General features: G+C 43.8%; 2 protein-coding genes across 7 annotated transcripts in view; both read left to right on the forward strand.

Moving 5' to 3' along the window:
* The first annotated feature begins 4369 nt into the window (after positions 1–4369).
* On the forward strand, positions 4370–85520 carry DCX (doublecortin). 6 transcript variants are annotated; one of them, XM_050310398.1, is made up of 7 exons: positions 4370–4683; positions 6210–6600; positions 16936–17276; positions 59312–59414; positions 62924–63061; positions 71142–71239; positions 73549–85520. In XM_050310398.1, exons 2-7 carry the CDS (start codon positions 6237–6239, stop codon positions 73603–73605), a joined length of 1101 nt encoding a protein of 366 aa, XP_050166355.1. In that variant the 5' UTR covers positions 4370–4683; positions 6210–6236; the 3' UTR covers positions 73606–85520. The 6 variants fall into 6 exon arrangements, with proteins under 6 accessions (XP_050166355.1, XP_050166357.1, XP_050166358.1 ...); XM_050310400.1 differs by having other exon boundaries at positions 4371–4683; positions 71142–71236; XM_050310401.1 differs by having other exon boundaries at positions 4371–4683; positions 62924–63046.
* Positions 85521–97575: 12055 nt separating this feature from the next.
* The window catches only part of LOC126637300 (calpain-5-like), a 47787-nt gene continuing 1706 nt past the window's right edge, over positions 97576–143656 (forward strand). Inside the window, exons 1-12 of the mRNA XM_050310460.1 lie at positions 97576–97643; positions 106082–106166; positions 106992–107166; positions 127055–127186; positions 127654–127862; positions 128237–128429; positions 132078–132271; positions 133854–133931; positions 135138–135333; positions 137041–137163; positions 139120–139322; positions 139481–139602. Of these exons, the coding sequence (XP_050166417.1) occupies positions 107002–107166; positions 127055–127186; positions 127654–127862; positions 128237–128429; positions 132078–132271; positions 133854–133931; positions 135138–135333; positions 137041–137163; positions 139120–139322; positions 139481–139602 (1615 nt within the window). The 5' untranslated portion in view covers positions 97576–97643; positions 106082–106166; positions 106992–107001. The remainder of the gene's footprint in view (positions 97644–106081; positions 106167–106991; positions 107167–127054; positions 127187–127653; positions 127863–128236; positions 128430–132077; positions 132272–133853; positions 133932–135137; positions 135334–137040; positions 137164–139119; positions 139323–139480; positions 139603–143656) is intronic.

Raw genomic sequence — 143656 nt, forward strand, 5'->3', positions numbered from 1 at the left:
GCTTATAAGATGAGCTGTTTGGTTTTCTTCTACAAATGCTCCCCCAGTGTCACCTGACTTCACTGTCACTGCCTTCAGAGTGACAGAAAGGATCTATGTTTGAAAGGAAACATCTTGCATTTCCATCTTGAATGTGACACGATCCCCCGTGATGGCTTTGATGGGATTTTCCTTTCTATCACTTAGTATTCCATCAGGAAAGTCCTTCAAGCCAGTGTTACATTCAGCAGGCATTTTGAGAGAGGCTGGCAATCAGGTATTCAGTTATATAAAATGTATGAAATGAAATTATCAAGAGGTTAAATTCTTGGTCAGGAGTCTCCTAACTGCTATAGTGGAGAACCTTAGAAAAAGGAAACAACTGGATTTTTTATTCTTCTGTTTGTCATGACCTTGGCTGGGACTCACAGTCCATATTCTGCTTGGTCAGCAGAATTGTACTGACAACCTCAGTGAGGTTCTGCATGTTCCCCAGGGTACAGGCAGTGCAAGTTGCAGGCATTGCCCTGCTTTTCTGCAAGCTGTGCAAATTGGTGTGCCATTGTTCTGCCACCAACATCTGACTCGTGGAACTCACTGGGTCTGGCAGGGTTTATTCAAAATACCACGGGGTGGAGGTGTTTTGTTTTCTGCTATCAGGGACTTTGTTTTCAGCTGGGAAAGATTTACTGATTGTGGTGGTTTGCTTGTAGTAGTGAGGAGATGGAGCCAGAAGAGATCTAGAACAAAAGGTATTTTTCTTCTGAATGACTCTTGTGGGTCTTAATGCTTCCTGGTATCTGGATGTGTTGGGAATGTCTTGGGTGAGTTCACTGCATTGATTCCAGATACTTATCACAGGAAATGGCCTTTTCCCTTGCAGCCTGCTTCCTGATGATCCCTCAGGGGATGTAAAAGCCTCTATCTCCCCAATTTCAGCAGGAGCTTATCTGAAGTCATCTGCTCAGACTGAGGGCATCTGCCGAGGGTGTGGGGCTGCAGCACAAATGCACTGACTCAGCACAGCCTCTGGGGTCTGGGGGAGTGGCAGGTCTCACCCAGGAGACACTGGTGCTGTGGGACAGAGTTCTGCACTGGCAGCTGCTGGTGGTGGCCTTGGAGCCCAGCTTTTCTTCCACCCTCTCCTCCTTCCCCAGACTGAAAACTTTGTCCCTTTTTATCCCTGGAGTTTCCAGAGATTCAGGCTGGGAAAAGGGTCCAGCCCTCTGAGTTCAAGGTCTGAACAAGCCTCTGCAGATGGCTACAAGGCTTGTAGTGGGGAAACTGTGCTCTGGAGGTGTTCCTCCACCCTTCTCTCCCCAGCAGCTGGGCTGACATTGGCTCTCTAACATTGCTATTTAAAAGACTTTCAGATGTGTGTGGTCCCTATAAAAATAAATCTCCAAAGGAAACAAATGTTATGTGGTGAAAGTCTGCCAAGTCCCCCCTGCTTATTAGCTCATAGTATTGTGTAGGAGAAACTTAACTCTATAGTCTGATATAGGATAATTCTTCGATGAACTCTCAGTTCTTTTGAAGATTCAGATTTAAAGGCTCTTGCTCTATAGGGTCAAGACTGAGCCATTGGCTTCATGAGCTCTCAATCATCAGTGCCCTGACACATTTGGCAGAGCCCTGAAGTAGCAATTTGTCATTTCAGAGGGTTTTGGGGTGTGAGTTCACATCAAGGAAAGCTTTGAAGGCAGCGATGGGGGGATGACAATTTCAAAGCAGTCCAGAAGAACAGAGGTTAAAATGAGAAATGTAATAAACATGGGCTTCTAAATAGGTTGACTAGAAAATGTTGATCCAAGACTTCCTCCAAAAGCAGTGATCACTTGATTTTTCCATAATTCTCATCTGTGTTACAGCCAGGCCTTGGCTACTTATCACCCTAACTTATATCCTGTTCAGCAAATGTGCTGGGCTATCAGAGACAATTTTTTTATAGATGTCAGGAAACTGCATGGCAAAACAACTGAGCTTTGGCACAGAGTACTTGAGACTGCAACTTCTCGTGATGCTAGAAACTGGATTTTCTAGATGCATGTGAAGAAGTTAGCACAAAACATACCCTTTTACCTGTAGTCTGTCCCTTTCCAAAGTGTCACTGTTGCTCAGCAATGTCAACAAACATGTCTTTATACTGATTTAGTTACACAGGCAAAAGTCTAAACGTTAGCATTCTGGAGGAAAGATGATTCACTTGATTTAAAGATGATAATTTAATCTGAAGAGCTAAATTTATTCTTTCCTTTACAGCTAGATGAAATTATTGATGGGGGGAAGAATTTTCTTTCCAATTCTCCATCACTCACGCTGCCTAAAATCGTTTAGATTATGGTGTCTCAGAGGGTGAGTCTCTTCTGATGTAAATAGGTTTTGACCAGCATTAACTCCTTAAGGCCAGTGAAGGAGCTCTCGTGCCTGACCAACAGAAAAAGTCAGGAGCAGGCCCTTGCATTTGTCAAGAAAGAGCTGCTGGTTTCTGTGCCAGTGTCTGTAGCATGAGATGATCCTGTTCTCACTTCAAGAGAAGCAAGGATGGTGTGATTTCACTGAGAGCATGTGACATCAGTCTGGCTCCAGGGCTCTTCACCTCTGATGAGGCTCTGGCTGCTGAGATCTCTCTGGTCTTGTGGCAGGATTAAAGAAGGACAACTGTACTGAAGGTGATTTGGGTACCATTTAGGAGTAACTCGAGGTTTTACCCAAGAGCATAACCATCCTTTGCTACAGAAACCTTATCCTTCTGCTGGGGACAAATGCAAGTTCTTTTGCTGCAGTAATTCTGCTTTTAAAAGGAAGTGCCCATGTTTCAGAAAGCTTCTGAGAATGTCCTGAGCAGACATGCCCATGCAGACGTGCTGCATCTCACCAGCAGGTATGGTCTCAGATGTAGGAAGAAGTCAAGAGCCATCTGTTAACGCTGTTTGACACTCATTGCTTTCCTCAGAACTTTCCATATATGTCAAACTTGGGAGATTAATACATTGTGGTACAATTCCACTGGGTTTACATCACCCTGCCAGGTTACTCTAGGGTAGTATCCAGATCCTTAGACATCATCCCAAACAGTGTGCTGCTTCTCTGTCAAAGCTCTGTGTGCCACTGAAGACTGAATTTGGTCTGCTTTTCTCTATTTTTCCCATTACTGTACTTGGCACACGCATAATGATTTATATCTTTGGCAAATTTTTAAAGCATGGATAAATTTATATTTACAGCAGTATTGTGGTAAAGGAAAGAATTGTTAATCCTGGACAGATTAAGCTCATGGTGATAAATGGCCAGGAATTATCTAATTTGGAATAAAGAAGGCTTGAAATCCCACATACCTCTTGCAACTGGATCCAGAGACCTACTGAAATATGCCCTGGAGAGCACAGATCCTGTTCTTCCCTGTGTTCTCCTCTGCAGTGATCCCACCACGCACATCAGGGAGTAGCCAAGAGCTTCAGCAGAGCATGCATGGGAGCCTTTGAATAAAAGGGTGGTTTCATGGAATAAGAAACTTTTTCCAAATGTCATGTGTGAAAGCTGCTGGCAGACAAAGACAAGCTCTCAGTGGGTTTGTGTCAGCGTTGCCTGGACTATCATGTACAGGGCAGACAAAGCTGGAACAAATACCAACTTCTTCTGTGTAAATGTGATACTGCCGTGACGTGCCAAAATGACAACATCTGATGTTTTCACTCGAAACAGACACGGCGTTGTTAGGAAAGATTTCCTCCTACAGATGGGAAGATTCACATTTCCAAATCCCATTCTTTTCTAAAATAAAGGTGGGGGCCAGCACCCGTGGGGCTAGGAGCAGGGTTAGTGGTGCTGCTCCTCTCAACTGCAGGATGGAAATCTCCACCCAGGAAGCAGGTGAAAGATTTTGCTGTCAGAGAAAGAACTCAGTACAATTTTGTAACAGCTGGGTCCTCCTGCAGTGGAAATTGAAAATAAACTTCTCATGATTTGGGATATGAACCACATTGGATCTGTTTGGTTAAGCTTATGTCGAATGACTCCATCCTGAATCTCCTGGGGATTTGAATGAACTGGGATTCAGCGCTCTGGCTTTGGCTTATGTCCAGTGTTAACAGAGAAAAAGAATTCAGGGGCACCTCATGCAGAACCACCAAGTGAACCCTCCCTTTTCTGCTTGCCAGTGTAAACCAGGAATGCTGTGTAAAACCAGTACAGGAGCAGGACTGTGCCCAGTTCCAGCGGTCTATGATTTTCTTAGTTGCCTTCCTAACGTACTGGAGTCTTGTGCCAGCACTGTACTACGCTGTAGCCATGACCCTCCTGTACTGCTGATCCTGTAGTACTGGGGCATCAGTCCCATTATCTTTTTTTTTTTGGGCCAGATGCTTTCTTGGTGCAGTTGGATCCAAGGGGAAATTCGCATCTTTCCAAACACCACCCCTAAACTTACCCCTTTAGACATTTTATTTACCCATCTGTTAACCTATCCAGAGCTGGAATAAACACACTGTTTTGCCCTCAAATACAGACCACAAGCAGGCTACTGACGGTGAGAGTAAAAATCACTGAGGCAAAGTTACCGCGAAGGGATGGAGCAAGGCACTAGGACCTAGGAGGCGTCTCATCCACCCTGGCAGGAATTTCTTGCTTGGAGCTCAGACAACAAAGGCAGAGTGAGCCTGGTTTTCTTTCTCTCAGCATCTCCACCCTGAGCGCTGAAAACCGGTGAGTAGAGCTTTTTTTTGAGTGACTTGCATGCAGGAAAGTAAGAGAAAGGAGAAATCTTTTCTTAGTGCCTTCCAGCATCTGCAGTTCATTTTAAAATCAAAACCTCTGCATCCTCTGATTCATTCCCGAAGTTGCTTGGATGTTTCATTGTTCAGTGCATGACACCAGAATGAATCTACCCCAACTGGCATCGTGGGGCAAGTGTTCCCAGCCTGGGGTTTCTCTGCAGATTGGCTCTATTGTCATTTGCTTCACTGCAGGCTGGGGACAATGATTTTTTCCTGCACAGGTCACGTTGACATTGTAAAATACAGGGAAGGAGCTTCGTTCTGGCAAATGTAAGGGGTGGGGAGGAGATAGCAACAGCTTTTCCTAGATTTATACCTGGCTGCCGAGTACTGGTGTAAATCCCCTTTCAGCCCCGTGTTAACATACAAGCAACATATAACGTGCAAGTTCCATGTTCCTGATTGAGCTGCGGGAGTGGAAAGGTCTCTGTTGCAGGGTTGGGGGGTTCCTTCTCCTTTTGTGTTGGGGTTTGGTGGCGGAGGAAGGTTGTTCTTGAGCATAAACTAGAGACTGTGCAAAATTCCTGCTTGCTGGGTGTCAGCTCCAGTCTCAGCTTTTCTGCGCTGGGAGCCCCCGTACTCAGAACAATGAAAGGTGAGGAGCAGGGGCGGCGTGTCCCTGGGGCACGGGCACTTCCAGCAATTAAATCACTTAGGGCTGGAAGGGGGAGGTGGAAATAGCCCCTTTATTTTCTCCTCCTCATTAAACGGGAGCAAAAACGCAATTCAGAGGAGACTAAGGCTGAAAAGAGCTTACCGAAGCTGCGTTTCAATGACAGATTTTTTTCTTTGCAGTCATTTCTTCTCAGAGATGTAGGTTGGTCCTGGGAATTGATTGATGGGCTAGGAGGGGGCTGCGGATAGGGGGAAGGGTGGGCTGGATCTCATTGCTAACCCTTATTGAACAGGCTGTCACAAAGAAACTGCTTATTCCCCTGTGACCATTCTTTCATAAATGCCAGTTTATTCTAATGTTAAACATTCAGATGCTCTGGGTCCTTCCGTGATTCGACAGATTGAAGGGCTGACTTACTGGGATCTCCTTGTTTTCTGTTGCTAAAGGAAACCTCCCAGGGCTCAGAGGTTCAATTCATTGCCAACTGGTGTTCGGATGAGTTCTTTGGGGCAGAGTTGTGATTGCCATGTATCCCTTCGGCCCCAAGTCCCAGTTTACTGCACTTTGAAAACTCCCAGGTGCAGGAACAGGCAGCTCTCTAGAAACGTGCGCCCTGCCCCCAGTAGCTGGATCCCTTTCAAAATGCGAGGACCCCTCCTACTCTCAGTCCCCGGAATCGATACAAATCTGGGTCAGGGGAGGGGGCTCTTCCCAAATGCATCCGTCCTGCTCCACGCACAACCTTTGCATTAGTGTCAGTTTTCTCTGAAATCTGTGGCTCTGCCCGGTTCTAACCCCTCCCTTTGCACTCTTTCTCTCCCCGTCTCCTTCCTGCCCAGTTTCAGATCTTTAGGGTTCACCAAACTATGGAACTTGATTTTGGACACTTTGACGAAAGAGACAAGGCGTCCAGAAACATGCGAGGCTCACGGATGAACGGGTTGCCCAGCCCCACTCACAGCGCTCACTGTAGCTTCTACAGAACCAGGACCTTACAGGCACTGAGTAACGAGAAGAAAGCCAAGAAGGTGCGTTTCTATCGCAACGGGGATCGCTACTTCAAGGGGATTGTATATGCCGTGTCCTCTGACCGCTTCCGAAGTTTTGATGCCCTCCTGGCCGACCTGACCCGGTCCCTGTCCGACAACATTAATCTGCCTCAGGGAGTCCGTTACATTTACACCATCGATGGGTCGCGGAAGATCGGGAGCATGGATGAGCTGGAGGAAGGTAATTAGCATCGCTGCCTGGTGCAGTGAGGAGGCGGGGTGGGGAGGGGGCTGCAGCACTCGGGGCTGCCGATAAGGTCACATTTCCCCGGGCGACAGGCAGGGATGCTTCTGCCCCGCTGTGCCGAACGTGCCCGCTCGCCGTGCCCTCCCGAGCGGTGCGGGGTGCCGGGGGACGGCGGTGACACCGCCGTGGTGTCCCCAGCTCGCTCGCTCGGCTGCGGATGTGCAGCCAGAGGGGTGTGTCTGCTCTCGGCGAGACACGGCTGTGTCCGTGGCTCGGGGGCTGTCTGGGGGTGTCCCCACGTCTGTGCCGGCTGGGGGGCCGGGGGGTGGCCCCCGATGTGTGCAGGGGGTGGCTGGGAAGGGATGTGGGTTTCCCGCTGGCGTGGATGGGGTTGAACGGAAAAGCAAGGGGTGCTGAGGCATTCGTGCAGTGGGTGTGGGAAGGATTCATGTACTCTGGGTATAGGGGTGTTTTGGGGGGTATTATGCGCGCAAGACGTGTGTGAACAACCCACAGGGGTGTGGTCAGGGCTGTGCAGGGACTCGGGTGTGTGTGGAGAGGGGTGTTCGGGGTGCGGGCGCTGCGTGGATGATGGATGTGTGGAAGGCGGGGTGTCTGGAGTTCACAGAGCATGTTTAGAAAGGGGAATTAATGAACAAGGCTTTTTTATGGAGAAGGGTGTTTTGAGCAGGTTGCACTTGGTGAAATTTGGGGGTTTATACGTTTGTCTGTGAAAGGTTAATTGCAGAGGAGGGGTTGGGATTTCTTCCGGGCGTTCACGCACAGGGTGTGAGCTGGGGTTTGTGCTCAGGGGGTGTGTAGGGGTGTTGGGCTGTGTGTGTGTAAGGGGAGTGCTGGGAGGGTCTTGCACAGCGATGTGCGTGGAGAGGGCGTTGGGAGTTCATGTGCTGCGTCTGAACATGGTCCATGCAGGGTCTGTGTGGAAGGGAGGTGCCTTGAGATGTTCAAATGGGGGGGGGTGGGGTGTAAGGGGGTGTATTTGAGGGGTGTTTCTGCAGGGACTGTGTGGTGGGTGGTTGCTGTGGTAGGTCTGGGGGGCAGTGTGGGAAGGCAACCCCTGCATAGCAGGTCTGGGTGTGCAGGGGGTGCTCAGGGAAGGTCTGAGTGTGCCCCTGTATGTAGAGGGAGTGTCAGTGTGTCGGTTCCTCTGCGTGTCACTTGGACTGTGGGATGAAGAATGAGTCAAAAATCAATCCTTCTGCTCAGAAGGGGTGACCTGGGGGCAGGGTTGCTCCTGTGGAGCTCAGCTGCCAGCTGTGTCTGTGCCTGAGGTGCTCCCTCTGCAGCAGTGGGTGCTGCCTTTCCCATGGAGTGTCAGGAGGACCCCAGGAATGCAATGGCTCCATGGCCCATCCTTCTTCCTTGCCCAAGGCATGATCGTGGGCAAGCTCTGCTGGCAGCAGAGCCAAAGTGGGGGGCACAGAGGGCACCCACAGCCACCCTGCTTTTCTCTGGAGCAATTCAGACATTCCATTCTTTGTTTGGACCTGGAATATCCCGAGTATTCTCTTGCAAGAGGGGAATTGCTCTTCACTGTTCCTTGATGTTTTCTTCCAAACAGATGACCTGGCTGATTTGGTAACTGTTGAAAATCCCCAAGGCTTTTGCCTTTAGTAAAAGACAATGGATGTGAATGTGTGAGGCATGAACTGCAGGGGCAGCCTCAGCAGTGAGTCATTGTGTGACCTTGACTAAAGCATCTCTCCCTAGAATTCCTTGTCTGTCAAGTGGGATACTCATCATTTCCCCAAATTACTTCGTGGAGACAAGAACACAGAAGAAATATTGTTCTCCACAGAGGAGTTTTCCTGGGAAGAAATCACTGCCTTTCAGAGTGATGATGTATCCTAGTGGAGTTATTCTCAGCACAGTTACAGCTGTCGAGTGGAGGTGTGGCCTCCCTTAATTTTAGAGATTCTGCCATGTTTCATTCTGGTCTCTCAATATGGCCACAGCCTTTCTCTAATGGCAGCTCTCAGCCCTGCCTATCCTCGATTTAACATGAATCTTCAGATATAACTCCCTGAGAAAATGCAGTTCTTTATATTCTCTTTTTATACTCTTCCTCTTTTTTGTCAGTGAAGTTAAGAAACCTTTGTTATACCTGCTTTACACTGGGTTTTGCTGCAGGTAAGAAGGTACCTAGTTTATGAAAATATTTTTTGCTGGCTAAGGTACAGGCAGGAGATGCTGGCATTTGGGCTCTGGCTTTGTTCTGCCAAAATGGTATCTGGAAACAGCACTGAGAGAGGCACTAAAACCACACCAGGATTGTCTGTGTGGCTGTGTCCTTAGCAGAGCATCAGCTAGGAAAATATAACCTGAGCAGAGTGAAAACAAAGGAACCCAGTGTTTGAAAATGCCAAAGTAGGTTTGTGTGCTCTTATTGACAGTTTATTAATAACAATATTTCATATTTCTAGGGATGACCTATGCATCTATTGCAGAAAAGCAATTTACAATGTTGTGCCTGTAAAAAACCCTGTCGTTAGTTTGGGTGTTTGTAAAATTGTGTACTAAGATATATGAATGGAAAACCAGAACTTGGGAGTTACACTTGGCTGTGACATACAAGAAGAGTGTTCTCACAAGAAATGTATGTCTGCCACATAAATTAGCTTTCTGGTTGGAGACTATGGGTAACTAAACTAGTTCTAGTTACCATAATGTGACTAATTTATTATTGTAATTTCCAATAAACAAGTAGAGCATAGGAAAAATCATCAAAGAGGCTCATCTCAGTGGTTTTATTTCAAAAGCTGGTGAATTAATGGTAATATTTCACATCATGTTCTAAGTACTTGATGACTCTTTCATGGTTTAAAAACGTGCTTATATAGTATAGTCTGAATGTAATTTTGGAGGGTAGAGAATGATATTGCACAGTACCAATATCCTAGAGACAGACATCTCAGGTGAACAAAAACCACATGGTGTGCTGCTAATTAACTGGGGCTTGGAAATAACCCTTTTGTTCTCCAGACCCAGAGCTGGTAGTCTTCTTCCTTGGCATTCAGGGTTGTTCTCATAAGGTTCTGGATGGATGTTTTACTTCTCAGCTTGTCCAGGATGTAAGAAGGGAAGTCTGCTCACATCCCTCCTAGCTGCCAGCTGGGATGTGCCTCTTGCTCCTTTCCTGTACTGAACCCTAGTGCCTCACATTTTGGAAGCCCACAGGACTCTCTCACACAGGTGCTTTTTACTACCTGCTGAGTTCTTCCTCAGCTGTCACAGGCTGCTTTTTCCATACTGTACCAGCGAGCTGTCTGGTCTCCCAATGACCTTCTCTCAAAATCCACTTGCCTGAATGTTTTTTTCTCCCTCCTTTCACTCCTAGTGGCCATCTTCCATCATGGTAGTCATTGCCTTAAACCTGACAGCCTATTTTCAGCATCCAGTTTTCATGTATTTGTAAATAATGCACATGCTGCCATTGATTAGGACTGTATTCCTCCTTAACCTACATGCTGGTTAAGTGCAGCACAGCAGCTGATCCTGGGGACAAGTAATCTGCTGACAGCATTCCCACTTGTGTGCTGTCTTGGCTGAGTCAGGAATGGATGTTGGGCCCAAGTGCTGCTATTCACCATGGCTGGTTTAGCCAGTGAGTGAATCTTTTGGAAAAGAGCACCTGGTGATCTTTATTCCCATTCATATAATAATTGGTTCCAGTGACCAAGGCTTCAGGAAGTCAGTGTATGAAGCTGCATTTATTGGTGAGTCACTGTTGTAGCAGACAATTCTGTGCCTTGTGCTGTGATAAAACCTGCATATGAAAGATGCTAAAAAAAATCATGTGCCATCCTTTCCAGCCATTCTCTAGCTGATTGTAGAGCAGCTCACGTTGTCATCCAAGTTTCTGCTAAAATCTAGTTCCTTTGACATCTGGGCGGGGTGGTTTGTTCCCTGGTTCCTTTTGAGCCTCTGTGTTCCTGTGGATTCAATGTGATGAGATGGAAATTCTCCCCCCTCAGCTCTGATGGCTCTTTATCTTGGCATGGAGGGCTGGGTAAAGGTGGAAGCTGATGCTGTACGTGGACTTCAGCAGCAAAGACGGCTTAAGAAATGCTGCTCCTGGCCATGTGTTTTAGGCCCCACTGTCCCACAGATGAACTCCTTGTGGGACAACAGATCTTTTCATCCCTCTGTAATTTTGCTGCTTTCCCATGTGGCCCAATAGCAGCTTCTTGACATGATGGAAGGGACAGTGGGGCACAGCTTGAGAGTGAGAGAAAGGCACAAGACAGACTCTTGGCTGCTGAAGCCATTGCAGCTCCCAGTTAACCTCAGTACTGGTGGAGACTGGTTTGTTTCCCCTGTGGGGAGGGACTGACACTTCCTCCAAAAGCCAAATTTCTCACTTGTAAAGCTTGGACATTCATCACAACGTATTTAGAGGCACTGACTGAACGGGGCATCCTGCTGTTCCAGGCACTGGTTCAGTGTGTAATGACAGATAACTCCTGCCCAGGGAGGTTCTGATCTGAACATGTAGGGGTAGAAGAAGCTTTTATCACTGATGAGGAGCGGAAATGCAGAAAAACAATTCGACCTGTTTGTCCAAAGCCATCAATGAGGCGAAGATGGAAGTCAGAGCTCTAAGCTTCCTTGTTCAAGTGCTTTCATTGCCCTCCTGAGCCTTTTCCAGGGTTTGGTCAATGGTTTGCAAGTTCTTACATCTTCTAGGTTTTTTGTTTTAAGTGGAATTGTGACCTGCTTCTAATTGGTGGCTCATTTCATGTGAATTAAGTGCCCTTTGTTGTGGATGTTCAGGGTCAGAAACACGTGCAGATAAGCTCATCACATACAAATATAGCAAGGATTTGACATGGCCAACAAAGGCAGAAATGCAGACACAGATTAAAACTAAAATTTGAGAGACTCAACATTTTGTTCAAGCTGTAGAGCTTTTCCCTTCTGAGCTCCTGGGATACTCAGTCTGTTGGGAAGGGCACAACCCCCCTGCATTGTGGTCAGAGGGCCCTCCAAAGCTGGATTTATGCCCTGTCCCAGGCTACTTGGTTGAAATTTGCTCTTGCTTCAGATAAAGCACTAGAAAAAGCTGAATAGGATTTTGTTTTGCTCAGTGTGCAAATATTTTTGGGCTGCGTGAGATATTCCAGAAAGTGTTTCCAAGCTTTTTGTATCCTGTCATGCCCTTGGGAATATTTTCCAAAATCTTGTCCAGGAGTGTTTAAAGTAATCACAGGAGGGGCTCCACCCTGGAGCTGTACAGAGTTTGCTGTGTGCTGGGACTGAGGGGTTTATAGGAAGTATATTGGAATCTCCACCCAATGTGTGTGTGCTCCAGTTTGCATGGAAAAGTGAAATTCACGTAGTCCAATACTGAAACCTTGGTAACTTGTGGAATTGTTTTCTGTGGCTGCTGTCCTGATAGCTCGGCTAATTGCATCCTACATGGCAAAGATCTGTCCTTGAAGGTCTGTTTGATTTGCTTGCTCATCCTGGCTCTCACACTGGGACCGGTGTGGCCCCAAAAGTCTCTCAGGGATCGTGTGGTTTTGAAGGCGATTTCTGATTACACATTTCTTTCAGTTCTTCAACAGAACAGGAGGTGTTTCTCTTCATGGGAGAGCTCCCTTGGGAAGAGCCAGAGGAAGGAAACTCTTCCAGGGTTCATCTTGCCGTGGTGGAGCAGGTCCTTTTAATGCATAAAGCCAGCAGGAAGTTCATGCATTTGAAACCCAAGGCTTACTTCAGCACCATGTGGAATGAACTCTGCAAAGGTGTTAAGTCCACTTAATTCCTATTGCAATGGTAGTAAATTCCATGAAACATTAAAGCTGAGCACAGTAGCAGAATCTCAACTTTGCAGCAGCAGAGCTAACAGCCAAAATAATTGACTGCAGCCCAGAGAGACTGGTTTTGGAATAAGTGTTAACAGTTACACTTTCAAAATGGCCTCACTTCAGCTTTCCTGATTTTTCTCATAAGACTTCTGACTGCATTTCATTATCCTTGGCAACTTGCTGGTGTGTGCTGAGGAAGGATAACTTTTTCTGAAAGCACAGCCTGTCATTTTTAGTATTGTCACAAGGAGCTGCTGTAAGAGGGTTGAAGGATTAGCACTGCTCTGGAGCTTAGGGTTTTTCTAAGGAACCTTCTCTAAGGCAAACCTTATCTTTGCTGAGATCATCCCTTCTTTAGGAGCTGAATAATCGCCTTGTGCTTCTGTCAAGTTGGTAGCACAGGAATGTGTCACGCACTTGTAGCCAGAGTAATTTGGTGTGATACAAGCAGTGCCTTCAAATGGCAAACACGATGATCATGACTTCAGGTCAAAGGTCTGCAGGCAGTCCATCTATTGCTAAGGGCAGGACAGAAGGAGAAAACAAATGGCCTGGCTGGTTTGGTGGCATGATAGGAATTGTGACACCTCTGGAGCACACTGGCATGATGGCAAGTGCACATCACCCTGCAGGGCTTTGACTCCCCAGTGCAGAAGGGGCATCGTGCACTGACCTGGCCCTGCACTAAACAAACTCTGTCCTTGGCACCGTAGCTGGCTTTCAGCAGCAGATTGAACCTTATCAGCATGATGCTTCCCACCCTCATTCATGTCTGTGTCTCTTTGGGGCTCCCATTTGGGGTTTTGTTTGGAAGTACTGACGTGGCTGTTCATCTTTTACCTTCTCGTGGTTTACAGCTGGGTTGCTGCACGTGTGCACAGCTGCTTGCTGACTCGAGACACGTTCCTTCAAATATTTGTACACAGAGTTTTGTGCTTATATATTCTTCTTGGAGTCGTTTCTTTTGCAATTTCACAAAATCTCACGTTCACTTCCTGTCCTTCTGTTATGCTGTGCATGTCTTCTGCAGCCAGGCTGTGTCTATCACTTACAAACTCTGACTGGCACAGTTGTACACCTTGACTTCTCATTATAGGCTTAGCATAGACAGATGTGGCAGAGAAACCAGGAAACCACTCCCCCCTCTAAGGTAGCAATATTCCCCGTAGGACATCTCTTTTTTTGTGATCTCCTGGCCACAGGATGCTTGTTCAAAGCTGGAAAGTTCACAGGTCTCCAGCCCACACTTGCTCAATCCTTCCACCACCACGGTAAGGTTTGGGTAAAACTCCACTGTGGGAAGTGGAATAGCACATGTTCCTGGCTGGCAAATGGATGTGCCTCACTGAGGAACCTGAATGATAATTTTGCTACTATTTGAGGGTCATAAACTGAGTTTGGGAAGACATCAGTTGAAGTGAGCTTTAAATTAAGTTAAAACTTCAGGTTACATCTTCGAGTCAAGGAAGAAGGAAAGAAAAGCTGCTTTTCCCTAGAGCTGTACTGCCATAACTGCAAAAATGAGGAGAGCTGCTACTCTGAACTGCTATCCTGAATCATCACTCCAAGCAAATTTCTTTCCAGTTTTAGAATCCAATAAAATATTTGCCAGGGTTTGAGTTAAATGAAACAAAGTGAGAAGGGCAGATTCTATTTTCTGCTTGTGACTATGAGTACAACTTGAAAGACCAGTGTGTAGATCTGTACAACTACCTAACAGCACATTTGAGGGAAAAAAGCCAACCAGAGTATTGCCTTCATGCCACTCTTGCCTTTGGTGTACAGTGGCATAAATGCACAGCTGTGGTGTGCAGTAAGGAATCTAAAAGGGTTCAGCTGGAAATAAGAGTAATACTACTGGACTAAACAGACCAAGAATCTCTTCTGCTTGCTTTAAAATGTGGAACTTACCAATGGAAAATACACTGCACTGCTTCATGTAGAACACAGTGCAAATATATACTTTTTTTCGTTGTGGCGTCTTCTATCCAAAAGTATTAGACAAATACAGGTGAAAGTCAAGCCTTGCCACACTTCAATGGCTGGGATTGCTACTTCTGTTTTTCAGGTAGGGAGGCAGAGGTGCAGGTGAGGTCAGGAGCCACAGGGAAGCCTGGGGCAGGGGTGACAGCAGTGTTCAAATCACTTACTCCTAGTGCAGCGTTCCAACAGGGAAATCCATTTTCTCAAAGGATAATGCACAGTTCTGTTCTGAACACACTGATGAGGGCTCTGCCACCCAGGGATTATGGGATTGGGAGGGCTCAGGTTCTTAGGACAGGGATAATTCCCTGTGAGCATTCCAAACTCCCCGCTCTGCCCTCCACACTGGGCTGTGAAAGTGGGGAGAAGCCTGGCCTGCTCCACACCAGGTGTTACTCGGCTGAAGCAGATGAATAAACCACAACTTATCACTTATTAATCAGAAAGATCTGAAGTACTCAATGCTTCTGGAAAATGATATCTCCAGTGGGAATTCTTTATAATGTATGGTACTCTGTGGAGTATATTTAAGTTTCTATTGAGTCAGATTCACAGAATATAAGGAATTAAGGAGCTTCAGCTATGGGTACTACTACATGGTCAGTTTAATGAGGGTTTTTTCTGACAGCAAATACAAATCTTTACTATTTGGTCAAGACAACAGAACCTTCAGGGGGATTATTGAGTGACAGTGTTCATCACAAACCTGGTCACCTGTCTTCTCCCTTCTGTATTTTTATTTCATCTTTAGAAGGGAAAACAGAGTATCTGCTTCCTGTTGATAAAAGATTTTGGTAATTTTTTTATGCAACTGATGGAGAAGAGCTGCAGTTAGAGATGCAAGCACCACAAGTGTGCATAGTTTTGTGGCAAACTTGGTACAAAGTCAGGGTTAAAATAAGTAAGCATCCTGCATCTTTTCTGTGGCTGCTTGTAACATCAAACCCTTAGCAGTAATAGGAGTATAAATACTACAAAGACCATTGTTATAAGCCTGTAAAGTCTTCTGTTTACTTGTTTATTGCCTGTTAGTGGTCTCACCATGTGTTGTATGGAGGGACCCTCTAGGTTCCTCCATCAAAAATGCAGTTTAGTCACCAGAATGTAATGTATGAACATTATGCTGGGTACGTTATGTGCTTGGGCTATGTGGAAATCAATGGACTGTTTGGAAATCCATATTTCTACCTTTGCCAATTGGATGTCAAATCCTATCCTAGAGATCCTGGAATGGGAAGCCAGACTTGGCTGTCAGGTGGGCTTTTCAAAGATGTCCAGGTCCTGGATTTTGCAGGGACAGATAAGGTGGTGCAACCAACCTGGTTATGTGAAGAAGGAATTTTTCTTACTCAGCATAGTTAAATTTATATTTTAATTTCAAATCTATTGTAATACATGAAGAACTTAATTCTATTAGATCAACCCAAGAAAAAACTAGAAGAAACTCTAAAATCCTACAGGTTATGCCCTCAGTTCCTATTAAAATTTTATCTAATGGCGAGACAAAAGCTTTTTCCTCTAGCAGTGACTGACTTTTTTCAGTGTGTTTTCAAGTGCTCAGCAGCCTGAGTCATTTCAGACCAGACAGCTACATTCCCTTAGGGATACTGGTTTACAGTCTCATTCTAGTAATAACTCTTCTAGCATCCATCAGATTTGCAGGCCCAAAAGAAGATCCTACAAATCCTTTAAGGTGCTTTTAAAACCTTAGATAGATAGGATCCTGTAAATTACAGACAAAGCTTGAAACTACTTTTGGGTGGGATAGGGAAGGGCTTTTTGTGAATTACTAACAAGACCAAGTAACCCTTCACTACATGTCTAAATTTGGATTTAATATATTTTTGGTTGGTACCAGCCATATAAAAGCAAGCAGTGGCATTTGGTGTAGTGCTTAATCTCAGCTGCCATTAGGTCTGTTCTCTAATAAACCACTGATGATTTAACAAAGTGTATTTGTTATGCCTGCTAGATTTATCAATGCTACTTTTAGTAGAGACAATTCAGTACAAGATTTTTGTTATTTTTCAGGCATGGTGCAAAGGTATTTTGTGGATGAATGTTGATACACTCCTGGCAGGGAATGACACACTGAAGTAGTAGCTCAGTCTGTAAAGATGGAGAGGAAGCTGGCAAAGTTACAAAACAGTGGAGATGGTCAAATGAATTCGGTGTTTTGAAGCTCTTAGGCAGTTTAGTTGCATCTTCCAGTACCTAACTACCTTTGTAATTCAACCTTTTTTAGCCCGTGGTTCATGTGACTGAGTGCTTATATGTATTTGCTGATGCAAACTGTGGCTGACTAGCTTAGCTTGTGGAAATACTAGTCATGTTTTAAATAATCCTAAACATAAAATTAAAATAAGGCAAAATGTTTTAATAACAAACTGTCATGGAAGTGCTGATGAAAACAATTATCAACGATTAATTATCACGATTAACTGGGGGAAAGTATAGTGTCTGTTTCCCAGCAGCCTTTTTGTAGTAACTGCAGAATTTCCATTTCTTTCAAAAGGGGAGAGTTACGTCTGCTCATCTGACAACTTCTTCAAGAAGGTGGAATACACCAAGAACGTCAACCCCAACTGGTCTGTCAACGTGAAGACATCTGCCAACCAGAAAGCACCTCAGTCTCTGGCCAGCAGCAACAGCGCCCAGGCGAAGGAGAACAAAGATTTCGTGCGTCCCAAGCTGGTGACCATCATCCGCAGCGGGGTGAAGCCCAGGAAGGCAGTGCGTGTGCTCTTGAACAAGAAGACTGCCCATTCATTTGAGCAAGTCCTCACTGACATCACCGAAGCTATAAAACTGGAGACAGGAGTGGTCAAAAAGCTGTATACCTTGGATGGGAAACAGGTAGGAGATTTTACAGATGTTGCGCCTTTTTCTTTCTCTTACCTTGAGGCTTTGCTGACTCAGAACAATTTCTGAAGCCTAAAATTAAGCCAAGATGATCACTGCCATCTGTTCTCTTAGAAGTATGACTTCTCATGCCAGTGGTTAAGTTACTAAATTTTCCCTGGTATTAATATCAAGCAAAGAATGTAGCCAAAGGTCTGGGTGGAACAGATGCCCGTCCTGCACGCTGGCGTGCGGTGCGTGTCTTCTGGACCAGCTAAATAAATAACGTGGCTCACAGCCACCAGCTCATTTGGCTCTGGAGTAACTGCAAGAACTCTCAAGCTTTGGCTTCACTCAGTGAAAATGTGTTGCTTGACTTTCCTTGCCCTCTGATGAAGGCTCGCTAAGATCAAGCAATCGCTCCAAGCGTGCTCTTCTGGTCAGCTCTGTAGTTAGCAGGAAAAGCATGGAACTGTGTTGCATTTTCTTGACTAAATGCATGAAGAGATGACATGCAGAAGGAGTCAGAAGTATTTAGTGGGTCATCATAATGCACTTCATGTCTACATGTTCCTGGAGCTGAAAGAAACATCTGTCTCTTGTTACCAGCTACACAGCAGTGAGTGATTTCACATTGCTGTATCTATGAAAGCCCTCAAAGGAATGTGGGGGATAATTTTTAGAACTGGGAAGAGCTAGATTCTTCAAGGACAGTTCTGAGCTTGACAGAATTAACAGTTCTGTCTTTTGTAATTGAGGAATGATCTTATTTTTGTCACTGTTTTTCTTGCTGCAGATTCTGGAGTGAGGCAGCACAGCTCTTGTGTGGGTTTGGACTCTGGCTATTCTAGGGATTGATGCTATTGCTTTAAATTAACTCTTTGCTGTCTTTGGAGAAAATTATTCAAGCACTTGCTCTGTCCAGTGAACTCTGTCCAATGAACAGGCTTTACATATGAAAATGTTCATCCTTACAACCCCAGATACGGGTTCATAAACTGCCCTGCACAGTCCAGGTGTAGTGCCCGGGAGCTGAAAGTAGCATGTCCCTCTGTCTGATGTTTTGGTGTCCCTGCCTATGGCATGGGAGTTGGAACATGATGACCTTTAAGGTCCCTTCCAACCCAACCCATTTTGTGATTCTGTGATTCTTGCATTATCCCAGCCTCTGTATCCTGCATGTTAGTTTGTGGCTGGTTCTAGCTTCAGATATACAAAAATCTCACCTGCCTCTCAAAGCCTACCTTTCCACGTGTCTCCACCCAGCACTTTACCTTCCTAAGATGAATAGTTTTAACAGGAATAGGTGACTCTTCAGCTACACTACCCATAGATATGGTAGCGTGCTGTAAATAAGCTGTGATGCAGGGAGTGATGTACTGGAAACCTTGGAAGAGACTGGGGAGTGAGGAAGGAGAGAATCAAATGACCTGTCCTCTCTGAGGAAATCATGCATGGGCTCAGGGTCACGCCTGTTGGATGACAGTAGATTTACAAAGGGCTTAACTGATAGATCTGATCTGATCTGATCTCCTGCTCGTGCTGACACACAGAGCACCTTTGCTCTCACAGTTGTGAATGAGGATCTTCATCTGAACCTGTGAATGGCCTCAGTTCTTTGAGAATCACTGGCATTTGGGAGCTGAGATGTTCCTTTGGATGACATGCAGAAATAGGGATGTCCCATAAGCTTCCATCACGGTGTTCTCTTCTCCCCCTTTTAATTATAGGAGTAAGTGGTGATTCCCCCTCACCTCTGGACGGAGAGCAAGAAAAGATCAGCCCATAACCTGACCTGTGCTTGTGGCCTGGTGACCAGCCTGTGAAATTGTGTTAACTCCCAAGTGGGGTTCTGGGAGATGCTGCTTTCTCTCAAGTTACAGATTACCTGGAGTAGTGCTGCTGTGGGTTAGCAGGGGGTTAGTGCTGCAACCTCTTCTGGGAGGTACTGCTTTGGACAGGGCTACAACTGAGCAAGGGACACAAAGATCTCTGTAACTTAGCAATTCTTACTGCAGACTTTTCTCCATAGCAGGCACCACACCATACGTGACTCTTCTTGAATCAAATACTTAAAGGCAACCTGGTTTTCCTCCTGTCAGACTCTGACAGCTGTACAGTGAATGGGGCCTTAATTCAGCGCTGGTCTGACTGGGGCAACCCGACAACTTCATCAGTTTTTTGTTGCAGAAATGTGATTTCAGTACAGCCTTGAGTACAGATATCACATTTAACTTGTTTCACTGGCTTTATAATTCACCATTTTATGAAATGTGATATTTCATTGCGTGTTGGAGGCACTGCTGGGAGTTTCACTATATGCAAATGTACACGCAGTACTGCAGTTATTGAAAAGAGGTTTTGTGATTTGACAATAAGGGGATGTTTGATATTTGTTTGCAGCATCAATTACCGTCGAAGCTTCCTGAAAAGCAAACCTGTTTCACCAAGGCTTTGCTTTGTTGGAAGGTTCCTTCAGTGTTTGTTTTTTTATTATATCTAAGCTTATTTGAAATTTTCCACCTATGTGTGTTCTTAGTGTTGAAGTTAAAACCAGAGGCTTCTGCTGTAGGTGCAGTGCTTGCTGTTAGGATTTCCATGACATACTGCTCCATAAAATCTGACCCCCTGACATGACATTAGGGTTTTTTGCATGTCTGATTCTGACATTAGAAAGGGATTACTGAATGCATAATTCTGACAAACAGTTCTTTATTTTCAGTAGAAAATATTCATGCAAAAGCGCAAGCTGCTCAAAGCTGAAATACTGACAAGAATCCTGACAGTCTGTCTCTTTGAGTGCCATCAGAGGCACGTTGCTCCCTCTGTTGTGAAATGATAGAATTTACAAAAGGAACGCACAAAGGAAAATCATCCTTCCTCAGTCCATGAGCTGGAACTTAATGAGGGGAGATGATTATTTTATTTATAGGCATTTCCATGGTGCTCATCAGCAGAGTAATCAAGACGCTTTAGAAGTACAGACAGTGGTGGCAATGACAGAGTGCTCTGTGAATAATTACATTTCTATGCACTGCAGATCTGCTGCTGTTGGAGTGAGAAAGCAGCTAATTGAGAGCTGGATGGGCTGTGTTTGAATAAATGCAACGCTCAAAGCAACAGTGAGGTTATTCCAATGAAATTTTGTTTCTTTTTATGTCTTGGGTTGGCTGTAAAAATACGGCCCTTGAAGCTGCTAAATTAGCATCTTGTGTTTAAGTAGTTTATTTAAGCTGGTCTTGCACATATTTCTACTGCCTTGTGCCTCTCTGTACTCAAGATCCTTCCCTCCTTGGAGCAAATCACCACCTCTCGGTGGACACTCCTGAACTCAAAAGGGGTTTCAAATGGTTGACCAAAATCAAGTCGTGACGGGGAATCACAAATAGGGGTTTATGTTTGGAACTTTGGTGGACATGTAGGAAATAGTACAGGTCAAAGAATTCAGTGCATCAAACAAATGCTATAATGGACCAAATTCAGTGGTTGGTTCCATAACTACAACTGCAGGATTTAATTTGGTCAGGTCTATGGATCATGTTGGAAAACACTTGTTTTGGTACATTCTGTCTCCTTTTTTAAACTCTTAAGTTACATCCAGTGTCCCAAATGAGTCTGGATTCCTGGGAGCACTGGTTACTTTATAAACACATGGTGACAATTTCTGCCTCTGTCATTAATAAACCAGATTGGAAAACAGAATTTGAGACTATGGATGACGTTGCATTTGGATATCTTGAATGCATTAGTCTGGAGTAGACTTTGCAAATGTTGTATGGATTTACTGTCCTGCTTGTGCTTGAGCTTCTTTCTCACCGTGGTGTACAATAAGCTGGTGTTTTCTGGAAAAGTGGAGCCTGTTTCATCACTGACAGCCCAGTGCCCATCTGCTTTCTGCACCTCACTTTGCAAGTGGAGTCTGTCTGCATTCATTCCTGCTTTTAAGAAGTGACCTGTAAAAGCTGATGTCTTCTGTACACACTGAACTTCTCTTTTTCTGTGTTGTATTTTATTCCAAGATCTATGAGTCTGGAGTGGTAGAAATTCATCAGGCAAACTCAGCTGTACTTTAGTATTAAGATATCTTTTGTGGAGTGGAATTCCAGCTTTTTCTCCATCTGATGTATTTCCATGTCTTAATTAACTAAATACACCATTCTGTGACCCATCAATTAGCATCATAAGCAGAACAAGGTGTTGTTCAGAGGAGGGAGAGCTTCAGTTCCACTTGAATATAGATATTCCGGTCAACAAGCAGGGAACAGACTGTGTTTTTAGCTTTAATAACATGCAGTGATCTCTTCTGGCCTTTGAAATCATCAAGCACAGGGAGAAGTCACACATGCACTATTCATTGGCTGTTACCTGTTCCAGACAGAGTGCTGCTGTTCCATCTGAGTGTTAGCTGTCTCATCAGATGAAATTACATACATTTCCATATGTCAGGGCACGTGTGACTGTGCTCCCCAAAGAATTTCCAGTCTTAATAAAATGGTCCCCTCCAGCAGCCTTTGCTTTGATAAGGATATCAAATGGCAGGTGATGAGTGAAGTTCATTCTCTGTTTGCAAAGCTGATGCCAGTGCCTCGGGGGCCAGCCCACCTCTCCTGGCCAGGGAAGAAATTGCCATTTCATTTTAGATTTCTTGCATTGAGGAAGGGCAGCAACTACAGAGGAAGAAGCAGGATGACTAAGCTCACAATAAGTTTAAGGTTGGGACTTTGTGATCAAAGTCAACAAATTTGCTGATAAAACACCTCCTAAGTACTGTACTACTAGTAAAAATATTCCTTAGAGGCATCCATACAAGTTACACTGAAGAAACCAACCAAACTTTGGGACTTCTGCACTGAATTTACGCTGGTATTTGGAAACAAACTATTAAAAAATTCAAGTCTAGATACCAGCAGTGGACCAAACTCTGTCAAGACAGTGTAGCTGCATTGATTATATTAATGAAATTGCATCAATGAGACATAAAACAAGGTTTGTACCGAAATAGAAAAAATGGTTGTAATTTGTAATTGGTGTTAAAGAATGTGAATACCTCTATGTACCTAATTATCCCCTGCATTGCTGAAAGATTAGAGGGAAACTATTCCTGCCAGAACCCTGGAGGTAGTTAACTTACACCCTGAGGCATGAGGTTCAAGGTTACAAAGCAAGCAAATTGGTTTGTGTTATTACACATGTTGAGGAGAAGGGTGTCAGAACTCCTCATCCTTTTAAGACTGGGTAGTTGACCTTTGGGATATTGAAAATCTGCATTGGAGTAACCTCAGAACAAAGCAGTTTCATGCACATGTGGAAAGCTGGGATCTAGCCCCAGAGCAAACGGGAGGGAAGAGCAGGAGATGGGTGCAAGTGTGTTTGGTATCCCACCTTCTGCAAAAGGTTCTGTAGCAGCCAGTGCTAACAGGGGAGCAGCGAGTCCCACCTTCCCTCCCTGCTGCACAAACCTGTAACAACGAAATTTTATCTGGTTTGCATCTCCTTCTGAGTCTTTTCCTCTCTTGTAAACTGCTGAGATTTGCCAGACCTCGCATAAATCTCCCCTTTCGATACCAAGAGGACAGGTCTGGATCTCAGGATCTGGCAGGGGAGTGGTGCAGGCAGGATCTTTGCCCGCAGCTGCCTCCCCCCTCCCGGCAGGCAGATCACTCAGAATGGGGATTAACTCCCAGCTTCACTCCCTCTCAGTGCTGTTTCAGACTGCTTTGACTTAGGGTGTTTGCGTGAGATTACTCCTCCCTGGCAGCCGTGTGTCATGCAAGGAGGATTAGTAATAATGTATGGACTGAAGAACTCCTGAACCCAAGTCACTTACAGCGCCAGACAACACAGCCTGGTTCTCTATCTGTAGGGAGCTCTTAGTCTAAGCTGGAAGTTCAGCACTGCCTGATTCATGCAGTGACTAGACACTGACACAGACAAAACCAATTAGTCCGCAGGTATCCCGCAAGGGTTTTAGCATTCGCTAGAATGAATAAGCTGAGCTTCCGTGAATGTGTGTCGAAGTACTTAGGATAAAATATTCAGAAGACTTTCGGAGATGTTATTCAGAAACCTTATGCTTATTAATTTCTATTTCCTTAGGTCTGTGGGCCGCAGAATCTGGGTGAAAAGGGACCTGTCTGGAGCACTGTGAATCCTAATCCCTGTGCTTCTCAAAGCAGAAGCAGGCTGATCTCAGCAGCTAGTCTTGATCAAACCTGTTCTGTGAGCATTGAGACTGACCTGGTTGACATCAGTGTGGTCTCCAACCAGCTCCCCAACACATGGAGTGACAGGACAAGGGGAAGTTGCTTTAAACTATTAGAGGGCAGGTTTAAATTAGATATTGGAAGAAATTCTTTACCATGAGACATTGGCACAGAGAAGCTGTGGCTGCCCAATCCCTGGAAGTGTTCAAGGCCAGGTTGGATGAGGCTTGGAGAAACCTTGTCTAGTGAAACGTGTCCCTGACTATGGCATCTCTAAGGTCCCTGTCAACACAAACCATTCTATAATTCTGTGTGTGGAGCAAGGGGGCAGCAGAGGAGACCATGATCTTGCAGACTTTGCTGGCTGTTTTGCTGTTGCTTTGCCTCAGCCTCAGGTTCTGGATGAGGTGTCCTCCTCCTGCCTGTCTCCTCCCTGCCCTACTCCTGCCCTACTCCTCCCTGCCTGCAGGGCTTTGGTACTGGGCATTCATTGGCATTTTGCTGTCATGCTGTGGTGAATCCCTTGTCCTCTGAAGGCAACAAGGCTCCCAGTCCACAAGCAGGCTCCAGAGCTGTGCTGCTGCTCGCTGGAAATTGTTGATTTTCTGATAACATGAGTGTTGCTAGCAGCCATGTACTGACCAGGCCCCACACAAACACCTGCTACTTGTGTCACAGATGGCAGGCTGTCAAAATTATTGAAAGATGCAGTCAGATCTGACCTGGTGACCTATAAGTACGTGGCCCCTATTACTGCATCCTGGTGCTATTCACACCCCAAAAGAGACGTATGCTAAAAATTCAGTCCTCACCAGCATCTTTATTTTAGCAGCTCTTTCTGTCATACAGAGTGACATGTTCCCTTTTCACCCTGAATCCCAAGAGAGAAGAGGATTATTCACTGTAGTGCCAGAGGGTTTATCTGGGAATAAATGGGCTGAAAATGAGCAAGGGAAATAAGGCTGAATATCTGGAGCTGAGGACAGGCCAGAAAGCCTTGTAGGTTTGTGGTTTTTTTCATTGCTAGTTTGAATCATCATGAGAAACTAAGTTTCTGGTTCCTTTTTGGTGCTCCAGTGGTAATCCCACCAGTGTGAACGGGATTCCCTCCTGCTCTGAGAGGAAGCAGGATACACTGAAAGGATTGTGAGCAAGTGTCTGCCTCAAGGTGTGGACTCTAGTTAGTAAATGTCTTATTTCTTTTGATCACCTAAAATAATCAAATATTTGTATTTTCCTTGTTTGTAATGGAGGAATGTCTTTCTTACTCTCATGTGCCTGTAAGTCTTAGGCTGTGAGTGGCATCACACATAGTATGTTTGCTCACCTCTCCCTACCTGCAGTAGCTCACAGAGTGAGTGAATACCCCCCCTGAATTCACCCTTTGTGAGACACCTCGAGAATCTCATGGTGGTTGCTGCCATATTCCACATCTTGTTGCAAGTTCTGCCTGTTCTTCTTGTCTGCCTGAAACCACTTCTTCTTTTCCCTTCTCAGCTCTTACTGACCTTCAGCCAAAAGGCTGTTTTCGCTCAGTAGCAGGTAAGGTATGATACAGCTCACACTTTTCTCTAGGAAGAGCCTGCACTAAGTGCGGGTAAAGGCAAACAGCCAGGTAACAGAGTCTGGCAAGGAATGGTGTGAAGAGCTGTCATCCAGCACAACAGCATTTCCTTCTTTCTTGTCCCTGAAACTGCGGGTGGAACTGAACCAGTGATTATTCATTTTTGTGTGTAGTATCTGTGTCTTGATGGAGCTGAAATATTAAGGAGTCCATGTTGCAAAGGGCCCAGAGCGAGTGTGAGAGGTTGTCAAAAGCCTTCTCGTTTTGTCTTTTGAACATGATGCCAATGTCAGTCGAAGGTCTCTGTACGGGACAGCAAGGGAAGGAGTGATGGCTTTGCTCACGTGCAGAGGAGAACAGCCTCCATCCTGCTAAGGACGACAAAAGATCCTGGCACAGAACTCTGTGTCCGAAGGAGTCGAAGAGAAAAAAGGCTGGATCCAGTCCACCCAGATTTTCAGAGTTGGCTGAGGTAGACCTGCATATGTGGGGAGGTGCAGAGAGAAGCCACGAAAGCTGAGGGCTATTCCAGTGTTCAGGGCTCCTCAGGCTGCGCCAAATCGATTATCACACAGAGCTGGAATTGCAGGTCTGCTCCTGGAGATTTGCTCAGGCTGAATAGGGAAAAATAAGCAGGGCTAATAACCAGAGCATTCACTGCTCCAAGCCATCAGACAACACCCTCTCCCCTGTGGACATGCAGCCAGGTCTTGCTGAATGTTGGTAGATGTACAGTAGATATATATTAATAGTCTGTACTAACAGACATAGTTCTGGTTCCCTGGTAACAGCAAGCAATGCATGTATGAGTACAGCAGATGTACTTCTCTCTGCACAAATGCATTTAACTAAGTGCTGTGGAACACAGCTCTGCAGCTCAACTTGCTGTCTAAGCAACCTAAACTCTCCCCTTAGTTAAAGGATCCCAGGGATTATATTGATCTGACAGAGATATCCTTGAGTTATGTTACTGTTTTTTCTTCCCTCACTCTAATAAACCAGAACCAAAGACAGTCCTTTCTGCTTTTACTACTGCAGTCTTTAACTGCGCTTTGAAAATGTTTCCATACTTTTAAATTATTCTTTGAGATAAATGCAAATCTCATTGTTATTAGCAGTTTTTAAATTATCCAGTTAATCTAAAATAAATAGGAAATTAGTATGCATTAGGTCATGATGCTTTTCTTAATTTTTTATCTTGAAAAGTTCTTCAGATCTAGTATTTTTTAGCTAGAGCAGGTGTAAGACACATCCTGCCTTTACTGTTTTGGTTTTTTTTTCCCCAAATGGGGGACTTAGTTATGAACAAAATGGACAAAAACCAGACATGGGGAAGATGAGATAATATGCACCATTCATTAGAAGGATTTTTCCAGGGGATTTTGCTTCAGTCAGAACTGGCGTGAGAGGTCAGTCCTGCCAGTCCTCCAGGTCTGAGCTCTGTTACATGGAGGACAATGAGCACAACGAGCTTTATTGGCTCCACAGGAATAATTATGCAGCCAGTGAGCCTGCAGGGCAGTGGGGGAGAGCAGGACTCCAGCTCCTTCCTCCTGCTGCCCTGCCCTCACCATCTGCTCCGTGCTGCTGATCTGGTGCTCGGTCCCCTGCGGCTGCAGGACCCACAGTTCTGGTTCTGCCACTGCCTGGCTGTTGACATCAATCCCTGGCTGTGGCAGAGCAGATCAAGCCACCACCTGAGACTCCTTGCCATGCTTCACTGTGCTACTGGGAGAACAGCTTTTATGGCTACAGATGTTTTATTCAGGTTCTCCGAACGGGAGAGAATAATTGGTTTAGGAAAGCACCTTGTGGTGTGTGCCTGATTCTGTGAAACAAGAATTTCCTCAAGTCATTGCTGTGTCCCTGTGCTCTTGACATAATCTCTTGTGCCCTTCCTCACTCCCTCATGCCCATAATAGTGCTGAAAGGGGAACAGAGAGGCTGGGAATGGTGACTGATGGAAATCTTCTCCTCTGTATGTGTAGTGGTGAAAATACACCTGGAAACCCAGCCTCTGTACTAGATAAATCAGCTGAGAGATAAAATTGTGAAAAAACATGGTAGAACAGGGTTATACCATGCAAAAAACCCCTTTCACCTTGCTAATTTATTAGTATAGAATAATAGGATAAATAAGATTGTGTATGGGAGAGAGCCAGTGGACATCTGGACTTCAAAAAATCATGAGGAAAGAAAGGCTCCTGTGAACTGTGGTAGTGATAAGAAGAGAAAATGTTCTCACAGGTGGGGAATGGGCTTAGAAGAAGAAACCAAGGTAGAAATAACTTCTTATCAGAGTAAAAATTAAGTATCAAGACACTTGATCAAAAATAAAGTATCAAATGGGGTTTATTGGCTTCTTGGGTGATCTGGAGGTGGAAGCACTTGTTGAAGATGATGAAAGAATTATGGTAATAAAGAAAGTTGGGAGACAAGTGAGAGACTTGCTGAGATGAATGTGCAGTGTAATGGATGATCATAACTGCAGAGCAGCACACACTGGAAGAAATTACTCTTATACTCATCTTTTAAATTAAAAATAACTATTCTGCAGAGAAAATTGGTCTTGCTGAGGCAGGCTAGTAAATAATATCTTAGCACAGAATCAAAACAGCATGCTAAAGCATATGGTATGCATTCAAAATTCACACAGAAAGGAGCAGCTTTTTAAAATATTGCTGTATTCCATTTACCTTTCCACTTCACCTCTCTGCCTTTTCTGATGTGTCTCAGAATATGGAAGCAAATAAGTATCTTCTGCAGTGACTGTGCTGCACTGCAGCCCTCTGCAACGCTCCCGTCTTCTGGAGCAGCTGGAAGGGGTGGGGAGGCTCATGCAGGTTCTTGGTAATTCTGGGACTTTGGTGGAGCACGAAGCAGGTTACAAATGGTCAGAGTGTGTGTGCTCTGGAGTGCTGAGCTCCAAATCACCTGGACTTACGTGGCTCTCCACAGCTGCCAAGTCCTGGTGTAGTTTTGTGCCTGCAAGAATGAGCCTGGGAGTTTGCCTGTGGCTGGGATATGGAGATGACCTGGCACCCAGGATAACTTCCTCTGGAGGTCCAGGGCATTTAGTTACGAAAAGGTGCTGGGAGAAGCTGTAGCTGTAGCTCTGCAGATGGAGAATACCCTAGCTTTCCACAGCCAGGTGACACATTACCCCACTGCATGGGATGTCTTAGTGCAGCCTTTCAGTACTTTAAGGGGGCTTATAAGAAAAATGGGGACTAATACTTAGCAGGCTCTGTTGCAATGGGACAAGGGGTAATGGTTCTAAAGCAAAAGAGGGTAGATATAGATTATATATAAGGAAGAAGTTTTGTACAATGAGGGTGGTCAAACACTGGCACAGGTTGCTCAGAGAAGCTCTGGCTGCCCCATCCCTGGAAGTGTTCAAGGCCAGGTTGGATGGGACCTGGAACAGCCTGGTCTAGTTGAAGATGTCCCTGCTCATTGCAGGGGTGTTGGACTAGGTGCCCTTTCAAGGTCCCTTCTGACCCAAAGTATTCCATGATTCTATGGTGCAGCATTAGAAATGGGTTTGTCAAAACTGCATGGAGTGATCCTACTCTTTGCATTAGGGACACAAAATACAGTGCTTGCAAAAGTGTATGGACTTGTCCACTCTTCAGTCAGGTGTGCTGTGCTGTAGAGCCATTAACTCGGGATTTGTAACTTCTCTCAAATACCTTTTTCATATAACTTTTGCAGTCTTTTTATCTACAAAATAGTATCATTGGAGTGGAGAGAAAAACACGCCCCTCACCATTCTTCACACTAGCCTAGTATTAACAGGAGCCCATAAAATACTTTAATAATGAAAATAAGCAAAAATCCAGTGCAGCCATTTCAACTTTGTCAGGAATTTTAAACTTAGCAGATAAATTATTTGGGGAGAAATGCTAAGAAGAATTTGCAGAGAAGCAAAAATCTGTTTGAAACCTTAAACGTGAGCAGCGTTCCATCATGGAGCTCAGCTTTAGCCCATCATGAACTAAACTTCCCTTTCTCAAATGTGCAGATATCAGGTACCTTATCAACTGCTGGCAGGCTGCAGGATTACATGTAAATGAAGTGTATCAAAGAGTCGACTTAGATAGCCAACATTAGGAACTAAGAATGTTATTCTTGCCTACTTGAAAGCCCTTCATAATGGATTAGAAACAAGAACTTACATCTCTTAATACCGATGCTGAAATTTTTTAATGCCAAAATTTGAAGCATCTCTTTGCTTCTATTGAATTTTAATATTTTGGGAGTAAATGGTACTGGGGATTTCCTTCATTTTAGACAACCCTACTCACAGAGGGTTTCAAAATGATGTGTACGTTTCACAATCAAAATGAAAGCCATAAGGCTGAATTTTGCATAAGAGACTCGACAGAGTTGTTGGCAAATGTTATTTTTAGCACTGTAGAGCAACAGAGATCTTTGCAATCTTGGCATTTCTTGCAGTTTTAAAATGGAGAACAGCTTTTGAAATGTCTGCTTTTCCTTGAATTTTTATCCATATCATGAGCTTCTCCATAAAGTTTTTGCACTGCTCTTGGCAGCAAGTACTGATTTAGTGCCAAACAGTGCAGAACAGCTCCATTTTTCACTGTTTCTGCAGTGAAGGAGTCTTTTCCTTCCAAAAAAGAGATGCTGTAAAAAATGCCGTCTGATCCTGACATTCATTGTTTGGGTTGTTTCCAGTTGCACGTGTGAAGCGTTCAGTGTAGTGTACAACGGACAGCTATAAGGAAATAAAGGAAATAAAATGGACAGTAATAAGGAAAAATAAAGTCGGGTCAAGAGTGCATTGAGCACTAATCTACAGATCACGTAGTATTTAATACCAGTGAAAACCAACTTGTCCTTTTTGCTTCTAAGCATAGCTCACAAAGACCTTCTTTCTCTCAAAACCAGAAGGTAGTTGCTACAGGAAATATCTTATGTCACAGATGAGAGGCAGTGTGCTTCACGGATTCAGGAGTGGGTCTCGGGGCTCCTGGCATGAATCCTGAATTCAGCTGCAGTGTGTGACTGAGGGTAAGGCAATTAATTTGGTGTTTTCAGGCAGGGGTGCTGTGACACATTTAAACTCACAGGAAGGGTGAAATGAGTTTGTCAATTTGCCTTGGATGTCCAAGTTACAAACGTTTTCACACATCTATGTCTTAGTTGTTTTTTTGGTAAAACAGAAGAGGACTCAGTTTTAAGACAGCTGAGAGCTGGAGGGATTATATGGCTCAGGGATGGTATCAGGGTTTATCAACCCTTCCTAGATTCTTCAGGAAGAATGTCTATTACCAATTCCTAACAGTTTTCCAAGAGCTAGCACTTCTATACAGTCAGTAAATACATAGAGCACAGTTTGAATGGTCCTTTAGCTCTCCATCTTTTCCATCCCTGTCTGCGTGCATGGGGATTTGCCTGTTTGCTTTGCTTTCCTTGCCATATTGTTTCAATTATCAGACAATCTTTTTTTCACCTCCACTTGACTTACATGTGGGTCTGACTTACAAATGGGACAATGTAGTCATTCTGGCAGCTGCATCGGGGGCCACCTTCTGCTGCTTTTTGGACCACCAGCTAAGACTGATGAAGAATACTGAGTCTCAATAGCATCATAACAGGCTGAATCCCTCTTCTTTTCATTGCATCCAGATACAGCTTACAGAATACCTGGGCTTAGTCCTCCAAGGGTCTGGCTTCTAAAACAAAATAAGCATCCGGGTTCTGCCCCCTCAGCGGGTAAGATCCATTGAGGGTGATCTCTGGTGCCATATTTAGGCAGGAGACAAAGTGGAGATTGATTTAGTCCCAACCTTCACATGTGCTTCCTTTCCATAAGTCATGCTTTCACTTCTTTTTTGTAGCCTGGCAGCTGCAAGGGCTGGTTGCTTGGTGACGCTCTCAGCAGCACAAAGAGCTCTCAGCTGGGAGGCCGGGGCTGTCCGCCACAAACAGCTGGGATAATTTTATTTGTCTTTCCCTTGTTCCTGTTAATTGCAGGGACCTGAATCAAAGTCAACATAATAGAAGAGGGAGCACCAGCAGATACTATTTATGGCTCCTTTAACATCCACCTTTTTCTTCTCGAATCAGGGAAGAGACAGCGAGTGCCTGAAGTGGCCTGTTATTTCAGAAATGCAGGAATAAAATTAAAAGGCATGATTTCCAGTGCTGGTTCGGGCAGGCTTTTACCAGGTTCTATATAAAAGCAACATGTGAGACAGGGATTTGGATTTATGAATCATTGTTCCTTAATCCAGTGTGTGACTGCCTGCCTGTTCATTCTTTATAATAATCCTGTGCTGTGCAGGTCACATCTATGAAACAGCTATTAATGACTTCTCCTCTACCTGAAAAGAGTACATTGCTCCTCAAATATATAATTTCTAGTCAGGTTTTAGCTGCTTTTGACTAATTTAATTATGCAAGGGGCTAGGTGGTAACCAAACAAGTAAACCCTAACACTGAATATTTGCAGTTCACTGATGAAATGCACACCAACATGGATAAACTGATGCATGAATGTACTGAGGACCTGCTGTTAAAACTCAGGACCAGAAAGTGTCGTTGGTTTCTGCATTTTCTTACCTGATCAAAAGCCCTAAAGTACAAAGAAATAAAACTGCCTTTTGAGAATTTGGGCTGCTCTGTTTCTAGGGCTAAAATCAAGGAAGATTGAGGGATTTGAACTGAAGTGGAAATGTACCTGCCTAACATAAAGTGCTAAATCTGGCATGCAGAGCTGCTGAGGGAATGGAGTAAGTTGGTGTGATCTTCTGATCTGATTGTGAGAATGAGGACTCTGAATTTTAGTGCCTCACATTCGTGAGCTGTAGTAGCAGGTGTTGTAGGGGACACTCGGGGGCTTTGGACCTTTTTTTATGTCCACACATCTGCACAGGGCCGTGTTATATGAACCATATCAGTGAAGAGACACAGGTCTGGATGGCATTTCTTTGTTAAAAGGCACATGCTTGAGCTAGAGTCTCTTTTTTTGGATCCAAAAACCTGTTGTCGCTCCAATAAAGGTACTTATGGCATAGTTTTCACCCCTGAGCTGGTGCTCCCCATACATTTTTTGCATGCATGGGTATTTACATAGATTTTGTTGATTCCAAATCTGGCAGTTTTCCTCACTGATTACTCACCAGTGTGCTGCCTCAGATGTAAATGTATCGGGGCAATCCTGTAGCTCATACTTTAAGGTTTAGAGTGATCACTGGAGGGATCAAGAAAGAATTGGCCTTTCCAAGCAGCATCATGCAAAAAGATGTAAGCACATTTGTGAAAGGAGGAGCTTCCCTGTCTTCTGAAACGTCAGCTATTAGCCCCTCACAGAGTCTGTGCATCAGCCTGCACACACCGACCCATGAACTGATCCTCTGTGTCAAATCCTTATGTAAATGCAACAGCCTAATCTCCTTTCCCTAATAGGAATTTCACACCTTAATCCTCGCAGTGTTCAGGGGCAAAGATGTCCCTACTAGGCAGTTTGACGAGTCCTATTTTGAGAAAAATCCCTGTGTATAAGTTTGTGAAGTAGGGAAACTGTAGTCTCTGATTTGTAAGGAAGACTGAAGCACGTCAGTAGTAAAAGTGAGGGTATCATGCCCCTAAATTGTTCGTGAATTTCAGAGGATTTGCCACAACAAATGAGACCACTAGCCTACCAAATCCTTCATTTTGCCCCTGGCTGACTCTTTGCTTTAGCTGGAAAAACTCCCTGGGCAGTACAGTTGGGTCTGTAGGAGTGGGAAGAAAAGGATTCCCTGCTGAGCCCTGCAGCAGTCCAGGTTGTGCCTTGCAGCTGGGCACTGCTCACAGCCCTGGGCTTCCACTGCTCAGGCTGGAAGACGTGTCCATCGGTGCATGTGGTGTCATTCTGAATAGACCTGCAATTTGCATTATTATGCAACCTCAAAGAAGTGTTGAAAAGGCTGAAGTACCCATCACAGGGCCTGGGAGGTGCCTTGAACTTATCCTTTTCTATAGAGATATATGTTAATCTCTCAGTCATGGAGACTTATTTCTTGCCCAGCTACAGAGCCTCATCCAAAGCTCACTGTAGCCTCTAGAACACTTCCACAGGCCACAATCCCTGATGGTCCAATGTATCCAAGGCCTTCCACAACAAGGAGAAGACCAGCACTGTTCCTGATTTGCCACCTCTGAAAATAAGGATGCACCAGGGTGTTTCACACCACAGCAGGAAACTAATTGTGTTACACACAGAGGCTCCTTTTCTCAGCCTCAGAAGGCCCATGTTTGTATCTCTTGTTCTCCTGCTTGTGTAGGTAGTTGTGGGTGCAAATCAGGCATCTGGATTACCTGCTATTGCCTTGTTTTTTTAGTCACCTCTTCATGCCAGCAGAGACAGGGTGGCTCTCATTCAGCTGCAGATTAACCACTAACCCAGCACACACTGTGTGCACAGCTTTACAAGCAGCAGTGGTTAGCTGGCCATTTGGAAGAAAACTGTCTACATGTGTCCTGTTATATCCACTGCCACAGCTTTTCCAAACCAGCCTTTTGTTTTAGCTTATTTCTTGCTGCAGAAGCTTGTTGCTCCATGCCTGCTCTCTTGTTGCAGCTCCAGTCCCTCTTGGCTGCTCTTTGTTTGCCCCTTTGTTCCTTGATGCTACAGTTTGAACTTGTTTCTCACCAGTGCACCAATGAGGCTCTTCAACAGTCAGGCCTTTATATCTGCTCAATGCAGAGTCCATTCTACTAGTGCAGCCTTTGCATCCAAAATGCCAACACACTGAGTCAAATCTGCTGCTACACAAGAGAATCTGCACAAACTAAGCCTTGATTTTTTTTTTTTTTTCCCCAGGCCAGCTGGCTGTGGAAAGTTTTGTTCTTTGTAGCTTTAAATACTTGTGTTGTTTTTAATGGAATTTGACTGTAGCTCACTTAAGCGTTTGTGGCTTTTCCTTAGGAATGATATCACCATCCCATCTAGCTCCTGTGGAGCAGCAACTGGAAAACCTACTTTATGACAAACTATAATTTAAGAGTCAGAAATGCCTGATGTAGCCAGAAATGCAATATTGGAGGGGAAACTTACCCGGTTATTTAAATGCTTCTGTCATTTAGAATAAACCACTCTGTAACTGCAAAGGTCACAACATCCCCAAGAGCTACTTTTATTTTGCATTGTTTTACTCGTCTCTAGCACAGAGTTAGTGACCTGTGTGCATTCAGCCCAGCAGAAAGGCTTTCCCCTAATACAGATGTCCCTGACCTGGCTTGGTTCAGTTTGTGACATTAAGGAACCCCTGACAAACCTAGAGGCTGTGGCAATAGTCAAGTCTCTGTATGGATTCCTTGCAAATGCAGTATTTTCTAATGGTTTTGATAATTGCATGTCATTTTTGCAGCCTGACTAAACAGTTCTGATATTTCCTTGCTCTGATGCCCTATGTCATCATTTCCTAATACTAAAGGTGCCTAAGCAGTTATCTCACACTCACCATTTTATATTTTTACCACATACCTAAGCCAAGAATTTGAAACAATTTAACATAAAAATTATGAGGAAGGAAAAAATATCTCATTGCAGTTCAGGCAGAAATGACAAACCTCAGGGGTTTCTTCCAGCCTCACTGGGTCATATCTTGATCTGAGCTTCATTTCATGTGTCCAGCCTGCCTCATCAGCCAGGATGTGGAGGGACCAGAGCAGCATCTCCTCTCTCCTGCATTTCCAGCTCTGATCCCCCACCTGGCACTTCACCAATGCTGCTCTCTGTTGCCCTGTGCTGTCTCAGCACTCTCTACTTGTTGTCCCATAAAAATAGTGTATCGTGCTGATTGCAGAAATGTACGTGGCTGTTGCCTTTTCCCCGTGTCATTGTACCAGATTCTAATTGATACCTGCAAGAGAGACAATATCCGAGTTTAGGGAGAAACTAAACTGTGACACTGCAGATGAAGACCTTGGCTCCAGCGTGGGAACATCCTCAGTGCCCCAGTGCAGCAACTATCTCTGTTCACAAGTGTCTTAATTCAGCCACCAGCCAGGCTTTGACAAGCTCACATATTGGAGTCTGCTCTGGCCAGGCTAAAGCTTCCTACCTTGCCTGTCAAATGGAAAGTTAAACCAGTATCAAATGCTGATTAATATAAAGGAGATTGCAGGTAGTACCTGACTGAGTGTGGGTGTTGGTGGTGTAATGGTGTTACCAGCATGGACCACACTGCAGCAGCTGCTCAGTATTGCCTTGCTTTGCTTCTCTGGACAGAAATGTGGAAAATGAACACAGTAAACATAAATAGCCTCAAGGTTTTTATTGTTTCTATGAGGCTACGTTGCAATAGTAAAAGGGGATGTTGAGCTGGATTCTCAGCACGTGCCCGCTGGCCCTGCTCTCAGTATAAAGCAGTTTGAGCACTGTCCTCTCAGGGGGATCCACAGTGGTGTGTGTGCTGACAGCAGCTCCTGGGGGTGTCGTGCCCCAGGCAGGGGCCATGCCTCTGGGATCACTGGGGCATCAGATATTCAAATAGCCCCTGCTGCACCATTCAGGGGGACCCAGAGCACATCTTGTGCCTGCCAGATGGTGCAGGGCAGGTCCTCACCTTGCCCTCACCACACCCTCATCTACTTCAGCTGTCTCCTTTCCATGCTGTATTCCCCTGGTCATGTCATGTCAGTAATGCTGGTGTCAGGTCACAGAGACTCGGACTGGTGTCATTTGGGCACCATGCCTCGATATTTGAACTCCTTCCTGAGCATCCTAACTCAGTGCTGCTAACAGGGCTAGACTTCATATGAGAGACAGGAGGCTGCATCCTCAGTGACATCAATTTCCAGTTAAGTGGACTTGCAACAACTGGGCATGATGCTTTTTTATCCTCTTTTCTCCTTTCAGCTGGGAAGGAAGATGCTGAACTCTCAGTGGAGAGCTGTAAGAGAATTACTTGTGGGTAGCACCCATGTAATTGATGGCACAGTGGTAGAGGATGCTATTTCTGATAGCACTCAAAACAAACATATTCCCAAAGCACAACACATGCATGTCTTGAACTTGCAGAAATCCATTAACAGGGCTGGTATGGGAGTTGTCTGCCTGTCACATTTTGGGTTATGTTTGCAAGAAACCTGTTAGAAAAATAGATCCTTCTTGACAATGGAATATCCCCAAAGCAAGATTTTGAGATGCTGTAAATGGGAAGGTCTGAGGTGCTATTTGCAGAGGAAGAACTGATATAAGCCTGGAACCCTCTATTAAATACAGTTCAGATTTATTGATTTACACTGGCTGATAATCTGTTTCTGAAGCTGCTATTAAAACCAAAGCAATGTAGTTCATATTGCTTTCCCTTGTCCTTCCTAACAGTGCTACTTCTGTCCCTTGCTTAAGTGCTAACAGTTTAAAAATGTATTTGCAAAGGGTGTTCAGAGGATTTTGTACACGATACTGTTAATAAGAGGATTGTTCTGCCAGTCTCAGAAATTACCCAATTTCCTCTTAGGGCCAATCTGCCATTTTATCCACTTAGGCACCAGATGACTACCTTGTCAAACAACCTTTACTATTTCTTCTTGCTAATTAACACCCAGCATCTGAGGCAGCTCCAGACAGGAGATTCAGTATTTGTTCTCTTCATCACTGCAGAAGGAAACGTGCAGAAGAAAAAAAATCTCTCCTAATTCATCCATCGTGAGCAGCTCAGAATAATTTCGAGGCAGCTACATCCTTGTAGCACACTTCCCTCAGCAGAAGGGGAGGTGAGTGCCGTCAGACTGCCCGGGACTGACCCGTGCAGTATCTCCGCGGAGATGGAATCACACATCTCCTCAGCAGCCTGCCAGAGCCGGCAGCAATGATGTAACCGAGCTCCCAGCACATCCTTTGTTCAAGGAATTGCTTCAGCTCGGTGGAAGAGCTGAGCCGCTTGGGCTGCGGCAGACGAGCCGCATTTCACAGGCAAAGAGCTGCGAGAAATGACTTCTCCTGTCTGCCTTAGAAAGGAAATTTTCCTCAGAGGTGCTTTCCTAATTATCTTGTTTTCGTTCTGTTTGTGCCTTTAGCACATGCAGGAGCTGGACTGTGAGCCATCCAAGCTCCTTCTGTCCAGAGCATCCCTCTCTCAGGACACAGCCCCTTTGCTGCACTGGTGGGGGGTAAGACAAGCACCTTTTGAGATCCTACTTCGGCTCATTATTCAATAGGGTGTTTACAAGGATGCACTAAACAAACAGACTGGACCAGTGAGGCAATATCAGGGATCAGATCTCGTCAGAGAATCTGTAAGCAAAACCAGACTTTATCAATCCAGCCATTTGTCCTTGTGGGTCCCTTCCAACTCAGAATATTCTCTGTGTGTGTGTGCATGTGTGATTCTGTGACTGTTTATGCTGCAGAAGACAAAAGAGACTTCCGATTCCAGGTTTCCTCTGCTCCTATGGAGATAATTTACAGACTTTTTCTTTTGCTCACGGGGAAGCATCTGCTTCAGGTGGCAATTGGCTTCCCTGCTGTGCAGAGGCTGTTGGCAAGTGCATGCCATGGTGGCAAGGGACATGTGAACTGAACCTGGTCAGAGGCGGGTGAGGTAGAAATCCATTTAATGTGCTGAAAGCAAAATAGGAAAATGGTGGTCTAGACAGGATGATGGCACTGTATTGAACTTCCAAATGTGAATATTCATGCAGCAAAGGCTCCATGTGCCTGCCCCAGAGCTAGCTCTCACCTGTAGCATCAAGTGCTGCAAATTGAGGGCATGGCCCCAGTTTGATTGTAAACTTGACACACTTGTAACCTACCAAGAGATTTAATCCTATTAGTGGAGGTACTTGTTTACTGCTCAGCTGACCACAGAACCCCTGATTTTCTGTCTACCTTTGCCACCTGCACTGACTTATTGGTGTAAATGACTGAACAAAGCCTGGGGCTGCAGGCAGCGTGGTCTGAGGAGAGCTCTGGTGGTGTGAGGTTCCCAGAGCTACAGCAAATCAGAACTGAAGCAAATACAGGACTCTTGTGCCTTGCTGTGGTAGAATTGCTCTGCAGACAGCCTTGGTCACACAGGCCATTTCCAAGATGCTGCACCAATTCATACTGGTATGGTTGGCTGACAGGTCAGCAACAGCAGCTTCCACATGTGGCTATGGAGAGAGACAGGTAGGAAACACATTTTTACACACCCCAGTGGGCAGAGAAGTAAAACATAGGTCTGCACAGGTGAATGAAAGGGTGCCTGGGTGATGTGATGCCTACTTCTCGCAAAAAGAAAGAAAATTATTGAAGGTTTAATGCTCAGGTGGTCTAAGTGCAGCGTGGCCTGTGCATGTGTGCTAAACTGGAAAAGTTCATCTTCTTGTTTAGTGCAAGAGGGCCATCAGTGAGGGGCAAAAGTTCATTTCCTTACTTATAAGAGGTATTCAGTTTGATTATTATTTCAGCCATATCAAACAGGTCCTGTGCATTCACTACAGCAGATCTCTAGTCTGAAGGGACTTAGGTAAAGTGAGCACTTGCTTTGCCAGGGGTTTGCTCACTGTGGAGTAAGGAGAGTAAGCAGAACCATTTGTTTGACATCTGAGGATCTGTGCTGCTCTAAGAATCATCACAGGATGGATTATAACAGAAATACCAGGTCTTGAAAGTCAGGAAAAAAAGAAAAAAATCTGTAGGAGGCAAATATCCAGTGCCTTATTCACCTGCCTTAGTGAATTTGGCCAGATTCTCTTCCCTCTTCCTCCAGCATGTATATAAAATTGGGCTGAAGATTAAACTCAGACACAATTTGGCCCTTGAACACCAGTAATACAGTTCAGTTATATGAGAGAACCAACATTTGCCTCATGGGGAGATGCTATAACAATTCCTCTTGCTTTCTATCCCTCTCTTTCTCCTTAGAATAAGAAAGAGTTTGGATATTTAAGTATACAAGTTACCAGTGCATGGGGTTTGGATTGCTTTTTTTTTTTTTCCTGGTATCTCTTCAGAAAGAAAAAATACTGTGGGGATTTGGAAGTGCTGTACTAACTTAATGTAAATTAGTCTTGTTTATTTGCCTGATGTAATGGAATAAAAAGAAAGCAGTGGAAAAGGAGCCAAGTCATTTTCTTGTAGTCTGCAGGAGGGAAGTTCAGTGCATCTGGAAGGCAACAGTGTGGAGACAGAGTATTTGTAATTGGACTGGCATATGGTAAAAGAAGTGTTATGGAAATCTGCATCAAAATAAGGGTGGTGTCAAATTGGGCTCAAAGTCAGTAATCACAGGAGCCAAATGGATGAATTTAAGTTCAAAGGATTTAGAATTATTGTGATTACTGTGGCTATTCTGGGTTCCTTTTTCAGATGGTCCCAGCAGGCGGCATGAAAGATTAAAAGTTTTAACGTAAGGACTCTGATAGAGAAAGACACTCTCTCCTGCAGGAGTTTAGAGTGGGAAGTTCAGGGAATACTGATGAAATGGAGAAGTACTTGCAATCCAGTTCAACAGAGGACACTCTTCAAGTTTTCCAGCCCTCAAAAGCTGAGTGGTAACTTTCATAAGCAGATTTACACCTCAAGAAAATAGAATTACTTCGGCCGAGTGTACCTTTTAATTTGGAGGGAAAAGAGCACCTTCCAAAACAAGCAATTAGCCAAGCATAGGATTACTTTAGGCACCCCATGCTTGGTTAATTTATTCAAGGGTGAATGAGACCAAAATCCAGAGAAATCAAGAGAACAGTGTCAAAGAGATCTTGGTGTTGGATATGGGAGATGTTGCTGCATCCTCAGGAAGCGTGTTACCAGTGCAGCTCAGGGACATTACAAATGAACCATGTTTTATTATCCTTATTTTTGGATAGAAAATGCTCACACTGGTCCTATAAGTGGCCAAGAGCCCTTCCCTTGCTGATCTGTCTTTGCTTTACACCCTTAGTCCTCTTGGCTTGTTGAGCTCACCCAGCAGGTAGGGCAGCTAAGAGAGGACTTCAGCATCCCCTTCCTCCTTCCCCAGCTGAGTGATCCTTTCCCACATCTTTCTCACTTCCCCACTAATGTAGCCTCATTCCCTACAGTACTTGAAAGGTTTATTTCTATTTTATCTTGTCAATTAAACTAAACTCCCAACTGCATTTCCTTAACTGCTACACTGTGTGCACTCCATACCTGTTCAAAATTGCTCTTCCCGGACAAAGCATGTAGGCAAACTTCATTTATCAAATTAAGGACTTTGGGGAGAGCACAATTAATCTTCACTTATCCCTGGAGAACCTCGAGGTGGAAGTGGGTCTGTAGGTGTGAACAGCTGAAATAACTTGATTTTTTTTTTTCACAACCCTAAAATGAACAAAGAAATCCTTGTGGGAGAGGTGTGAGTGGAGAGCACAAGATGAAAGAAGAGGGCAGCAAAGAGGCTGGTGACCTAAAGCTTGGGGTCATTTCTTGCCCCAAGGGGGACTGGGCAGGAAAGCCTCTTTATCATTAATCTGTCGGAGGGTAGAGAAGGATTTGAAAGAGTAGGAGAAGGGAATCAGCTAAAATGGAGTCAATAGTGCTTTCTCAGCATCCTTTGCAAACATTGAAGCTTGCTGTTTATTATAGAAGAGTACCAAGAGATGCTTTTCAAGATGTTTTGCTGATTAGATAAATGGCCTTACCTGCTTCTGGGAGCACCTGGAATGCACAGGGAGTGTCCTGACCCCCCTGGTCAAGTGTTCTGGCCACTGGAATGGTGGATGTCTGGTTGGTTCTCACTGAGGCACTGCCTGTCACCCACAGGGGTGGTCAGAGGACACCTCAGCACAGCGTCTTCATCCTTGAGTTGTCGTGATGCACCTCTGGAACCGGGTTTGTGCCAGTCCTCCTTAGTGCTGTGAAGATTAGAACGAAGCAGGGATGGTGGGGAACAAGCTGGGTTTTGTTACCTTCAGTAAGAGAGTGAAATGCTTTAATTTAACTACATTCAGTCATTTTAGTATTTGTGCTTTACTGGCCAAACACCAAACTGCCTGAAGCCCACCCAGACAAGATTCTGGCTGCAGTAGGTCATGGAAGGGATCCCAACCTGTTCTCTGTGTGCTTGTCACAGGGAACAAGCTTTGTTCCTTGCTTTCCACACCAGGTTTGGTGTCTGTGCTATGCTGTGTCCCAGGGGACCTCTGTGGCCATCTGCTTCTGGTGAGCTGCGTCTCAGGACTCTAATCCAGTCCTTTGGAACCTGTGAATTTGGTCTTTGTTCTCTGGTGTTCTGCCTAGGGAACATCAAGGAAGAAAAGAAAAATAAAATGCAAGGCTCTTGCTTGCCAGAACACTTTTTTCTTTTTTTTTTCTTTTTTTCCCTTTTTTCTCTGCTACATTGGGAGTGCAAATTTGGGGTATGTACTTGGATTTTCAGAACTGCAGATAGTTTGGGGCATCAGTTCCTAGGAGGGCTTCTGTTGCCTTGAGTGTTCAGGCACCAGCAAGGATCAGCAAGGTGCCTTGAGGGCTTCCTATACCCAGTACCTCAAGGGTATTTACATTGAAGTCCCTCAGTTTTGGAAACTGTCTTCCCAGTGGCCCAGTCATTCCTGGATCATACTGAAGTAGTGAAAATAGTGCTGTTCACTCTTGTGTTTCCCTGGGCATGGTTGGGTGTCCACAAAGATGGTAACTTTATCAATATAATACATACTTTTGTGTATGTGTATATATATATGTATGTGTATATGTGCAGTTTTTTTAATTAGATAGTGTAAATCTGCCCTGAAGTGTGTTGGGAAGAGGATGCATTTTGTACTGCTAGAAATACATGTGGAATTTGTATATTAGATTTCTCTTAGGGAAACAGGTTAAAATTACGTTTTAAATTTGAGTGCAAAAGGATAAATGGAGTTTTATTAAAAAGACATAAATCTGCAAGTACATTGTTTTAAATTATTTTGATACATTCAAGGAGGTTTTATTCAATTGCTTTAAATCATAACATGGGTCATTGAAGCCACCGCTGGTTTCTGTCGACAGTGAATGATTTCCTTGTAGAAACCAATTTGAGAGTGTAGGGCCTTAAATAACTTCTTTAACACCTTGTCCTTGAAGATCTGATGGTGAAACTGTGTTGTCATTTCCTCTGTGTGGGCTGAGAAACCCAGGAAGGTAGATCTAAACTGGAAGCAGTACATAAGAAGAATAGGAGTCTGGAAAGATCATTCCTGCCGAGGGACAGGAGGGAATTGCACGAGTCACAAACGTGCACACAGGGCTACTTGCAATCATGGGTTATTAGGCACAATTGCAAAAGAAAAATGCTGGAGGAATTGGTACAAAAAGTGCAATAAAATATGCATCAACATGATGAAATATGTATTGGAACGAATACTAAGTGGGATGAGCGTGACTCTCAGCTGAGTGGTGGCTTCGGCACTGCTGGATCAGTGGCTGGACTCGATGATCTTACAGGTCCTTTCCAACTCAAACCAATCTGTGACTCTGTCCCATGGAACAAATCAGGCAGGCTGTAATTTTTGCTTATGGAGAAGCCCAGTGGAGAACTCCTGTGTTTCTTACTGCACAGAATACTCCTTCTCTATGTCGAGATTATGATTTAAAGAGGCATTTAGCACCTTTTGGTCTCCCCTTCAAAAGGAGGGCAGGGAGGGAGCTGTCAAAACCTCCCAGGCAAGGACAATGTGCTGATGAAGCCTCCAAGCTACAGGGATGTCTTGCCTGGAGGTGAAGTGTGTCATGAGTGTACTCACGCTAGAAGTCTTTTCTATGACAGTCTCCTACAAAAAGAAGGGAGGAGAGATTAAATATTTTTTGTAACTCATTCCCATTGCAACACATTAGAGAAAGAATGAGGCAAACCCTGAAAGGAGAAGCCTCAAGCTCTGTTCTCTCCTCACTTATGTTATCTTCAATTTTACTAAAGACATTAGAGGGCATAATGGAGGCAAGACATTGCAATTCTGGGAGGGAAATGCAACTGCAGTGTCGAGGTGTCTTTTATTACCAGCTCCTCAGCTGATGTTAAGGCTTGTAAAAGTCTCCAGCACAGTGACCACAGTGGTTCAGAGGACACAGAGCTCTGAATACATCTCCAGCAAACTAAAGTCTCTTTAGGAGAGAACCTCCAAGGTTTCTGTGGTGATGTTTCTTAGTAGCTGTTTGTGGTGTTGGCCATAATCCTATTGTAACCATTTCTATTAATCATATTACTATCATATTCCTGCAAAGCACCAGGGAAGGTTTTCCATAACAGATTAATCACTAATGAATTTGTAATCTGGCTTTGATCATTCATTCCTTTTGAATGCTGGTAGGTGGAGTTTACATGCCAAGATTTTCTGAATAATGAAGATGCTGCCTCTAAGGACCCTTTGGAATTAATTTTTCCAAATCTGGATCTAATATGTAAGCTGGGTTCCCACAGTTCTCAAGAAGAAGGGACTTTGGCAAATTATACAGATATGCAGGTCTCCACACGCTCCTACTGAAATAAGAAGGAAATTCTCTCTGCTTCTGGAGAAAGCTGGAGCAGACAGATAGAAGTAATTTCAATCACAAAGGCAGATGGAGTGTTGTCAGAGGAGTTTGAGCAAATGGCTTTTGAAAGGTTCAGTCTCTGATCCTTCCCCTCCGTGGTTTACAGCACTGAGCCCTTTTGCAGTGTCAGCAGCATCTGACATCAAATATCCAGCGAATAGTTATTGGTCAGCTTTAACACGGCAAAGTATAAATCTCATGTCTGGTGAGGCATAGATGTCAGAATACTGTCTGCACAATAGCCAAAGGCTGTGTAAATTGTAATTAAAAGCATTTAATTTAAGTTAATCTTCATTAGGAACATAATTATGACCGCACACAAATTGCTTCAGTGTAATTGTCACAGTTGTAAATACTTAGTTGTGTTAACCAGCTTTTCTTTGGTATAAACTGGCTGGGAGATTACCAGCTCTGTCAGGGCAAAACCAGAGGGTGTCTATTGGTGTCTGTAGCACATGTGTATGTGCAGTTAGACCAAAGTCACCACCCTTGTTGCTGCAGGTGCTGCAGTGGTACCAGCTCACACAACCCCCAGGCCTCCAAATAAGCTGCTGGGCAGAGGTGAGAGTATACTGCCCTGGAAGTTCATTTATTTTTTAGAACTTGGTTTGGTCCTCCCCCCAAAAAACCTCAGTTTTCCAGGGGATGTTTTAGTCTACAGTGGCACTGGCTTCAGCCTTGTCCCTGTCCTGTAGGTATGAGTATATGGGAAAAGTGTACCTTCCACAAAGTTGTCCTTTTCTAACCCGATTATCAGTGACATTTATATATGGGTTTGATGTCCTGATGCCCACAGGAGAACTGCAGGTTGCAGGAGCCTGGAGCTGTGTGCCACCAGCAATGTTCCTCTGCTGGAGGCAGTCTGGAGTCTGCTGCTGGTCAAGTGGCACCAACCAAGAGATTACTGTAATTCTTTACTTCAGGTCCTTGGTTGTCATGGGGATTTAGGGCAGGGGGGGATCCAAAGCTTGTTGAAGTCAGTAGGGAATTTCCCCATTGAGCTCTGTGGGATCAGAATCACATCTGCTATAGAGGAGTGGAGAATACAATGCATGTTTGATTCTGCTGAGAGCAGCCTGACCTGAATCCAAAGTAGTTGAGAGTAGCTACTGCAAGACTTTTAGAAAAGGAACAATTTAGTCATCTTCTGCCTCAGGAAACAATGCACATAAGAAATCAAATGGCATTTGGGAGATAAGTAAAATATTCTTATAAGTGGACATGAATGCTTGAAATGGATGTCCTAAGCACATAGTTTAAAAGTAGAAGGATCTTCGAACTCTCTTCTAACTCAGTGCTCTTCCCAAATAATCGCACTGTTAGTGCTAATTGGCATAAATCTTGTTCATAATATCCATAGCAGAGATTTGCACAGAATCCATTGCTAATCCTATAAACTGGTGAGTTTGATAAAGTGGGTTGCTCTGGGCATTGCTAATTTTATTTTCATGCTTTCACTTGCTATCATTCATTAACCCCCAAATGGTAATCTGGGCTGTGTACACAAACAAGAGAGCAATAGTCATCTTATTAGTGCCTATAACCATGAGTGGGAAATTACAACAGAATGAATATGGACACAATTTAAATGGGATGCCTTGTGTGTTGGTATGATGCTACCTGTAGAAAAAAAAGGGCTGTTCTCATCAGCACATGACATGAAAAATTAAATCTAATACAGGGAAATTCTGTATTGAATGGTATTTTTATCCACATAGCTTACAACTGTACCCCAGGCACCACAAGATGTGATATAGTTGCTCTTCATATTTCATTGTCTTATTCATTCAAGAGTACATGTGTCATATTGTTTAAATTCTGTACCACACACAGTAGAGCAACTCTCAAGCACTGATTGCACTTGGAGGGCTCAAACCTGCCTGTGTGTCTCTCTGAGTGTTGTATTCTCCAGGGCAAGCTCAAAGACCAAATTCTGGCCTTACAGTGGATGAAACATCCCTCACTGGTATTAGAGGAGATGGGAAATACTGAATAAGCACCCCAGGGCCTCTTTAGGCACGTCTCTTTAAGGCAGAATTGGAACTGGATCACAACTGCAAAGCTTGCACTATCAATGCTTTATTTTCAATTCAGTATAGGTGAGCTTGGCACTTTAAATGGTATTACAAAAGCAACAGCTCAGGTCATAAGACAAGACTTCCCAAATTTCCATTTACATCCCAAAGAGAAGAAAAATATGTTCAGAAAAAGACTGGAAACTTCATCTGCCAACCACTGGCCGAAGTTTTACACCAAGTAGCCAGAACAACCTAGAAATGCACTTTTTGTTATGAGTCTGAGTTATTGTGATACAATTCTTAGTTATTTGACCGCCTGGTAGTACTTAAATAATTGTAGACTGATACAGCCTGGGTTTGCTCCCAGTGAAGGAAGTCTGGATGCAAAACAGCATCTCACTAAATGAGGAGTAACCAGAAGAGTTTGGTTTGCAAACTGGAGAGCTTCCCACTGCTCTCCCAGTATCCCATGGCTCCTGAGCAGCACCGTCCTGTGCTCGACAAGAGCCCCGTCCCAGACACGCTGTGTGTGCCCAAGCTCTGCTGAATAAAAGTGTGACTTAATGCAACAACCAGAGAACAGTGGGAGGATCTACAGAACCAGATCAGATAACTAGGGAAAAGGGACAGCACAGTTCTCACTGAAACTTTTTACAGCTTGGATAAGAGAATTTAATACTTGCTTTGGTATTATAAAGTAGTGAAAAGGAGTTGCAGAGAAAAATATACTGTTCATTATCTACGGCTCATTTTCTAGGCAGCCAGTTTTCTTCTTTTATCCAAGAAGGCTGCCTTGGAACTGAAACAAGACAATAGTGTGGATTATGTATTCTCTCGAGGAAAGAAACAAAATATTTAGCCTGGGCTAGAAGGGAAGAACAGCGTCAAGTTTTTAAAATTACTTCGGCATGTTTGAGTTCAAGACAGCAAAGCAAAACGCTTGTTAAATCGCTGTAGTGTGCAAGTATCACGGCTGATTTGATGTTCCAAGAATGGACTGCACCAGCATGCTAATTGTCAGGACATGATTCCTTAGCTCTTTTTAAAGAATGCTCGTGTGTTGCCTTATTTGGTTACTGATGTTTTACTGCCTCGGTGCAGAGGGGAAAATAAGGGAAAGAAAAAGGGCAGTTGGTTTAGTACGGTGACATTTTAGTGAACTCTAGCACCACATTCCTGATGGAAATAGATATTACAGACTGAACAGTATTTCTTCAGAGACACCAATGAAAATCCTGGTTTTGTTACAATTATCTCTCTCCGCTTATTCCTGCTATCCCATGCCTCAGAAATGCTGTGTTCCAGCAGTACTTGAGCCTGAGTGGAATTGCAGAGATTCAACGTTTCTTAAAAAAGCTCAGCCTGTGCTGGATGTTTATGAGAGTGCTGGAGCAAATTGAAAGCACACCACTGTGGGGAGAGAGATTGCCACGGGAGAGGCTGATACTGCTGGATTACCTGTCAGAAATGATCTGAGTCTCAGATGAAAGAGGAAGGCAGCAAAGAGAAGCTATAAAAACATTTGAGGGGGAAAAACTAAAAATACAAAGTTTTAGAAGTGCTGTCAGTATAATCAAGGAGTAAAGTCCGATTGATGCTTTGTGTAATTCTTTTGGCTTCAGTAGATTTACATCAAGAGGCTTGTGTGTCAATATGGATTTAGCCCCTTTGTTTACATTTCTTTTTGTAACTATATGTTCAGTTCTTTATGCAATGTCTACATATGAGTGTGTCTACATATGAGTGTGTCTACATATGAGTGTGTCTAAATATGTATGAGCAGCATTTCCACCATGGACAGACAGCTAACCTTGTTTCTGTCTGGGCATTCTCAACAAAATTATAAAAAACCTGAAATCAAACAAACAAAAGCCACAGCAAGAAACCAACCAAATAAAACACCTGCATCTTTTAATTTAGATTATGATATCAGCTTTTCTGGAACCTAACAGGGGTTATTTAACATCCTTATGTTTTAACTGTAGTTGCAAATGTACTGAGCTCCACAGTTACGAAGCGGACTCAGAATGCTTTGACCCAGGGTTTTGCATAAGTGAGATCAGAAGTTGACTCAAAATCTGCAAGGAATAAGAAATACTTCTTTTACTACAGAGGTGAGGATAAACAGGAAAGGTCAGGGGAGGAAAGAATCTACAGTATCTACCCGTGCAAAGGTGAAACAAGGTGACTGCCTGTGCTTATTATTACCTCACACCACAGTGCCACTGAGAATGAACAGCTCAGCCCAGTTCCTCTCCATGCCCATGGCAGCAAAGAGAAGCCCTGCATGGGAGATGCCAGGCTTGTGCCCTTCACACCAGCAGAAAGGACCCATTTATCATGGAAATGACAGTCAATCTCTAGGGTCGAGGGCTGGGGAAGAGATAGAGAGTAAGGGATAGGTGGAGAGCTGATGAATTCGTGCAGCAGTAGAGAAAAGAGGAAAAGATCCAGATGCATTATTTCTGTGATTCAAATAAGCAAAGCAGTACCCAATTATCCCGGAGACTGCACAAAGGGAATGTCAGTGTGTGCAACCATCTGCAGCAGGCTGATCTGTGAGCTCACACAGTCACCTCTGCACCATTCCAGGAGTGGAATTTGCTGTTTCTTAGAGATTGGGAAAGAAACAGATAGAGTTCTGCTTGTAAGCCTCTGGCCACCTCCTGTTTCTATCATATATCTCTTGGGGCAATCTCATAGCAATTAGTTTCTAATTGCTTCAGTAGTCTACAACTGATTTGATGAGAAATGCCATGCAAATGTAACGGTCCTTGCATGTTTCACAGGAGCAGAAATTAATTGAATTATAATTTTTAAAACTCGTCTTCTTTGCACTCCCCTTCTTCCTTCCCGTAATATTTTGTATTTCAAAAAGAAAGGTAAAATATTAAAAAGCAATATTTTTTCCTCTAATTAGGTACTCCTCTGTCACTGCTCAGTGGCACAGATTTGCCCTGATGTGCTCTATGTTTATTGTAATGATGCAATTTGAATGGTTACTCCCCAAACCAGTGTGAACCCTGTAATGACTCTCCCAGGTGCTGTTTAGTTGGGGTAAGAAGGTTTTAACCTCCTGCCTTTCAGAATCCCACTAGTAAATCAACTGCATCTTGGGATCATCTCTAAATGAAATTTGCTTGCTACACAGTAGCAAGGAGACGTGATAGGATTATAAAACAGGACAATTTTTCCACTACAGAAATACTTGAACTCACTCTAGACAATTATGCTGCCTGCCATTTTACACATCATCTATTTCACTATTCCTGCATCAGTTATTCCATTAACATTACTGTATACTAAGCTAGAACCTGTCATTGGTCCTGTAGATGTGGAAAGGATGAAATATATTTCAAAAAAAGGAAAAAAAGAGGCATTTTCATGTGGAAGGCTTTGGGACATCCATTTCACCAGCCTTGCTGCATGTGCTGCACGAAGTATTTTTATCTCCCAGGCTGCTTAACATTGTTAATTTCTACCCTAATATGGTTTAGCTCAGGACATAATGCTGAATTTGTCATTACTCTGTTCACTGTCAGCTGAATTGAAAAGACCTGCTAATTAGAAAAAAAAAATTAATAGCTTTATTCAAAGATTAACAGAAATTAGGGTGCAAACAAAACTGTTCTGATAGGGAGGGGATATGCATTTGCTGTAAATTCAGGAAATCTCACAAAGCACAAAGAACAGGTTCAGAATTATAATTAAGGAAGAAATTTTAGGTCCCTGAAAGAACAGCTTGATGGCAATTGTTACTTTCCTTTAGATTTAATGTAGCATCTGTTACAATTTAATTTTTAAAGGCTACCATTTTTAATTCCCATTAATCTCCAGAATGAACAGTGTAATAACGATCCTGGCAAACACTGAAATTTAACGAGTCAAAATGCCTCTAGGAGCCTTTACAGAATATTTAAGGAATTGAGCAACAGCACTGATGCTGTGAGCAAGAGGAAATGCAAATCCAGTGTTAATTAGATACAGAACCGGTTGCACCTTCTCATGTAGTTCAAGAGGGAGGCTGACTTGGATCCATTGGCTGCATATGAGGTTACACTGTTGGAGGATGGGACAGTTTGTCCCTTGCCAGGTTTGGAGATGTGTATTTAGGAAGGGTTACTTGGAGGTTGAATACTTTATGCTTGTGTCTTTTTTCCATTAAGGTTGACAACATGAAGTAAAAATGTCTACTCTTCGACATCTCCTTGAAGGAGAAAGTGTGTAGGATTTTGCAGATGTTGTACAAAAGAGAGGGGCACCTGTACAAAATACGAGCTCACTGACATATCCAAGAAGTATCTTTAGACATGATGAAAATAGCAGAGATGTTTGAAAGGCTGTGTAGTTGGAGACCTTGACACTGAGTAAAACCAGTGCAGGCTGAGATACAAATAAGCGTAAGCCGAGTTGTCAGAGTAGTCTTGTCTGGTCAGAAAAGGTTTTTAATTACAACAGAGTTAGAGTGCATCTAACCCCCAGTTAGAGTGCATCTTCCCCCTTCAAAGCTCTGCTAATGGATTGCCATAGAAGCCCAGAATGGTTTGGGTTGGAAGGGACCTTAAAGCCCATCCAGTTCCACCTCCTGCCATGGGCAGGGACACCTTCCACTAGCCCAGGTTGCTCCAAGCCCCGTCCAACCTGGCCTTGGACACTTCCAGGGATCCAGGGGCAGCCACAGCTTCTCTGGACAACCTGTGCCAGGGCCTGCCCACCCTTATGACCAGTGGCAGTTCCCTCAACCTGCCCTTGTGTGCCCCAGCCCCTCACCTGAAGGATCAGGACCTGCAGCCCACACACCAATGTCTTTCCTGGGCTGGGGAGACCAGGATGGGACAGAGGAGTTTAAACACAATCGCCAAGTACCAAATAAGGGAAATAAGGGAATAAGGAAAACATTTTTTGCTGTTACCTTTTTGGTTTATTGTGCTTGGGCTTTTTGCTTTTTTCAATTTTTTATTTCCCACTCTTGGAAAGAAGGTTATGTAGGACAAACAAGGCCAGGCCACTGTGGCTTTCAAAGTGAGATTTAAATTTGTTTTGTGACTTAGTCCTAATTAACATATGCTGTCTACTACAAACACTGAGGGAAGACAAGGTTATCCACAGTGAAACGTGTCAGTGTGCTGCTGTGCTGAGAGAGACAAAGCCAGTTCAAAACATGCTGCCTTCAAAGCCAGTGGTGATGTCTGAGTTGAACTGAAGTGTCCTCAAGCACTCCTGATGCACTAATAATAACAGCAAGTCTGACACGGATTTTTCCCCGGCACTTATTTTGGGAGGATGTTACTGATGTCAGCAGGACATCCAGGACAACCTCGAATAACTGCATTTCTTAGAGGGAGGCTGCCTCAGTGAGTAAAACACATTCACGTGTCACAGGGAAACTAAATCTGTTCATATTTAATGTAATTTCCCTTGTCATTCTGGGTCACTATTGAAGGCTCTTTTCACAGAGGCTGTAGGAGCAAATCCTGCTATTTCATACAACTGTGTAATCTTCATTTTGCCAGAACTCTGTTCTGCTGGAAAGCACCGTGCAGTCATTCTGCCCTCTGCTTCCAGGACTACACACTGGGCAGGAGTGAGGCTGAATGGGTGGGTTGCAAGACAGTGCTCTCATCCCTGGAAAATGGAAATGCAGGAATAAATCAGTTTTGTCCCTGAGTGAAGGTTCATCTTTGGCCACCGCTGTACTGGGCTGAAGTCCATAACTGTATCCAGGTGGGTGAAAGTACAAAGGGATCCTTCTCTGGTAGCTGGCCAATGTACTGTCCTCTGAAACACTTGGGCTGAGAATTAAGTTCTTGATATATAGGACCATGAAATAATTAACTGGAGGAAGTGTTTTTATGTAATACTGGCTGATAAAAGAAGGAGCCAGAGCCAGGAACACTTACAAGATGTTGAGGGGGGAAAGTGTCTCCCAGGGCACTGTTCTAGTGGGTAAGGAAAGCAGAGATGTTGTCTTAGACTGTAGAGGAGACAACATACACTGAGTGTGGGGATGGGAACAGTTACCACAGCTACAGTTTTGCTTCCTCCCTTCCCCACCATCTTTCCCAGCTGAAAGTCAGCAGGCAGAGGAGTGGCTGAGGGGCCGCTGGCTCTGACCTCCTCATGCACCAGGTAGGTGCCGTGGTGTAGGGTGCAGAGATAAGGTTTCCTTTGGGGGAAACAGGGGCCAGGTGTGAGACAAAGTCAGGATGTGACCACTCGCCTCCTCCAGCCCCTCAGAGCTCACTTACAAACATCACGTGCTTGGTGTAACTTTTCAGCCTCCTGTACCTGTTGGCCAGGTAATGTTCTTTCTGTGCTCCCTGAAGACAGATGGTGTTGCTTGCAGGCACACACCTAACCACTCATTCCTGGTACAGTGTTTTGTGCTTATGTTTTAATCAGGGTGAGGATCTATTTCCCAATGTCTCTCCATCACTGTCAGTACTTTGTTAAAGGTAGACTCTCACAAAGCTGAACAACAGCCTTTCTCTTTTATGAGGATATGCACAACAGGATCAGCAACAGCTATGGGTTTTAGAAGCTTGTTGCTGGAAATCCCATTAACAGGAAATTCCAGCCCATTGACTCTTCAGCCCCACCTTGAGCAGGTTGATAGGCTCCCTGTGTCCTTCCTTTCAAGACTCCTGTTTCAAGTGGTGTTGCTTGACCTTGGCCATATAGTCATGCTGCTTCCAAAGTCCCTGATGCTCTCTGGTAGTCCAGAATCACTGTTTCCTCTCAAAAGTGATGAGGAGGGATGATTAGGATTCAGTTAAGTGCTACCTATTTTGGAGCTATTTATGCCCCCAAACACACAGCACATTTATCCTCACACAGCACATTTATCCTCAGCCTAACACCCTCATGAATGCAAGAGCAAGCCTTTCTTCTAGATAAAAAGAGTCAGCAGCCTGAATATCTGCTTCATACTCCCTCCATATGTATAGGGAATGGGGATAACAAACTGACCTTTCTTCCAGAGGCTAATTGGATTTCACACAGTTTGGAAGCACTGCTAATTCATCAGATATATTAAAATTCAGCTTTAACATTCCTACTGGGTAGCTTGGCTATTGACCTTCCTCCCTCTTGCTTTTTATTCTCTTCTATTTCAAACTTAGCCATTTCCAATACTTAAATAAACAGGCACCATTGTGCTGCAGTCCCTTGAGAGCAGCATTTCTTCATGCATGAAGCCTTACAAGCTGCTGGGAACACAGAGGCATAAATATTTCTTATTCCACTTAAATAAGCATCACAAATGCTTATTCTAGAAACAATGCATATGGTTCAGGAGCTGGTGTCCCTACTCAGATTCAGTCACATTATAAGCATGTAGTCCAAGTTGGCATAAAGCACTTAATGATCAACCTGCTTTGGTTTTCAGCCCAATTAAGAGTATCTGCGTTTTTCATCAACAAAAAGGTGTAAAAATCCTCTCTTGCATTTAAGAAAACACTTGATCATCCTGACTTGCCCAGGATTTTCTCTTCTCAGGGGGAAAAAGGAAGGAAAAAAATCTCAACAGGAGTGTGGAGGTTGATTGTTTCAATCAAACTGTGTAGGTAGGCTTAACTGTTCTCTGAATGTTCCCTTAAATGTTCAGTAGTAGGCTTTAATATTCTCTGTGAATACACAAAAAAAGTTGAGACCTCTAAATAATGTTTTAAGGAATGAAAATCTCTCTGCATCTTTCTATTGGGAAGTGAGATTATGGACCCTGAAACCCAAAGGGTATGTGACTTTTATGATGGTCAGCTGCAGACAGAGAAGTGAAGGGACAGCACAGCCATGACCCAGCCAGGTTTCCACTTGGATGTCTGGTGACCCAGAGGAGCAGAGATGGAAGAGCAGGTGACAGAATACCCTTATTTATGGGTAGCTCAGAGAAGGGCATCCTTGTGTGGCACAGGCTGGGCAGACAGGAATGCTCCGGATCCATTTTGGAACGTCGACATCTGAGCTTTTCGTGCTCATCTTCCTATTGCTTATCAATTTTAAGCAGTATTTTTTCATGAAAGCGGATAAGTAATTCTCTTTCTGTGAATGCAAATGTGGAATCTATTGAGTGGGTGTGTGCATACTTTAAAGAAATAATTGAATCCAAACATCTCTTATTTTTAAGTCCAGGAAACCAGAATCTAATATAATGTAAATCAATTCAGTCTCTGCTTTGGGCATGCAGTCTTCAGACTATTAAAAGGAAAAATGTATTAAGTGCTGTGCATTCCAATATCAACATATTTATTTTCCATCATATCCCCTTAACCCTTTTGTCTTCTGAAATCTTTCTCTTTCTGGATGTGTGGTGAAGAGCTTAGTCCCCATGTTCATTAATTCCCATATTCACACTGATGTGTGACCTTGCTGAATCCTCCCGTGGACAGATCTGTGTGTTGTGTTTCTGCACAGTGCTCTATTGATTGCAAACACTCAGCTGAGACATCATAAAACATGCCTTTGTGATTTAGGATTTTTGGCTTCTCAGACCTGAAATAAACACACCATTGCCAATGTGGCTTGGAGTACAGGTGTTGGAGTATAAATAAGTCCATCAGATTTCTGGTTTGAGTTAAAACAGAGCTTAAACAGATTTTAGATACATTCTCAGCTCAGTTAACCCTTGGTATCTGCCCAGCTGCTGGCCTGACTTCCTCAACTCTGTCTAGCACCTTGTGCTGAGAGAGAAAGGACAGGAGCAGGCACCTAAGATACATTAATTGTCTTTAGCTAACAGATGGTTGGATGTGTTCAATTTTAAGGTATTTATCAAAGCAACTTAGAAAAAAAAAAATAAGAGTGGGTCTAAATTCAGTCCTGTTCTTACAGGCTTTATATGTGTATGGCGTGCAAATTGCCTTCTATGGTCTTTTCCAAAGCTACTTCTGAAGACAGTTTTCCCACTGTTCTGACCTCTGGAAGCCTAGAGGCTGAAGAAGTATGATGATTTCAAGCATGGACGTGGATCTCTGTTTTCTCTGACCATAACCATTACATTTGCAGAAACTTAGGGACTATAATGCCACCGGTATCACTTCCAGCTGTGCTGTCTGAATTCTTAAAGGGGAGAGATATTGCAGAGACAACGGTTCCCAAAGTCATTAGGACTAAGGCAGAGAGCTAAAAACAGGATATATTTTCTGAACTGATAAAGACATTTGTCAGAAAGGTGAAGAAGGCAGTCCAGCTCACCCTTGTGGGAATGCCCTTCTGCAGGTGGTGAAAGGGAACAAAACGAGCTGGGTAATCCAAACACGCCTTCAAAGCACAGGAGGTTCTGCGCTGGTGGCTGATTTAGACGGAGGCTTAAGTCTTCAGGTGGTTTATTTCTAATTATTTTAATTATTTTATTAACAAATTACAGTTTCTAAATACTGCTGCTGCCTCCTGGAGGATGGTAGAAACAGCCAGTTACTCAGAGCTGTGCTGGGGTAGATCCTGGATCTTACTGCTCTTCTTCCAGGTGAGCTCAGAATATCACAGATATTTCAGCACACTGTGAGCTCACATCCAGAGATATGTGTCAGGCGAGCTCCATTTTGTCAAAATCCTGGAAAATGCTTAGTTCTACAAGTGCTGTATTAAAATGAGGAAGGCAGCTCAGCAGCTCTCACAAGGCTGTACTTTCCTTTCTGCAATTAAAATTGCTGCAGCAGACACTAATGGACTGTCACTGCAGAAATCCCCTCTTGGAAATCTGAGCTACATTGTCCTCTCAGGGAAGGTTTTTCTAATATAAGCAAAGAAGGATTTCATTTAACAAGGAAAGAAACCACACTTAATGAAAACCTAAGGAATTGCAAACAGTTTTGTACTCCCTCAAATCTCCGTTAATCTCTACCAATTTCTATTTATTCCAAGATATATATTATAAAGTTTTGTAAAAAGATCAAACCTTGGCACAAAGGAAAATGTTACCATCAACTCTATTAGAAATAATGACTTAGTAAGAAATAAATTTGTGCCTTATTGACTGGAGTGTGAAGAAATAATTTCCTTCATTGGTATTGCTTAAGCTACAGGAACTGGAGAGCAAACATTTCATGCAGGATGATCCTTTCTAAATCAATATTGTTCTTTGAATCCTGAGTTTCAAATTAAACATTATCCTCCTTTAAACAAAGGCCTGCTTGAAAATCAATGCTATTTATTTTGTCTACTGTAGTGCTATACACAAGTTTAATTTTTGTTATAAATAAAAAAAAAAAAGCTTGTGGACTTGAAAATGGAAAAAGAAAAAAATTTTTCCTATATTGCTGATTTCTGGTGTCATTGTTGAAGGGTGCATGATAGCAGTCACCAAAAAATTCACCATTTCCAGGGAGCAGAACTGGTCCTTGCACTAGCTGGCTACTACCAGGTTTTGTCTTGTGCTTTGATAAATTTATAGCTAAAAGTAAAATGCAGCACTTTAAAACAGTGATTTTCAGGTCATCATCTGGGGTAGATCTTTTGCTGATGTGAACTTTCTTTCAGGGTTTTCATGGTGTTCCAGGTGAATTAACTGATATAATTAGAATAGTAGATTAGAGTAAGTTAAAGCAGAATACAGACTTTCAAAAAGCCCAGGCTGCTTGGGGGGAGACTTGTACTATTTTTATTTATTTATGAATGATAAATAGAAAACATCAGAGAAAAGACTTCTGATGAATGGAGAGAAGACTTACAACGTTATTTGGGAGTCACTAAAAACCTCTGCAAAAATTAATGCAGGTAGAGATTTTGCCTTGCTCGTCAAGAACAACCCTTAAATGTTCCATACTGGCTAATAAGGTCTCAAACCTGTTATCCCAGCAGAGCAGCCCATGGTCCCAGCTCTTTGTGACTTTCAGGGATGAGCATATCTGGGCCCTTCTCCTGGTGGTTTTGGTTTCCTGTGCACCCCTTGGACAGTCTGGCTCTGGTGCCGTCAGATCCAGCAGTTAAGTCACATGTTTTCACAAAGTTTACTCTGGTGGCTTCTTGTGGACACCAATCCATATGGAACGTGTTTCAGGGACACACAGTGATGATCAGGGATTGGGATTTAATAAACAAAAGGTAAATAGAAAATACCACACACATGGTGAACACGTGCAGTGCAGCTACCACTGCATAATACGTGCAGTTGTTTCTGAATTTTGCAATGTTTTGCACTATTTAAGGAAAGTGGGGTTGGGTTTTGGCTGTCTTTTCTGCTATGTTGTGGTGAGTTCTTAATAGTGGAAGTTACAGCAGGAAACAAAAGGGGAACAAATAAAGCAGATGCAGAAGTTATTGTTTCCTGAGTATTAGGAGCTCAACAAGTAGATTATCTAACTCATTAGCAGCCTCCAGTGCTCATCCAACCAGCTGTTGATGACTATAACACACCTGCTACCTGAAAGAACAGTGGCAAAATTAATTGCAAGTATCTCTGCTTGATATGCAATCATCTTTCTGTCCTTATGTGTGTTGGGAGTTTTCCATTATGTTTGGAGCCTTGATCTGAAGGTTTTTGTGACGGCCTGGACTTTCTTTTTGCTTGTGATGGTTTTGGGGAGACAAGGACAAAATACACACTTCAACTTATGACCTGGAGACAACCAAAGCAATGCACCAGTGGGTTCTTCCTGATTTCATGTAAAAGGCTGGAAAATTTTTGAATCCTTATGTTGTGATTCAGCTTTGCACTGTGTTGGTTTCTGTACTGAAGGGTGAGCTCAGGAGCCCACGAGGGCCTTTCTGTGGCATAACTACAGTGCTTAGCATTCAGATGGGAACTTGTGTATTGAGCCAAACCCAATTATTTGCAAATGAATCAGTGCCACTCATCCTCAGGGGGAGAACTGTAATACCAAGTGCTGGTTTAAAATGTCATCTTTTCTTTGGGAGAATTCTCTAGGGATTAACTATTAACTATTTCCAATCTAATTTGAGACAAACAGAAATAGGAATTCACTGAAGTTAGCAAAGAAAATTTTAACTCTGACCAAAGCCATAGCAGATTTCAGCTTGCTCCATTCTGAAAGTCATGGAGATGTGAAAAGCAAGCTTTTCACTAATATTTGGCATTGTAACCAGTGCTGGCACTCATAGGCAGTGCTTTAATTATACATTATATTAACCAGTGTGAAATACTAAGCCTTATTAAGATAGCCAAAAGCCTCCTTTATAGTTGATTTATTAGAGCTTGAAATTAACTTTTCACAGTCCAGCTCGAAGAGATCAGTAGATACAGAAATTCAGCTCTGCCTGCAGTAAGTTTCCCCCAGTTATCTCCAGCACTCTCTCCAGTCCCTTGCAGGGCATCCACCCTCTGTAGAGACCCCAGGCATGGTAAAACACTGGGCATCAGCATCAGCCTCATACCTCCATTATAAATGTCAGTGCCAAGTCAAGTGTGGTCACTTGAAATGATTTCCTGACGAAATGGAACTTAAAAAAACCACCTTAGGCTCTGCCTGGTGTTCAGATGTGTGGCTGGTGTGTCGTACCAGGCTGGCTGATGCTGGAGTGTTTGCAGATGAACGTTTCTGCTCCTCCTGACACGATACTTGGTCATCCCAGTATATGGCTGGGATGTCTGGATATTGTTAAATATTGCTAAAACAAGTCCATCATCTGTAGAGCAGCAGGGAGAACTGCAGATCTCTGCCAGCTGAATATGGGGATTAACTCCCAGCAGGATGGCATCTTATACTTTTCTCCTGCTGGAATGCTGCCCACAACCTGCCTGCATTTTCAGATTCCTGAACTCCCAGATATCAGTTCTCTGATTCAATCAGTGGATCTGAAGCTCACACATCTTGTGCTTTGCTTCTGTTTGATGCTGTAAGGCAAGTCACAGTCTGGAGCTTCAGATACTGCAAGACAAAATTTCCTTGTATTTAGGATGGCAAAAAAGGAGAGCAAGGCACTCAGAGCCCCTGGCTGGCGTGACTTTGTCTTCTGTTTACCTCAAAGAGTTTTCTACATCCTGCTCCTGTGGTGTCTCCAGAGAGGGGTTGTAGTTTTAGGTGGCTGAAAGCGACTGCTTTTCCTTTTCCCACTGAGCTGTTCAAGGGCAAAGCTCCCACACTCGCAGCTGCTGCAAACTCCCCTCCCTGGCCCCTTGTTCCTTTCCCACCCAGTAAGCACCTTCCCCGCATCTCAGCCTTCTGTGGGATGAGCAGCTCTGCACTGAGGGACGGTGCTTTATCATCCCGTGTCTGGGTGGTAAAAGCAGGGAGGAGCTGGCACAACATCTGGAGTAAATCTGTGCATTTAAGTGGTGCCTGTGTGGGAAAGATGTCCAGTCAAACTTTGGGTCCCTCCGTCAATAGCACAGATAAACCTCTTGACTTTAAAATTTATCATCAGGATCGCTTAGGAGCAGTCACATCTCTGCACCTGTGCTGTGCCTGGTAGCTTTTTGCCTTCTAAATGGTTCTTTGAGCTTTTAGGCTCTGTTGGTGTTAAGATGCTCCCCAGCATGGGCAGTGGTGTCATAGCACTGTGCATGTGGCAGGGAGAGAACCTCTGCTTCTTATTTTAGAAGTAGCTGTGTCGTTCATTAGGGTGATTGATGTATTCTGTCAGCTCCTGGTTGGATGGGAAATGCCATCCCCCCCTAGAATGTGCAAGGTAGTTGTTTGAGGTTTTTTTCTTTGAATTACACTGCTACACTTGACTTGCCCAGATGGGCACCAGCCTTATGGAAAGTAGGACTAAATTATCATGGGGTGGGGGGAGAAGAGCAGAGAGGCAGCTCCCTTCTGTTTAAATTAAAACTGAGCCTCGTCAGAATGTTGCCAATTAAAACTAAAATGAATGACTTTGCTCTCTCTCTGTAGGTGACCTGTCTCCATGATTTCTTTGGGGATGATGATGTGTTTATCGCCTGTGGTCCAGAAAAATTCCGCTATGCACAGGATGACTTTTCTCTGGATGAAAGCGGTAACATCAAACGCACGCTGTGGTTTTATTTGATTTCCATTCAGTTGCTTGTATCAGATAACAATGCTGCATGCTTCTGTTCTGGTTTTTAAGACCCAGTACATGGAATTTAACATCCTATTGTGATACTTATCCAGTCAGCAGATATTATAATCAGGCAAATACTGGCTGAGGTAGCCCAAGTCAGAATAAATTAACTCCTACTCCATTTGATATTTACTGCAAGTATATTTTTCAATTTTCTCCAGTTACAGTCAGAGAGATACATTTTCCCTGAGAACTAAACCTCCCTATGCAGACAAGTAAACATTAAAAAAATGGGAAAAAGCAACAGTTAAAAAAAATAATAAAATCATATTTCCACTGCTTTCTTCTGCTGATTCAAAAAGCAGGGCAATAATTTTCTTTTGGAGGCAGACACAACTGTGACAGCACCATTATTTGTCCCTGTTACAAGTGCAAGCCCAGGTCTGGGGCTCTATGATCAATTAAGCCATGAAATCTTTAATTTCACAGAACATACGGAGCTTGCTCGTAGGACTTACCACCCACCTTACCTGGCTACCATATCCACCAACAGCACACACTGCCTGCAGGTGCCAGTGAGTGAAGCAAGAGGAAATTAATGTCATTTTTACCATTTAAACTCTAAAAGATGTCCTCCAAGCATTTAGGTTCATTTCCCAAAGTTCTAGGTATCCTGCATAAGGAGCATGAGCCTCATACTGTCCAATCTGCTACAAACTGGTTTGCTATTGAGGACCAGAGAGAACTTTTGCTGTATGCCAGGAAGTCAAGCAGCCTCTAACCTTCAAACACTGAGTTTTTATGATACCTTTGCAAGCCTGATTTCATTCAACGCTGGTCCTTCTGACCTGTGTACTGCAGATGAACCCATTTTGGTGGTCTTGGGTAATTAAAAGAAAGTTTTCCAAGGTTCAGCCATGACTCTGTAGGCAGAGAATAAAGCCTGTGTCAGGCTGGGGAAGCAATCCGTAACCTGAGCTTCATATTTTTTTTAACACTCAGCAGTTGAGTCAGCTCCAGCGGGAGTTCCACGCTGTAAAACAGTTTGGATGCAATCCTAGCAGAACAACTTGATGGGAAGCCCAGCTCTCTGCCTACACTCCTGGTTACTACTCACTTTTCCGTCTTGGATTTCTCTCACACAAATAAGCCAAGCCTGCTGTTGGGAAGGCACCAAGTACCTGCAGCTCCCAGAGGTGTTTTGAGGGGAGCAGGGGTGCCCTGCAGCTCTCAGGAAGCAGATGAGGAGCTGTTAGCAGCATTATGCACCCGTCATCCTTCCTTGTTACGAGTCAGATGCTGCAAGGAGAACTGCAAATCCCAAGGTTTTGCAGATGAGTGTCACTTACTAAAATCTCCTCTGTCACGGGGAACTTTTCCTTGCCTGTTTGGATGACACGCACCAGGGTTGCTGGTTGTTATGTTCACTCTGGCAGGACATCAGGAAACAAAATGAGGAACAGCATAAGAGGGAATTATGTCATCTTTTTCTTCCTGACTGCCCACCACAGCTTCCACCCTCTAATCCCTGCTGCTGAGCACTTTCCAGATAACACTGCTCTGTCCAGTTTGTACCCACTGGTTTCAAGATCAGCCCACGGAAATGTCACACCCTGGTGATGTTTGGAGGCCTGTTTACACCAACTTCAGCACAGTCAGGTCTCCACCTTCAGAGCCTTTTTTCCAGATGTGCAAATGCTCAGTGATAGCTTTTGGTGTGCTGACACTTGCCAAGGGCTGAGCTGGAGGAATTCCTCAGAGTCAGCCTTTTTTGTGCTAGAAAATGCAAAGCTGGGGTTCTTTTCAAGAAATTGCTCCCCTGGGAAGAAAATAAATTTGGAAGTTCTTACAAGGATGCAATATGAAACATTTTTACTTTTTATGTATATTTTTTTAGTGAGTAATTCAGGTGACTGAACACAGCTGCCTGACATCCTTTGAGTCCCCCTTGGCTTCTGGGATACCCATGTGATATATGATTGACAGATTTGGTGCCTATGGCCAGGCCAGCGAGTTGTGCTCCAAGATCCAAATGGTGCACTGTTTTTTGTTAGTATGCAAGAACCTTGAAAAATACAACTTCTGCAGGGACTGAAGAGGATTTTTCCTCATGTTTTGTCTCAGCAGGTTAACACAGTGGCTGGCTATTTCACAGTGTCTCATCAAACACTATATTCTTCAGTATCAAGGAGGGATAGTCTACCTTCCATGCATATCCCCACCCCCCCAGCATCAATACTGCTCTTCATGTATAAAAAATTGGGGCTATATTAATGTTGGACCTCTACAAGCCTTTCTACGACATTGTATGTGAGAAGTCAAGTACTTTTGAAAAACCAAAACCAAAACAGCACACTCACAAATTATTCTGTCCTCAGTTTACAATTTTCAAAATTATTTGTCAGGGGAGAAAATAAACTCATTGTAGGCTTAATTATTGCCATGCAGTATCCCTGGAGCACAAGGCATCCTCTCCTTATATTCTTGTACTGCATGACCCGACAGCAAACTCTCTTGCAAACCATCTGGAAGGAGAAGAGACAGACTCTGGAGTGTCTGAGAATGAGGAAAGCCTGGGGAAAAAATTAAGGCAATTACATTTTCATAGATATACTGATATATAATTAAATAACGCATACATTTAGGTCAGACAGCTTGTTTTCAGTTGACCAATTATTTATCTGGTATGTGCTGCCTTAGTTGATTCCAATTGGGGAATCCAGTCAAGAAGGTCCTCAGTGCAGGCCACGCATGCAGAGCCAAACTCAACTTTTCTGTTAGGAACTGTCTGTATGAGGAACATGTAATTCACATCTGTAAAAAATGCACATTTTCACATCTTGGTGAGCACAAGCTGTTGTAGGAGATGAGGTGAGAACTGTTAACATTTGACAAAAAGGAAATTCCCTTTTTATTGTCTTCTTCTTAACTGGGTTAAGTTAATAACTTGAGGGGTGGGAAGTTCTTTTTCTGTTAGCTCTCAGTGTAAATAAACCCTGGTTTTGAAGATTTGGCATGCCTGAAATCCTGGGACACACAGGGGTTTGTTAGCATTTCAGTTCCTTTCTGCAGGACCCTGTAGATCATGTTTACATTTTCTCCTCTTCCTGGCGTATTTATTTTTCAAGAAAACACAGTTGGGGTTCTCATCTGCTCATGTCTTCAAGTACATAAATCTGCTGGGCTTGTTTATACAAACCTTTCTGAAAGGGATGAGTGGCCAGGACAGAGGATGTGTTTTGTAGACCCATTTTGTCTTCTTTCCTTTCTGCAGCTGAAAAACTGCAGCTTGTTGAGTCAGAAGAAGCTTAAAGTCTCCTTTCTGCTCTAGAGAAAATGTGCTGATATCAGGCTTTTCCCTTGCCCTTTATATTTGTTCTTTGGCGACAAAGCACTGAGCTGCCCCGGGCTGTTTCATACCTGCTGTCCACGGGCAGCGAGGGCAGCAGGGGCATAACCAGGGTTGCTGTGTGTTTCCCCAGAGTGCCGGGTGATGAAGGGGAGCCCTGCAGCTGCCACGGGCAGTAAGTCCTCTCCCACCCCTCAGAAGAGCTCCGCAAAGAGCCCAGCGCCCATGCGCCGCAGCAAGTCTCCAGCCGATTCAGGTAACCATCAAGATGGTGAGTGACTGTTCCTTGGTGTCTCTGAATATTGACTGTGCTCAAGACACATACTCTGCGTGTTGGCACAGGAAGCCCTGGTATTTTTTTGGAAAACAGGGAGCTGGTGCTGCAGGGGCACTTAATAAATGTTGGAAAGGAGTTCTCTGGTTGGTTGAGTGCAGTTGTGTGGCTTGAGGTTGTGCCACCCACAGTCTCACAGCCTCCCTCCCTAATAGCATTTTAAAAGAGGTTTCCATTTCACAGGCAGGAAATCAAGGCCCACAGTGCTCCCAGATGTTCCCTATAGATACAGACTGATTTAGAATAACCTCCTGTGCAAAGCTAATGGTAATTATTGTGCAGGTCAGAAGTGGCTCCTTCTAACCATTATTTAAAGAAGACCAGTGATCTTGCAACTGGAGAACTGGTGATGGGTTTATTCATGTGATCCTGAGACGTTCACTCAGTAATAAAAGAGAGGGAAAATGGGAATTTGCTGCCGCAGCTTGTACCGCTTGAAAAGCCTCCCTCCTCCTTCATCAGCCCCTGAACTGGTGGTGTGGCACACCTGGAGAGCTGCAGAGCCCATCAGTTGAAGGTTGGGCTGCACATCAGTAATTCCAGGAACTGATAGTTTTCAGAGTCATGGAAAGTTCCTAGAGTCACGGTGAATCTCTAGTGTGTCATCTGTTTGCCTGTTCTGTTCCAAAAGAGAACCAGGCATGGCCTTTCACTAAAATAGCCAAATCACAATAAAAGGACACCAGGATTCCAGGAGAGCTTCATATCTTGAATTCAAGTGGCCCACAGTATTAACCCAGGTGATATAAAACAGAAATTGTTTTTCACCCTCATGCTAACACACAGCATATTTCATGGGAACACCACACAACAGCTGTCAGTAGACATTGGATTATTGGATATAAAATTCTCTTGACGGTAATCAGAAGGATTTTCCCCAGGAAGCAGTTCAATTTTTTAGGGTTGTTTTTTCTTGGTTGGTTCTTTAGCTGCTTAAAGAGGCAGTGTGAAATTGGTTGGCACTAGCCAAGACTCTCTAATTAAAAAGTTATTTTTCTGTAAGGGGATTTTGCATTCATAAAGTTTTTCTTCAATATACCAGTGTTGGTTGTTCTTAAACTCAGGTTTGCTATAACCTAAAAAGCTTTTATAATCCCAAATACCTGGTAAAGTTGTGTGGGTACGTTGAAGGCATGGTGGAAATTATGTTGTTGATTTAAAAAATCCCAAACTAACATTCAATGATCTGTGAGTCAGCTCGTGTATGAGTTGTGAAACAGCATTTAAACCTTCTCCGTAAGCATCAGGTACTAATTACCACCAGAACTAGACTTTATTGCATGAACACATAATCTAATGTGAAATGTCAGCTATTGTGTTCCTGATTTTAACTGATTGAGTGACTTACAGGAACAGAATGGTGAGTCATCTGATGAGGTTTAATGAACACAGTCAGCAGAGCTTTTCAGAGGGAGATTAAAATAACCAGAAATGCTGAACAAGAGCCAGTTCCTGGAGTTATGGCCAGTAATGAAGGACAAATCAGGTTTCTTTAATCCATCCAGACAAGGGTCTTTCGTACTTTCCTGTAATTTCAATACAGGAAGAAATGGCAGCCTGTCCTGTTTAATAAGAATGAAAAAGACTGAACTCTTTCAGCACTGGAAGATGGAAGGCTTGTTTACTCAGGACAGAGAGAAAAAAGAATATAATTTAGTATTCTTGTCTTGAATTTGAAATAAATTAAGTGGATTTGCACACCATTTAAGAATCAATATTTACATTTAGGTGGATTTTGGTGTTATCACATTAAAAAGGCAAGGAATGCTGAATGAAGCCTGATTAGTAGAAGACTATCAGACATTTTTTTCCCCCACAGAATTCTCACCCATTTAATATGTGAAACTGTTTAAAAGTAGTTTTACTTCAAATATATATATATAGCTATATATTTTTTCTCCTACACATTCATACCTTTTATCTTTGCTGTCTTTCACTCTGCTATAGTGATAACAGATAAATTGTCACACCAGAACCTTTAGTTTCTGTTCTCTGCAGTTCTTCTCTAAGCAGATTTCTGTACCCTTTTTCCCCACCAAGGTCTCTAAGGCCTTTGTGACATATCTGGGCACTGATATCAATGCAGATTCAGAGGTGTGTATATATATATATATATGTACACCATCTCAGCAATGCCAGTGTATTTCTGGTTTGACCCAGCTATTCCTCCAACTCTGTGTTGATTGCTCCATCATGGGACTGTTTTCACCTCTTGGTTCAGTTTAACTGGAAGGCCCTGGCTGTTTTGCCAGCAGTTCCCACTGGTCTTCCAATATATCCTTTACTTTCCAATCTCTTTGGCACTGGAGCTGTGACAGCCTTTCATCTATGTCCTCCACCCATCTCTCACATCATGCTGCTTCAGGTAAAGTGCACTGAGCAAAATACAGCAGGATTTTACTTCTCTTCTTTCAATAATGTATCCAAGTGCCTTTCTCTGTCTCCCAAATGTTACCTAAGAAAACTGAGCTAGTTTCTCATATATCAGGTGTGAATTGAGCTTTGGAAGGGATTGGTGTCTCTATTTGGCCTTAGGTCAGCTTGGGTGGTTGTATTTCAGTACAGTCTGAATATGCAAGAAAGATACAGGGAAACTAGAGAAAACCCAGAAGAAATTTTCTCTGTAAACTGCTTTGGGAGCCAAAGTTGAAGGAAAAGGTCTGATCCAGGTTAGAGAAAAGGAAAATTGAGAAGAGACAATGTAACGCTCTCCAAATGCATCTGAAGTATTGAAAAGAGGATAAGGATCAATTTTCCTGTGTGCCTGTCAGGAATAGGACAGGACATTGATTTAATCTTTAATATGAGATATACACATCAGATATTAGGAATACTTTTCAATTATAAGTAACTTGATTACTGCATCAGGTCTCTCAGGGAGCCTGTGAGTCCCTGTCAGACTTTGTGCAGTTAAAAAATAAGATCTTTGCCAGGGATGGCCCAAATACATTGGATCCCAATTTAGAGCACAAAATTGGAGATACAAAGCTTCTGTGGTATTTCTAGCCTGGATTTTTCTTTCTATGGAGTCAGCTTTGCTAAAAGACATAGCTTAGAGCAGTGAAACCCACCCCTTTCCTAAGATGACAGAGGAAAACTGTGCATAAGGAGGGAAGTCTCTGTTCTGCTGCTATGGGCCACGAGATTTAAATGGAATAGGATCAGCATGAAGTTTGGCAAAATTTCTTTAACAGACTGCTCCAATAAGGAGTCAAACAAAGGAAAAGACAGAGCTGAAGCTCTGGGGAAGAAACACAGGGCAGAAAATAATGATGTCATTTGCCATTATTTCTTTGTTATAAAAATGTATCTTACAATAACTCACACACCAAACAAGGGTTCAGTTTTATAACATGTGCTGTGATAGGAGAGTTAATGATTTTTAAAACCAGTCTTTTGCAGGAGAGAGCCACAGGTACCTGAACTGAAATTTGAAAGTGTCTTTGCCCAGTTTTGCCTGGATTTGGCTCAGGGAGAATATGAACAGGGCTCTGAGGCACTGCTGCAGGACCTTAATTTCTCAGTCCTCTAATGGGAAGGTTTGGATAGAGGGACAAAAGCATATTCACAAGGCAGCAGCAATTAGCAAAACAGACACAGAATGTCAGTCTGTCCTGCCTGCAGAGCTGGCTCCCCGGGGTCATTATATATGAATGTGTTAAAAAGGCAGCAGATGTCTTTGGGACTGCACACCAGAGAGAGCAGCTTGTTCTCTCGCTTGTGCTATGCATGTTCTGCTCACTGACAGTCCACAGTGCACATCCAGGGAGAGATCCCCTCACAAAACCTGGTGAGAAGAGGATACCAGCACTGCAGAGACAAGTGCTTGGAAGTTTGGAGGTGCCTGAGCGAGGGATGCCTGTGCAATCTGAATTCTTCCAGTACAATGGAGCCTTTATTTTTCCCATGGCTCCTCTGTCCTGGAGTGCAGGAGGGCTTGTGCTCACTAAATGAGCTGCTATTTCTACATTTGCTTTATGCTGTCCTTGTTCTGGTTGTTCCTTCTCTTTAATTTCTTAGTCATGCTTCAAACCCTGACCTGGGGACAAGCCTATCCATGTATTTCATGGTTCTTTCTCTCACTTGTGTGGTGTGTGAGCATGAGCTCCTCAAACTAGGAACTCATCTGCTGAATCCTGGGAACCCCAATCAAAGCAAGGAGTTAAATTAAATTAACCTTATTTTACAAATTGATAAAAATAGATATCTCCATGCTTTTTGAGCACTGCCTGTGATCCCTGGGCCCTGCTTTTTCCAGTGCTGTTTGTTGATAGAAATGGGAATTCAAAAGGTGGACAGGTCTCAGTGCTCATCATCACTGGAAATTCAGATCCAGAGTCCCAGTCACCCAGGCAAGCCTGAGCAACACTCACAGAACAGTTGCATGTGGGAATTTTGGCTAAAAGGGGTCCTACAAGAAGGCTGAAGAGGGACTTCTGACAAGACTATGGAGTGATAGGACAAGGGGGAATGGCTTTGAGCTGAAGGAGGGTAGTTTTAGATATTAGGAAGATATTAAGGTGGTCAGGCCCTGGCACAGGTTCCCCAGAGAAGCTGTGGCTTCCCCACCCCTGGAAGTGTTCAAGGCCAGGCTGGATGGGGCTTGGAGCAACCTGGGCTAGTGGAAAGTGTCCCTGCCCGTGGCAGAGGCTTGGGATGAGATTCTGTGACTCTGTGATCCTAAAATACCTGTGGGAGACGGAGACAGAGGACTCAGCTTATCTGGATCTTTCATAGCTTCTCAAACATGACATGATTATTCTCCCTCGTCCCTCTCATGTACTGGACAAGCCTCATTTCTCTCAAGTACAAATTGCCTTGTGCACTGGAGGAGATAAGGAGCCTATGAAAACAACGTAGTGCACGTGCTCATGCAATTAAAGGGTGTGTTATATGCACAAAGAGCCTTTAAGGTAGATTGGGGTTGCAAAACAAATACAATGACATAAATAAGACATAAGACACAAACAATAACATGGTGGAAAAAAACCAAACAAAAGATTCAAATAAAAACTGTTTATAAAGAATGGTTCCCAATAGCTGAGTGTAGGTGAGATCCTGAGCTATCCTAAGTCATCAACAGATTTTAGTGGAGCAGCAGCATTATACACCACCTGGGATCTGCTCTTTGCCTCTTGTTATTTTTTTGCATTTCAGTTCAAAAGAAATGCAGGCAAGTTTGCTTATGAACACTATTCTTCATTAGCAGACATAGAGAAAATTAAACTGGCCTTCTTAATTGTTGCTCCTGCTGCAGAATTGCACTGTATTTGTAATGATATTCATCCATCTCATTCGATTTCTGATTTGGATGTCACATCTGTTTTTTCGTTGATGCTCATAAAATATTAATATCCCTGCTGTAGCACTTAAAAGTCTCATTGTATTAGGGAATTTCTATCCTTCCCTGCAGCAATTACATCCATTTGCTGCACACTGACTGTTTGCTGTTCTTCCAGTCTTCCTCTTTGGGGAAGGGAAATTTTGGTTATTTGTAGAGTTGTTAGGTGGCATTTTTCATCTTAGGAGGATCAGTGACAATTGGAAATAAATAAAGAGGCTTTTTAGGCATTGGAGAAGGATTCTAGCTAATACAGCTGATACTACTAACTATTCTATCCCATGTTTTCTTTAATAGAAAACACAAAGTCACTTAGTGAAATAAAACATAAAAGAGATCCAAGTTCTTCTTTACTGAATTGCCTTCATTATATGGTATATAGTTAGAGAACTCTACTTTTTTCCCCAGCAGCCTGGAGGGCAGCTCACTTTGCAGAACTGGAGCACAGTGAGGTGTCACAGCACGGTGCAGGGGCTGGCATGTAGCAGTCTCTGGGTTTCCATAACTAGTTTTTTTCCCCCTACCAAGAAAGAATGGTCTGAGTGGAATGGGGAGGTGAAGGGTCACTCTCTTCCCCAATTATCTATAAACCATTATTTCTACCACCTTTCAAGAAATATCCATTTCCTCAGTGAGGTGCATTTGCAATGGGAAATAAAGCTGTCTGTGATGAATAGCCTCCTCTCCCCAATAGAGGAGGAAATGCATAGAAATGAAGACAGAGGACCCACATTACCATGAATATGTGAGTCTGAGCTGCTGTCCTGTGCTGGCAGCTCCTCCTTTGTTCTGAGGCTTAGATCACATGTTTCTCTACACTTATTTGAACTCACTTGAATGACCTCTGCATTTGGGCCAGTGATACTAAAAACCTGAGCTACCCCCCCCTCCTTTCTCACAAGAAGGTAACAGAGAAGAGGAATCAGCCTGTCTTGGGCATTAAAGCAAGAGTTGTGCTGGTTTTGCTCTTCAAAATATGACACCCATATAGAATCTTGCTGTATGATACTTTATACACTTCTTCATTCTCCTCCAGACACTCAAGTACTTGCTGTACTTACTTATTTTTAAGTACCCCATTTGCAGATTCAGCTATTATAATTGAAAGCCTAAGTCCCATGTGCTGAAATCATCCCCCCTTCTCTGTGCATGCCTGTACAGTTGTTAGAGAAATGATATAGAGAGAGAGATACTGGGCACTCTGAGGGCAGGACAGCCAGCCTGGAGTATGACATGCTCACTTTCTGTGTGAAACATCAACACAACTCAAAATCCTTTCCTTAAGGGCTGGGATTTGTATGTTTAGCTGGAGGGCTGGCAACACTACAGCCATTTAAGGAAATGACAATCAGAATATCTGAGGTTCAGTTTTGTGGCTTGTGCTGAACATATAAACATCTGGAGTAGGTTTTGGAAATGTCACTTTCCATAGACTTGATTGGGAGATGTAGTTTAATGCTAATAAGGCCTCCAGCAGCCTGCTGCTGCTTGGATTGCAAAATGAAAAGGCCAGAAAGGACAGTATCCTTGGACACAGCCAGAATGAGTCTGAATTCCCTCTCCTTGAGTAAGGCTCCTTGTGCTGATGGAGCTTTGTGTTTAAACCCCTGGTAAGAGGAGGATCTGTATCCCTGGACTTGATGCCTGACCTATGAATGACCAAATTCACTGTGTGTAAGCATGTCCTTAGGAAATAGGTATTGTGACACCTGGCAATTATCAAAGACATTAGCTTACCCCAGTGAACATCAGCAGTAGGAAAAAAAATCAATTTATCCTTATTCCATTTTGTTTCCCTTCATTTTTTCTGCATAATATGCTATTTACTTTGATTCCTTTTTAGTCCAATAAATGCATAATAGCTTGCCCTGACATAGACTCATGCCCTTCACTTTTGACTAAAACCCAGGCCTGTGAAAGCCTCGATGGACAGTCATTCCAAAAGCCATTTTGTTTAAATGAATAATATTTTTTTTTAAATTGAGAATAACTATGTGTAGTATGTTGGTTTTTTTTTCAAAGCAACATGAACAAACAAATCAACCCAGAAGCCCAGATTTTGATCTTTGTAAATTTTTGCAAAGGATTGCTTCTTGATGTACTGCTCCTGTTCCTTCCCTGATAGACCATGCCCACTTCTCTGGTGCAGGCAGCAGAGGAAGAGCAGAGACCTGTCATGTCACCCTGTGCTTCCACCAAGGCTTCAGAAGGGCTCTTTGGTCATTTAATCCCACCCAAAGCTACTACACCCAAGGCATTCCAGGCTGCTGTTTGTCCAATTTGTAATCAATCATCTAACATTTCTTGTCTAGGATTCAGGATGTCTTCAGCCTCTGGTTTCCCCATGCCGTTAAACTGTTTAAGAACACAGAAATTGTCTTTCTGTTTTTGTGATGATGTGTATCTTGGATCAATTTGGTGAATGTTTGCTGTGTAAAATACTGCTCCTTCTATTTATTTTCTATTCCACTGTATTTTGCAGTCAATTACCCTGAGTAGCTGAAAGCCTTGAGTTAGGTTAATAGCCATGGTATTTGTTTGGCTTTTTTATCCTGCCTAACATGAATAAACTATAGTGTTTCTTTGTTAAATGTTTGGAGACCTTCCATCTCCCCAAAGGAGGAAGATCTTCCCCTTGCTTGTCTGATTTCTAGCTTCTGTCTTGTTTTCTGTCAGCAAACGGGACCTCAAGCAGTCAGCTGTCCACACCCAAATCCAAGCAGTCCCCGATCTCCACACCCACCAGCCCAGGGAGCCTCCGTAAGCACAAGGTATTATGTTTCTTATACCTTACTAAATCTGTTTCTGCCTTAGTTCACTCAGACTTTTGTGACATTTAAGCCATGGCCATATTCTCTGGAAGCACAGCTCCTCGTGTTGAAACAGTGGAGTTTGGCCCTTTACCTGAAAGGGTTGTTGCTTCAGACTCTGCAGGATGGTGAGCAACAAAGCATTGGCCTGTTTCCTCTGCTGGAGTTATTAATGTGTGCTGGAGAGCATCCAGATGGATCAGAAGAGAGAACTTAACCCTCAGCTTGTATCACTATTTGAAAAAGTTATTGATGGGTATGGTTTCATATAAATCCTCTTTTGAAAAGCCTCAGGTGTTGGCAAATCCGGTCCATTAAACAGCAGAAGCAATGCAAATGTTACTGAAGCTCTAAGACATCACTTTAATGATGCTCCTTAAGAATTTATTTTTTTTTAAATTATTTAAGGGCATGCTCTGTTTTACAGGAACCAGCTGATTTTTTACAGCTGGTGTGGTAATTGTGATCTGGAACAGTAGCTGGTTTTCCTGGTCACAAACAGCGTGTCTAACAGGTAGCACAGCATCCTGGTAAAGATCTCTAAACCTGTGCTGGCTCATAGATAATTCATGCATTGATTTATTTAAAAGGTACAGCAGCTGTCACAGCTTTTTCAGTTCCTGTTGTTCAGTGTCACTCTGTGCTGAGTTCAGGTTTTCATTTCTGTGGGCCTTTGCATTTCTGGAATAGCCATAGTGCTGCTTCCACCAGCCTTCACTTGATAGGAACTTGGGCATAAAATGTAGGTGTGGGAGGAGGTCAAGTGGATGTCTCTTTAGTTGCCAGAATGCACCTCTCATCCTGAGAGTGACTTTGAAAATATTGACTTGAAATTCTGGAAGAGCAATTTAAAAGTTGTGGTGGTGCTGAGGTTTTGCAGTCAGCAGCCACATGGAATCTACTGTGGGCTAAATTGCACGGGCTGGACTCATTTTGGTTAACAAAGGGATGGCTGAATTCAAATGAAATCTGTTTTCCTCAGGACTTCACTCTGACCTCAACTGCTCAACCAAGGTCTGAGGAAATGAACCAATTTTGACAAAATGTGTCCAGATTTATTATTAATTTACAACTGAGAACAGAAAATCTGGCCCATGGTCTAAATTTAACAATTGCTTGTGTATATTCAGCAGGAGTAATGCTGTAAACTGCATCCTTTGCTTCAGCAAAAAGAACCTAAAATGCTTTCCAAACACTATCCCATTTAAACTCTGGAGATGAGGATTTGCTTCCTGGCAAAGACAAGTAAAACTCACCTTTTTAATGTTTTATGTATGCTTTCAGCTGGCTGGTTTATGACCTTTTCCAGTGAAGCCCTGAGAACATTTGTAATAGAGGGTGACTGCTGAGGGCAAAGCCAATCCAGTATGATTTTCTCCACTAAGTTAAGCCAATCAGCAAACATGAGCACAGCATTTTAGCTTACCAGAATATTCATGCATCATTGTCTTTCTCCCAGGAGCAATTTCCTGCTTTTGATGAAATCACTTCTTTCTTTCCCCTTAAAGCTCAAATGATAAATGCTTAAGTTGAGTACACCACAAATTCCTATTTTACCTCTTCTTACATCAAGATTTCTGTGAATTTCCTTCCTGAGTATTTGGGATTTAATTCCTTTTGCTCACAGTTGTTACCTGTGTGTGGGTCAGAGCCCAAACAGGTCCCAGGAGGGCGTTAGCCCTTGAGCTGGTTTGTGTTCCTAATTCCATGCAGAACTTTGAGGAAGTGGAATAAGATGGTTATCTGAAAAAGGGACTCTGGAAAATCTTTACATTCAGCATCTGATCCAAATAATAACCTTGGGATTGTTTTCTTAAGCTTTCTCATTGATCAGAAATTACCTAAAATAAGGAATAAATCATGGAATGTGATTTTCCTAGAGATTTGTCCTGAAGGTAGCTGTCAAATTAAGGTAAGGCTCTTTACTGTGGACTTAGGTTCAAAGAGTCCTGTTTAAAGCAAGGTCCTGCTCTTCCATGCGTGTGCTAAAATGGACACACTGATCCAGAAACAACAAAACAACCACTTCTCAAACTTAGCCCTGAACAGACATCTTTCTTCTGGCCCCAAGATGCTCTTGTTCCACTGTTTGAGTGTCAGGTCTCGATTTTAGCCGTGATCTGCCCGCTCAGGCCAGTCCAGTAACCAGTGCATGAGTCTTCCACCCTGTCCCTACGGACTGCCCAGAGCTGGGCCACTCAGCTGCTCCCTTATGCACGGCCAGAGGTGGAAACTCATTGTGAGAGTTAACATTTTCTTCTTTCTCCCTACAGGACTTGTATCTGCCTCTGTCTTTGGATGACTCTGATTCCCTCGGAGATTCCATGTAGAGCGACACGGAGCTAAATGTCCATATTGCAAGCATTGTCTAAGATACAGTGAAGTACTTCTGCCAGAATAAGCAGATAGGTGACTGGTGCTTTCAAATCAAAGGACACACCCTTATATGTCTTTTTTTTTTCTTTTTTTCTTCCTGTGATTTATCCTCTGTGCCACAAATCAACACCTGCCAGTCTATAGAGATAGAGGGATACCATTCGTTTAAGTTACAGGGATGCAAAATGGACATTGTGAAAAATTTGGGGCATTTCTGTGCATTTCCCATTTTCTTCTAGTATTTCCTCTTCTGCTGCAGCTGTGTAATTTTCCTAGTGATAGTAAAGTAGCTCCCCTGGAAGTGTGCAAATGGATCCCTTGCTGACCACTTTGCAAGCTCAAGTAGGGCAAATGATGTTCTCCACCTGTCCAAACTGCCAGCATTTGCCAGCTCACCTGTTCCTCATTTACAGCCCAAATTTAGCACCTGCATACTAACTAATATTGGTTTTATTTTTGGAGGGCAGGAAGTGGAATGACTTACTAGTTTGATGCTTAATATGCCAGCAGAAGCTTGGCTGAGATTAGGGATGGTTGTGTAAGATGCTAAGTAAGGTTAGTACAAGAATTCAAATTATTCAAATATTGGGATTTTTTAAAAAAAGAAAGTTAAGCAAAAAACCATAAATCAGTTACCTGGAGTGGAACACCTTCCACAAATAATCCAAGGGTACTGCTAGCTGGTAGGAAATGTTTATACCTCCCCTATGGTATCTCTCTATCTCTGTTTATAACAGTAATGCCTTGTGAACAGCCAACACTGAAAACACTGTGAGAATTTGTTTTCAGGTTTGACACCCTATAGGTCACTTTTTATAGCAAAAAAATCAATACACTTTTTATAAAGGAAAACCTTGTATCTGTGTTTTGGGAGTAAGGATTCAAGCTCCTTCTTTTTTATAAAAGCTGGTAATTTTCTTTTGTTTAAAAAACACAATCAGAAAAAAAAAAAAGTACAAAAAAAACAACCACAACTTCAGAACAATAATAACAGCAGCTCAGTTAAGAAATCTTGTCATCACTGCCAAAACAGACACATGTAGTGGAAAACAAAAGGTCAATTCAAAATATTGAATGTTTTGATAGTTTTTGTAATGTTTAAGACTACGTACTTGGTTTTTTACACTTCAGTATTCCTAACTATGGCCAGATTCTCTACTTATATAACAAATTGAATTTTGTGATGTTAACCCCCCCATATTTTAAGAAACTCTTCTATCTGATTAAAAAAAAAAACAAAAACAAAACCAACTTGCTGTATTTAGAGAAACCTTTTGCTTTTATTAATCAGTAGTGACTCCTACAGAATGCAAAGTTCATCTCTTCACACAGGCTGGTGGTTTTTACTACACTGAAGCTTTGTCATAGGCCAGCTGGCATTGCCTCCCTTCCTCGTGGAATAAGCTTTGATGAAACTGATTATTACAGAACTTTACCTAAATGATATCTGTGCAATCAAATCTTTCTTTGTTGCTCTATTTGCCTTTTTTTTTTTCAACATAGACACCTGTTCCTATTGCCTTGCAACCCCTTGTGATTAGAATGAATTCTACTGTTGTGATGTTTGATGCTACATGAATGCTGGGCTGTTCCCAAAGCCACTCCATGTTTTGTTTGCTTGCATTGCTGGTATGAAACAATCTGTGCAGGCTGCATCTTTAGAGCCTCATGTGATCTTACATAGAATGCAACTTAAAAAAGAGATTTATCAGAGAGAGGTCAGGGTTGGGAATTACCAAGGGGTCAGAGTTATCATGCACCAAATTTGCACCCAGTAGTCTTAGTGCGTGATCATTTACACCCAGAGTTTTGCATCAGAAATCATTTGTTCTCACTAATAACTTCATTTAATTTAATAACTCTCTGACTGCACAACCGCTAAATGATGGTTTTACCTACTGTAAATAGAATCCTGGGGTTAGTTCAAAGGCTAAGGGCTCGTGTAGAAGGATGGTAGTGTGGACAAAGCGTAGGTGCAGTAGTCAGGACACCTTTCAGCCCTTGGCATTGCTCAATTTAGTGTCTGAATGGGAGCAGGTCTCTTAGTAACCCTGTGCCTCAATCTGTCTGTCTGTCCCTGCAGGGGCAACACTGTTCTACCTCACTGGGGGTTGTGAGGCCAAATGTTGGTTAACATTTGTAAAATGCTTTCAGATCCTCTAACAGAAGGTGCTGAAGTATTCTGGGTGCAGATTTGGTCGTGGGTGCTAATTTTTGGCTGTTTAATCCTGTGAGTCCTTCTATAGACACTGGCCATGAGCAAATAGAACTTTTTAATCATTAGGATGTCAAAGGCCATGGTTACACTAATGGTATTATTCGTCAGAGCTTTTGTGTTAGCAAAAGCTTGTGTGTTACCTTTGAGTTATCAAAAATAATCTGATATGCTTTTACCCTCTCCTCTGTTCTGTTGGTGGAAATCTCAGAGTCCCTCCCTGAGTCTCTGCCTTTCCAGGGACCCTGATTAGTAGCCATGGATTGGACTCCAGTCAAAGGTGCTGTTCACACACAGTAGCACGGGCCACTCCTGTCATAGTCATTGTTAGCATGTCCTGCTACCTTTCCTCAGCTAAACCAAGAGATCAGCCATGAAAAAAAATCACATCTAGGTCCTCTTGATGTTCAGTACAGGACACTCACTGTAGATCCACCTGGAAACCTAAATCTTTGCTATCCTGAACTGCTTTTAGCAGCCTGAACTGCTGGAGCTGGTGGTGAGGAGTAGGAAAGGAATCTGCGATGTGCTTTCATCCAGTATCCATGAGTGCAGTTTGTCTAAGATAAAGCAGGATCCTAAGGCATGAAGGATCCTTTGGATGGATGGTTGTTGAAGCAGCTGTTGAGAAGCGGTTCCTTTCCTTCCTGCCACAAGTAGTGTTTGGTTATTGGAGGATGCTTTTCCTGGTGGAGCATGCTAAGGAATCACTGAGGCCTTCTTCCTGAGCTGCACCTAGTGACTCCTCTAAAGCCTGATCCTGCAAGTTCTCCCTTGGGAGTGGAGGTTTCTTTGCATGAGGATCATCCTGTGGTGGGGCTGAGCCTAAAAATTCCTTCAGGGAATTAGGGGGACCTTGAAAAGGCATAAAAGAATAAAATAACAAAAAAAAAAATTGTTCGGTGGGAAAAATAGCCATTCAAACCAGCAGAAACCACAAAGAAAACAGGGTATGAGGTCAAACTCCCAAGTTTTAATAAGCAATTTTCTAGGTAGAAATGCCTGGGCAGTAGAAGTCAGTGAGCATTTCAGCTGTAGCATAGAGTTAAGTCTGTATTAATGCCAATATTGCATGAGTTCTTGTACAGAAATGCATGTGGAATGTTGCATACATTCAAAACTAGTTATCTTTGGCGTTGTAGGATCCCTAACATAGATTTGAATACAAAGAGAAACAGTGCACAGGCATCAGACCTTAGTTATTTAAATGTAAGGACAGCCCTGATTCAGGAAAGAACCTAAAGACATGCTGAAATTTCAGCACGTGCTTTACTCCTGTTGATTTTTCATGAGTTTAAGCTTAGGTTTGGTCAGAAAGTTTTCCTGAACTGCAGTGAATTAGTAAGTGCTTTCAATATACTACAGCAATTCCAGACCCTGTGAGATTCTGGAGCAGATTATAGTAATTCCACTATATACTCCAGAGTTTACCTTTTATAATTTTTTTCTACTTTTACAAGCACATAAAACTCCACAGGATATGAGGATTTGCCATATTAATTCTGCTATAAAAACCCTGTCTAATTTGCCTCATGAGGCTGCCTTTAGTGTTTTCAGAGACTAATTGAATCACTAAAACGATATTGTTTGAAAACAGTACAGTATTTAAAAACAAATTGGAGAGACTCTTAAAGTAGTAGGGCTTTGTTTCTTTGAAATCTGCCTTTATTCAGTATATTTTAGCAAATTTGCATACACACTAAAGATACCTGTTTCAGATACACAGTCATTAGGAAGGAATTGGAGCAATCCTCCAAGCCTTGACTGATGTGTTTAGAATTCATACATTCAGGTGATGATCTTGACTGTAGAAGATCAGGGCAATGCAACAAAATCTTCAGCCTTGGGATTTTTATCACTTGTAAAGCATTTATAATCCTGAAGCTTCTGAGTTAAAGCCTCATCTGTTATAAGATTTGGAGCTAGTTCAGTTCCACCAGCTAAACAGTCAGCTGAGATCCTACACCTTGAAGTAATTTTGCAAGAGCTTGGTAATGGGATTTTACCTTGGTTTGCTCCATGGTGGGATCTGGAAGTAGCTTTTGCCTACCATTGTCTGTGTTTCCTGTATCTGCACATTATTTACAATCTTCTCAGGAGCTAGAAACACTAATTGTGTTACTTTCATAGGCAATAGAAAAAGAATTCTGCTTAGAAAAAAACTTCCACATCTCTTTCATCCTTAGCTAGCACACACATATGCATGCAAAAACATCACACACTCAAGTCTAGCTGCTATTTCTCTCTCGTTTGCTTGTTCAGTACTTTTGAAGGGAAAAAAGAGGAGGTAGGACCAAAAATTGGGGCAAACAGCAAAACAATGTTACACCCAGGCATTTCCAATAGGAAATAATGGCATTAAAGTGTTAGTTTCTCCTTATCCATTGGGATACTGGTGACATTTTCTAGGATGCCTTGTCTTTGCTTTTTCACGCCTTTGAGGTCGACGCTGCTCTTCTTGTGGCTTCCCGGAACACCTTGTGGAGGTGCTGTGGAATGCCATGCTGAATCCCTACACAGACACCTTTCCAGAGTCAGCCATCCCTGGAAGTGGCATCCTCTCTGCAGGGGAACAGTGTGGACTTTACACTATGAGCCTTCCCTAGAGCACTGAGAGCACGAGTGATTTTGTCATTGACTTCAGGGGTACCCCACAGCCATGCAAGGTATCAGAGAGTTCTCTTACTATAGTAGAGGCAAAATCATTTTTAGAAAGAGGAATAAAATGTAGGTAAGTAAATTAGATATAAAATTAGTCTAGAAAGTGTTTCCTCAAGCTAAGACAATCCACAACCAGAGAAAAGCTATATAAAGGTGTGTTTGCCACACACAGGGTGCTGATCATGACCACAACAAAACACCTTCTTTCACGTGGTGACTTAGGCTCCAAGTTGTTTTTCTGGTTGCTGATGGAAGCAGGCTGGGACAGTAATTGGGACTGGTGAAGTTCTTTGTAGAAGCAAATGGATGGCACAAGATGAAGATCTTTTTCTGTGTATCTAAAGAGTCAGGTCAGTTCATGCAACAGGACAAGTGCTTTACACAGGATTCCTAGAAGAGATGCAGCTGAAACACCACCTTGGTGTAACGAGACCAAGAAGGTTAAGACTTTAAGTGCCTTCTAACGTGCTTTGGGCTTCAGAAGCAGAACTGTACATGTGCCCAGCAAGGCCTTGGGGACAATGGCCTTGACAAAAGGGGACAGGGCAGACTTCAATTCTTGAGGTATTTAGCCCATCTTGCATTTATTCAACCAGCTCTGGAAAATTGTTGTCTCCAGAATCACAGATTTCTTCTGCCTGATGCCTCTGTCCCATCTGTATGAGTTTGAGCAGGCCTCTCCACAGTATCTCAGGAAATGTTAAAGCTGAGTCTCGTGTCTCACAGAGCAGCTGCTCCTCACTGTGGAAGGAACTGGGCTGGGTTCTGCTACCTTGGTTATTGATTCTGCCATTCAGATATTCTTTACCTTCCTTCTTTCCTCCTGGCTTGAGAGTTGGTATCTCATTCTGGCTGCCTCCAGGTGAAAAAGGCTGGGGCAGTAATGTCTGTGGACCCCTCATTTTGTTTTGTTTCTTCTGGAACAGATCTACAGTCATTTGATATTTGTCTGCAGGTCTGAGGCCAAGCTGACAAAAAAACCATGTTTTAATAGGGAGGGGAGGTGTACAGAGAATATAAGTAGGTGGATAGAAAGGCTTTTTCCAGCAATGCCATTGCACAGCTCTCTGATGGATTCCCAGCTGTAGAGCAGGGTCTGACTATTACATCTGCAGGTGAGAGTGTGGAGCTGTGGGGTCACAGACCCTGTACCTCCCTCAGGGCACTGTTTAGAGAAGGTTAAAAATACTGACACCTATTTTTGGCCAACAGATGAGCTCCTGAGCAAATGAGAATCAAACCTAGTGGATTCAGCAGTGGGATTTCAGAGCCACTGGGATTTTAGAGCTGTTAGTCTTTGGCATAACTCTGGACAGAGCACTTTTCCTTGTGCTATGGTGTGCCAGTGCATGAAGGGCTGATCATAACACTGCTATTTGTAAGGTGCTTTGAGATAAGCTGATACAAAGAACTTGCTTTTAATATTTATTCATTACTTAGGGAAGTTTGAGCACCTTGTAGAAGCAGACTATTGTCCATTGTCTTTGGCAAATCTCTTGAGGAACCCGTTGTCTCTCAAAACTGCTGTCAAAATGCTTCATTATTTTTGTAGTGGTGAAAGACAGACGCCTCATTTTTAGCTCCCCAAAAACCCATGGATGAGCCAGCAACATCCCTGGGATCAAGGCCATATCCACATCCAGCAGCCCACTTCTCTCATCTGGAGTTGCCACCTCTGGCCTGAATACAAGACCCTGCTACCCCTCTTTTTGTTACACTTACATGTAAGTATCTGGAGCAATTCCTGTTACCCTCAGAATATGGGCTTTGTGCTTGTAAACAGTGAGTAAGTCTAATTATTTCAGTGGCTTTCTATCAAGGAAACAGTGGGACTGTTGTTGAAACCCTTCTAGTTTAAAAAGTATTCATGGCTAGATGGCTACATGGGACAGAGCTGCCTTTCAGTTGCCTTGCTTAGTGCACTTACTTGAACTCACCTGTTCTGGCTCTGGCTCTTTATCTCAATGAACTGTAAACTCAGGACGCTCGAGCCAGTTCAGTTTTTCCCTTGGTCCAACAGTTTATCACTCAAACAACCGAAGAAGGAGTATGCTGAAAGGGAATTAACAAATCTTCGCAGTAATTAGTCTGTCAGCTGAAAAAAGAAAGTTGGCATCATTAGGGAAAGATGCTGTGGTGTCCATTGTCAAGGGAAACAAAGGGAAAGGGCTTGTTTCTTAGGGGAATGGTGAGGGACATTTGTTAGGAAGTAGTTACTGAGTGATGGAATGAGCTTGAACTGAACAGAAGATGAAATGGCAGGGAAAGGATGAGGTGGAGCACTGGCAAATCAGTGCCATTGATGTGTGGGAATAATGAAAGAAAAAAGCAAAGAAATTCTAAGGACAAACAGAAGAGGTGGTGGCTGGGGCTAACTGAGGATCTTCAGCTTGGTTTGGACAGAAGGGGCTCTTGGCCACTTCTTGAGCCCTTACCCCTGCAGATACCTAAGCCAGGGTTCAGGCTGATGTGCCTCAGCAGTGTGTCCCACTCCCAAAGGCAGAAATAAGGTCACACTGGGCTGCAGGCAGGAGAACTTGGCTGGAAGTTCCTTCCTTGTTCCTGTTTAGCTCTCCTGCCAACATGTGTCATCCCTCAAATGGAGAAGGAAGATACAGCCCTCTGCTGAATGACAGCACCAACCTGTGGTTTGGTTTTGTTTAGGTTCTTCTGTATCAGATCAGATACAGGAATTATCAACATGCCCTGGCTGGAAAGGACAGGCCTGGCACAGCAGGGAATCGCAGGGCATGTGCAGGAGGATAATGAGGGCACCTCTGGGCCTGCTGTCCCTTCCCATGGAGCTCAGCAAACTCTGGGAAAAGCAGTAACCCACTTGCACTGGGGTGAAAAGCTAAGACAGGCTACTGGAGGAAGTGTTCTTGATTTGCTGTGTGGGCAGAGGGGCTGATGATCATCCTGTCCAGGAAATGACCAGCTGTGTGTGAGAGCTGCAGCAGTCAACACAGCAGTGGGAAGTCTGTGCTGGACAAGGGGGTCTGTGTTTAACACTGTTTTTCTCATAAGATCTTTTCTTCTATATTCGAGTTCAGTGAATTTAATCCTAAAACACGAAATAACTGACACATCTAAACACTTTTTTTTTTTTTTTTTTCTGTATGGTCTCAGATTTTTTTTTCATTGCATAGAGATTGCATCCCTTTGTTTCTGTAGATTCTCAGATGCTCATTATAACACAAGTGAAACCCAACACACCTAATCCTCTGCTTCTTTAAACAGACAGAACTTCCTATGTAATTAAGGGAGCTGAATCCAATTGATCCAAGGTTGATCTCCTTTTTCAGAGATTGATTACTGTCGATAATTCTTGTGTGACTGATTACTTAAGTGCAGATTCAGTTTCCTGGGTGACAGCTGCAGCCTTTGCAGAGAAAACCTCACTGACCCCAGATCTGAAGTGATCTCTTGTATGAACCTTGAATAGCAAGTTACAGATGGCAGATATTTTGTATAGTATTATAGTTAATGATAAAGCTGAAAGAGTTTGTTGCAATATCTTAAAAGTTTTAGAATTGAAAATTAAACAAGGAACCTCAGCAAATCAGGGTCTCCTCCACATTTTCTGGTTCTAAGGAGTGTTGGCTTTCTCTCACTTCACTCTCGCTTCAGTCTACCAATAGAAATGCCCTGAGCCTGGCAGGGTTATGGAGCTAGAAACAGCATTTCTATTTCTACCAGTATTTTTCTATTTTACTCCAGTCCCAGCTAGCACCAAGCAAAGTAGAGATTTATGGTTGGCTTGGTTTTTAGAGAAAAGTGTTACCAAATGTCTTGAAATGAAAAGGAAGGTTCAGTTCATTTTAGGTGACTCATTTAAACTCAAGGCTGCTTTTGATTTTTATCTAAGCTGGTTCTCCCATCTCTATTTGCGACAGTTATATATAGGAAATCAAGATAAATTTGAGTCACATTTGAATAGTGGGGTTGTTGCAGAGCACAGTGATTCATCTGGCACGTGCAGAATGAAACACGTTGTTGGCACTTGGTCAGGGTGGACCTGAACCAAACCCTGGTTCTGAAGCCCCAAGTTCTGGAAAACCCATGCACAGGGTCAAACTTGGGAAATACCTGCAATGGACCAATAGACCCCGAGCTGGGGTCCAGGCCCAGTTCTTGAAACACTGAATTTTACCTTCAGAGAATCCCTGTGAAACATTTAGTGGGGTTGATTTTTGTTGTTGTTTGGGTTTTGGGGTTATGTTTGGGGAGTTCTTTGTTCTTTTTTTAATTCCAGCATAGCTGCTTTTCTCCATCTGTTTCCAGCCATTGCAGAGCAGGGATGGATGGGCTTGTAATTCATTTCCCTTAGCAGGAGGCAGTTGAAATCTAGTGATATCCTGTCTCTCTCTCATGCTGACCACTGAGGGGCTGCAGTACACAGATCTTTTGTTCCTTTTTCTCCCCCATCTTTATGACAGAAGATCTTTTTCCAGATTTAGTGTGATGTCTAATGATGCGTCTGCTTAAAAAGAAGAATGTCTAGGGAATTAATTGCACTGCTAACTGGTGTTTATAGATATGGTGAAGCAAGTGTTGAATGTAAGAACAAGGAAGCCTGTGAGTTATAATTACATGCTGAATTCTGACATGTAAAATTGTTGTTAGTTTGCTCCTTATTTCAATGATGGGTGATCCAAGCAGCTTTATCACTGTGTACAGCTGCGATTATCAGTTAGAAGACCCCCAGGGTCTTTTGGAAAGAGGAAACCTGTGTAGCCAAATCTCTTCTATTCTCTGATTTGACAATACATTCCACCCCCATGATAGTCTGGATTTTGTGACACTGTCTAGCCTGGAAGCATAGGAAAGGAGTATCAGCCTGCTGACTTTGCTGTTCCTAGCCTTTGCCTATTTTCTGGAACACAAATCCTATCCCAAACTAGGGTGAGCAGCTCCCATCACATCAGCCTGAGTTACTCATGCTCCTCTTCTCTGAGAAGCAGGAACTGACTTTGCTCGTGGCCCTGAAGCTCTTGGGGCTGCACACCTGCCAGCAGGTTGTGTTGAGGGAGGGAGAAATGCAGCTGAACCAGAACCTGATCATAGATTACTGTCTTAGGTCATTCATTGAGTTTGTATGATTTCATCATTAACAACAAAGCTGCAATATAATATAACTGAGAGGCCACGATGTATTTTCTATTGTTCAGTGGGTGGGGGTTGGAGGGGCAGCTGGGTTTAAAGTTTAGCTGGTATACTTTAAACTCTGTGTACATAACTTTGGAGGACACGAGGAGGGGTGGTGAGGGTTTGGTGGTTACTTTGTTGGGATTGGTAAACTTCACTATGTTTTTGTTTAAATAATAAGGTATTTAATTAATGACATTGTACAAAGAGCTATTAATTTAAATGGTGTTTTTGTTCTCCTAAACCAGGTCTATTAACCTTTCTTTTTGGCAAGCCTGCAGCAAAGCTGATCATGTTGACTTTTGTACCTTGGGGGAGCGTGTGGAAGGGGAGGGGAAATGCTTTTCTCTTCAGACAGATAATGTTGCCCATAGTTAACTTTCTGCTTGGATATATACCTTGAATTCCCTTTATGCTGAATTTTTATGTGAAGGTCTCTCAAAGGGACAGAACAAGCAGAGGTTATTCCAAAAGATCTCAACTGTATCATCTTGTAATATATTGCAGCTTTATGCCAATGATTCCTTGCTTACCTGTACACAGTCCATGCATGTTTTGAACTAATTTTGCATTCTCCATTTGTGGTGAGTTATTTAGCATTTTAACCACCTTTTGTGCCATTCAACTTGTACAGAAAACATTTTTATTGACGTTTTAAAGGGAGGGGGAAGAAAATATAAAGACCCCTTCTGCTCCCTAGTTGTAGGTAGAACTCAGTTACTTAGCAAACAGATGTAGATGAGTGGTTGTAGTGTTAGAAATGTTAGCTTGCTTGTGAACAAGCTCTTGAGAGTAAATGCATGGTCCTGTACCTCTCTTTTCTTAATTAGCTCTTCCTTTCCTCCTGGAAAGATTCTCTCTCTCTCCCTCTCTCTCTTACTCTGTCTTTGTCTCTCTCGTGGTTGTAAAGTACAGATTTGGGCAGAAATAAAACGATACACGACGAGGTTTGAAAAGCAGTTCTCAACAGGTTCTCTCGGGGAACGTGTCTCTCACAGCGCCTCGCCTCGGCACGTTGATCAGACTCTTAACTTCCAAGGTAAAACCGGACGAGATCAGCCATCCGTTGCCTCTGCCTGAACTGGGGAGCAAGCTGAAAACCTTTGGAAGTTCGTGGCTCTGACGAGGTCTGGCTGGTCCTTTGCAGCTGAGGCAAGAGGCACGTGGTGCATCGGCCGTGGCCTCCTCACCTGGTTGTGGCTGTGCCTGGGACTGGTCCCACGGCCCCTGATTTGCGGAGTTTGCACACAACTTTTTTGATTTTCCTGGACACACGGCGCGAGGGGGTGGGGGGTGGAATACGGGGGTTATGTTGTTGGGGGCTCTGTAGACAGACAACTCCTTCTCCACACTCCCAAGCTCTGAGTCGAGTACACAGGGCTTCTTGTTTATTAGCTGTGGTTCTGTTGGCAATGGAGGACAGAAAACAGCCTAATTCTTGGAAAAGATGGGGTCACTCACAAAGACGGATTTTGTAAGAAATGGACTTAAAAAACCCCCACAAAGCCCTGCCACAAAACCACAAAGTGTACCCAGATCCACACATCTATTCCCCCATGCCTCTTCTCCCTTAACAGAATTTCCTTTTGTTAGAAGATTTGACTTTCTAGGAAAAAATTCCATTTTTGTGAGGTGTTGTGAACTGTTTTTACTACTTGTAATAACCATCCCAGGTCTGAGTATTCTTGTAATGCAATGCCATGCAGCAGAGAACCTGTCCACTTTATAGCTTTGCTCTCAATATTTGTTATTCATTGTTTTCTCATCTAAATGTACATTTGCAAGATGTGTGTAATGTCATTTTCAAAAAATAAAATTTGGTTTCAATATTTAGGCCGATAAAAACCTTTCTGATGCTTTTATTTGGCAAGTGTACGTTGATTATGACTTATGAGTTATAGCAGTACTCATTCATTTTTATTCATCAACGTTCCCAAATCAGTCCCATTCGTATAAATGCATAAAAGAAAGTGACTGAAGAGGAAATTTGATGGCCCTGAATTAATTAAGAGTCACATCTGCCTAACTGAAGCAGCACAACCTGCATTAGATCCACCCTTTTGCCCAAAGAGATGAGCTCCCCGTGGGTCCCACTCTGGGATACAGAGGGTAAGTAGGGGCAGCTCTTTCCCTAAATGAGCGTTGCAGTTAAAACTGTGGATTCAAAGCAGCAAATCTGGCCTCCGGCTGAACTATGTCCTGGCACCCAGGGCCTGGGCAAGGCCTGTGCAGTCTCACATGGGCTTTGGGACGTTTGGTGAGGCTTGAGAGCTGCACTGTGTTTGTTCTGCCTTCCCACACTGGCCTGAAAAAGGTCCAGGTTCTCCTTTCACAGCTACCCCATCAGAACCACAATGAAGACAAAAGCATTTTCCCCTGAAATCCCTGAAAAACGATAAAAAGGCTTAGACCTCCTCATTTAATTATACAGTACAAGCCACTTTGCTGTTTGTTTCTGCCTCACATCTGCAGAATTAAAAGTGAGTATGGTGAGTCAGCTCTGGCCATCCCTGCTGTAGACTGGGCTGCTGTGAAAGAGCTCGGATCCTTCCCGATGTTTCACGCTCAGATGGAGCCCTTTCTCCTTTTTCCCCTGTGGCCATCACATGTCAGCCCAGAGAGGGCTGTCCTCTCTGCCCCCTGGTCCAGAGGAGATGCTGTGCCAACTGGCAAACAGCATCAGGGCTACCAACACATGGCCCCACTCGGCCAAGTGCTGGCACCCACTTGAGATGATCACACCACGCTTGGCCAGGCCAGAGCAGCACAGACAGTGGAGTTCTGTTTGCAGTGAAAGACCACACTGAAAAAAAATTCCAGTTCCCAGAATAAAACCAGTAGTAGAAAGAAAACAGTCTCAGAACAGCCTTTATCCAAGTGTGCCCGGACTGAAACTGAAGCAAATGTTATCAGAAAAGCAGAACGAGTGCTTTGGAAAGCACTCTGCCTGCGCCTTTATGCACCCCAAGAGCCAACAAAGCACACTGGTGTCTTTTCTAGGGGCTATGTGTTAGATGAGGTCAATAAAAACTTAGGAGGTAGTGCTCCTGCCCGTGCAAAATGTTCTGAAAATGTCATATTAAAACCTCTCAACCTGCTGTGTGCAGCTATTGCAGCAATTCCAGGGACTCCAGAGAGGGTTCAGAGGAAACCTCGATGGTGGTAGTGTGGCACCTGCAACCAGCACTGCAAAGCAGTGGAAATGATGCTGCTATGTTAGGAGGAATCACACTGACACATATGAAATCACTCCAGATTTGCTGTTGTGTCAATGAGAGCAAAAAATTCAGCTTCCACAGCCCGGCCTTCCTGCTGCATCAGCCTGGATCTCGGCAGAAGGGTACATACAGTATCCTGGGATACATTGTTTGGTCAGAACAGCAAACCAGTGTTTGCTCCCAAAAGCTGGCCCTGTGTGGTGCCAGTCTCTCGGGCTGCAAAGAAAGTTCTGGCCTGGTTGGAAACCCCTTGGCTGGTCCCTTGACCTGACGGCCATTCCTTACGTTCAGCCATTGCTCTCTGTCCAGTCAGGTTCCAGTCAAAGAAAACACACTTTGTGCCTGTCAGGCTTGTTGGTTGCAAACGATCCAAGTGTTTTGTGGCTGCTGGCTGGAATTGCAGCTCAAAATACGGCAGCCAGACCCATGTGGAACAAGACACTGACTGGGCTCTCTGGGCTTAGCTCCATGAAACGCCGGACAGGGGTTGTAGCTTCAACTCAAGGTTTATGCAGTGAGGCTTTATCTGATATTTTCTGTAAATAAAACAACTTTAAAAGTCAAGAAATCAAATAGTTTATGTGGTTTCTTCTGCAGTGTGAGCTCTGCACCTTGTTCTCCACCTGCTCCCTCACCCCATCTCTCTCAAACACATCCTAACTTCAAAGGTACAGTTCTCCATGCAAATATCACCTTTACCATAAGGCAGGCCTTGCATACCTGCAAACAGATGTGACTCTTCAGGTGTTCACTGACCAACATCCATAGTACAGCTATTTGTTTTGGTTTTTTAAAGAATCAATTAAAAAAGATTTAATTTTACAGCCCACAAAATATATTACTGTGAGTTATGCTGACCTGGGCTCTGTATGGTGCATTAAACAATTGGACTCCTTGGGTTAAGTCTTTATAAGATTTTCAACTGTTTCTGTGTGTAAGGGAGCGGGAGCAATGTTTTATGGATTATGACTTCAATCGCCATAAACACACCTTTGCCATTGAAAATTACAGTCTGCATTCTTTATTCTCAAGTAGGTCTACTGAATTTAAAAGTTCCCATCAATGTTTGACATAAATCAGTTGACCCTGAGATCCCAGAGACATTCCAGTTCCCGACGACTGTGAGTCTGCTGCTCCCTGACCTCCCTGTATTAAATGATGCAAAGATTTTGTTTCCATTTATGTTGCTTCTCTGGGGTTACCTGGAGGGTAATGAGGGACTGAGTGCCCCAAACTCCACTAATGTATCTGGGAGTGAAGAGCAGGAAAGATCTTGAAAAATATGTTTATCTTTGGATTGTATAAGCAGTGAACACAGTCACAGTGATGAGAGCCTGAAACCAGCGGGACAATCGGAGCCTGCAAAGCCTGCAGGGAAGCACAATCTCTGTGCAGACACAGTGCTGGCCTGGCAGTGACATCCCCTCCCTGCTGCTGTCCAAACTCTGGGCCACCAGCTCCAGCTGGGTTTCACTGCAGTGGAAGTTTCATCACTGTGAAGAAGCTCCTTCTCCCAAGGACAGACAAGCACCTTCTCTCTCTCCTGCTTCAGCTAGGTCAGAGTCCACCAGCCAGGTCATTAGTGTGGTGGAAGGTAACAGTAAATGTGAGACCAGGAAAAGATGCTAAATAAGACAAATCCACTGCTTCCTTGTGCTGGGAACTCCTTTATTTTAAGCACAGTCGGTGCACCCAAACAAGTGCTGGATTTGAGTTGTTCCTTCTGGTACCTGTGCTCCTGCCATGATGTGTGCATGTGTCCTCATCTAATTTAAGTGTGCAGAGTGTTCTTTTAGCACCCATGTACAGGCACAGGAAGTGCCATCGAGCTGGTTAAACCTCTGTTCTGCTAGTCACTGTGAGACAGTGACAGTCAGGGAGTGACAGCCGGGACAGCAGCTGGAGCTGAGGAGAGGAAGGGATTTCCGAAGGTCCCTGGCAACACGTCAGTTCGGTGGCCCAGGCTGCCACTCACCACACTGAGGTTTCACAGCAGCTTGACTGCTTTAACTGGGATGTGGAGCCAACACATAGGAGGATTTTAGATCACTGAAAAGGGTGTTCAGCCATCTGTATTCAGATCTTGGGCTTCTTGAGCCCAAGGCAACAAATCAGGAGTTTGGCCACTCTCTCAGCTGCTCCCTTTCACTGTCTGCCATCAAAACCTTGTGATTTCAAAAGCTTCTCTCAGAGCTTGTCACCACAGGCTGGCAATGTGCTGCTCTCTAGACAACACCCCAGGCAGTGTTTGTCCATCTTCTACAGCAGAGATGTCCAAATGGATGCAAGAATTCGCAACCATGGGGAGTTTCTCTGGAGAGCTATGAAAACATGTTAGTGAGAGAAACACTCCAGTGGCACCACTTCAACTGTGTCAGTGTCCTAGCAGTCCCATGAGGCTGAACTGCATCTTTAGCTGCCTGAAAAGCTTATTCATAAGCTTTTAATATTCTAGGAGATGTAACTAAGGGCCCACTGTCCTGGTTTCGGCTGGGACAGAGTTAATTTTCTTCCTGGTAGCACCAGCTACTGGTGGTGTGGTTTGGAACCAGTATGAGAATAATGTTGATAACACACTGATGTTTTCAGTCATTGTTAAGTAGTGTTTAATCTCAGTCTTTTCAGCTTCTCATACCCTGCCAGTGAGGAGGCTGGAGGGGCACAAGGAGCAGGGAGGGGACATGGGACAGATGACCCCAAGTGACCGAAGGGATATTCCAGACCATATGGACTCATGCTTAGCATATAAACTGGGGAAAAGCTGTTCAGGGACTGTGTCTTGGGAACTGGCTCGGCACTGAATAGCGAACAGTGAGCAGTTGTATTTGTTTTGTACACTGTAGTACTTAAATTATTAGTATCATTATTTTCATAATAGTTATTTTCATAATAGTTATTTTCTTCCATTTCAGCCTCAATAAACTGTCTTTGTCTCAACCCACGAGTTTTCTCACTTTCTCCCTCCTGACTCTCTCCCCATCGCAGTGGGAAGGCAGTGAGTGAGTGGGGCGGAGTTGCCAGCTGGGGTTAAGCCAGGCCACCTGCAAACATTAAAGGGTGTGGCACAGCACAGGGATCTGAGCTGTGCAGCACTACAGCACCAGCATTACAGGGTCCTGAAGGCAGCACAGCTCCCTTGCTCACTGATGGAGCCTCTGTGCCTTTGGGACATGGGACAGCATCACTGTGAGACTGCCACAGCTCTTGGAAGTGACCAGGAGAGCAACCAGAAAGACCTTCCTCCTACAGGTACTGTGATCTCCTCAGGTCTTCAATGGTTGGCAGAACAGGGGAACTCAAGTGCTCTTTTAAGGGAGAGGAAGGAACCAAGATGTCATTCTCTGACATGTATGGCCCCAGCTTTGCTGAAAAATAAGGCAGCAAAGCCAACCTAAGCTTGAATTAGCACAGTGCAGCACCCTGGCTGTAATAACCAGAAAAAATTCCCACTGAAGATGCACACACAGCCAAATCTGCCATCAGCCTGCTTTAGCATCAATGACAATTGTTCCTGCACAGCCTAGAAAGGTGACCAGCACCTACAGCAGGATGCAGCAATAAACCCTTCATTTTAAATCAACAGATGACCAGTCTGGTCTCTGGAGAATGATGCGTTTGTGCAACCAGGAAAGAAAATCTCAGGATGAGGCTGTTCTGTCACAAATTGTCCATGCTTTAATTAAGAAGTCCTCATCAGGGAGGAAGATAACTATGAGATACATGAGGGGAGGAACACAGTTGATCTATAATGAAATCAGCTCTCAAATGAGGTCGCCCACCCATGCACTGCGGTGCACACGCAGTGGGGAGATGAGCCAAGCACAGAGGGATGAGGCCAAGCTTTTGTAGGCTGCAAATGAATAGGTTGTGCTTTGGGTGGGGAGGGGACAGGAAAGAGGGGGAGGGAAATGCAGTTACGTGCTGGAGAACTTGAGGACAAGGGCAAATGTGTCCTCCCGTGCCCTGCTCATATCTCCCCCTAAAGGACAATTTCCTTATCCTAGTGTCTCGTGACAAAATCCCACAAAACAGGCTCCCTGGCACACACGGGCCAGTGCAGCATCCCCTCGTGGCTTATCCCATTAAAACAGAAACTAAAAAACACCTTTCTGTCCCCTTGGCACAGATTTAGATACATAAAAACAAGCCTGCACTTAATATCCTTAAATCTTTAAATCCAAGTGACCCAAAATGCTCTGATACTGGTCAGAAAAGTAGATCAGCTGTGACTTTTTAAATGTCAGCCACCAGCACTAGGAAAAGAGTATTTAGAGCAGTAGGCTACAACTCAGGAGACTTTCAGTTCCTGATGCAGCCACAGGTTTCTGTGTTCTTTGTTTCACCTGGGCAGTCACCTCAGGCCACAGACAAAACACAAGTTTTGTCTTTGGGCAAGTGCCCAAAGTGGGCTTAGAATTTCTTTGAGTTCGAGGTGCCAGCAGGATGAATAATCACTACTTCAAACTCCACGTAAAGAGTTTAACCTGGGAAACAGGAATAGCTGCTAAGGGTGACATGTGTGAGAAATCACCAGCACTTGAGAGCAGAGCTGGGACCTGAAACTGCAAGAAGACAGATCTTCATTAAATGAAAAAATGTCATTGTATGATCAAGCGTCCAGGGTGAAATCTCCTGGGCTGCAAAGCAGACGTGAACTGCAGTGAGCATTGCAGGGCACACGTCCTAACTGTGAAAACTAAAGCTTGGTGCAGTGGGGTTCTCTCTGGGAGTGTGGTGCTACTCCCACACTTGGGAGAGGCTTGGACAGTGTTCCTGCACCAGCAGCATCCCACAAACCACGAATGAAAAGGCAAACGTGACCCAAGCCCCGTTCAACTCCTCCTAACATTAAACAAGGCTTTGGTTTAAGGCTGTGTGAGAGGGGCAGCACTCCTGGAAGGCCTTGGCTGCTCAGATGGAGAAGGAAAAACTGTTAAGCCCAAGTGCTTTTCTCATGACCCTGAGATAGGAACGGCTTTATCCAAATCCCACCGAGAAACAAGAGTGCTACAGGCAATGTTTTAAATATTAATGTTTACACAACACTTGGAATACAAATGGCAATTCAAAGAGAAGGGAACTCCTGTCTCTGTGGGCTCCTTGGGGAGTTTTTTTTTTTAATGTGTGTTTTTCAGCGTGATTGACACCTGCCCACACTGACAGTGTCCCTTGTGCCCCGAAAACACCCATCCTGCTGCCACTACACAGGGCCCTTGCTGCCAGAGAAGCAGAGAAAAGCTTGGGAACAACTGGCCTCAGCCATGGGAACACAGGGAAGCAGGATGACTGGCCACAGGTGGGTGAGGGAGAGGAGCTGGCTCCTTGCCCGACCCCTTCCCCAGCACTGTGTCCTTCTCCCCTCCGAACACTGTGTGAAAAACATGCCCAGACCCAGGCTGAGGGAACTCAAAGCCCCCAAACTGGGAGCTCTCCCAGCCCCTCACAAGGCAGGCAATGACAGTGCCCAAAGAAACCCCACTAGGGAGAGGTGAGACCCCAGGGCTCGGTGGCAGAGGGTGGCAGTGCCCCAAGGATGCTGGGTGCTCACCAGCACATGGCCAGCAGGCAGGTGGCATCAGGCTTGTCCTGCACCTCCCTTGCCTTGCCTTGCCCTGCCTGCCTGCCCCAGCCCCACAGTCGATATCCCAGCCCTGCAGCGATTCCAGCTCCAGCCCCATAAGCTTGATTTCACTGCCAGCTCTGTTGTTTCAGCTCCAGCTCTGCATCTTCCTGACACTGCTGGGTGAAGCTGTTCCCGGTTCTCACAGCAGGAACTTGGTTGTGGCTCCAGCTCTAGGAGGTTTCAGCTCCAGTCCCACAGTAATTCCATCTCCAACCCTAAAGTCACTATCCAAGCCCACAAGGGTTTCACCCCCACCTCTACCATCTTTATGTCTCAACCAGCTCTGCTGCCTCATTTCCAGTTTCCCAGCTTTCTACTGCCTCTGGCTAGAAGCTGCTCCTGGTTCTCACTGCACCCCTGGGGCTGTTGATAAAGCCATGAAACAGTCACTGTCATCACCTGAATATCTCTACCAGCTGTCACACCTTTCCAAATGGGGTCCCCACTTTGGGGGATAACAGGACTTGACTCCAACATCCCCCCCCTCCCCTCCTGGGTCTCACCTCCCCATTTTCCCACAGCACCCCCCCTAGCTGGCATCAGGGGCAGGGAATGGCCACTCAACCCCTGGCTCCCCATCCCAAAAGGTGCTCTTGGGCTGGTTCTGAGCCCCAGGAACAGCCCTAAGACCTCCACTCCCATCTTGTGCTTGGTACCATTGGGTGAGCTGAAATTATTTATTTAATAAACATCATGTATCAAGTAAACAGAATAAAAAAAATACAAGAAAAATACAATAATACAATAGTCTAAAAATATATTAATACAGCAAAATAAGAACAACATTAGAATAACATAAGAATAATAGAATAAATAAAGCAATAGTATAAAACAAAAGTAGAATAAAATAAAAATAATAATAATAATAATAAACAAACAAAAACCTTTATTTCCTTTTTTTTTTTTAATTACTTTAAGCCCCAGTGTCCCCATGGGCCATATCCTGCCTCGCTTGCATTGCCTTGCCTATCCCTTGCCATGCCTTGCTTTACCTTCCCTACACTCCCCTTATTTTGCCTTGCCTGTCCCTCCCTTTTCTTGCCTTACCTACCACTCTCTTGCCTTGCTTTTCCTTTCCTACCCCTTCCTTACCTTGCCTTTCCTACCCCTCCCTTGCCTTTCCTACTTTCCCTTCCCCTCCCTTCCCTTCCCCTCCCTCTCCTTTCCCACCCCTCCATCGCTGGGCGATGTCGCCATCTCGCGGCCTCGAGGGCCCGGCCCCGCTTTTGGGGGGATCCCAAACATCGGGAAATCCCGAGCCTATTCCCTCGGGCTGCCTCTGCTCGGGGGCCGCGTTCCCCTGCGCCTCCTCACACTCCTCCCCGACCGCGATGGCAGTGCTTGCCTTTTTTTTTTTTTTTTTTTTAACTTTTTAAATTTTATTTTATTTTTTTTATTTATTTCTCAAGGTTTAGAATTTTTTTATGATTGTTGGGGGATAAATCCTGCCCTGTACACTTCAGCTGCTCTGGCAGCTGTGGCCAGGGGTAAAGCACAGCCCCTTCTGTGCCCTGTTACAGTCTTCCTTTAACTTAGTCCTCTGCTGGTTCATGCAGGCAAATGATGAGGCTGGGACTGATCCCTTACTCCAAGCCCTCCCGTGGAAGAAAGTAGGAAGGAACCTATGATCAAAATCCCAAGATGCCAGAGATGAACGATCCAGGTTCAAAATGCTGTTGTTGAGCAGAATCAGATCTCAGCTGGATACACAACTCTGAAAGTTTTTGGTGAATCTTGGTTAGGTTTCAGATTCTGCCTCTTGGGCTCTTCCCTGTTCAAAACTGCTTAAATTAGAAAGAGTAGGAGTAAACATGTAGGATTTAAGTAGAATCTCTGCTGGAAACCACCTCATGTTTTATTAATAAACTACCCCATGAAACTGAGTGAATAATAGATGAATGTAGCTCTGGTGGGACACAAGACGTGGTAGTGGACTGTGTATACAAGGTGATGGGCAGATTTCAGGCATCTGTGATAAATAGTCATGAGTGGGGCAAAGCCACCTGGACACCTTGGAGTAGTGACTGTCTGACAGGCATGAGAACAGCTATTGGAGCAAAGCAACCTGGACCTGACTGAACTGAAACCAAAAAGCCCCTAGATGTGAAGTAGAGCCTGCTATCACATCCTTCTTGTGAAGAGTGTTTCCACAAGAGTAGCATCAGGGCTGGGGGGGAAGAGAGGAGCAATTCTTTGTTTTAGATGGTTTGGATGCTGCAGGTGCTGAATGAACAAAATGGGGTACTTTGGACCACAGCCTGGTCAAATTCTGCTGCTACCACCAGCTCTGGGTGTTGTTCAGGTTTGTAATGCTCTTGTCTGCATTTGTCTTGTTCAGATCTTTGAGATATGGCAGTGCCAGCGGAGCTGAACCAGTTGCAAATGGAAAATGTGCCGTATTTATCACTTGTGATGAAGGGTCAAGTTGCTCCCAAAGGAAGAGCTTCTTGTCTCATCACTACAGGTCACTTATTCTACTCCCTGCTGCCCAGAGAAGCTGTGGCTGCCTCATCCTTGAAAGTGTCCAAGGCCAGGTTGGACAGGACTTGGAGCAACCTGGGCTAGTGGGAGGTGTCCCTGCCCACGGCAGGGGGTGGGAACTAGAGAAGCTTTAAGGTCCCTTCCAACCCAAACCATTCTGGGATTCTGTGATTCTTGCAGCCACAATTAATGCTGATTCCCATTAGCATCCTTTTTCTGGGACACCTCTAAACCTCTTTAATGACTCTCCAGAACTGCTGCCCATTGCCTGGATAAGCCCTTGGCCACTCTGTGTGTGCTGTTGCCAAATCTGGTGATGGCCCCATGGGAAAGCAGGGCCTGGGACAAAGAAGCACCTTGATCTCTTTGGCAGCCAGTAACAAACTGCTGGGTTGCAGTAAGAGCTGGGTGCTCTCTGCAGTTGAGTGACTCTGCTCAGCTGGCACAGGCTGTGTGCTGCAGCCTGGGCTCTGCTGCTGAGGTGAGGAGTGGTGCCTGTGGCTGGACTAGAGGGTGGTTGGAGTTGCTGCTGAGTTGTGCAGACAGCAAAGTGTCCAGTGTATGGGAAGGCATGGATTTATGGGGGTATGGATGGGCTCTGAGCACAAGGTGCTGAACCTACAGACGTGGGGTTTATCAGATGTAATGCCTTGTGAATGAACAGGTTCTGTTGTTCATCTGCTCTGTGACGTGTCTTTACATCTCTAGGCTCTGCTCTGCCTGGTGAGGGTGGTTTGGAAAGCAGCAGCTTCAGAGCAGTGGAGAGTGTGGTGGGGCACTGCTCCAGGGATGTTCACAGGCTGTGCAAGAGAGCAGTGGGGAAACTGGGGACACTGGGAGATGCAGCAAAGCCATGGGTGTAAACCAGCCTAGGGGAGTGTGTGGTGATGATGCTGATGCTCAGGACACCTCCAACAAGGAAGCTAAGGGCTGCAGGGATCATCCAAGGATTTCAGGTACGATGTTGTAAAGTTAAACTGTCCATAATAAGTGAGATGTCCTTTCACTGTCTGTGTGAGCCATGGCCCCACTGAAAAACAAGCTTTTCCTGCCATGGCTCTGCAGTGACACCAGAGCTGTCTGGTTGCCATTGGTTGCCATTCCTGTGGCTCACCTTGCTGCCTGTCCAAAGGAATTCCTGCTTCTGACAAGACTTGCAGCAAGAGCTCCTCCTCAGCCCAGACAAATCCCATACAATTCTTGGATTACATCACTCCTATCAAACAGTTCTCCTGGTTTTGTTCCACCTTGGATCAAAGCAAAGGCAGATACTGTGAGAACACATTTTATAAGCTGGGAATATTTATTATCAGCTTTCAGAGTGGAATTTCGCTGTACTCATGTGGGGTTTTTCATGTTCTTCCCTCATCTGTGCAAATGAATCACAGCATGTGTGTAATATACAGGCGGGCATCAGTTTTTTATGATGATTTAAACTGTGGTCTGCTTACTCAATCATGAATTGGAAACAGGTGGCCTTAGTACGTAGGACCTTTTTCCTCATGAAATGTTAAAACTGTAGTGGCAGCTGCCAGGACCTTCCACTCCAAATTTCATTGTGCCTTCAAAAGGAACTGGGGTAAATGAGCAAACAGTCCTGCAGCAAACTTTGCAGTGCAGAAATTTGTGATACTACTTCATCATCTTCAGGGTGTTTTGTGAATGTGACTCATCCCCTGAGATCCAAACTCCTCTAGGCAAATGGGAAGTTTGCTCAATAGCAATGTTCAGGAGAAGGAATGGACTTATTTGTAAACTTATGACCAGTTATGCAAAAATGAAGATTAAATGGAGGAAGCAAATTGGGAAGAGTATTTAAAACTACTGGTATAGATGAAATTCTGTAATGCATTTTGAAAAGGTTCCTGTTCAAAAACTGGCCTACATTTACTAAAATATGAATAAAAGCCACATAATGGTAAAATAAGAGTGTTATTGTCCTCAAATGAGAAAAATTTGAAGTCAAATTAATCCAGATGTTTAGGATTTGCCCAAAAGGAAATTAAAGCTGAGGAAAGAATGGAGAGAAGCTTATTTTGCTGAAACCATTTCTTATTGAGAATTTCTTTGTGTCCTGCATTTCATTTTGCCACAGCACAGGGAAATGTACCTTTTTCTAGGCACGAAGCCACCGCTGGGTTCTGCTGCATCTCCTGCCCCATCCAGCTGCATCCCATGAAAGCTGTGTGGGACTCTCCCGGGCGGGTGTGTCGGGAGGGACAGAGGCAGAGGCAGAGGCATTGACACTGGTGGCTTTATGCAAGTGAGGAGCACTGTGCAGCCTAATAAGGAATGTAAGTTTTTTTTCGTGATGCACATTAATCTGCTCTGTTTTCCCTACCAAAAAAAAAATCCCCCTCGTGGAACTCTTGCCAAACAGCCTGGCTTCTTCTCCTCCTTTAAAAGTTCATTCACAGTTGCAGGCTCAGTCACAGCTAACAGGCAGCTTGTCTGTCAGGAGTACACAAGGCTCTGCATTTTGGGTCCCTGTGACATCCCTGGAAGGGTCATCCTGACACCACCCCTGCCGGAGACGTGACCGTGGTACAGTCCAGAGAATTCCAGGTTAAGGCTTTGGGGGAATCAGTGTTTGCAGGAGCCAGTCTGGAGTTTGATGTGCCCCGAGCAAGGTCTGACCTCCCCCAGGTGAGTGCCGGGGGCAACCTGAAAACTGCCGTTCACCAGATTTGCACATTTATCACCGGGATGAAAACTCTCTGTGTCCCCAGGAATGGGTGTTTCAGCCAGCACAGTGAGAAAATGATTTTCATTACTTTTTTATTTTGTTTAATGTGCATTTCTTTCAGAAAGTCACGTCTCAACTCTATACTAACTCTGAGCGAAGCTTTATTTCAGGATTTATTGCCAAAGCATGGGTGCTCTCCTTTCTTCTGGGATAACCAGGTTCACACTAGTCTTCTCTCTACAGGCATCATTAACAGTTATTCCAAATAAAGGGACCAGACTGATAAAATGTGATTTGATCTCTGCTCTTATAATTCCACTTGCCATGCTGTCTCTGATCTTCCAAAATACTGTCAGTTCTCGCTGTGGATTCTTTCATTGTGAAACTCAAATGGCAATTGTACTTTCTTTGGTTGTTTTGTTTCTTGTGAAGGAGAGATTTTTATGCTGTGTCTAAAATAAATGATAAGTGGATATATAAAATAGTGGAGTGGTCTGATAAGCAGTTAACCATTAATTTGCAATCTTTTTTTTAACTGACTTTTATGAAAAGGCAGAGTGGAAAGATACTGGAATTCTGAAGAAAGTTCTTTCCTGCAGTTCCAGCACAAAAGCTTGGCTTGAACGAATCAAGTGACAATGCTGTTGGCATTTTCTTCTGAGTTTGTTATATGTAACTTGACTGGATTAATGGTAATTGTAACAGTTGGCATCTACCATACTAAATTACTTTTCTAAAAAAAAAAAAAAAAATTCAAGCTAGAATTGCACCTCCCTGTAGCTGATTGAAAAAGTGTCTGATCATCTGAGGCTCTAGTGGAAGCCACTGCAGGTAGGTTTTTTTGAAGCATGCAGTCACCTCTGTACTTTGGAAAATCCTGTCTGCCATCAAAATGTGTCCCGTAGCTACTTTTGTGTCTTCACCAAAGGGAAGGTTTTTATCAGTTTAGCTGAAGGATCAAGCTGTGCTAAGGTTTGATCCTGTGCAACACATACAAGGATTCTCTCCTTTCACCGGAGAGACAAAATTCAACATAAAATGAACAAGTGGCAATTGCTGTCCTGAAACAGAAGCAACCACCCTGAGTTCTTTCCCCTGAGACCTGTTGGAAAAGGGGCACATGCTCATGCTGCTGGTGCACAGTTGTTTGGAAAAGCCTTTTAATCTTGCTTGCCAGCTGCAGGTAGCTGTGCTGGTGTTGGTCTGTAGTGCCACATGTTCCTCCCGTGCCATCACCCTGCTGCTCCTGGAGTCAGACACCCTCACAGTCCGGATGTGCAGAGGGTTTTGAACTTCTGAATGCTGGCCAAGACCTAGCAAGGGACTTAAACATCTGCACTGGTGACTGAGGCAAAACACTGGGTCCTTAAGGGTGAGACACAGTGTAAAAAAATTATCTCAAGCTACTGCTTAATGTCTGAACTGTGAAGGGCATCATGTGCCTATAGTTTGTGGGCTTTGTGTGCCCTTAACTTAGTACATGATCAGCAGAACAGAGCTGGTGGCTACCAGACAAGTTTGTGCCTCTGGCTGAGCCCCTCGGGGTCTTGGTGCCAGAGACCTTCCAGCAGTTTACTTGTCATGTGTGGGCAGGACCAGGAGCCACCCAAAACACAGTTGTAAAAGCCTAGTTTGGCTGAAGGCAGTGGGGCAATGGAGCAGAAGCCTCTGTCTGGGAGCACTGGCCGAGCAGTAATTCTGTGTTTGGTGTGGGTAGAGACCTGTGGGGCTCCCTCTGGGGACCAACGTGGGCAGGGGTGCATGGCAGGGGAAGATGAGCCTGGTCCTTGTGGCATTTAGTTGAATTGAAGGAGAGGAGCCACGGGGTTTTTATCTCTGTTTGCAATGATCTCCAAGAATTTTAGCGTTTAGTTGAAGGTTTCACCTGGAAACCAATCGGGTGGAGGCAGAAGTCTGCTCTGCTGCTAACTCCACTCCTTTTTAAGTCTTTGCCTTTGCCCAAGGGAGAGAGAAAATGTCAGAAAGCTTTTTCACAGACAACAACACTGGGATAAACTCTTACAGGAAAGGCAAGGAGGAGAGAGAGGGAGTCAGGCCAGTGTTTACCCTCTCTGAGTGTGTTCTGCCAGGACTTTGAGTAGTTTTGACCACTCAGCAGTGTACCACTGAGCAATCACATGTGTGTTGATTTTGCTCAGTTCTCAAGCTGAAAAGATCCCACACCCCCCTGGCCATCAGCCCTACAAATTTGGACTGCTTCTGCTCATGCCAGATGGAGCTGTTTGCCCTTGGACATCATCACCTGCAAGGGGAGCTTTTCTCAGCTGCTGTTTGCCCCACCTGTCGTGCCCAACACCCTCAGCTCCTGCCCCTGAAGGCTGGAAAAGCTGCGGGATGAGAGGCTGCAGCTCATGGATAGCCAGCACCTCACACCCCAAAGGGCTGCAGAGAATCAGCCACAACTCCTGTACTCCCATCCTGAAGGGTCAGAATGGGTTTACATTTTATCTCAACAGGAACTGGTGAGATAGAGCGGTTGGGAGAGAGAACAAACTGTGAAAATCAATGTCAGGTTCCTGGTAGAGCTCTTGCTTCACTCCTAAACTTAGGGAATGGAAGGCTTGGTCCTGAACCAGCACCCACCCTCTGCATTGTCTTGCATGGGCTTTAGAGTGTAATCTGCATTCTGCCTCACAGCTCAGGTGCTGGAGAAATTCCCTGAATCCCAGTGAGACCTGAAAGAAATGCCTGGTTAAGCCCCACGGTGTTGCAATACAAGTGTTTTAATTAGTTGTACTGTAGAAAGCTTTGTTTTATAGCCCGATGATTCTGCCAGGCCTTGATGCCGTCTCTGAAAGCAAACAGCTTATGGCCAGTCCTGTTTTTCATGTCCAGTCACTCTCCCCCACATTCCTTCACAGAAGTGATAGGATATGGGCAGATACTCTCAGACAGAAATATGTGTTTGCCTCTCTCAATTTGAAGTGTAGCAAAACTGCACAGCAGAACAATGCTGGCACCTTTCTGTTTCTATAAAAAGGCAAATGCTTGTGTCTTTTTCCTGCAGCCAATTCTAGAGCTGAGCTAAAAGAGAAATCTTTGCATGCCTACTAAAGTACTAAGTTACAGAGGCCATAAAACAGTAAAATTAACCTTATTTTGTTGAAAAATAAAAAAAAAAAAAAGGGTGAAAGAAGGGCTAATGCTGCACAGTCATGGTATTCCCAGAGCACACAATAAAAACTTGGTGTTTCACACAATCAGGGATAACTTTGCCATCCAAAAAAACTGGGAAGCCGTGGGACCACAGTCATTAATACTGGACAGGGCACTATTAAACTATCTTGTGCAGGAAATTTGATCCAAATTGAGTATGTTCTGACTAATGTAATTGCACATACACAAGGCATGGATTTAATATTGACTGTATCCTTTTATATCGGCTCTTATGCAGAGGAAGAGAGGACACTCAGTCCACCATAAAGCTTCCCAGAGAAGTTAGTGTGTTGTTTAAAGAATCTGAATGAGTAAATATCTCCAGAAGAGATGCAACAGTAGCAGTGGAACAGCCAAGATCATGAAACCATAGAGTATGTGAAGTGAAAGGTTTCCAACTGCTCTAAGTTGCCCCACACTCTTAATACAGATTTGCAAAGTCACTGCTTTGTAAGGACCTGTGATCATTCTGCACAGGAAGAGAGGGCAATAACCTTTTCCAGATGGAGCTCTGGAATTGTCTTTAATTGGCAGTTTTACATTTTTCTGGTTTTACAGAAAACCAGTTGAGAGCAATTTAAAGCTTCAGGCTGCAGGGCTGAATTTTGGAGGCACTTACTGACTTGATTGCTCTGAAGTAAACTATGTGTTTGGAGAAAGAGATGTTTGGGAAAATACTAAACTATGTTTGCAGACAGTGAAATACTTGAGTCCTTGTTTTGCTTTCATAGTCCAAACAGTGGCTTTGAGGTTTGGGGAGAGGTCAGTTTTGGAGGAGCAGAGTTCAGAGCTGAAAGGTTTTTGTGTCTTGTCAAGATGGGCCCACAACTGCGGGTACAAAAGAGAAACTTGGAAACCAGGTGTTGGTTGTTGTTATTACTGGTAAGGAGATTGCTTGCATGAAACAAAAGCAAGCTTGGTACCTGCAAATGGGTAATAATCTTAAAAATGAGTGAAAACATAGAATCATGGAATGGTTTGGGTTGGAAGGGATCTTAAAGGTTCTCTGGTTTCAACCCCCTGCCGTGGGCAGGGACACCTTCCACTAGCCCAGGTTGCTCCAAGCCCCATCCAACCTCTCCTTGGACACTTCCAGGGATGGGGCAGCCACAGCTTCCCTGGGCAACCTGTGCTAGGGCCTCCCCACCCTCACAGGGAAGGATTTGTTCCTAATATCCAATCTAAATCTCCTGTCGTTCAACTTAAAACCATTCCTGCTTGTCCCCACTCTCTGCTTGTGTACAAAGTCTCTCTCCCTCTTTTTTATAAGCTCCCTTTAGGTACTAAAAGGCTGCAATGAGGTCTCCCCAGCCTCTTCTCCTGCCTTAACTGCCCCAGCTCTCTCAGCCTGGGATGCCACCCCAGAGCATGGCATATGCTCTGTATATCCTTTCTGGCATCCCTCCATGGTCTTCCCACATGGGGGCTCCTGAACCAGCAGAAATGTGGTCCCAAGGCTGGGGTGTGCCTGAACTTGTGCAGCTTGATTTCAGGATCCACCTCTGGAAAAGCAGTTTCGTGTTCAAAGCCGTGTCCAACTGTGACCTTAAATGCTGGCTGGAAATGCACTTTGTCCTTGCAGTGCTGGTGCTGTGCATGGAAATTCCTTTGAGTTTTGCAGCTGGAACAGAAAAGTGGGGCGTGTGATAAAATGCTAAGTGTTACAACACACCAAGCCTCCTCCTTGCAGAGGAGTTTCATCTGGCACCGAGGGTTCTCTGCAGCTGCTTGGCAGCGTTCGCCTCCGGGACTGAAAGGGCTGGGTTTGGTTAAGGCAAAACTGGTCCCGCTGTTCCTGAACCCCTCTGGCTGCAATGGCAGTGGGAGGGATGCTTGGCACACACACAGGCTCGCTGTGGGGGTGTGCTCGGCTTTCCAGCTGCAATAACTGCCCTCCCTGAGTTGTCACCCTGCGTGTCACCCAGTTACAGAGTTAAAACACGGGTTGAGAGGACATGACTTTTGTTCAGTTTTGTGTGCTTATTGCGTGAATCCAGGGGAAGTGAGGGTGTAGTTATCCCTCACACGCCTGTCTGGACAGTAAGTCAGTGTTGTTTGTTGTGGATCTTCTGTGTAGCAGCCGGGAAAGAGAAAAGTTAAGAAGGGAAAATGTGAGCACAAAGAAAAGCTGTCAAATAACTGAAGTGACACTTGAATCTCATCTTAATGCTCTGGTGAGGACCTGGATTTCAAGTGAATGTCTCTTTAATTTATGGCTGCTCGTAAGGCCAGGAGCTGGTATTTGCTGCTGTGTTGAATGTGATTTAGTCGTGCTCTGGCTGGCTCTGATGGGGGGAAGCATCTCTGAGTATAAACTGTAAGTAAAAATGAAATTATTCCATGGTCAGGCTCAGGAGGGGACTCTGCAGTGACTCAACTTCACTCTTCCACTGAAAACCTTTTTCCAGTCAAAATAGGAAACTCACTCTGGAAAAACAGAGGGTCAGAGAAAGACTTTAAGGCTCAGAGGTTGAAAGCTGAAAGATGTGGGACCTCCTGTACTTCTGCTGGTACCACAAGCGCTGCAGGAACCTTGGGGGCAGCTGTGGAGTTGCTGTTCCACCTGGAGACAAGAAGTGCTGGGGAGCTCAGCTCAGAGGCTGGAAAAGGTTAAAAGCAAAACTGTAATTGTGTTTACTGAGGAAATAAACAAAAAATATAGGAATGGCTGATCTGTAGAACTCTTCAGGGTTGTTTTTTTCCTTCTTCCTCTCTCTTCTGTCCCTCTCTTGCAGTGGTCCCTTTCTCTCTGCCGAGCAGAGTGTCTCTGAGCTGGGGTATGGTATTTTTAGGTCTGTGTTTCTTAGCCCTCACTGCACCGTGCTCAGCTCATTCTGCATCACATGGCAGTGCAGGGAGCCCTGGGCAGAGTGGCTGCCAAGACCTGCACAGTGTTTCCTCAGTGCTGTGCTTTAGGAGTGCCAGCTGAACCAGGGTAAAGCTGCTGGGTGTGGAGCAGGGGAAGCTGTGCTGCTGTGCACCGTGACTTGGAGGAAGGAGGAGGGAGCGTGGATCTTATTTTGGGAGCTTCAGTGATCAACTGAGGGTCAAAAACTGGGAGCTGCTTCAAAAATAAATCTTGGAACGGGATCCTGTGCTTCTGTCTGCCTCAGGCCACGTGTTGGTAGGTGAACACCCCAGGAGAGGAGGGCTCAGCTGTGGTCCTCCATCCTCAGTGCTCAAACCACCAGGCTGTTGCATGGAAACTGCACCGACACTCTTGACTGTGGACTTTCCAGCAAGAAAGAGATGCTTTTGTTGGGCTTAAAAAGGGCAGTTTTCGGTTCCTGTGAAAATGAGTTCCTGCTGGTTTTCCAGATGGTGATGGGACTTCAGTTCAGCTCCAGAGCTCAGTGTCTCCTGGGTGGATGGGAAGCAGCCGGGCTGGGCAGTCCCAGGAGCCTGGGTCCCTGAGACACACACTCCACTGTGTGCTCTGGATGGCACAGGGAGCGTGGAGAGGGGCAGGTTGGGAGCCTGGCAGGAGAAACCTCCTCCTTGTGAGGGTTCCCCTCGGTGAGCACTGCCCAGTGCAGCCCAGGGGGAGCAGACAGCAGCCTGATTTCATGGGCTGTGCTCTATCACCACGCTCTGTGCAGTGCCAGGACTCTGGCTGTTGTGTAAGGGGTGTTAATCCTGGAAGCACTCACGGTCCAGTACGGCAGATAGCAAGAGAAAGGGCAGGGGAATGAGGTCATTAAAGACCTACCTCAGTGAATTAGGCAGTGACAGCTGGAACCCTTGTCACCCAGGGGCTATTTTAAAAACAAATAGGCTCGGTTTAGACTGTTAGTTAGCTTGTGGGGAATTTTTAATAAGCAAGAATGCCAGTTATCATGAAATAATTTCTATCCCACCCAAATTAGTCAAACTATATTTTGTGGATCCTGAGCTATCTCTGTATAATTAACAAGTTGTTCTGTACTTGAATTTTAAAAACTGGTTTGTGAGGGGAAGTAAGTCTATTTGCCTTGTCTTGGGAGGCCACCTGCCAAATGAGATGCCTTGTGACTTTTTTTTTTGGGGGGAGATAATTAAAAAGTAAATAATAGAATCATGGAACGGCCTGGGTTAGTAGGGATCTTAAAGACCATCCACTTTCAATCCCTTCCATGGGCAGGGACACTTTCCACTCAAAGCCCCATCCAACCTGGCCTTGAACACTTCCAGGGATGGGGCAGCCACAGCTCCTCTGGGTAACTTGTGCCAGGACCTCATCACCCTTACATGGAATAATTTCTTCCTAATATCTTATCTAAACCTACTGTCTTTTAGTTTGAAGCCATTCCCCCTTGTCCTGTCACTCCATGCTCTTGTGGAATAGCCCTTAAGAAAAAGGGAATTTGCTAAAAATGCCATAACATCAGTGTGGTTTTAAGTGTAGTTCTGTTTTATTGAAGCTGGATTACACAGTCACTAAGGGACTTCGTGGTCCACTTCTGGAAGGGAGAGCCATGGCCTGGCTGAAGGAATAGGATTTTTCCCACTGATTCCAGCAGCATCAAGATTTGACTCAAAGTCATGACAGTCCTGATGTATGCAAAACTTATAGCTGGAGTTTTGCCAGTTACAAGGCAAAGGATGGAGAATGATTTGGCTTTTGAAGATTTGGCTGATTGAAATATCAAGAATAAACTGGGGTTTTTTGTTCTATCACTTTGCTGTGTAAGATTCTGCTGGCAGAAATCCGGCCGTGCTTACACTTACGGGCAGATGGGTGCAAGAATGGCAGAGGGGTAGAAGAGCACTCCTGAATACTCTCCTCATTCCCATTAGTGAAGGTATTAGAGCAACATTTCTCATCACTGAACTACCATTTGATTTACTGGGAGGGGAGAGGGGAGGTGTGAGTGGAGGGGAGAAAAAGGGAGAGAGAGAGGGTGTTGAAACCATCCCTAGACTACTCAGGCCACAGTAACTTTCACTCAGAAGAACAAAGACCATGATAAAATTGACATTTCCAAGTGTTGCTCATTACTCTTCTGCATTCCTCCTGTTGTGCTCACTTTCACACCTGCAAAGCCCTGGTTTAATTTTCTGCAAATGTGTGGAATCTCATCCAATTCATGCTGCAAGTGGCTTAAGCAGCACCAGCTGAGCACACTGCAGCTGGACACAGAGTGGGCTGCCAGGATGATGTGCTGCCATGCTCCAGAGCAGTGTGGTGGTTAATTCTTATGGTCTGACATAGGACAACTTGCATTTGTCTTTATTGCTGTAGATAACTCAAGGCAGGGGAGATAAATCCCTGACCTGTGTCCAGAAGGAAGAGGAGAAGAACTGGCACATAGGAGCTTCCAAACAGAGTAAGTTCAGATGTTCTCACCACTCCCCTCCTTGAAGGAGAGATAATATCCCTCATGTCTTCCAAACCTCAAACTATCCTGAATGATTTCTGTAGTTTATTATTTCTCAATTGTAAAATGTTTTAAAGCAATTTATTTGAGCTCTGTGGCTGTAAATATAAACTTGCCAGTGTAGATAATCAGGACTCAGGGAATTAAGTCCTGAGAGCATTTTTGTTTGTTTGTTTGTTTGTTTGTTTTAGTGTTGCTGTGCTTTTTAAAATATTTTAAACTCTCACCAATTATTTGCAAATATTTGCTCCTTCTGGGAATTCAGTTCCCTGAAATGTAACATAAAGTTCAAAGACAGTAGTACCAGCCAAAATATTGTCACTTAAATTGAGATGGGGAACCATGGAAATCTGGTTTTGGTTTTTTTAGGCGTAAGAGTTGGAGTAGATAGAGCTTTAGTGGCCAGCAGAAGAATATAGGACAGAAAGATAGTCCAGCCCTTCACACATGGTGCAGACTAAGAGCCAAGCCCCACCCTGTTACCTTACAAATCAATTAGACAAAGAAAAATGATGGGTTTGTGCCTGGTCTGGGCTGTTTCCTGATAAGAATTCTGTTCAGACAAAAATATGTTCCTTATTTATAGGATATTTTTGGGGTTTATAGTTTTCTAGTCCACTACTTTAACATAATCTAATTTATAATCTGGGTTGTTTTGTTTGAAATAAATCAGTAATCTCGTTAGAACAAGTTATATGTGTTAATGAGTGGTATCATCCATGGGGCTTTAAGGAGCCTTTGTAATTTGCACAAGCCAATATTTATCTTATCTAGACAGGGAGCTATGCCTTCATCAGTGCAACTCTTCAGAGATCAGAAGTACCACGAGCTGAAAGAGCAGTGTATCCAGCAGAGACGGCTCTTCGAAGATCCTGAGTTTCCAGCCTCAGATGGATCCCTTTTCTATCAGTCAGCACCACCAAGGAAAGTTGAATGGAAGCGCCCAAAGGTAACTGATGAATGTTTTTTCACTCCTACTGTCTCCTCCAGTAGAGACACCTCCACCAAGAGGTGTCTGAGCAAACCTTTGTTCTTTCATGGACTTGACATCCTCTTCCTTGGCTGTGTTTCAGTTTGGTTCTGGTGAAACCTTAGCAGCAAATTTTACCCAGAGGGAGTGGAGAGTTTTCCTTTATTGATGGATATCATCTCTGATCTCTGCATGGCTATGCTGAAGTTACTGTGCATTTTGCCTTTGACTTGTATAAAACCTCAATTACACACCAGGGGTTTTGTATTCCAAATGAACAGCTATTGTCTGTAAGCAAACAAAAATACTTGTGTCTATTTGCCACTTTTACTGACATCTTAACAGGGAAGTGCTCCCACTGTTTCTGTACCATTCCAGGTCAGCATCTTCCCACTCTTCTGCTTCCTCCACACCAGTGCAGAGGGACAGCAGTCTCTACCTGTTGTGGGGGACATCACGAAGGGGCTGATCAGAACTGTCTAGAAAGGCTCAGGCCATGAGGAAGGATTTGTAAATGGCTGATTTTGCAGGCTTTTAGAACCTCGTGCAGAGCTGAGGGATTCTCCTTTTTGGAATCAGCTCCACATCACTCAGATCAAAAGCAGTAACACAAGACACAAACCCTCTGAAATTTTCTATGGGGAAAAACCTGCTTGTTTGTGAGGGGGAAAAAAAGAAAAGAAAGATAACCCCACCCATTAGTGGACAACTTTCCTGCCCATTGATATTAGTGTCAAAACAAATCCTGCTCTTTTCCTGTGATTTCCCTGGAGTTTCTCTCCCTCTGCTGGGCTGAAGTGGGGCTGGGGGCAGCTGTGTCCTGCCAAGAGGCAGGAGAAGCCTCTTGCCCCCTGCTATCTCAGCTGGCCCTGGGATGTCCTCAGCCACCTCTCCTAACCCCTTTCTGAGGCAAACACTGCCTCTGTGTGGTGGTCCTGCTCAGCATGGGATGAAAATACTCAGGAATGACAGTCACTCTGCTCAATGGATATTTTGTCTGTCCTATTTTTACTAAACCCCGGGTTTATCTCTTTTTTTTTTTTTTCACTGACCTCGTGAAAGGTATGAAATCCCAAGGACATCTTGGTCAGTGTTAAACAAACAGCAGTGATCCTCCAACCAGGGCTGGCAGGCATGTGGGGAAAGAGTGGATAAGCTTGCTGCAGAGATAAACAGTGTTCTTTAGTTACTCACAAAGGACAATAATAGTCTGATCCTACAGAATGAGTCTTATGTGCTTTCCTAGTTCTCTTACTTGACCCTCTGTTTTATAAGCCCCGGTTTTGCTTTTCATCTGCATCTTCTCTTTATGAAAGGGCTGTGAGTGCACCCTTGTTTTCCGGAAAGACAGAGCTGGTTTTTGTTCAGTAAGACAGCACAGAAAGACACCGTGTGACAGGACTGCTGAACTGCTTCCCAAGAAAACCCTCTTGTGTCCAGGCCACAGAAAGGGACACTGCTGTCTTTGATTAACTCACGGGTGCCAAAGGTCAGATCCGTGGCTGGAGGTGGAGAACCTGCCCCGTGTTCCTAGAAACACTGTGTGCCATTGGTCCCATTTTCCACTTTCCCACCAATTTTCCAGTGCTTTCAGGTGTGATTATCACCATGCAAGTGAGAATTCCAGGAAATAAGATGCTGTGTGCTGTAATGATAGAGCATGTAGGAATAAACAGAGCCAGTGTCTCCCCCACTTTCCAAACTGGGAAGTGTGGGATGAGCAGGTTGGTGATGTATCCACGGCACTGTGAGGGACTGGGGTGCCAGTGAATGCAGGAGCTCTGACCTCTGCACCTTCACTGGAGGCAGCACCAGCTCTTCTTTGCTTCTAACTCGTGGAAAACAATACATTGTCTCAGAAGCCAAAAAATCCTCATATTTACAAATGCTGATTTGAAACTTCCACTGCCTCTCTAGCTGTCTAAGAAGATTTTACCTTCCTTTGGAAGGTAGAGGAGGCTCGGGGCATGTCTGCCTGCCTGGGCACTTAATCTGGGTTACCTTTACAGATTTTGCATTAATTTTCTTTATTCCACAGGATTTGTGGTCCACGAAGCCCTTCAGAATATTTAACAGTATCCCAGTCCTCATAAATTTTGTGGAATGAGCATCATGAAAAGCTTGGCTGTCAGGTGTAAGAACACCTGTGTTAAATGCCCCTCAGAGATAATGCTCTTCATCATTTAATTCCTCTGTCTGTTCTGTAGCTGCATTGCTGCAGTCTAACCCTGTTTTTTTGTTTGACTGTGAACAAGACCAGAGACATCTGCTTATGTTTGGGACTTGTGTCAGAGTCCAGTGGTGCCTGCAGGGCAGGGAGGTGTCCTGGCACCACATCAGGGGTTGAGCAGTTGCACGACCATGCACTGCAAGAACAGTTTCGGGGCATGGAGCAGAATGACAGCTCATCACACCCTGGGATATCTGCCAGGATGGGCCCTGGGGAGAATCCAGAGCTGGGGGAGAGTGGACATTAAAGGGCAATGCCATGAGCTGGCATGGCAGAGTGATGTGGACTCCTAGCAGTGCAGTCTAGTGACATTGCTGCCTTCCGTGTGACAAAGTGTAACAGCCCCTGTATATAGTGCCAGATCCCCTCTCCATGCCCCCAACTCCCTTCTGGAGTGTGGCTCTTGATTTAATGATCTCTTTTTCAGATCTGAACATGCTTTTTTAATCCCTTCAACCACTTCTTTCCAATCAAAAATATGAGGTGACAGCAATGCTCTTGCTTAATCAATATAAGGGTCCCTGCCCACCTCTCCTCCTCACTCCCCAAGCTTTGTAGAATCTAATTATTGTTCTTCTTCAAAATATTACTTATTCTGCAAAGGTTGCTGTCGTGTGCTGAGACAGCTGAAGTTTTGGCTTCTGTTCCCTTGTCTATGCCCAGAATTGTTCACATTTCTCTGCTGGTGGTTATTGACTCTTGTTCAACTGTAGGTGAGCACAAGTTGCAAAGCTCTGTGTGGTGTAACATTTGTGTTTGTACTGGAAACGCTGGTGTATGTGGAACACGCCTGAATCTGACAGGTGAGGAAATGTGTTTCAAAGAGTGGTAATGAGCCTCTGCTGAGCTTTGAGGGAGCTCACACATCCTTTTATGTTCCTCAAGCATTGACAGGAATGCAAAGGCAGTTTCAGGTCGCAGGTTGTGTGATCCAGGCACCAGTGTCTTGCAGCTTGCTTATTCATTGTGCTTCTCTGGGATGCTTTGTAGGAGAAAAGGGCTGTGAGAGGGCTTTGCACTAAGATGAAATAAATCCTAACTGGCTTCTTTTGCTTATGTGTCTGTCCCATCCTAGGCCTTAACACCATGGATGTTGCCCTCCACAGGCAGGCCAAGTAACCATGACCTTCAGTGGTGACTTTCAGACATGCCCTCCCTGCCTGCTTTGTACAGGGCTACTCGAGGATTGTAGGGCTTCCTAGATTACACTGGTGATCATTTTAACAGGCACTTTTGTAAGCTGTAATTAGCTGTGATTACACACGAGTGCAGCACCAGAGAGGCTGTTTGCCATTGTTACAAATAGTTTTACGTGCCATTAAAAGCATATTTAGCTTGTGATCTTCAGCTACAGCTCATTATCTGTGGAAAAGTTTTAAGTCAGCTGTTTCTTTGCTAAATGTACCTGTGTATATGGTTGCAGGGCACCTTAATTTTTATAGAAGACCTTAAGCCTTGCAGACTCAGAAGTGGTGAAAAAGGTCATAGGCAAAGTAGGCTCTGGCCTGAGTTTAAACCCTTCACCTTAAAGAATTAGGAAAAGTATTAAGAGCTGAACTATGGGAAGCGCTGTGCCCTGGAAGGTAATCAGAGAGAGTGAAGGCAAGGTTTCTGTACACATTAATCCTATTTTCCAGCTTTAAGCTGGCGAGGCAGAGACCATGTAATCCTCCAGATGTGATGCAAACTTCTGTTTGTGCGTTGTAAATAGATGAACGGGGAACAACAGGTAGATGGGAAACTGTCAGAACAACATTCCTAAATGGTGGCAAAGGATTTTTTCTTTCCTCATTAATTATGTACACGATGAACTGTGTACCCTGAACCTCCTCCAAATGGAGTCTGGCACTGCTGCATGTTTGGGCTGAGTTGTTCCAGCATCCTTGTTGCTTGATCCCGCTGAGCTGAGCTGCAGCCATCTGTCCCTCCCGTGCAGGTGTCGATCTGCAGAGGAGGAGTAGCTGCTTGCCAAGGGCTGGCTGCCATAACCCTGCAGTGGAAGTAAGGACAGGCTGCTCCCGGGGAGGAAGGTGTTAAATCCAGCCCAGCTGCGGGAGCTCGGGTGTTGGCACAGCTCACATGCATGTGGCAGCACAAAAACATGCTCTTCACACCCGTTGCCTTGGCAACTGCACATTCAGATGGCAGGATTGGCAGTGGGATCCTGCAGAAGATGATGCAGTTGCAATTAAGTCGAATTGTTTTCATGTTGATGGAATTAATTTTGAGCTAGGAAGGAAGGGGAGGGGTGATGGGTGCACATAAGTGATATTACAATTGAGCTGCCACCCGTTTGAGATCCTGATGTAGGCAAGTCTCCATCATGCTGTGCATTTCTTTAAAGGTAATATCAGTGCTGGCACTTGGCTTCTGAACCTTGTTTGGGTTTTATTTTTTTTTTTTTTGAGAGACTAGAAACCTACCTCAAGAGCTTTATTTGTTTAGTGAGACTAGATCTAGAGGGGTAATCTTCTGTACATCTCAGCTGGCACTGTTCTTGCATCCTGGTGATCCCCAGACTTGAAGTGTAGGTTTTACAATAGCCCTGGGGAATTGGGCTACTGCGAGGAGGTGGCATGAAGTGGAGGGCAAAGTCTTTCAAATCCAAGTCAAAACAAGTCTTGGCCTTACTGTATGGCTGTAATTTTGGACCAGATGGATTAGCAATCTGCTTTTTTTGTTGTCTTATTTGGTGGAATCAGTTGATTTGGACCATTTCCACCAGCAGTTGGAAATTTAATGTCACGTTCAAGAGGAGTGGTTTACCACTTGGTTTTGCACTGGAGTGATGAGACAGAGCTGGCCAGCTATGATTTGGTACATGAGATACATTCATTGAAATTCAAAACATTATAAAGCACTTAGCAGCACCCTGGTGTCCTAAGTATAAGTGTCTTCAGACCAAGGTTTCCCAGGCTTTTAAAGTCCAGCAACACTTAACCAAAGTCAAGAACTCTTAACCAATCATTGCTTGAAATGGTTCAGATAACTGGTTTTGTTCACTACCAGTTGCAAGGTCCTGAGCTTGTCTCCAGTTGCAATTTAGAACTGATTTTCAAGCCAACTGAGTTCTGATGGCCAGACTGGGCAGTAAAGCCCTTTGCTTGAGGGACTTGGATGATGTGAATGACCAGGTAAGTGTCGGGTGCTAAAAGCATAAAGGAAAGTGCTGCTTTAGATATTTTTTCTGCTCCTGGAAAAAACCCATAAATACAAACCATCTACCAATCTTTTGAAGGGGATATTGAAATCCAAATGTAATCTAAATAACGGTGCTAATAACTCAAATACTTGTAGTAGGCACTGATCTACAGAGATGGGAAAAGTAACTGGAATCGATTGGAACTGTAATTCTCATTCTACCAACCATGAATGTAAGTTCTCAGAGAGAGGATCATGGTAGATTAAATCTGTCATTATTACTGCTACCCTAATATGGTCCTGTAATAATTTTAAAATTAATAATAGTCTTGGCTTCTCCAAGTAATTGATCTTTTTGAGGAGCAAACACATTTTGAAAAAACAGAGAGGAGGAAGAGTGGCTTTTTTTTTTTTTTTTTTTTGGGGGGGGGGGGCAGAGGTGAAATATTAGGTAGCAACTTTCCCCCAACTACACTAACAAAAATGAAACGTTTCTTGAATTTTTTCTTGGAGGCAAGGAAATATTTTCCAGCTGTAAAGGGCCTTCCCTTGTTGGTTTTGTAAGGTACTTAGAACAGCATGTTCTGATGGTATCTGGCCAAACAATTCACTGAAAACATTGTGGGCTTTGTTTTTGTTTCTTGCCTTCTCCCATTATTATTTTCTCCTAAGGTTTTGAGATTTTTTTTTTTTTATGTTTGTTTGGAGTTTTATTTGTTTGGGTTTGTTTGTTTGTGTGGGATTTTTTTGTTGTTTATTATTATTTTTTTTTTTTTTTAACTGAGCTTGTTCTGAAAAGAAAATGTCTTCTCCCTTTGCAAGAAAACACACTTCGACGTGTTCCTCCCCTCCCTGGTCGCTCTCTGTTGCTGTTTTACCATCTTCCTTCTTGTATTATTTGCAAAAATAACAGAACCAAACTGTCCAGACAAACCATCCAAACTGCTGCTATTTGTGGTATTGTGACTGATGATCTGGACGTTCTGAGGAGAGTCACGCCGGGCTTTTCTTGCCCTTCAGGACCTATTTTTAGGACTCTATCAGCATAATTGCCTTGCACAATAAACAAGTCTGAAGTGGTGAGGGTACCAGAGCATGTGAGTGTTTCTAGCTCTTCTTTTGCTGATTTGCTTTGAGGGAAAGGGGTTCTTCGCTGAGGAGGAAGGAGGTAAAAGACATAATGAGTGACATCCTTTTGATGCAGAGGAGTGCTCAGAGTGGGTGTTAATGGCTGTCATCGAGATCCTGTTGATGCTGTCTGGGATGAGCTGTGGATGTGCTGCCTCAGAAACCGGGCAGAGGGAGCTGGTAGCCAAAGAGCAGAAAGGCAGAGCAGAACCAGCGTGACACCCTGGCAGGCGAAGGTAGTGAGATAAATGCAGCTGTTTCATACAGTCCATTGGCCTTCTTGGCCGGGAAAAGGTAAAGTGGAGTTTTTTGAGGACTGTGTTTGTGTGTTTCACAACTGGGAGTTTTGGTTTTTTTACAGCTGGCTAAAAAGGAAGAAACAAAAAGGAGCATTTTTGCTCCATTAGCCATGTAAAACATGGTTGATAGCTCACAAGATCTGAAAGCAGCCTCCTGAGGAAAGAGGGAAACTCCAGAGGAGTCTCCTGTGTTTAAGGCTGATCTTTCACGGAGCCAAAGCCTGTAGCACAAAAGGAAGGGCCTTTATTGCCAGAGTAGAAAAGACAGCTGCCACAAGATATCCCTTGTTGACTATAATAAAAATACATAATAATCGCCTGAGGTCACATTATGTTGATCACAGAGAAAGAGGGTGGGAGAACACCCTGGGTCAAAGTGCCCAGACTGTGTCCACTGTGTTAGTTCATGTCCAACACGACTCTGCTCCTTTCACAGTGGCTGTGACATGCTCTGCTGCGAGCCCTGCCTCAGCTTCCAGCAGGTGTTCTGGTATTGTCAGATAAACTGGAAAACGTGTGTTGACTTTGCCTGCAGGTTTGGCCTCTTATTATTCCAAAGCAACCTTTGTCACCAAAACCTCAAAGTAATAATTAACAAGCTTGTCTCTGGAAATTTGTTGTGCACTGGACCCTGCAAGAATCCTGTTAACAGCAAATATTTTGAATTTGATGGCATTTTGCTGAAGAGGGTTGTAAAGGTGAAGCAATACAAACATCACATCCAGTTATAAATTTCACCAATGTCAACCCCCAGCAAACTGAAATCTTGATTCATTTGCAATATTATTTCTGTCTGTGAACAATACCAACTCAATTCCTAACACAAATATGAAGACTATATGATGGGCAGGCATGGATGCATTTAGATGGATTTATTTACAGGGATGTACATCCATGACACCAGACAGGGACTTGGGAAGCAGAATGGTGCAGTGGGAAGAAGGGTTAAGCAATATTTTGGATTGTATTGTCACCCCAGAGCAAACCTGTGGCATTTTGAAGGCAGAGTCCCAGGCTCTGTGCTATAGAATTTGAGGTGTGTTACCTTTATAAAGGGAATTTAACTTTTTTTCTTTTTTTTCTGGGCTAAGAGTACTGATAGGAAAATGGTACCATTCCAGATGGACACTGCAGCCATCTGCTTTTCTAGAAGATGGGTCCAAGAGGCACGGTCAAGTTACTGGACAGAGCAGTCACCAAAGGGCTGTTGCAGATGTGTTGTTGAGCACTTTCTTTCCCAGTTGTTTTGTTCCTGTAGGCAGGAAGTGAGCAGAGCTGTGTGTGGTGCCCTGAGGGCTCCTCTCACATAACCAAACAAACAAGTAGGGATCTCTTAACTCCTTTAATCCATCCCGGTAGTTATTGCTGGCAGTGCCTGGGATTCATGTCTTGGAGGGTTACCTACAGCTGTGTGACCCTTGTCCATGTCCCATTTTCCTAGACCAGAGCCTGCAGTTCACATCAAGGCTGAGGTGAGTGCAGTGTGCTGTGGCTCAGACTTGCTCTGAATAAGAAGCCCCAAGAACTTTGTGGGTTTTCATTCAGGTGGGCTCCATTTCTGTGCTTGAGAAGATCCATCAGAATTGGGATCAGGAATTCTGCTTTGTTCTAGGATTTTGTGTCTCTGCTCACCTTTCTGCAGCGGGCTGGTGACTCCTGCCTCTGAAGAGACCTTGATTGTGCTTCTGGGTGTTAAGCAATTTGAAAAATGGAAGTGTGGGAGAACACAGTGCTCCAGAACTTGGGAGGGGACGTCCTCACTTTTTATGAGATGGGTGTTTAGTTTAAGAAGTTCTATTGAGACTGAAACGGTTACTGTTTTGTTCTCCTAAGGGTGTTGTTTTAAGAAGCATCCTTTTGTAAACAATAGGATTTTAAAAGTTTAATATAGTTTATATAGTTTAATAATAGTTTAATTCACTCTTATTACTCTTAGTCATATAGGCTGGGGCACCTCAATATTAATATTGTGGGTTTTGAGCCCTGGCCCCTTTCAAAGCCTTAGGATTTTCACTGTGCTTGGTTTATCTCCTTATCTTTCCCCCAGTGTGCTGAGTACGGGAGGCATCATGAAAACATTGCTTGGTACATTTCCATCTTGGTTTCTGACTGGATTAAACATTCCTCCCAAAATATTTTGCTCTTAATGTTTTCAGCTGGGGAAGTTGTGACACATTTCTTCTGAAATTGCCAAAATGTTCTCAGAATGGAGCTGTTTGCTCACCCTTGTTTTATTAATGCCATAATTTTATTTTTATTTTGCCTGGAAAATCTTGTTAAGGCGGAGCTTGCCCAGAAGAAGAGATGAGCAAGGAGCTATAAAACCTTCATCCGTCAGCAAATACCCATGTCCAACCTCTCCAGTGCAGTCTGGTGACTCTGTGGACCCCGTACGACATCAAACTGATGGCTCAATCCCATTTCTGACATCATTTCAGAATTTTTTGTTCTTAGTTGTGCCCTTCTGTGTTGGCTGTGTCATGACAGGAAGGAAAAACCCCAGTGGCACCTTGCCAGCAACCCTGGCTCCCTGCTCCAGGAGCTCCTTGAGGAGCTGAGTGGGTACCCTGTGCACAGCTGCATCCTTCCTCCCCCTTGTCTCCCAGGTACCAGGGCATTGGGAGGCACGAGTTCCCACTTTTTAAGGTTAATATCCTTAGGCACACTCGCCCTTCCACGAGTGCTGCGTTTCTTTCAGGATGATGAAGCGGCAGTGTTTTGAAAGTGGCAATTTTCACAACAGCATTATTCACCCAAGTCTTCCAGGAATATAATTAAGAGCAAACATTTGTAAATGACATGCGTGCTTGCCAAGCAGACAGCTCTCCAGATGCCAGCATTTTGTTATCTCCTCTCTTGGCAGCCTTTGCAGTTTGTATTCCCCTCTCTCAGATTGGATGGGTGTTTTCTTACGTTGTTGCGGTTCGTTTCCCCCGAAGGGAAAAAAAAAATATTAAACGACCTCGATGTCATTTCTAGAACATAAACAGTACAATTCCAAGGCTCTGAATGTTTCTTTAAAGTTTAAAATGTCAGGTTTAATTTAGTTGGTTATACCATCAGTAGATGAAAATTGGTTTCTCGGAGAATCGGCTCCTGTTTGCCCTGAGGCGATGTGGTGATGGCAAGGATGACATGGTGAAATTTATTTTGAGGCCGTAAAACAAAAAGCCTGAGGATCACATCCTCAGCCAGCATAAGTCTTCTTACAGTAATTGTTAGTTCATTGATTTAGTCTTCTGAAAGAATTAAATGTCTGAGTTCTCTGAAGGAAAAATTACAGCCCGAACATGCCAGTTGCAAAGGAAATTAAGGTATTGTTCTGTCAACACTTCACCAGGACTGGAAAGCACCCAAAAAACGCTGTCTGTCTGAAGAGCTTTATGTTTTTCTCATTTTATTTTCATATTTAAAGGGGTATTTGGGATGAGGAAAGTCCTGGAATTTGAGGCTTTGTAAGCCATTCCGTCTTAGATTTGCAGAGTAATTTGTTTGAATTTCATGCTGTTTCCCTGTGATCTAAATGTATGCTTCCTTCAAGATTAATTCTATTTCAAGATTAAATAAATATGTATGCTTTGTTGGCTAGAAAAAAAGCTCTTAAAAATCCTTCACAGCCAAAAGAACCTTTTAGAGCTGCTGTATGTGGCATTGTTTCTAACTTAATCAGAACGGCTAAAACATTTTGAATTTGCATCTTTTCCGATATTCTTCCTCAGGAAAATATGCTTTCTATTAAGAGCAAATGTTACCTTCCAGATTTAATGCACTGAACTTTGGCCAGTGTTGTAGTAGGTTGTTGGGATTCCCAGGATTCCCAAACTGGTCCATCAGGAGGGTAATTTCTCAGTGATGGCACAAAATCATCTGTTTGCCATCACTGTCCTTTGTTCAACTCCTGCTAATTTGATGATTTCCTACATAGGCAGTTCTATGAACCTTTTTTTTTCATTTTTTTCTTATATGTGGATATGATCTTCTCCTTGAAGATAAGGAGCCCCATATGAACCTTAATGAACTCCCATCCATGCTCATACTCACCCTGATACTTGAACCAGCTTTAGCTGAACAGGTGAAGATGAAGGTCTGCTGCCAGTGAGTTTTGTGATAAAGTGATTCTGGGTCATGTTTGCCACGTTGCCTTCCTTGTTACCTGACAGTTGAGTAATATCATTGTCTTGGGCTGGCATCAGGCAGATGTGATGTTAGTGTTTAACAAAGGGATTTGTCTGAAATGAAGTAGTGAATTCAAATCAGTGCATCTACACCACACTGGGAAAACCAAAAATAAGCTCAATAAATGCAGTGAAAGGGCTGTTTAAGGAAACAACATGACATAAATAAGGAAAAAAGTTTCTTCTTGTGCCTTTCCAAGCAAGAAGCCTCTTAAATGTCTGAACAACTTAAACACAGAGATGAAACCGACTGTCCTTCTGCTGGGATAAAATCATGATCAAGTAAACATTCGGACTACCCTGACAGGCTGACTCCTCCCAGGGAGCCAAAGGCTTTTCTCAATGTATCTGTCTGACTGAATCTGCTTTAGTCTTTGTTCTGGGTTGAAGCAGAAGAAAATCCTGGATCATGATGATGAAAACCTCGACAGTGAGAGACTGGAGTCACTTGCATTTGCCATCAAAGCAAGCAGAGATTCCTCCTGGACTGAACAGGCAGGAGGAAAGGGTATCCCCAGCCTTGATGTTAAGCAGCCAAGTCATTTTGGTTGCAGTGAGGGGATGCTCTGTGATCTGCCAGTCTGATTAGTATTGATGGAGGGCACTGAGCAATTAGCAACTGGCTATCAGGCTCTGTGCTCCTTTTGGCCTTTTTTCCTCCCAGGAAGAAGCCCAGTTCCAGTCAGGTTGTCTCCAGCTCTGTGTCCATCTGTTCCCCTCTTCCCAAACAGTGCTTCAGCCAGTGGGGCAAATGGGTAGATGTCTCAGTGAAACTACACCTGCCATGGCAACAGGCAGGTGAGTGGGAGCTGGATACTCTGGGAAAAGGCTTGTCCTTTATCAGATGTCAGACTGCCCACAAGAGAGGGAGATACCAGAAAGCAAGCTTCCTAAACAGATCTGTGAGATGTGGAAGTAGTTCCCTTACTGGTTCCTTCTGAAAGGTGTGGAGTTGATAACAGACTGTGGGGAAGAAAAGCAAAGGTGAGAACACAGTGGAAGATACAGGACTAGAAAGGAGAGTGCCCGGTTGAAGTGTGAATTAAAGTGAAGTCATGAATATAGTGGCAATACTGGGTATCATTTGGTATCTGCCAATCCCCCTTAAAAGTTTCCCTTCTAGCACATAATATGCTTCTTTAAATTATAAAATCTTCCTGAAGTTTTGACATAATTAGAAGGAATGGGGCTTATCCAAAAGTTGTACTCATTTTAGTCCTCTAACAGCAATCTGTGCTAGCCAAAATAACCTACATGGAGTTAAGCATGTGCTTGATTGCTTGGCAGATATGACAACTGTGACTTTGCTTGAGAATCCTGCTGTGGAAATGACTGTTGTGGGTTTTTCAGTTTCATCAAACAAAACTGGAGAAACTCATCTCGTGTGCTGATAACTTTATTGCTAAATTAACATCAGGACAAGGCTTTAAAAGACATTTTTAGAAATAGAAGCTGGTGTTTGTTTTCAAGATGTGTAAATAAAACCCTTTCTGGTAGTTTCTGTGAGTTTATGATTCTATGACCCACTGATTTGGCTTTTTGTTCAGCACTAAAGCAGATGCTGCTGTGGCACTTTTGACGCAAAAATTTTATAGCTTAGAATTTGAACTCTTAGACAAGCAGCAGATTCCCTGAAGTGGGAAGGTGGTTGGTTGTTGAGACTGGATGCAGTGGATGCTGATGTCACTGTCCTGGCTGCAGCTCAAACCCAGTCTGGACAAGGAATGCCAGGAGTGAGCTGTAGCAGAAGGCTCAAAAAATAGCTTTTCTAGAGATTGTGTGAGTGATCTGATAAGGGTGTGATAGCATGAAAGCTCTGTGGTTCTCTTCGAGGTACTGGACATATCTGTTACTAAAAGACAAATACCCTGTTTTATACATTCTAAGGCTGATCTTTGCCAGAAAGGGTGTCCAGATGAGAATTTAAGAGTCTGATATGTGTCATGTTGGGACAGAGACAGACTCTGACTTACACAGGCTCAGCAAAATTGTGTTGTGCTTGCTTGAACAAAATTTCTATTAAAAAAATCAAAATCCCAAATTTGATATAGTTCAAGTAATCTATTTGTTTAAGAAGCTTGTGTCTTATGCTCAGGGTTTTATATAATTTTACAGTTCCTCTTTTTATGTTATGAAATAAACATCTAGTCCAGAATGGTATGTCATGGATCACAGTTCCAGAAGTGTATCAAGAAGGTGTCACTGGCTACTCCTTGCACTGTTATCCCAAGCATTACATTTTTTTTTTAATTTAAGGAAAGAAACTGGAGAACACCTCAAGGTGCTGTCTGAAAAAGATGAGGAACCTGGGAGGGGAGGATGAGGGATTTTTATCCTTAAGAAACTGTCTGAGATGAATGCCATAACTAGCAGATACTGGAAACTAGGGTGAACCCAAACCCTGCTGGAAAAGGGATGTGGAAAGGAAGAACCTGTTGCTAAAGGGATTTATGCTCTTTATGTGATGGTTTAGACTTAAGCTTTTTAACCTTTGCTTGCCACTGGGCAAGGAAGAAATATCTCCTTTCAAGTAAAATACATAATCTCTCAGATTAACCTTAATTTTCACACCAGACAATATTTCTTGTAGGATTTGACTTCAGTTTTGCCACACAATGCCCAGTGTAATAACAAAAATAATAGGTGGCTTTGCTGAAATCTTCTTAATACTCTCTTTTTAAATAGCATATTCCCTTCCTCTTAAAGGGCAGTGATGGAGAATTCCATCTGCATCAGTTGCCAGCCCTCTGAGACACAGCATAAGGTCAGACTGGACAAGCCTAAGAAGGTCATGGTCACTGAGCCAAAGTGATGCTTGTTGTCAGGCAAAGGCATCAGCTGCCTCCCCAGACAGAGCTGGGCAGTTGGGAACACAGACCTGGGAATTGCTTATTCCACACTGGTCCAGTGCTGAATATTTCAGTACAGTGGAAAACTGAGTTATTCCAACCTTCTTTTCTGATTGTCTTTATTTCCTGTCTTAGGAAAGTAGTCCAAGAATTTGATAGAAAAACATGTTTTGAGGAAGCAATAAAAAAGTGTAGCTAAATAGTGTGTGGTCTTTTAGTCTGATGAACTGTGAGTGGACTTACAGCCCATGTGTGACCTCAGGCACGTTGGTGTGTGCCTGGAAGTGATATCAGGGAGTCGCTCTAAACTGACTGTCTTTGACCTTGGCCATCCCCTGTTACTTGCATTTAATGCAGAGACATTTCCCCTGCTTTGGTATGGTGGTGTTTTGGTTTTTTTTGCAGAAATAGACTGGCTTATACCACCTGTCTCTAAAAAGAACTGTACATTCAATTTTTTTCTAAAATGCCTCCGACTTCTTTCCCTTACACTGGAGAAAAACAGGCCAGTTGGGCTGAGGTCTCTGGCCTGCTGACATCCCTGTTTGGAGCTAATTAGCCCTCTCAAATAAAGGGTTAGTGCACACACAGAGGCTCATGTGCAGTGAGTCTGATGTATCTGGGGCTCTTCCCCATGTGCTGTGTCTCCCCATTCTGTGATTGTAATGTTTAATAATGATATTTATCTTTATGATTGATTTTATTAAATACAAAGGAATGTATTTGTAATGTCCTTTTTCCTGCTGGTGGGCAGCATTCTACAAGAAAACTTTGGGTTAGTGACCCAAAAACGATGTCTTTTCTGCTGGAAAACAAATCCTTTTCCAAAGAAATTTAAATTTATACATTTGTAACCAATTAACTGATACTGTGATTAAATTTTTCTCCCCAACTTGCGTCACAGTTATTGTAGGTTTGGAACAGCAGAGAATGAAGTTTCCCAGAGGTTGGAATCACTCTGAACTATTACCTTTGTTTGTGTGATGAGTAGAGAGGCCTCTCTCCAGTGTTACAGCACTGTGGCGGTGGCAAGGTGATGTCTGTACTCTCGTGTTCTGATTCTGGGGAGTTCAGACACTTTGCTGAGAGGACACAGCTGCTGCCTGAGGTGAATCCTGCCCTAAGAATGGCATCTCTGGGTGCTGCTCATGAGGAAAAGTCACACAAACTGTGGTACTGAGTTTAGAGAAAGGAATAGGTACGAGGGGAGGGAGGCAGGAGACAAAGGCTGATGTCTCATAAGTTCAGGCAGAAAAAGAACCCAAGGCAGCTCTCCTCTAAAAGTGTTATGGAGGTGCTTCAGTTCTGTAGAACGTTGATTTAAAGCATCACAAACTGAAATGGTGTGGCAAGAGATGGAAGAAGAGACTTGATGTTCTTGTTTGAGGGTTCTGGGAGAACAGAAAATCTTTCATTGGAGTCTTGAGTGATTCCTGCGATGTGGTGACAGAGGACTCAGGGCAGGGCTTCAGTGAACACTTTGTTATGAGGTTCAGGGAAAGGTCAGCCCCACGGCACATCATCTGAACCCCTTCCAGCCCCCGTCAGCATTCTGGACGGGAGTGAGCGGCAGCGCTCCAAGGGTCAGGTGAAGCCTGGAGGCAGCCAAGATACACACCATGTTGCCCAATGTTTGGGAGTTTTTCTTCCAAAACATTGATTTAGATCCTCCCCAGATACATAGGCATAGGCAGGGCAAGGCTGAAAGCCACGGCCTTCGCTGAGTATTAGTCACCACTCGCCCCAAGCTGAAAATGGGAAGAAAAAAAAGAGCACTATAAAAAAAATCTGCGATGCATTTGGCTTTGTAATGGGATTTACTGCAGAGGGAGGAGGGGGAAGAAGCATTTCTCAATCCCCAAATAGCTGGGTTTTCTTTTATATAAGACTGGAACACACTGGCATACTGTTCCTCATGTATGTGTACAGCTCCACTTCTTTTTAAGCACTTTTTGGCATTATCTCTCTCTCGGGAATGGGTGTTGCTGGACGATAGGCATAAACTTTGCAGAGGAATTCCACTTCTGAGCTCAGGGTGTACAGAAAGAAACCTGAGGGCTAAACCTGCCTTTTGTGTTACATGGTGTTATATTGTGTTACACGGTGTCACAGCACTGACATTTTTTTTCTTTTTCTCTTTTCTCTTTTTTTCCCTTTTTTTTTTCTTTTCCTTTTCCCTTTTTTCTGTTTATTTTCCTGTTAATTTTCCTTTTCCTTTTTATTTATTTATTAATTAATTTATTTTTCCTCTTAAGGAATCATGACAGAGCAACACACAAACCATTTCATAGCTCCTGCGACAGGGGTGTTTGTTATCTTGCATGGTTCACGATGTTCTGCAATTTCCTTTGGGGAGGCATATTGTAGCAAAAAGTTGTCATTTTCCATATTTGTGCTGCAGTCCAAACATTTTAGTATCTCAGTGAAATTCCTGACTGCAATTTATCAGACTGTATTGTGTCAGATACCCTGATATGAACCACCTTGATTTCCTTCCAGCCTACAGTGGGACAGATCTTATAGTATAGATAGAGAGCAGCAGATGTGATACAGTTTGATTTTCCTAAAACTTTGCCAGTTTCTGATACATTTCTCCAAAGTATGAATGTTTGGATTAATTCAAACTTTTGTAGTGGTGAAATAAATGACTTGGAGTACTTTCAAACTGGCCTTGTGTCAATGGAGTCCTACAGGAATCTCCCTTAATCTGGTACTCCTTAGTATTTTCATTATTACTTGCCTGAGGGGCTAGATAGGTGTGTATGGGAATGCTGCAAGACAGACTGGGATAGGATTGCAAGCCACTTGACAGGACTGAGAATTCAAACTTAGCTTGGGAAAATAATATGCAATAGATAGGGCAAAATTCAGCATCACTTCATCAATGCACCCAAGTGCAGTGCTTTGGTATTAAGTGACTTCATGGCTCACTTAGGGAGAAAGAATGAATAGGCAGTAAGTTTACAGAACAGGATCAGAGGGTGGATCACAGTCTGGACAAAAGTTAAATATGTGACTTCAAGAGAAAAAGAGAAAAATGCCTCCCCCAGCTTCAGTAAGCAAGAACATCGAGCTCTGTTTAGCACAGCCATAGCCTTGCCTGGAGCACAGGGCCTGGATTTGGGCACCACGTGCCACCAGTGACACCAAACGGGAAGAACCAGTTATTAGGACTAGAGAGAAGAGACTTGTTATAGGTTTGCAGCTTATCTGAGGAGTTGCTGTAGAAAGGAAAGGTAACTGAGCTCTCCATTCACAGAGGGCTCATGGAGCAGCTCAGCCATGCACTTCTCTGCTGACTGGTGGAGGAATGTGTGGGTTTTCCTTGTGGGTTGTGTGAAATACAGGTTAGAGAGGCTTCAGTCACAAGTAGGTCAGGGATAGCCAATTTGGGCACTTGCTGGGACTGATTGATGTGTTCACTGTCTCTTCCACTCCTATTTCCTGGGATCCCACCCTGAGTTCTCATCTCCAGGCTGCTCAGTGTTCTCCCAGCCTGTTCATTTACTTACTCCTTTACAAAGAGATGAACCATTTAAAATCATAAAAAAGGGGTTTTGGGAGCCCCTGTATTCCTCACAGCATCTGTGGCTGAATGGCAGTGAATGTCAGACGTTTCAAGCCTCCGCAGGACAGCAAGGATGGGAAGTGACACAAATAGACTTCTGAGATACAAAAGGAAACCTGGTATGAAAATCAGAGTGTCAGGGTTTTCAACAGGACCATGAGGCCCTGCAAGTTCTTACCTCACTTTCAGACTCTGTGCAGCCCAATTATAGTTCTGCAGATGGTGTTTATTTTATTGTGCACACACGCAAGGGGAGAACCGGGAAGAGCTCGGCATCTTGCATGGTGGAATGGTCCCTGCAGGCATAAATAATACAACAACTGCTTTTATTATCAGTGCTGTATTAGAAATAGTGTGCCTGTTAGACATTAATGATGTCCAATAAGATCTAGTAACTACCTTTAAACTTTTTTTTTGGAAATGCGAAGATATTTCTCTTTTTTACCGCACAGATGTCACACGTTGATCCTGAGAAAAGGGATTAGGGTTAAACTGCTATGTTTGCAAAAGATGTACTTCTGGTGGAACCCAGAGTCCAAGTGTTTTGGTGCTTAGGTAGCAAGAAAGAGAAGGCCTCAGGTCTCCTGAAGTGCTTGAGCCACATCTCACATCAGCTTCTCTTCCTTGTAATTCCTCTGATAGTGATTGGCTTGGTCCTCAACAACTCTGAATTATCACTGCTGGGAGCATTACTGGAAAAAGGATTTTTTGTTTTAATTAATAATTTTTCTTTTTTACATGCTTGGGGCAACCCAAAATGCTGAAAGATCCTCACAAAGTCTGCAGAATAATATATTGAAATGGCACATTTCCAGTTGTGCTGGGGGAATTGCGGCTTAGATAGCTAAAAGTATTCCTTAGAATTTGCTGTGTTGCACAAGTGGTGAAAATCAAAAAGCCCAGAAGACAGCAAACAGCTGAAATTAGCTCTAGCTCGTGCCTGAGTGTTATTGTGTGTCTCATCTGAGCCACACAGTGACAGTCATCATAGAAGCTGTTATAATGGCTGTAATTAACGACAAAAGGAACAGAACTGATGTAATTTTCTTATGCTGTTCTTTAGTCCCAGGAGTGCAGGTCTCTTAAGCAGTTTAATAAGGTTTATCAAGCAGGATTCTGAAGAATTTGGTGACTCTGATGGAAATAAGGAGGTGCTGTTTCTGAGTTCTGCTGTTCCATGTTTGCTTTGGACCCCAGTAGTGAGCAAAGGCTAATCTCATCCATAAGTTTTGGCAGTTGGCACATGCTGCTCTGTTTTTCCTCTGAGGACTGTGTGAGATGTGAGACACACTTCAACTGAAAAATGACAGTTTAATGTGGTTATTTTTAGAAGAAAAAAAAAAGGAAGAGAAGATAATTGTAGTACACAGCAGTGCCTAATTTCTTTCAAAACCAATTAAAGTTTTGGCTTCCTCTAGTGACAAAAAAGTTCGGACAATATCAACCCTCCCGGCTCCGTTTATCGCTTGTTTATTATTCTGACAAAATAACATTTAGAAAGGAAAAACAAACTGGAAATTATTAATGCCAGAGTTGCCTGGGAATGGGATACGAAACTTGAGCCTACCCCAGGTCACGTGGAATGTGTGCTACCACTGTGAAGGCCAAGCAGTCAACTGATGTCAGCCCCTGCAACAGGCAACTGGGTCGATTCACATCAGCTGAAGTGTCAGCCTGAAGGTCCTGTTGCTATTCCACATCAGACCATCCAGGGGGACTGAATGGATCTGTCCAAGATGCTGATGAGCACGGTCAATTTTCCTCGTGGGCACCATTTTTTAATTCAGATTTTTATTAAGGTCTGTCAATAAGCTTTCGAAATGTCTCTAAGTGGAGACACGTGTAAGAAATACTGACAGGGTAACGGTGTCTTGTAATGATCAGTTACTTGTTTCCCAAAAGGCATTTAGAATTTCAACCATCATTTAATGAGAAAAGCCTCATGCTAAAAATACAATTTTCTTAAAGAAAATGGCAGCAGCTCCATGGATTCCATGCCATGAGTTAACTCCACGTGCCGTTGGCTAAACCAGCCCAGGAAAACCAGCATCCAGCCCAGCACTGAGGTGGTTCTTTACTCTGAAAATAAGCTCATGTGGTCCTGATTTGTCACAGCCACATCAGAGGGAAGACTGAGAGGTCTTCACATGCCTGTGCTCTACAGCCAGGCTTTGATTGCAGTCTCGGTATTTTGGGATCATCATCTATTATTACCAAAGGGCAGTGAGAATCCATGAGGTAAGGAGCACAGCTCCTTCTTCTGCTGCTCCCCTCCTTAGCTGCTGTGTGCTTGGGGTCATTGCAGTAACTCAGGCTGTTGCTGAAGGAGGGTTTCCAGTATGTCAGCCAAGGGCATGGCAGTGAAGAAAGGGCTCCAGGTGTCAGTAACATCATTCCCTGATGCTTTTCTTGATGAAAAAGACACTGTGATAATTTCTGGAGTGGAGTGTCCACTAATCTCTGGTTTGTTCTGTCAGGACCTCTGTGAAGACCCCCATCTGTTTGTGAATGGAATCAGCTCCCATGACTTACACCAGGGCACCCTGGGGAACTGCTGGTTTGTGGCTGCCTGTTCCTGCCTGGCTCTGAGGAAATGCCTCTGGCAGCAGGTAGGTAACAGGTGTGCAAGGTGCATGAAATAAAGCTAATAAACCTTGGCTGTTTCCCTGCTTATCAGCTAATGTTTTTCTCTCTAGGACTAACAAGTAGTGAATTCTGGTAGATTCAAATCTTCCCTTCCTTTAAAAGGTCATTTCTCATATTATGAGACCTCCTCACTCCTCAGTCCCATTGAGCACCAAAGAACAGATATAACAAAGCTAGAGAGTGCAAGGGGTTCTTTTTATCTCTCTCTGCAGATCAGTATGAATTTTGCTTTCCTAAAAGATTCCTTCAAGTAGGACTGCATTTGGACTTTGTACCCCTAATTCACCCTCTTTTTTCACAGCTTCATTTATTTACAGTCAACTGCTCGTGAAGCTGAATGCCAGCAGAGTGCATGCTTCAGGGCAGTCTGCCCTGAGAATAAACCTTTACAGAGTGCACTTAATGAACTCTCCCTTCCATGGTTTCTCAGGTGATTCCAGACTTCAGCGAACAAGAATGGGACCCTAAAAACCCAGAGAAATACGCTGGGATTTTCCGTTTCCGCTTCTGGTGCTTCGGAGAATGGACAGAGGTGGTTGTTGATGATCTGCTGCCAACAGTGGATGGGAGGTTGATCTACTGCCATTCTAATGTGAAAAATGAGTTCTGGAGCGCACTGCTGGAGAAAGCCTATGCAAAGTATGAGCTGGTTCATTGTCCTTGTAATCCTCAGTGTTGTCCCTTCTATCCAGCTGTTTGTTTTGTCTTTCAGTTCTATCAGACTTTCCCTAGGGTTTTAAGTTTGCTGCTAGTAGAGAACCTAAAAAGGTCTGAAAACTCCTTTAATCTGCATGGAGGGGGTGAATCATAAGGGAGTGCAATGCAGTCAACTTGAGAAACCCAGAGCCTTAGGGATCCTAGCAACCAGGAAAGGTCTACCTGCAGTCTACCTGCTGGGGTTTTCTTGTTCTATTTTGGTTTTGACTTGGTGGGACCCAAATATGTTACCTACATTCAGTTAGAGCACTGGTAACAGCCCCTTGGTATCTGAGAATGTTCTGTGTTGCCTCCAGGTTGGCTGGATCCTATGAAGCCCTTGATGGAGGCAGTGCTGCAGATGCCATTGTGGATTTCACTGGAGCAGTGGCAGAATCTATTGACTTGGTACAGGGCAAATATGGAGAGATTATTTCTGAGCAGATGAAGCTGTTTGAAGACTTGATGAAAGTGCATAGAAGAGGCGGGTTGATCAGCTGCTCCATTGCGGTATGTGCAGAGAGCTGGCTTTTAGGAGTTAATTTCAACTAAAATCTTCTGGAATAAACACCATTATTAGTGTATTAAGTATGTCCTTCATTTGCATGTTTTTAAAAGCTTTATATGGAGAAATCTACCAAGCTGGCAGTGCTGCCAGCCCACTACAGCTCCGGGAGCCACTAAATACAATCACAAAACTGCAAAGCTGCTTGTGCTGCCACTCTGCTGTGGGTCTGAAATGTTGCTCTTTCTCAATGGTCACAGTTGTGTACTGACCCGAGGTTAATCCACCTAGAATGCCCTAATTTGCAGGCCAGATGGCAGCGTTCACTTTCTTTATTCCTTAGGGGAATCTGTTTAGAGAAAGCAGTTCTGCTGACACTGAGCTGCTGAGGCTCCTTGACCTCAGTTGTGATGGTGCAGCCAGTGTAACACGCTGGGGCTGAGCTGAAAGGCTGAGCTCACCTGGTTATTCAGGCACTACTGTTTGCTAATAACCTCCCCATTAGAATTAACCAGCAAAACTTGCCTACCCTGGCTCATGTGAGGTAGGTAACTTGGGTGCCTACATAAGGAGGCCACGATCCTGAAGCTTCCTTAGCAGAGAGGGGATGGATTCTGGGATAGCAGCTCCCAAAGGGTTTTATATACTTCACAAACCACAGGCAGACAAGGGCCCTGCACTGCCTCTTGCTGTAGGAGGGAAATCAGCGACAACTGGGCTTAACTCCTCTCCTGTCTAAGTCTGCAGTGTCAGGCTATGACTGGGTAGTGCTGAAATTCTCACCTTGCCCGAAGCTGTTACCACACGTGGAGGGCTAACAAGCTGCCTGAATGTTTCCTGAAAGGTTGCCTTTTAAATTTTTAAAGTACAGCCTGCAGGAAAGAGATCATTCTCTAGGAGCTGCAGGGTTGGCATTTAGGTGCACTTAGCATCTTCTCCCCTTACCCCCTGCTTCCAGTTTAAGACTTTAGCTAAGGCTGATCTTTTGTGGACTTGGTTAAATCACTTAAACACTTTGCTGTAGTTTCCACATCTGTGAAATGAAGGTCATATTGTTGTAGTACTTCACTAGTATTAATTGCTTAACATTAGTAAAGTGCTGCAGCAATAGTGTGGCATGAGCACTAAATCCATGGTGAAGTGGTGAATCCCAAAGTGTTGATGAATTCAGAAAGTCTTGTGAGTACCGTGGTAGTCATGGAATTGTCTAGAACAACAGAAAATTAACCGTGTTTGGAGATGCTTGAGCACATTTGGCTGTCCCTGGCTGTGCTCTGCCCTGTACCAGTGCCAAGGTACCAAAGAAGAACACGTGGCTCCTCCTGGGAGATTAGTTTGAACAAAATCTTCAAGGTCTTTGGCTTTTGTTTTACCTTTTTCATAAGGTCTGAATTTTTATTTGAAAGACTTCCATTCGATTTGCTCAGACCAGCCTGGCAGAGCAGACTATCCCGGTGTGAATTGTTGTTGTAAACATTGCTAATGGAACAATAGGTTGCTCCCAAATGCTAAGGCAGTTCTGTTTCCTAATGTGGATCTGGTGAGGACATAGGCTAAGTACAGGGAGTTGTATTTTTAAAAGCAATTAATTAGGCAGTTGTAACACTTTCACTTCTTCCTGGCATTATGTCTGTCTGTCAAATTAAACACAAATGCTTCTAAACATTGATTACAGAGAGGCCATTCCTGTGTTTGTCTGCATTTGTCACTTTTTGATGTATTATACACACAGTGAGGCTTGCTAGGTGTAGAATATTTAATACTCAAGTGGCTTCATTGCTGCCTTACAAACATGTCACCGTTTTCCTTGGCTCACAAAACAGCCCTGAGCATCACCATTTAGAAATTTGAACAGACACTGGATGTTTAAATAGCTCATTAAATAAATAAATAAATAAATAAATAAATAAATGCCTTTGGAATGAGGTGTGAAAGGCAGCCCAGCAGTAGGAAAAGCCTAGGGGGTAATAAAGGCAGCAGGAGAAGTTACAGACTCCCATGCTGTCAAGGACTCTATGTTTGCTTTTAGTTGTGAAAAATGCAAGTGAAAGTGTTACTCTGGAGCAAGCCCAAACCCACTGGAAATGTCAGCCAGTCTCCATGTAACACATGAGCTGATTCTTTAGGAGCTGTTGTTGGTGAAAGGCAAAGAGGGCTTGGTGAGACTCTCACAGTTGCAGGACCATCTGTCAGATCCAATTTGATATAAATTTCTCATTCCCCCCCTTTTTTTTTCTTTTTATTTCTTACCTTTAGGGGCTGAACACTCTTGTGTCAGTGCAACTCTTGCCTTAGGAGAAGGACCCTGTCTGTTTAGACCAGTTAAATTTTAAAATGGGTAAAAATGTCTGAGAAAGTACCATGTGCATCCCATAACTCTGATAAGTCCTTGTTTATAGAGAAATATTTATATATTTATAATAATTATTCCTGTATAACGATAAACAATAAATAATATCTTTATATTTAAATATTTACATTAATAGCACCAAGAGTCCATAACTCTTGCTCTCTTTGTCACGGCAAAGGCTTGATTGATCATTAATTAGGTTATTACAAGTTTACACACAAGGATCTGCACTGAGTCAAATCTTCCTTCCTTGCTGTCCAAGGGAGTGAGTGTCTTCAGGCCCAATGGGTTATAGTCCCATACAGATGAGAGAATCTCTAGCTGTGGTTTAGTGCAAGGATGCCCATGGTGGCTCCAGTGAGGGTGTGAAGAAGCCAGAGGCTGGACCATTTGGACCCTTCCTGGTTCAGAAGAAGGGTTGTAACACTGACACAGCTTTATTTTCTCCACTATCCTGCCTGGTCTGTGTTGCTCAGAAGCAGCATTGTGCTGGCTTTGTGAAGGGCCAGTCCTTCAAAGCAACTCCAGCACCTTTATATGACACTGCTTTTCTGGGTTTAGATTAGCAGTTTTGGATTCATTAAATGAAATTGTCGTATTTTTCAGAACTTGACAATTTTTATGCATTCTTAGATCAGCTTTTGGTCAGGCCCAGGTCATCCAGCAGGACAGTTTAGTGCCTGATCACTGCTGGAAACTAGGCTGCTTACATGAAGTTTATGAGGAGCAAACCCAGCTCCTAAATAAACCTGCAGATCTGCCTGTTGCCAAGTAAGAGAGGTACAGGACAGGTTTGACAAATGGATAGAAAGGTTTATTGCCCATGACCTCTATTTTTATCCAGCAGCAGTAGTTCGTCTGGGATATCAAATTAACTCCAACACAGAAACAGCCACTGGACTCATGAGCTCAGTTCTTGGGCCCTATGGGATGTCCAGCTGAGGATACCACCAGACAGTCTGAGCAGAGTCACCAGTATCCAGAAGAGTAACTTTGTAAAGATTATGAGATTTTGGAAGTCTTTAACTCTTGAGGCCAGGAAGAGACAAAATGGCTCTAGCAGGGAGGATTCCCCTAAGCTCTGGGCTTCTGCCTGCTAGGAATTGTCCAGCAGTATCCTGCAGAACACCAGGCCAGCGAGCCATGAGTTATGAGCCCCAGTGCTGTTGTTTTCCTGGACAGTCAAATCACTTGGGAAGGGAACAGAAAACAAACCTTCCTTGTCTTGTCCCATGAACTCGTAGCTGTCAAAGCCCTCAGTGATGTCAGTTCTACTTTTTAATTGTCATTCTTGGTGCTCAAGGTGTCCTCTGGCCGTGCCAGTGAGGCGGAGACAGAGATGGGGCTCGTTGTTGGCCACGCGTACTCGGTGACCGCGATTCGGAAGCTGCGCCTCGGAGAAAGGCTCGTGTTCTCTTTTAAGGCAGAGAAGATGTTCATGATCAGGCTGAGGAATCCCTGGGGGAAAAGAGAATGGAACGGTGCTTGGAGCGACAAGTAAGTGCTGCAAATCCAGTGCCAAAGGAATGAAACTGTACTGGGGCCACTGGACACAAGAAATGTGGTTAAACACTGTTCAGACACAGCCATCCTCAGCGACAGCTGAACCTCTGTGCCATCTCCTCCCAGGCAGAGCATTCCCTGAGAAAATGAGCACATGCTGGAGGAGCTTACAGCTCCCTGGACCTTAGTTTGCTGTATACATCGTTGTTCTGGCACACTGGCACATGGGCTGAAAAATAGCCCACAATTAAGGAGATGAGTCAAGAACACGAGGCTTCTTCCCAGCTTCACCACTGGGTTTGTCTTGACTCAGTTTCTTGTCTGTAATTGCCAGCTGCTGGAAATGTCATAAGTCTTTTATTCTTAGATAATTTAAGTGAGTGGTGAAGAATGCTGTAAAATTGCTACATTTGTAATTTCTTGAATTATTTTCTAACGAATTTTCATGCAGGGGATATATTCCACCACAGGTGATTTATACATGGAAAAACATGTTACAGTTCATATTAATCTCTTACACCCTATACTTTAGCTAGCAAAAATCTGTTACTTTCAAAGAGATTGGTCCAGCCGAAGTGCAAAGAATGCACAGAAGAGCTACTGTGTCTTTTTTATCTTAAACCCTTGGGCTTCTCCACTGGCCTGTGTGTCTTGGCACAGGTGCCACTCATGCCAGTGGAAGCACTGAGGACTCTGAGGTTGGCCCACGGCTTTTGGCCTCACAGAATTAAATTGGCAATTTCCAAATAGGTTTTAAGAAAATGCCTGTTATAGTAAGCAGCTTCTCTTCCCTCCTGCCAACCACCTTCAGCTTTAGCCTCCTTTTGGAAAGGGATTGAGGAATTGTGGCTCTGTTTGTCTAATGCAACACGTCAGGGAAGGGGCTCACACTGCCTGTTGTTGGCTTGCAGATGCATTTTGGGTCTGTGCTCCCCTGCAGTCAGTGGGAAGAGGCAGGGGCCTGCAGGAGCCAAGGCAGAGCACTGAGCTCATGCAGGCAATGAAATGTCTGTGCAGTGCAGTGTTCCTCTGGAAACTGGACACTAGGCTCATGCTCCAGCAGTTTCTTCTCAAAAGCTCTCCAGGGAAATCCCAGGCCTGTTTATTAAGGTGATTAAAAGGCAAAGAGAATACACTGGTGTAAGTGAAGCATCCAATAACCTCCTGAGGAGGAGAGCCAGGTTTCATCTGAAGGGCCTTCAGGGAATGGAGTCAATCTCCTATGACCTTCCAAACCAGCTGTTTAAGTGTTTAAGCACTCTAATGGAGGGTGTGACAAAGGAAATCAATAAGGTTCTGCTCTAGTTGTGCCAATTTCCCATTAATCTCTTCCTCTTTTAGTAGCTTTCAAATCAATTAATGGTTTAAAACTCCCCCTGCAAGCCTCACATTTTCTTCCTGAGCATCGTCTGCCTTTTCAGTACTTCGACGTTACTTTCAAAACAAGGGGCCGTGAGAGATTTTTACTTCTATTTTTCTTTCCAAGTGAGAGCATTTAATTTATTAATCATGTTTGTTGTTCTCTTTTTGTTGTTCTTGTTTTTTTACTTCTTTTTTTTTTTCTTTTTCCTTTTAGTTCTGAGGAGTGGAAGAAAGTCAGCGATTCAGAGCGCAAGAGCTTAGGGCTTGTTCTAGAGAATGATGGAGAGTTCTGGTGAGTAGCAGAGATGTGAAGGGTTCAGAGACACTAGCTATAGTGAGTAATAAATCTGCCATTTAATAGCTTCAAAATCGATTTTCCCAAATGGATAAGATTATCCAGTCCTGGCACAAGCTCTGTTTCTTTTAAAGTCTCAAGGGATGTCAGAGAAGAATAGAAAAAGCAGATTTAAAATGAGTAGAAAAAAAATTAGTAGCTTTTAGTAAATATAAGCTTCAAATACCCTTAATCTATTACTTATATTTAGGACATTCACTCAGAATCCAGACAACTTATATGCTGGTTTACATGACAAAATTCCAGGTACTGAACACACAGTCAAACCTGTTAACTGACTGCTGTTCCTCTCTACAGGATTTCTAGGTCAACCACGGCTGAGTGATCTATAAATAGAATTACAGTCAATGAATTTTGATATTTGTTGGTGTTTTCCAGCGTGGACACGAGGAGTGTTGATTATCTACAGAATCTCTAGAACTCTATTAATTTTCATTTCTCTTAAACCCTAGATACTTAGTCCAGCAACTTCTTCAGTAGATTGTCAATATTGCATCAAGTGTGCTGGCAGTGCTCAGTATGAAAAGCCTTCTGCTGGCTTTGGCAGAACTGGCAACCTCAGAGTTTGGTTCTGGGCCATTAATAAGCCAAGGCATGATGGTAGTTCAGAGCTCCCAAGCTGCTGGGGGAGGTGAATGTTTTTTAGCTGCTCTGCAATCCAGTTTGTTGCTTCAGCAGGCACGGGCTGCAGCAGTGAGCTGGTGCTACATAAAAGCTGTGTCCAAAGCACAGAGATTTGAGTTGTGCTCAGGGACAGATGTGACAATAAGGACTGTAATAATGAGGAGCGGATCATGCTTTGATTGCAGGCGATCTCTTTTGCCTTTGCAAAATACGTGTTACCAAATCCAGCTTGGCAGATACAACCTGTCCTCTATGCTTAGGAGATGCAACAGAACAGATCCAGACCTGACCAAACACACTAAGTGATATTTCTCTGAATTAAGCTCTCAGACGGTGTGACTGTGGCTTCACAAGTATGTCCACATGCAGAGCGTTGCAGTGAATCAGTTTGTCCTCTGGACAGCTGAGCTATTCCTCCTTTTAAATTACTGGAAGATTTAGTGTGTTATTGGCTCATTGCAAGAGTACCACTGTTTATTTTTAAATAAGCCACTACTTTCCTGGTGTCCCATGGAACAGGATGACATTTGAGGACTGGTGTAAGAATTTCACAGACGTGGACATCTGCAGGATTGTGAATACCTCCTACTTCAGCATCCACAAGACCTGGGAGAAGAAAATGATGCATGGGGCTTGGACAAAAAATTCAGAGCCCCTGCTAAATCGCTCTGGTGGCTGCTTCGATAACAGAGAGACCTTCCTTCAGAATCCCCAGGTGGGAACCCTTGTATTTTGTGAGGCATTGAAGGGTATTCACTTGAGCTGAGGGTTCTGAAGTATCCACCCTATTTAGGGAGCTGGCAGTGAGTACTTGACAAAAAACCTGATTGCCAGTGTCTGTCCCCTGGGAGTGTGCTGTGTTTCAGTGATTTCTGTGAAATCTCTCAGTAGAGTTGAGATATTTGTTTGGGACTGATCATGTTTGGGGCTGATGAGTCAAACATACCAGGATTGCTGACATCCTTCCTGGACTTCTTTTAGTTTCCCAGCTGTAGAAAGGCAACAAGTCTGATTTTCCAGTGACACAGCTTCATTCACTTAACACCCTTAAACAGCCTGAGGATTTGATCTACTGTATTTAGTTAGTATTCCTTGGCATTAATCTAAGATCCTGAAAGGATATGGTCTCTTACCCAAGCTCACCCTCTCATCAGCATTACAGAATTTTCCTTGTCTCATCCTACCTGGTAATTTCAAGCTATTCAGTTTATGTTTTCATTCATTCCAACTCCATTTCTCACCTTCCTGCCCTTCTCCATGTGGTGTGTTTTAGTCCCAGCACATGCAAATTCAGGCATAAAACTTCCACTACTGTCAATGAGAGCTGTGTTAGTTACTACTTTGAAAACTGACCTTTCTGTCTAGATTAATTAAAGATGTTTTCGTATCTGCTTCTCTGCACTTTCAAGGGAGGTTTCTGCCTGGCACCCCTCTGTTTTCATAGCAGGATACTGGGGAAGTGCAGCCTCTGCTGTTCAGATCAGGAGTGAATCTCAGACTCCCAGCTCATCCTGCCATGCAGGTGTAGATGCAGAAGCAGTTCTTAACTGCTCTATCTTCTGTCAGTGCCTCATTCCCTGAGGTGTTCCCCTCTATGACTCTGGATGTATTCCAAGGGCTTGTCTGAGTCTCATTTGTAGGTGTTTAGCTGCCACAGAAAGCAAAATATACACATCAATGCAGTGCAATGGAAGTTCTTTGTATTCTGGTGTTATCTCTGGGCTGGTTGATTAAAAGGTTTTTCATAGCAATGCTGGAACACAATTGTATTATCTGCCATTTTAATTTACTGTGGCACACCCCACCATAATCTAGAGATAATTTGTCTGTCCTCCCTGAGTGAAATGCCTGACACTGAGGCCTCCTGTGGAATTTACCTGTACAGGAAAGGACTGTGACACTTCCAGTCCCTTTTGAAAAGGGAACTTAAGCCCAATGTAAGTGTATTCCTACAGATACCTGCTGGCTTTTAGATCACTACCCATTAGGACAGCTGAAATGTCCTCAGAAGAAGGTCACAGTTGCAGAGCTCTCATCAGACCAAGAGAGCTCTCTTGGTTCCTCTTGTTCCCCTCCTACACCTCCATTTGCCCTGGAACACTCTGGGCTACCTGATCAGGTAACACTGCATATGGTTCAACAGGGACAAGAATTAAAATGTGCCTTTCTAGGTGCTGTTGCATATTCCCCCTTGTCCTAACACTAGGATTACATTTTCAGTGTCTTTGATACTTTTGGTTTAAAGATCCTCATTATTAGCATTACTTTTCAGCTGGGAATACCTGCTATATGAAGAACTCTCCTCCCATTCCCAAATATATTTCTATTTGCCTCACTAGATACACATATTTCCTTGGTAATGGCTTTATTCTCAGTATCCTGAGGCACTTTTAGCAGCTCACCCTCTTCTCTCTTCTCCCAGTACATCTTTGATGTCAAGAAGACCGAGGACAAAGTGTTGGTCTCGTTACAACAGGAGGATCGCCGCAAATACAAGAAAGAAGGGAAAGGAGACAGCATCCCAATTGGCTTTGAAATATTCAAGGTAGGCAGCCACCTGCACTCCTGGTGCAGAGTTTGTTCAGCCCAGCTTCACCCTGGCCAGGAGCTCTTTATGATAGAGCCACAATTCTCTTGGTGTCTGGCTCTCCACTCAACACGAGCTCTGCATGGGCGCTGCACTCAGTCAGCAGAGCTGACATCACACAGACTGTTGGAACAGGGCTCAATTCAAACTCTCTTTGAACTAAAGGAACACAGGTGATCTTTCCCTTCTGTAAAAGAATTTTAAGTGCTTTTCCTACCCCAATCTTTCAAGAGAAAGATTTGTCTTTGTATTAATGTTTGAAACATGGAGGAGGTTTTTTTCTCCTTCTCACTGGAGGCCTCTGCCTCCATTTCACCAGCAAACACAGCTAAGTGAATAAGGTTGACAAGACTGCCATTTTCCTGCTGCCACTTAGAAAAAAGAATGTTTTCAAAAGCTGGAGTAGTGAGTAGGAAATCAATATATATGGGAAAAGGAACCACAGGGATCCCAAACAGTAATTTAATTGCAATCTCAGAGCAAATTGATTAAAATGAAAATACCTGAACTTGAGAGGGAAGGAAGCAAAGAAACAGCTATGTTTCTGATTTTTTTTTTTTTTTACTGAGGATTTGAATAATCCTATCACCTGCTGCTGCAGTTAGTGGGTCTACACTAAGTCTGTGGCTCTACTGTAAAAAACCGTCAATTTTTAACAGTCAGTTAGAGCAGCTGACATCTGCATCACACCTATTCATTTTCAAATCACCTGTTAAGCACGTATATTGAAAAGTGTCATCACAGAAAGTGGCATAATTTACCTTGCCTTGCTCAGGCCTGCAATATCTAATTTGGAAAGGCTTGGAAAAGAAAATCACACCTTCAGAAAAATATCTATCTTTACTTCTGTTCAATAATTTTTCTATTTCAGAAATGTTCTAATCCATCAGGCTCATTAACATAACTAAAGGCCTTGGGAAGAGAATGTAAAGAAAAAAAAAGAATGTGGGGCTGTCTTTGCTCTCAAGAGCTGCTTAAGAAATAGGCTTATATTTTAACTGTCCTGTGGCAGTCCCCTGAAGAGGATGTTAATAGTTAAGCACAGCTTCAAGCCTTAGAACAAAACACAAATGGTTATTTTGTGGGTTTTGTATTCAGAAAAGGGCAACAAAAATACAGGTGCACCTGGGTTGAGAGCCTACTATGAAAGGCTGGAGTGCCCTCTCCATCCTAGAGAAGGGAGGCAGAGGAATCTCAGCCTGTCTCAGACCCCCAAAGGTCTCCAGCAAACTTGGTGGTTTTTGACGCTGGTGTCGAGGTCTGTCAGGGAGTGGTGGGGGAGAGAAGCCTTGAAAGATGAAGTCCAGCGGGTTTCCATACCCTCAGAAACCTTCCTGGTGCTTCCCCCATGTGTGGGAGGCTGGTTTTTTTGCACAGTCATGCTGTTTTTCAGAAACTGGAGGTGCTGGTTTTTGTATAGTCATGTAGGCTTTTGAGGGGTGCTTTGGGGTGTGTACCCCAGGTGTGAACCCCTGCTACGAGTGAGGGGTTCTCTGTGTAGTGGTGGGTGTGTGCACAAAGGGCATCCTTTGGCATGGCCTGGACCACAGGACAGAAACATCACACCCCAGGGATTCGCCTCTAGGGCCTCCACAAATCTAAGTTCGTGGGCTGTGGCCTCCTCCCCTCAGCCTTATTTTCAATCCCCTGGCAGGAGGCTTTCACAGCTCACTGCAGTAGCGACGTTTTAAGGCAAACAAAAGAGTTCAATTCCTCCTGGGCACTGGGGTGCCCATCGGGCTGTGTCTCTGCCACAGCTTCAGTGGGTGGAAAAAACATTTGCCGACTGATTTGCCTTTTGTTGCACGTTGTGTTTTCCAGCCGTGAAAGGCTGTGCGATGTGCCGGGAGGATCCCACCTGTTAGCGCTGCTATCCCTCCTTCCATTAATCCCTCTCCTGCCCTGTGGCTGTAGGTGGAGGATAACAGGAGCTATCGGCTGCACAAGCTCACGGTGCAGGAGAGAGTGGCCACGTCTCCGTACATCAACACACGCACCGTCTTCCTGAAGAGGATCCTTCAGCGAGGCCGCTACGTCCTTGTCCCAACCACGTTCCATCCGGGCATCACCGCGAGGTTTATCCTGAGGCTCTTCACGGACGTGCCATCAAAACTCAGGTAGGCTGCACCCACAGCTCCAGGAGAGCTTTCCCAGCCCTCACTGGCTGCACCTCCTTGGAAGTGGTTGCCTGGTCATCCTCCAACACCCCTGACACAACAATTGATTGTTTACTTGATGTTCTTCTTCTTTGGTTGCTTTTCCCACAATTTTTCAGGGAGCTGAAGGCAGATAAGCCTAAAATGACATGTTGGAATCTTCTTTGTGGCTATCCACGCAGAGTCACCCAAATCAAAGTTCACTCTGCAGAGGGTTTACAGAAGCAAGACAGATCAGGCGGTAAGTGGAAAGCGAGCCTGGAAGAGTGGAAGGGGTTTTTCAGTCCTCTAAAGATGATTTAGGTTTATACATAAGCATTCAGAAATTTATCCAAACAAACTGAGGATGTATGGGATTTTTTTTCATCACTGTAAAATCTACTCCAGGGAAGAGATCACATGAATATGGGGATGCAAGACAGCAAGTGTTATGGGTCATCTCCACTGGCCCAGATGGGCAGGAGTAGCCAGACCCTCCTGAGGAGTTAATTGTGGGGATTAGTAAGAAATATTGCTTTTAGGGTTATGCCCTTTTTTTCTAAATGGAAAATATCCAGGGAGACAGCTGAATGGCACAGACTCACACAGTGTGTTACACTCACCTCACAGTGTTATTCATGGCTTTCAGAAAAAATCATTATTCATCACCACAAGCTTAACAGCACTGCAGGGAGGACTTTATGGTTTTCAACCAACCGTTTTCAGCTGGTTAAACTAGAACAGGGAGAGGTTAATGCTTCATGCATGACTATGTAACTATCAAAGGAAGTGTCCTGAAGGACACTAAACTGACTATCTAGCACCTGATGTTAATTGGAAAACTTGTCCAGTTGTCATTTCCTTTGTTATTTTCTTCTACTCTCTGTCAGCCTTCACTTTCCATGGCCAGTGAAGTGAGAAAAGGTAGACACATCCAGCATGGAGTGGTTGGTAGGGAGAAAACAAAGATACTACAATGAAATTGGATGAGGAAACTACAGAGGTTCTTGAAACATCTGCTGTGTTTGCTGCAGGTGACTCTTCACTCTCTTCGGTTTCAGACACAGAGCTCAGTTGCAACTTCACGTGGTGGAGAGGCATTAGACTTAGACCTGCAGTACAGTTCATCTCCTGTCTCACAGAGCAGTTGTAAAATTTCTCCCACTTGCTGGCTGCAATTTTATTCCAGTCCCCTTTTGTAGTTATTCCTGGCACCCACTGAGTGGTGACTGAATGTCCTTTTCACTGGGAAGGCCACTTTCTGTTAACAAAGTGGTTGTCTCTGAGAAGAGATGCAGAAAATGGATTCAGTTCATTTGTCTTGGTAATTTTCTTGAAAAACAAGATCCACAAACTCCTCAACCAAGTAAGGTGAAGTTTGGCTCCCTGTTCTCAGCCAGGCAGGGTGGATAGGTGAGAATGAAGGGGCTTTATGTGACAAGAGTAGCAGAGCAGTGCATTGGAAAGAGGCAGCATGTTCTTGTTCCTGCCCTGTGATGGACATTTTCATTTTTAAGAATGGATTTTTTGTTTGTTTGTTTTAAAATTCCTTAACCTAGATGAATCTTGTTGTTTGACATTGAATAAAACTTCACCAAACAAAGTTAAAAAATTTTCCGTTTGTATCAACATAAAGCTTTCAAGTAAAAGCCTTTGTCTCTTTTCAGGCTGGAATTCCAAATCTCATCCATTCAGGGGTCTCTGAAGGAGAGCTGAGTTACTTCACTTCAGTGGCTTCCCCATTATCTTGAATTCTGCTGTGAAATCCCTGTTTGACTCTTTCTTTATTAGCCTTTTTTTTTTTCTCTGTATGTATTTCCAACTCACAAAGTACTCACAAAATATCTTCATAGATTGTCTTGGAGAATACCATATCTTATAGCAACTTTAGAGAAATGAAGTAAGGAGAATGTGTCAGTAGAACACCCATGCAGTCAAATGCACACTGCTGACATTTGTGCTACACAATAAAATCAAGCTGTGCAAAGATCAAGGTACTGTCCACACCTGGCACTCTGCCTTCTAAGGGGTGGGAAACTTGGCAAAGCTCCTGATTGATACTAGAGTCCACTTTTGGTGGCAGAAAAAGCTAGGTATGCTTGGTATGCATGTTTCTCACTTTGTTTGTTTAATAGATTAAAAGATTAGATATAGAAATTTCTTGAAACACATTGATTGTAAACTTACACTAGAAATTAATGTGTTCAGGGACAGAAAATATCCCACATTCCAAGACTGCTTCCTAGTATTGCCACAAAAGAATGGAACTCCTGGTCATCCTTGGTCTCCTCTCTGTCTTCTCTGGATCCACATCTGGACCCTCTGAACCCTTAGATTACTGTTCAGGTGTTTCTGGCTTTTACAGATTCCAACTCTTTCCTTTGCACTTTTCTTTTGTACAACTTCCCAAAGCAGCAGCAAGGCCGGGACTGAGGTGAGAGAGCTGTTACACACAGTGCAGTGTTCAGGGCACAGCTGGAACCATTTGTGTGCCTGAGAACTGAACCCAGCCCTCCTTCCACTGCCAGAGCAGTTACCAGAGTAGCAGCTCCAGTTGTTTTCATTCCCAGCTCATGGCCAACACTAGGATGTTGCTTTTCTATGTGAGCAGCCCCTTCTGGTTTGTCTCTGTCCCATAAATAAACCAGACCCACAGCTGGGCCAACCATAGTGGAGAACATCCCTTGTCTCATCCCCCATATGCCTCTCTCCCATTTCTTCCTTTTGTTCTGGAACTGGAGCCAGTAGTCCTAATATAACTGACCATTCAGCCCTGCCATCATGGGGTCATGCTGTGCAGGAACCTTTTGTGTTCCTCTTCTACCCCCCATCCATATCTCGAGCTCTTGCTGAGAATTTGAATGTTTCTTCAAATATTATATTTTCTTTTCCACTCACTTAGCAAGTCCCTTCATTACCTGTTCTCTCATCCATTGGGCAGATGCACCTGTCACCTCTTTATGCTCTGTGTCCTGTCCCCACCCCTCCTTATGCCCTTTATCACTTAATTACTCTTAATGATCAGATATTGTTCTGCTTTTTGCCCTCACACAAAGTAGTTGACACCATTGGGGTGACATACAAGACCCCATTTTATTCAGACCCATTTTCCAAATTGCTTTGCAAAGAGGGCAGCTTTTCCATCCCTGATCACAGGGCTTGGTGCCACTCCATGCCCCAGAGCTACGTTCACGAGTTCAGTGACACAGAAAGTACTTGCCTATCAGAAAAACCAATACTCTGTCACCTGCTACAGAACTGTGAGGTGTTGTCAGGGTAACAGGCCTGGGGCAGGTCTGGCCAGGTGTGGCCACAGTGCAGCATATGGAAAAATTTGTGTCTTGTGCATGGAAGTGACTCCCTCTGGTTTGGATGAGGCTGTTATGCGGTTTGTTTGTGGGAAGTGTTGGTATCTGTTCTTGTAAATGAGTGATGCGTTTGAGGAAAATCATCCTGGGTATGGATTGTTAAAAACTAAAGCTGCCTAATAATCATGCTGCCTTAGGGCTGTCACTCCAGTGGTGGCATTTGCAAGTAGATGGTGACAAAATGTGTGTAAGGAACTATTATGAGCCTGACTTACATTTACGCACACTCAGTAGGTTTATTTAAAATCTGTATTTAAGAAGTAGCAAGGTCTGCAAAAACAGGTATGCTGCCATTAACAACAGGAATAGACAGGAGATAGTTGTGTTGAAATACAAAAAATTGTATTGCCTGTGTTTAATTAGAAGTTAATTAATAAGTGGGATGGCCCATTCTATTTGAGGGTAAAGACAGGCATTTCCAAATTGGTTCTTACTCTTTGTTGGAAGGGAAAGAAAATATCATCATTAATAATAAATAAAAATTCTCAGTGTAAAAGCAACAAAGTATTTCTAGAATGTTAAATAATCTCAGTGGGTCAGGTGTGATTCAAGTGTAGTTTAAAATATTAACTAGGACCTATTATAGACACAACATGTTGTGATAATATAAACTTTAGAGTTACATCAGTCCAAATGATAGAACCTCAGAGATTGTCTCAGGTTTATGGGAATGAAATGACAAACTGGGGGAGGATTTGCTTTGACAGTTTGCCACAGAAAACTTTGTTGAAACCAGTGCAGTTGTAGAAAATGTGTGGGTTTTTTGACAATATTTTGCTTTCTTGAAGAGAAACTGCTCCTTGAAAATTACTTCCTAACACTAGCACTCATATCTGAGTACAAGAGACAGCACTTTCTAGCTTGGCAGTCCAAGGGTGGCCACTGACCTGTGCATTCAGGGATCTAAAAGCATTTCTGTGCAGTTCCTGTCCCTGCCCTACACAGGAA

Source organism: Myiozetetes cayanensis, unplaced genomic scaffold (assembly GCF_022539395.1).
Source record: "Myiozetetes cayanensis isolate MyiCay16 unplaced genomic scaffold, myiCay2020 scf15, whole genome shotgun sequence".
Classification (NCBI taxonomy): domain Eukaryota; kingdom Metazoa; phylum Chordata; class Aves; order Passeriformes; family Tyrannidae; genus Myiozetetes; species Myiozetetes cayanensis.

Bases quoted from the DNA above. Each gene is read 5' to 3' on its own strand.
- DCX (XM_050310398.1), top strand. From the start codon at position 6,237: ATGGAACTTGATTTTGGACACTTTGACGAAAGAGACAAGGCGTCCAGA. The intron at 6,601-16,935 runs GTAATTAGCATC...TTCTTTCAAAAG, and splicing joins CATGGATGAGCTGGAGGAAG to GGGAGAGTTACGTCTGCTCA. The intron at 17,277-59,311 runs GTAGGAGATTTT...CTCTCTCTGTAG, and splicing joins ATACCTTGGATGGGAAACAG to GTGACCTGTCTCCATGATTT.